At 41.1% G+C, this 144,179-nt stretch overlaps 3 protein-coding genes and 1 non-coding gene across 5 annotated transcripts; 3 read left to right on the forward strand and 1 right to left on the reverse strand.

Annotated features, from left to right (window-relative positions):
* The first annotated feature begins 5,167 nt into the window (after window positions 1-5,167).
* Window positions 5,168-102,763, forward strand: MAP3K2 (mitogen-activated protein kinase kinase kinase 2). Its single transcript, XM_015093318.3, has 17 exons — window positions 5,168-5,657; window positions 55,874-55,942; window positions 60,965-61,083; window positions 61,711-61,751; window positions 66,228-66,327; window positions 71,070-71,183; window positions 71,566-71,653; window positions 74,896-75,026; window positions 76,248-76,327; window positions 77,544-77,611; window positions 77,781-77,873; window positions 78,552-78,758; window positions 80,555-80,703; window positions 81,087-81,218; window positions 85,196-85,325; window positions 91,200-91,377; window positions 93,844-102,763. Exons 2-17 carry the CDS (start codon window positions 55,936-55,938, stop codon window positions 94,067-94,069), a joined length of 1,863 nt encoding a protein of 620 aa, XP_014948804.1. The 5' UTR covers window positions 5,168-5,657; window positions 55,874-55,935; the 3' UTR covers window positions 94,070-102,763.
* LOC106990950 (small ribosomal subunit protein eS1-like) lies at window positions 28,886-40,378 on the reverse strand. Its single transcript, XM_042243603.2, has one exon. It carries the CDS (start codon window positions 40,349-40,351, stop codon window positions 39,557-39,559), a length of 795 nt encoding a protein of 264 aa, XP_042099537.1. The 5' UTR covers window positions 40,352-40,378; the 3' UTR covers window positions 28,886-39,556.
* TRNAS-GGA (transfer RNA serine (anticodon GGA)) lies at window positions 89,503-89,574 on the forward strand. The gene has a single exon. It is a non-coding gene; the product is annotated as a tRNA-Ser (tRNA).
* A 6,031-nt stretch (window positions 102,764-108,794) lies between the features above and the next one.
* ERCC3 (ERCC excision repair 3, TFIIH core complex helicase subunit) lies at window positions 108,795-139,981 on the forward strand. Of its 2 annotated transcripts, none has more exons than XM_042243604.2 (15): window positions 108,795-108,899; window positions 109,262-109,467; window positions 110,103-110,339; window positions 113,141-113,190; window positions 113,611-113,746; window positions 113,927-114,091; window positions 114,505-114,709; window positions 115,538-115,852; window positions 121,180-121,364; window positions 123,413-123,615; window positions 128,571-128,667; window positions 129,776-129,893; window positions 135,792-135,910; window positions 137,816-137,968; window positions 139,494-139,981. In XM_042243604.2, exons 1-15 carry the CDS (start codon window positions 108,872-108,874, stop codon window positions 139,623-139,625), a joined length of 2,349 nt encoding a protein of 782 aa, XP_042099538.1. In that variant the 5' UTR covers window positions 108,795-108,871; the 3' UTR covers window positions 139,626-139,981. The 2 variants fall into 2 exon arrangements, with proteins under 2 accessions (XP_042099538.1, XP_042099539.1); XM_042243605.2 differs by having other exon boundaries at window positions 108,812-109,117.
* Window positions 139,982-144,179: the final 4,198 nt, after the last annotated feature.

Genomic DNA, 144,179 nt, shown 5'->3' on the forward strand with positions numbered 1-144,179 from the left:
AAGTATATATGCCAGCTGTTCAAATTTGCTTGCAAGTATAAGAGAAGATAAAGTCAAACTACTTCTGCTGTGTAAGTGAAAAAAGTAGGACGTAAAACTACATGTGCAATTACTTAAAAACTATCTAAAAATGTATCTAAAAGTAAAAAAACACCCCTACAACGAAGCTCCATACATGGAGAAAAGATGGGATGGAAATAGAGCCTCAGAACGAATTAGAGGGTTTTTCCCCTTGTCTATTCCACATTTTCTATTAGTAACAGGAAATATATAACAATTTTAAAGAAATGTACATATTAGCAACAGATAAATGAAAGAATTGGAGATGATCAGGATCACAGAGAATTCAAGATAATCCCTCTGTTAGAAATCCTTCATATGGCCTTTCATCAAACTCAGAAAACGTCGAGGGCTATTCTAAACAGCAGAAATCCCAGAAATGAGTTTTCTTTGATCGTGGAAGCACTGTGCACTTTTTAATCAGAAGATTTAGCTTGTTAATGTTTTGCTTTTTAAAACAGCAAAGTTGAGTTTCAACCGCAGCTGCCCTGAGGATGACAAGGATAACAGATTTCCCACAGATCATTTACACAGTATAAGATAAGCTTAAGGGGCCCTGCTCTGGCTCTCCACATCCTGACTCTCCAAGCACTTCTCAGGTACACCCCATTGGCTACTACACAACAGCCATCCATTCCTCGACTCCCCTGCAACCTAACCCAGGTTTCTGTCCAGACGTGGCCTGGCAGTGTTCCCAGTCCCAGGGCGGGCCTCCTGTGGGCTGAACCCATTGTGGTAAAGCTGAGTCCTTTGCGGGCACAGACACAAGGCCCAGCTCCTACCAATGAGATGCTTTTAGGAGTAGGTTCATCTACTGGTGACAAGTATTTACTCTTCTCTCTTGTGAAAGTACAGAGCCCTGGGAAGAGGGCTCTCCTTCCAGCTCCACCATTCCTGTTTTTCACTCTCCAAGAAGGCCAGGAGGTATTCCAGGATGGAGGAAGGGATGAAGACAGAGGGGCAAAAGCAGTGGTCTGTTGAGGAAAGGTCTCTTAAAGCAGGTACTTGGACTAGACACTTCATTGATTTCCTTTTAGACAGTACTTAGTCACCCAGCTATGATGAGTTGCAAGTGAGATTGGGAAACTGACTTTTTACTATGGGGCGGGGATGCTATGTACTCAGGTAAAATCTGATGACTTTGGAAAGAAAAGAATGAACTTGGGGCCACCATTAGATCTTGCTGCAAAAACAAGAGGCCGCCTTCTCGGGAGAGCTGATGTGAGGATATCCTCAAAAGAGAATCCCAAATATACTCAGCATCAGATCTTTGTTTCTAATGTCATTCCCCAATAAAAGGAAACAGGGCTCCTTGGAGAAATGGCTGACTCTAGGACTGGGGCAGGGAACAGTCAGGATGAATTGGCTCTGGTAAGGCCAGAAAGCAGGGGAGTGCTCTAAAAGTAAAAACAAAACAAAGCAAACATACTCAACATCCCCAAACAGACCAACCCAAGAAAACACCCCACAATGACGGGGATATGCCGAAGGGCGACAAAAGTCAATGGAAAGAGTTCCTAATGCCCAAACTTGGGTAACTTGGACAAAATAAATAATGTGGTATTGGATTATCGGTTCAGTTCAGTCGCTCAGTTGTGTCCGACTCTTTGCGACTCCATGGACCGCCGCGTGCCAGGCCTCCCTGTCCATCACCAACTCCTGGAGTTCACTCAAACTCATGTCCATCGAGTCACTGATGCCATCCAACCATCTCATCCTCTGTCGTCCCCTTCTCCTCCCGCCTTCAATCTTCCCCAGCATCAGCGTCTTTTCCAATGGGTCAGTTCTTTGCATCAGGAGGCAAAAGTACTGGAGTTTCAGCTTCAGCACCAGTCCTTCCAATGAATATTCAGGACTGATTTCCTTTAGGAAGGACTGGTTGGATCTCCTTGCAGTTCAAGGGACTCTCAAGAGTCTTCTCCAACACCACAGTTCAAAAGCATCAATTCTTCTCCACTCAGCTTTCTTTACAGTCCATCTCTCACATCCGTACATGACTACTGGAGAAACCATAGCTTTGACTAGATGGACCTTTGTCAGCGAAGTAATGTCTCTGCTTGTTAATATACTGTCTAGGTTGGTCATAGCTTTTCTTCCAAGGACCAAGCGTCTTTTAATTTCATGGCTGCACTCACCTGCAGTGATTTTGGAGCCCCAGAAAATAAAGTCTGTCACTGTTTCCATCGTTTCCCCATCTATTTGCCATGAAGTGATGGGACTGGATGCCATGATCTTCGTTTTCTGAATGTTGAGTTTTAAGCCCACTTTTTCACTCTTCTCTTTCACCTTCAACAAGAGGTTCTTTAAACCAGAGATAACATAAAACCCGTGAGTCCATAGTAACATAAATAAACAATTCCATAAGTAAGTAACTGAGGGAGAAGGGACATATCTCCCATGCAGAAGAATTCCACGGAATTCATGCTGATACTCTGCACTCCAGGGATGGAGCCTAACTCCCCACTCTCCAGGTGTGAAAAGGGAGATTTCTTTGTAGACAGTACTGCATGGAAAGAAGGGGAAAACCTGACAAATAAAACCACCAACAGGCAATCAAGGTCAAGCTCAATAGCCATGTCATGTGGTCAGGAATGTCCTTGATAAGTCTGTGGTGAGAATGACATGTTACCTCAGTGATCTGCATCCCCCAAACCCACAACCCTGGTCTAATCGCCAAACAGCAGACATACTACAGCGAAGGGATATTCCTCAAAGCACCTGACAAGCACTCCTCAGAACTGTCAAGGTCATCAAAAACAAAGGAAGTCATGGCCAAGAGCAGCCTGAGGAGGCACGATGACTAAGTGTAATGTGGTATCCTGGATGGGATTCTGAAACAAGAAAAGGACATTAGGTAAAAACTAAGGAAATCTGAGTCAAGTGTGGACTTCCGTTAATGATATTGTATCAATATTGGTTCCCTGATTGGGACAAATTACCATTTTAATGTTAAGATATGAATTAAAGAAACTGGGTGTGGGGTATATAGGAACTCTCTGTTCTATCTTCTCAACTTCTCTGTAAATCTAAGACTATTCTAAAATTAAAAGTTTATTAGAGAGTGAGAAGACATTCTCCCCTTTCCTGAATGGGAGGTCATAATGTCTGAAGCTGAGGCAGTCATATTCTGACTGCAGAGATGACAATTCACAGCCCTAGCCAATTTTGGGCCCAGTTACTGCATTTTTGTTATGTGAGAAAATAAACTTTACTGTTTAAGCTGTTTTGTTCCTTGCAGCTGAAAAAAATATCCCAAGCTCACAAATTTGTAATCATATATCCCCAAATAAGCCAGGATGCCAGAGATTTACAGTCTAAGCAAGTATCTCACCAATGTAAAAGAGACTGGAGAAAAAGAAAAAAAGAGGCTTTTATTAATATACATGTGCGGTGGAAAATGGTGGACGAAGTCCCAGTTAGGGTAGGGAGAGAACAAGTGAGCAGAGGTATGAAGAAAAATCCATCTCCATCTTGAGATTATTTTGTAAACAAGTATTTACTGAGTGACTACTATATGGTCTGGAGAAGGAAATGGCAGCCCACTCCAGTACGCTTGCCTGGAACATCCCATGGATGGAGGAGCCTGGCTGGCTTCAGTCCGTGGGGTCGCAAAGAGCTGGACACGACTCAGCAATTTCACTGTCACTATATGGTCAGGCTAGGAACCATGGAAAATAACAAAACGTTTAAGATTTAAATCCTGCCCAAGTATATTGAGATCCTTTATTTTTCTGTGGTATATCAGGCTTAGACGTTAGAACCAAAAGCCATCTTAAAGACCGGTTTTCTGCATACATAAGCTTAAAAGTACTCTACTTTTTAAATTAGTGGCAGCAAAGTGCTTTTCTATTAGGCTTTGTATTTTTGAGGTCCTCCAGCATTTAGCCTTTCTTTGTGGTGGCTGCCTAATTCCCTGCAGAGCAAATGAACCATTATTTATCCGCTCAGTCGGAGTCATTTAGGTTTCTAGGCTTCACCGTTACAAAAACTTGCCAATGAACATCTCTGTTCTTGCTCCTTTGACAACACCGCTAGTGTGCCTGTAATAAAAATTTCACGAAGGGGATCTAGGTATTTTATTACAGAACAGCCTTTCCCTCAGTCCCTGCCCCACAGGTGCGATCTCCCCTGTTCTTCAGGGCCGCAGGTTGCGTAGCTGCTTTCCTCTGGGTGGGCACCACTCTTATTTCAACTGTTTAAGTGGATATGAGGCAGGAAGCAGGTGGGATCCACAACCTACCAAGAAAGCACGCAGATGCTAAAGGAAGAAATGGCGCAGGAAGTTGTAAGGGGTATTTGAGGAAACAAGAGACGGGGCAGGACAGATACTCTCTGGATCATAGTAGTTTGGGCTGGAGACAATGCAGAATGCAGGTCAGTCACATAACAGAGGCCTCCAAAGCTAATGCGATGAGTTTGTACTTAGTACTGCGGGGCGACGGGGAGTGAAGAAAAGACTCCGTGAAAGCGATTGGGTTTTAGACTCTGTCACAAGTGCTGGGGGTGGAGTGTCAACTCATCTTCCTGCGCCGAGATTTCCACATTTGTTAACAATTAAAAAGTAATACTTGCTGGGCCGACCTCGAATACATACAAGAAGTAAACAGTGAACTGTAAAACTTAGAAGGCCGATCTCCAGGGTAGTGGTTTACGGTCAGGTGACAAGTCGACAAAAATTTCTTAAATCTTTTAGGAAAAAATGCTGAAACCAGATCCCAAAACGAAATCTTTTCGCCTGCAAACGACTTGCTATGGACTCGAAGTGGGTCGCAGCCTCTTCTCACTCCGCTGCTCTCGCTCTGCCAGAAGCCCACGCGGGAGACCATTTTCGAGGTTTGTTTTGGCGTCTCGGCGCCAAGGACTCCGGTAGACGCGAGGGAACTGAGGTGCACGCGCGTGCGTGAGAGCACAGGCCCGGAATCTCCGCACTACTGAGCCGGCGTGTGCCACCGGGCGTGCGTGGGCGCAGCCAGCCACTGCGCAGGCGCGGACTCGCGCCCCCTCGGCCTCCAGCGAGCGCGCGCGCCCCCGGCGGGTTCCGCTCCCGACAGGCGGAGGGCTGCGTGCGCACGAGAGAGCCGGCCGTGACGTGCGCCGCGCTACGCCCGACGTCACGGGTCCGTGTGTAGTGGCGGCCGGGCTGCCCTCAGCAGCGGCTCCCGACGAGGGTGGTGCGGTCGCTGGGTGCGGTGTTCGGGGGTCCTGCGGCCCGCAGCGGCGGCGACGACGACGACGACTACCGGGCGGCCCGGCGCTCCCAGCCGCGGAGTCGTCGCTCCCGCCCCTTCTCCGGCCTCGGCGGCACCCGGCCCGCGGCTTCCTCCTTTTCTGCCCAGCTTCCCGCGGGCCTCGGGGCCGCGGCGGCGAGAAGGAACGAGGGGCGCCGAGAGGCCCCGGCCGGCCGCCACGGTCCACGCGCCCGCCGCAGGCTCCATGTGAAGGAGGGCCGGGCCTGGCCCCCGGCCCGCGCCCGACTCCTCGTGCGCCCCTCCGGTCCCCGGGGGCCCGCAGCCTCCCTCGACCGGGGGGCGCGGTGACAGGCCGCGCGGGGGCGGAGGGGTGGGTCTGCGGCTCCCTACGTCCCCGCGGAGCGGCGGGTAAGTGCGTGCGTGCGTGTGTGTGTGTGTGTGTGTGTCCGTGTGTGTGTCCGTGTGTGTGTGTGAGCGCGCGCGCGCGCCCGCACAAATGTGTGGCGGTGGGGGTGGGGGAGCGGGGAGGGGGCCGGACGTGAGGAGGGGGCCGTTACCGGCCTGGGCGCAGCCCCTGGGGCGGAGATTTTGCTAGGTTGTTGCCTCGCTTGGGGTGGGCGGACCTTGGGTCCCTTGCATCCTGTCCTGAAGTCCAGGTCTGAGCGAAGTAGACCGCTGGGCGGTGGAGCTGTCAAGACGCGTACTCCGCCGGGCCTTTGGAAGGAAGATTGCGCCTGGTCCTTGGGAGAGGCAGAAATGTTACATGCAGGAAGCGAGAAAGTGCTTGTCTTTGCCCCGCTGTATCGTCGTGCACTAGTGGTTGGGGTTGATGCCCCTTTCGCTTTAGGGACCATTTAGCGAGCACTTGTTACGCCCCCGATACTTAACCGTGCATTGTTTCACCTCACCTTGGAAGCCCAGTGCGGTGATACTGTCTCTCCATTTTACGGTTGAAAACATCGAGGCTCAGATTGAGGAACTTGCCCAAGGTCACGCAGCTTGGTAATCTGGGAAAGCCTTGGTTCGAATATGATGTCTTTTCTGTAGAAGTGTATTTCTCTAGTTCAGATCTTGCGAAAATAAATATGTGAGGAAAATGAGAAAACCTGAAAAGTTTCTTCTTGGGAGTGAAATCTAAATATTTAAAAAAGTAGATCGAGTTTATATGCCCCTATTGTAGGTTGTTCAGTGTGTTTTGCTGCAGCCTAGCCAAATGATCTTCTTGATTCTTTCCCCCCAAAATTACTTTTAAAAGGTGACTCTAGGCACCTTTACCTTTTTCTTTTTTTGAGTTGGAACTGACCGAACAGAAAATATTTCCCCTCTTATCAAAAAGAAGAAATAGATTTAGTTAAACTCCGTATTTCTTGAAAAGTTACAATTTGTGCAGTTTATTCTTGATGCATACAGGGAACTCACAGTTGGGTTATTTGCTTGAGATTTCCTTATTGCAAAATTTGTTTCTGGATTATGTGGCAATGACAGCATGCTTAGTAATTTGTGCATTAACTTGTGCAATATCTCTGAGTGGAGAGCCAGAATTTAATGTGTAGAGTGTTGTAAAAGTTATTTTTTAATGATGTGATTGTTTTCTTTCGTATGTATGTAGCAAACTAATGAGTATTTATAAACTAACTGAAATTCTCATGTAGCATTGACCTATACTCTGTTTCTTTGATGATGGTTAAAGTTAGATAGCCTTTACATTTCTCTTTGCAGAAGAAAGTGTTGATAAAATTCTCTTGAGTAACTTAAATTTCATGCATAGTTGTAAATGTTGCAGAAATCTATTGATGCCCCAAATTGTAGTAGTTTGTAATTTCCTTTAATGTATTATCAGATAGATTTAAGAAAATTTGTAGTTGAATGTCTTTGTAATGTCTGTAGAGAAAAGGTTGAATTATAGAGCTAAGAAGTGGATGGTTCACAGATTGATTTGTCGTTTGCTTAAAATACAAACGTGTGTTGAGTCTTGTTGAATGTAATATCATTATAGAATGGTTATCTAGTCATGCTCTCCATGAATCTCTCTTGAAAGAAATAACTATTAAAGATTTATTGTAAATAATTTGATGATTACAGTGTAGACTCAGTCTTTTAAGTGTTTTAATTGGAACTTTCATCCCTTGTTTACCTTATTGCTACCAGAGGGGAAACTATATTTAATAGATGCTGTAGTAAAATGGAATTGTGTTTGGTTCTAGACAAGTCCCAGCTTTAGTATCAGATTGATTTTATTTTTCCTTGTAGAATTGGAGCTCTCAAAGCTCCCTCCCACCTGCCCCCCAACCCAACCCCAACTTTTTATTAGGACAGTTTTAAGTACACAGGAGTTTGGTAATATCAGAACCCACATAGTAATCCTATAGACTGATTTATTGGCATCTTGCCATACTGTGTACATTATTTTTGGCCGTGCGTGCCTGTGTGCTCAGTCAGTCAGTCAGTCAGTCAGTCATGTCCCACTCTTTGTGACCCCATGGGCTGTAGTCTGCCAGGCTCTGTCCATGGGATTTTCCAGGCAAGAATATGGGGATGGGTTGCCATTTCCTCCTTCAGGGGATGTTCCCAACCCAGGGGTTGAATCACTATCTCCTGCGTGTCTCTTGCATTGGCAGGCAGCTTCTTCACTACTGAGCCATGTGGGAAGTGTTTTTGGCTATACCATTTGAAAACTAAACTGTGGACACTATGACACCTTACCCCTAAATATGCCAACTTGCATTTCCAAAGATAAGGACATTTTCTTACACAGCCAAAATATCATTATTGTTAACTTTCTAATTAATAGTTTTTTATTGTTAATTTCTTAATGTAGTCTAGTATCCATCCATGTTTAAATTTCCCCATTTGTGCTGGAAAGATCTTTTATGGCTTTTTATACTTAATCCCACCAAACCAGGATTATTCACTACAAGGTTTATTCACTACATTTGGCTAAGTCTCTTTGATCTCTTCTAGTCTAAAACAATATCAACTCTCCATTTTATTTATTTATTTTTTTATCTTTTGGCCATGCCACACAGTATGTGGGATCTTAGTTTCCAAGCCAGGGATTGAACCTGTGGCCCCTGCTGTGGAAGCACAGTTTTAACCACTGGATGCCTTGGAAGTCCCATCATCTCTCTATTTTATAAAATGGATTTTTTAAAATAAAAAGATCAAGCCAGTTATCTTGTAAAACAAGTCACATTCTGGATTTGTCTGATTTTTTTCCCCCCTCATGTTGTAGTAGTTCCTCTAGCTAACTGTAAGCTAGATTTAAAGAATTGTTAGTTTCAGGTTAAATACTATGGGCAAGAAAAACTACTGAGTGTTTCTGTGTACTTTATATTGCTTCCCATCAGGGTCGTATATTGTTAAGTCCTATTGTTTGTGATCCTGAGTTTGATCACTTGGTTATGGGGGTTGTTGTTCAGTTGCTAAGTCATGTCTTTGCGACTCCATGGACTGCAGCACACCAGGCTTTCCTATCCTTTACTATCTCCCCAAGTTAGCTCAAACTCGTGTCCATTGAGTCAGTGATGCCATCCAACCGTCTCATCCTCTGTTGCCCCCTTCTCCTGCCTTCAGTCTTTCCCAGCATCGGGGTCTTTTCCAGTGAGTCAGCTCTTCCCATTAGGTGGCTAAAGTATTGGAGTTTCAGCTTTAGCATCAGTCCTTTCAATGAATATTCAGGGCTGATTTCCTTTAGGGTTTACTGGTTTGATCTCCTTGCTGTCCAAGGGACTCTCAAGAGTCCTCTGCAGCACCACAGTTTGAAAGCATGAGTTCTTAGGCACTGAGCCTTCTTTATGGTTCAACTCTCACATCCCTACATGATTACTGGAAAGACCACAGCTTTGACTAGATGGACCTTTGTCAGCAAAGTGATATCTCTGCTTTTTAATATGCTGTCTAGGTTTGTCATAGCTTTCCTTCCAGGGAGCAAGCATCTTTTAATTTTGTGGCTGCAGTCACACTCTGCAGTGATTTTGAAGCCCAAGAAAATAAAATCTGCCACTCTTTCCCCCTTTTTCCCATCTGTTTGCCATGAAGTGATGGGACTGGATGCCATGATCTTAGTTTTTTGAATGTTGAGTTTTAAACCCGCTCTTTCACTCTCCTCTTTGAGTCAGTTCAGTCGTGTCTGACTCTTCGTGACCCCATGGACTGCAGCACACCAAGCTTCTCTGTCCATCACCAACTCCTGGAGTTTACTCAGACTCATATCCATCGAGTTGGTGATGCCATCCAACCATCTCATCCTCTGTCATCCACTTCTCCCGCCTTCAGTCTTTCCCAGCATCAGGGTCTTTTCTAGCGAGTCAGTTCTTTGCATCAAGTGGCCAAAGTATTAGAGTTTCAGCTTCAGCTCTCCTCTTTAGGTGAGGTATATTTTCCCCACTGCAATTGGCATGGGTTCCCCAGTAATCTTTCAGTTTTCAGTAGATAGTAATATCTATTGCTGCATCTGTTGGCAAGCTAACTTCTGAATTTCAATGTTAACAATCTTTTGCTGGTCTGTAGACAGCAACAGAATCGCAGGAATTGTAAAAATATTCTGTGTAGCTGTATTAATCAGGTTCTGATTTTGCAGCTGTATTAATCAGGTTCTGATCTGGGGGATTTTTAAATATTTTTAATAATGAATTCAAGGTTATCACCAGTTATGAATAAAGAGAGACCTGACTTGAGAGAACAGAGGACAATTCAGTTCCTGTCTTTTCCTGTACTCTCTCAAGGAGGGAGGGAGGGAGGGAGGGAGTGTGTGTGTGTGTGTGTGTGTGTGTGTGTGTGCTGTACTGTGAAGCTTGTGAGATATTAGTCCTCACTGAACCTTGATCCTTGGCAGTAAAGTCGAGGGGTCCCTATCACTGGCCCATCAGGGAATTCCCTCCATATGTTTCTTTTAAGTCTTAGCCAATATTTGTTGCTCAGAAATAGCTGAAATATAAAAGGAGAGTTACTTTACTAAAACGTATTTTGAGAATACTGTTTTTTTGGTGTCATGCAAAGGAGAACTGGATTGAGAATCAGAAGGTCTAAATCCTAGGCCTAATTCAGCTGTTCTGTGAAGTTCAAGGATTATAAACTTCAACTTCACTCTGTATTCTCATGTCCTAGTGATTGTTAGTAAACATGTTTGTAAGGAGGATAGGAATAGACTCTTCTTTGATGTTCTTCCCGTAACTAGCCCACCACCTTTCTTGTAAGTGCTCAAGAATGTTATGCGTGAGATTCATAGTACTATAAATTTAAAAAGCACTCTGTAGCTGTTAAATTCTGGAAGTTTTTCTAGGGTAATTTCCCACCATTTGTATAGTTAGTCATTTAGTATGGACTTTAATAAATTAATAGTGAAAAATTAAAAGAGTAGTTTAAGGTACGGCTTTATCCGCGTTCTTTCGATAATTCCCAGATTGGGCCTGCTCAGCGCCACTGCCTTAGGCGGGCTGCCCCCTGAGCGCTGTGCACTCGCCTCCGCTGCCCTTGCTGCCCTCTGACTGCACGGCGCCGCGGTTGTCTCTGTGTCCTCCGCAGAGAAACTAGCTCTTCAGGCACAAGGCAGTGCTGTGTTGATTGTAGTGCCCAACACCTAGCACGATACCTGTTGACAAACGTTTATTACATGGATAGGTAATTGACAAGAGGCCTCCTTTTACAGTGTGCTCAGATTCTTAAAAGATGGTAGCTACATGAGTGGAACAGGGTGGGGAAGTTCAAGAAAATGTTTCTGTATTCTCAGAGAAAATCAAGCATTTTTTGAACAGCTCTACCACAGAGGCAAGGCTGTGGAAAAGTTTCTGAAAATTAATAGGAATCAGTGGGAGAATGTTAGATAATACTTATTATTTTTGAAAGTCTTTGAGAACAGATCTGCAGTCTAAGCCGAAATTTCAATTCTTTCTGTGCTATTTAGTAATAGTTATATGCTCCCAACTCATACTGTATTTTAGATTTGTGACTTGGAGATGTTTCATTATCATTATTATTGTTTGATAAGTTTGTTGTTACCCTAAGGTTGACTGACTTAGCTACATGCTTCCCTGGTGGCTCAGATGGTAAATTGTCTGCCCGCAATGCGGGAGACCTGGGTTCGATCCCTGGGTCAGGAAGATCCCCTAGAGAAGGAAATGGCAACCCACTCCAGTACTTCTGCCTGGGAAACTCCGTGGATGGAGGAGCCTGGTGGGCTATAGGCCATGGGGTCGCTAAGAGTGACACAACTGAGTGACTTCACTTCACAATGGTATTTACGGAGTTTTAACTCAAAATATTTTGTTCTTTTGTTTTAATATGAAAGAAACGAGACCAGTGTTCTCTGACTAAATTTTGCGGAGAGATTAATGTCATGATTTATATGATTGCTTTAATGCATTTTAAAATCAGGTTAGGCATTTTTAGACCTGTTGACTGCTTTGTAAAATTAGTAATAGTTATTATATGGTATGACATGATGTATAAAAACAGTATGTCAAAGAACATTTTCAAACTTTCTTATTTGGTTAGATATTATAAGGAAATGAAACAAGTAGAAGGTAGCTAGCTCAGCCTTGGTGTTGATAAAGATCTGCTTTGAGAGATGCTGTATCATTAACCATCCAGTCTGTTAGCAGTACCTGACTGCATTTGGTTGACTTCACCCCCAAACCACCATATACCTTCATTATAAATCTTTCCCCATGATTTGAGAAAGAGTAGATTAATTTTGTGTTCTGAGATCACGTAATGTGTATTAATCAGCATCTCAAAGTTTTGTCCCATAGTTATGAACTGTTGCATACTGCCTTAGGGTTAGAAGATTTACTCAGGCATGTACCTGAAGAGTTTCTTGCCTAGAATATTCCTGAAGTGAATACGCAGAGTGCAAACTGTATTTCATAGTAGGTAGAAAGCCTGAATTCAGTCTTAAATCTGCCATTAATTAGAAGCTGACTGTGACAAAGTGACTTCAGTAATTTTTTAAAAAACATTATCTTAGCACATAGCAGGTACACGCAGGTCTCTTAGCGCATAGCAGGGACACACAGGGCTTAGCGCATAGCAGGGACACGCGGGGCTCTTAGCACATAGCAGGGACACGCAGGGCTCAGCGCATAGCAGGGACACGCAGGGCTCTTAGCCCATAGCAGGTACACGCGGGTCTCTTAGCGCATAGCAGGGACACGCGGGTCTCTTAGCGCATAGCAGGGACACACAGGTCTCTTAGCGCATAGCAGGGACACGCGGGGCTCTCAGCGCATAGCAGGGACACGCGGGGCTCTCAGCGCATAGCAGGGACACGCGGGGCTCTTAGCGCATAGCAGGGACACGCAGGTCTTCACTGTGTCATGTGAGATCTTTCTTTGTAGCACACGGACGCTAAGTTGTGGTCCACGGGCTCAGTACTTACAGTGCTTCGGCTTAGTTGCTCCACACCACGTGGGATCTTAGTCCCCAAACCAGGAACCCACTCTGCACCCCCTGCATTGCAAGGTGGATTCTTAACCACTGGACCACCAGGGAACTGCCTAGTTCACCATTTCTGAATTTGAAAAAGTTGCCCTAGTTGCTTTCTTTTTTGAAAAAGGTTTATTTATTTTTTGGCAATGGTGGGTCTTTTTTGCTGCATGGGGCCTGCTCTTCATCACAGTGCCTGGGCTGCTGCTTGCAGTGGTTTCTTTCCCTGTGGAGAGCACAGCCTCAAGGATCGTGGGCTCAGCAGTTGTGTGCACAGGCTTAGTCGCTCTGCAGCACCCGGGATCTTCCCTGACCAGGTATCAAATTGATGTCCCTTGCATCACCAGGTGGATTCTTAAACACTGAGCCACGAGGGAAGCCCCACCCCGCCCCACCTAGTTGATTTCTTAAGGACCTATCTAATCTATGATTCTGTGAGATCCACAGCATCATAGAAAATAGTAGAGTCAAAAGCGATTCACGTTTTCTTGCTTGGGAGATTGTTAAGATGACAACTGTCCAGGGAAGATTTGTTACAGGGCAGCATTTGGAAGATAAATCGCTGTGTTTAAATGTGATTAATTTGTCAGAATGATATCTTTTACTTAAAGATATTTTATAGCCAGGTAGCTTGTGGTGAACTGTGATAATCTATAGTAGGTTCACAGTAAATACTTGTTGAAAGAGTAGGTGAATAACTTCAGGACTGATATGATTGAAATCAGAATCACCTGATGATATTTTAGTGATAAAAATCCAGGACAGTAACCATTGAATTCTAGAAAAGAACTAAATTATACTCATAAATGGGCACCTAAGACTAGTGAAATACATTTTTTGAAATACTTTAGCCAAAAGTGAGGGAAGATCTTTTTAGAAAAGAAAAAAAAAGAGATATTGGAAAAATTTTACCTGCAGTCTATGCCTGCTAGAAATTTTAAAATAATTTTATGGATGTACTGGATAAACCCCAAATGATTACATTAAAAAAATTCTTACTTCCCAATGGAAAAAACCATTTGGGGCAAACCATACATCAGCAAAAAAAATTTTAATATATATATTTATTTTTGTGAGGCTGTGTGGAATCTTAATTCCCTAACAAGGAATTGAACCTGTGCCCCCCTGCATTGGGAATGTGGAGTCTTAACCATTGGACCACAGGGAAGTCCCAGCAAATTATTTTTTCTCAGAATCTTTCTGCTTCTTTATTCTTCCTTTCTTCCATCTTTGCATCTCTAACCAAAGCATAGAAGTACATTAAGTGTTCTTAGCTTATTTTGTTCTTAGGTAATAGATTGGTATTGGCATTTGTTAAACTAGAGCTTCCCTTGTTTGTGCTCAGATGTTAAAGAAACTACCTGCAATGCTGGAGACCTGGGTTCAATCCCTGGGTCAGGAAGATCCCCTGGAGAAGGGATTGGCGACCCACTCCAGTATTCTTGCCTGGAGAATCCCATGGACAGAGGAGCCTGGTGTGCTGCAGTCTGTGGGGTCACAAAGAGTCGGACACGACTGAGCAACTAACACTTGTTAATCTGATACCCACTCTAGTGTTTTCTCTCATACAAATCTTGCTCTTTTGCAAATGGGAGGATCAAGTTTGGATGATATGGCTTCATAGAACGAGGGCTCTTCATCCTGTTTTCAAAGATTGGCAGCTGAGAACTGATGAAAGAAGGCTTGATTGGAGATTATGAAAGGACTAAGTGGCTTAGGTTTGGTTATGCAGGAAGATCTCTAAAGGGAAAGTTGCAGAGATCTTGGTCAGTAGGTGGAGGGGAGGCTTCAGTGGTTGCAGGAGTTAGGGTTCAGTCACAGGGGAAGGACGAACTGCTGCGGTATCATGGAATTAAGGAATTTATGAAAGGTAGAAGGCCTTACGGAGTTGTGGGAGAAGCTTGGAAACCAAAGTCCGTAAGGGGGAGTTGGCAGAGGAGAGAAGTCACTAATCAGCCTCCTGAGTCAGTGGTGCAGTGGGCAAGTCAGAGTTTGCAGGGGAATGTGAGGAGCTAGTGACGCCCAGCTACTGAAGTGTGGGCCCACACAGTAGAGCTGGTGGAAAGTATAGAAAGCGTTGTCTCCACGTAGCTACCCCTTCTGTGGTCTTCAGTCAGGCTTCTGATGGTGGGCCTGAGGTTGCTGTTTGGTTGGCAGGGTTGACAATAAGAAAGAGCCACGTGCAGTGCAGGGGAGAGCAGAGACACAGTGAAGCTCTGTCAGCTCTACATCCGTCTAGCCATAATCCTCAGAGAGTGGTTCCCATGTGTGACCATCTCTCACCAGGAACCTGGTGGGAAGAGGATTCTGGAAATGTAGTTTGAACTTAAAAGTTGAAATCGTACAAACCGTCACAGAGAGTGAGAGTGGAGGGTGGCTGGGAAATCACAGTGAGGGCTGTGATCGCTGTGGAGTCCACAGTGATGTTTCATCTTCTGTGAGAGAGCAAGTTCTTTAAAGTCTCCAAGCCTTTCTCTTCCTCTGTGAGATGGGAAGATAATACTTACATTAGGGATTATTGTGAGCATTAAATGAAAGGTTTTGTATTTAGCAGACTGTCAGCACAGGGTAAAATAATAGCTTTTATTAGTAGTAGTAATTGTGGTAGTAAAGAAGATGGGTTGAGAAATAGGAAGGGTGTATTTTTAAAGAGAGGGGAGAAGTAGAGAAGATGAATGGAGATAAGAGTGAAGTAGAAGGCATAGTTCCTGTAACTGAGAATGCAGTAATGAAGCTGCGGAGGACGCATGCCAGCATATAGCAAGGTTGGGAAGGTGTTAAATCAGATAATACCCTTTGAGACAAATGACTGCGGTGATGAGTGGAGAGACGGCGAATGCTGTCATTCCAGCGCGCTCTTGCTCCGTCGGCCACTCAGCCCAGCTCTTTGCAACCCTGTGGACTGCAGCCCGCCAGGCTGCTCTGTCCATGGGATTTTCCAGGCGAGAATACTGGAGTAGGTTGCCATTTCCTTCTCCAGGGTGTAGTTAAGGTTAAAAGTGGTAATGTAAAATTCCTAGTACACTATCAGTCCTCAGAGGTTATTTTTCACTTCTTATCATTTAGAAAGCTGGACAGATGAAGGGAGTAGGGAAGGCTGAAACTGGGTCCTCGTTTAGACAAGAAGGAAAGGAGGACACATTTCGGATAGCAGAAGTAGGAGGAGGCATCCTCACAGCATGCAGCACTTCATAAGACAAGTTGGTGCCTGCTGGCTCCTAATCTGTGCTTTTGATAGCCTGTTTGTAGTTTCTTGATTTTAATTTTGAAGGATTGCTTATGCTTGTATCACTGCAAGCAATCAGTACCCAGTAATTGTGTAGCACTTAATGATACTTACTGTATAACAAAGCCTGAGTTTTTACCAGCTGTGAACCCCTAAAGTTAGGTGTCTCCCTCCTCATCCATAATCTATACCATGGTGTTTTCTCACACTCAGTAGATTCATAAGGTTATTTGCCTTTAGTGATTTCACTTGCTTACAGTATGAGATGATGAAGATTTGTAAAAGGAGAGATTACATTAAAAAAATAAATAATAAAGAAGAAAAAAGCAAAGCTGAAAAGAAACAGCAGCTCTAATGTATTTCTTTGTGAGTCTCAGGGTTCCTTAAGTGTTTCCTATTTTGGCTTTTCAAATCGAGCCTAAGCTAAAATGATGAGATGTGGTAGATGCTGTTACACATACTCACAGTTCCCAAAGACCCCAGTAGGGTAAAGACCAAACGGAAGCAACACTAAAAGAAGATAAAACAGGAGAGCTAGGTTTGATCCCTGGGTTGGAAAGATCCCCTGGAAAAGGAAATGGCAACCCACTCCAGTATTCTTGCCTGGAGAATTCCATGGAGCAAACACCCTTTTCCAAGAACACAAGAGAATACTCTGCACATGGGCATCACTAGATGGTCAACACCAAAATCACCACTAATTGATGATATTCTTTGCAGCCAAAGGTGGGAAAGCTCTGTACAGTCAGCAAAAAGAAGACTGGGAGCTGACTGTGGCTCAGATCATGAACTCCTTATTGCCAAGTTCAGACTTAAATTGAAGAAAGTAGGGAAAACCACTAGAACATTCATGTATAACCTAAATCAATCCCTTACGGTTATACAGTGAAAGTGAGAAATAGATTTAAGGGGTTATATCTGATAGACAGAGTGCCTGATGAACTATGGACAGAGGTTCGTGACATTGTACAGGAGACAGGGATCAAGACCATCCCCAAGAAAAAGAAGTGCAAAAAGGCAAAATGGTTGTCTGAGTAGGCCTTACAAATAGCTGTGAAAATAAAAGAGGTGAAAGGCAGAGGAGAAAAGGAAAGATATACCCATTTGAATACAGAGTTCCAAATAATAGCAAGGAGAGATAAGAAAGCCTTCCTCAGTGACCGGTGCAAAGAAAAATAGGAAAACAATAGAATGGGAAGGATTAGAGATCTCTTCAAGAAAATTAAAGATACCAAGGGAACATTTCATGCAAAGATGGGCTTTGGACAGAAGGACAGAAATGGTATGGACCTAACAGAAGCAGAAGATATTAAGAAGCGGTGGCAAGAATACACAGAAGAACTATACAAAAAAGATCTTCACGACCCAGATAATCATGATGGTGTGATTACTCACTACAGCCAGACATCCTGGAGTGTGAAGTCAAGTGGGCCTTAGGAAGCATCACTACAAACAAAGCTAGTGGAGGTGATGGAATTCCAGTTGAGCTCTTTGAAATCCTTTTAAAAGATGATGCTGTGAAAGTGCTGCACTCAATATGCCAGCAAATTTGGAAAACTCAGCAGTGGCCACAGGACTGGAAAAGGACAGTTTTCATTCCAATCTCAAAGAAAGGCAGTGCCAAAGAATGTTCAAACTACTGCACAGTTGCACTCATCTCACATGCTAGTAAAGTAATGCTCAAAATTCTCCAAACCAGGCTTCAACAGTATGTGAACTGTGAACTTCCAGATGTTCAAGCTGGTTTTAGAAAAGGCAGAGGAACCAGAGGTCAAATTGCCAATATCCACTGGATCATTGAAAAAGCAAGAGTTCCAGAAAAACATCTACTTCTGCTTTATTGACTATGCCAAAGCCTTTGACTGTGTGGATCACAACAAACTGTGGAAAATTCTGAAAGAGATGGGAATACCAGACCACCTGACCTGCCTCTTGAGAAATGTGTATGTAGGTTGGGAGCAGCTGTTAGAACTGGACATGGAACAACAGACAGGTTCCAAATAGGAAAAGGAGTGCATCAAGGCTGTATATTGTCACCCTGCTTATTTAACTTCTATGCAGAGTACATCATGAGAAATGCTGGGCTGGAAGAAGCACAAGCTGGAATCAAGATTGCTGGGAGAAATATCAATAACCTCAGATATGCAGATGACACCACCCTTATGGCAGAAAGTGAAGAGGAGCTAAAAAGCCTCTTGATGAAAGTGAAAGAGGAGAGTGAAAAAGTTGACTTAAGGCTCAACATTCAGAAAACGAAGATCATGGCATCTGGTCCCATCACTTCATGGGAAATAGATGGGGAAACAGTGGCAGACTTTTTTTGGGGGCGGGGCTCCAAAATCACTGCAGATGGTGATTGCAGCCATGAAATTAAAAGACGCTTACTCCTTGGAAGAAAAGTTATGACCAACCTAGATAGCATATTGAAAAGCAGAGACATTACTTTGCCAACAAAGGTCCATCTAGTCAAGGCTATGGTTTTTACATTAGTCAGATATGGATGTGAGAGTTGGACTATAAAGAAAGCTGAGCGCTGAAGAATTGATGCTTTTGAACTGTGGTGTTGGAGAAGACTCTTGAGAGTCCCTTGGACTGCACAGAGATCCAGCCAGTCCATCCTAAAGGAGATCAGTCCTGAGTGTTCATTGGAAGGACTGATGTTGCACCTGAAACTCCAATCCTCTGGCCACTTGATGCGAAGAGCTGACTCATTTGAAAAGACCCTGATGCTGGGAAAGATTGAGGGCGGGAGGAGAAGGGGATGACAGAGGTTGAGATGGTTGGATGGCATCACCAAGTTGATGGACATGAGTGTCAGTAAAGCCTGGGAGTTGGTGATAGACAAGGAGGCCTGGCGTGCTGCAGTCCATGGGGTCACAAAGAGTCAGACATGACTGAGTGAACTGAACTGATGGGGTACAGACCACGGGGTTGCAAAGAGTCAGACATGACTGAAGCAGCTTTCATACTTGTAGTTTCTAAAGACTGTCCATGTTTGCTCCTCCTTGGGCCAGTTGCGCTCCTCTGACCATCTGTTTTGGTGAGGGACTACACTGAACTAATTTGGTGACATTTAGTAATCAAGTGGGTGGTTGGAGGTTGTGTTTGTAGAAGGGATAAGCTTCCAGAAGAAGGCCACTAGAGTGAATCACTTAATTCAGTATATTAATTGATTAGTCAATTCAGTAGAATCTACCTTGTTATTTTTAAGTTCTTCAAATTAAGCATTTTATTTTAATACAATTAATATGCAAGTTGTTTCTTTTTTTCACTTTTTCACCAATTTCTTGCTAGCTTTTGTTCTACTGGAATCACTTTCCTTCTTCATGAAGTATATCCTTTATCCGCAGTCTTTTAAAAAGTATTTATTTATTGTATTCGGTTGCCCCGGGGGGCTTTGTTGCTCGGTTTTCTCTGGTGGTGAGTGGAGGCTTCTCTCTAGTTGCGGTGCCCAGGCTTCTCGTTGCAGTGGCTTCTCTTCTTGAGGAGAAGAGGCTTTAGGTGCAAGGGCTCTAGTAGTTGTGGCATGCAGGCGCAATAGTTACGGCACATGAACTTAGTCACGCTGAGGCATGTGGGATTTTCCTGGACCAGGGATCAAACCTGGGAAAATTCCACATGCCTCAGAGTAACTGAGTCCATGTGCCAAAACTGTTGAGACTGGGACCAGGGATCAGACCCAGGGAGGGCGTGGCAGCCCACTTCAGTGTTCTTGCCTGGAGAATCCCCAAGGACAGAGGAGCCTGCTGGGCTACAGCCCATGGGTTGCAGAGTTGGACACGACTGAGAGACTGAGCACAGCGCTGGGATGGAACCCATGTACCCTGCATTGGCTGGTGAACTCTCACCACTGGACCACCAGGGGAGTCCAGAACCCATGGTCTTTCGCTTGGTTTAAACTTTTTATTTTGTATTGGTGACAAATTACAGTTTTTGTTTGTTGGGAATCTTTAGCTCTTCTTGAAGATATTTTAGTTGTGGATGAAAGTCTAGATTGGCAGTTATTTTTCCCTCAGCATTTTGAAGATATTATTCCATTCGGTTTTCTACAGTATGCTGCTGCTGCTGCTAAGTTGCTTCAGTCGTGTCCGACTCTGTGCGACCCCATAGACTGCAGCCCACCAGGCTCCCCTGTCCGTGGGCTTCTCCAGGCAGGAACACTGGAGTGGGTTGCCATTTCCTTCTCCAGTGTGGAAGAGTGAAAAGTGAAAGTGAAGTCGCTCAGTCTTGTCTGACTCGTAGCGACCCCATGGACTGCAGCCTACCAGGCTCCTCCATCCATGGGATTTTCCAGGCAAGAGTGGAAAATACTGGAGTGGGGTGCCATTGCCTTCTCCATTTCTACTGTATAATCAGACCTAAAAGACTGTATGGATTTTTTTAAAAGTATCTTTGTTCTAATTATTTATTTTTGATTCAGATTTTTTTTTTTTAGTACACACTTATTTATTTGACTGCACCAGGGTTTAGTTGCATCCTGTGGGCTCCAAAGGGCCTGGGCTTAGTTGCTCCACAGCACGTGGCATCTTAGTTCCCCAGCCAGGGATTGAACCCACATCCCTTGCATGGCAAGGTGGGTTCTTAACTGCTGGATCACCAGGGAAGTCTCTGGATGTTTTATCAATAATAATTTTTTATTGTGTTCTTAGAGTATATAATTGACTTTTTAATGGAAATACTCACATTGGTTTTTTTTTCTTTTAATTTTTAAATTCATTTAATGCTTATTGAAAATATTAGGAATGTCTTAGGAATCAGTAAAATAGCCTTTAATAAATTTTTTGTTGAGTTTTAATTGTTCGTGGGCACAATTATTACTAAATTGTTTGACTTCCTTCTGTGTATTGGCACTGAAGATAAATGAATTGGTCATTGTTTCTGTAATTATAGAACTCCATTCTGATGTGGGAGGGAGGCAGATGTACCCGGCCTCATAATTTGTTAGGCTTCCCTGGTGGCTCAGCTGGTAGAGAATCCGCCTGCAATGCAGGAGACCTGGGTTCGATCGCTAGGTCGGGAAGATCCCCTGGAGAAAGAAATGGCAACCCACTCCAGTATTCTGGTCTGGGAAATCCCATGGATGCAAGAGCCTGGTGGGCTACAGTCCACGGGGTCGCAAAGAGTTGGACACGACTGAGCGACTCCATACTTGTTTGCGTACTTTTTAAGCTTTGGATTTTAGAATTTTAAAGAGACGTTAATATTTTAGAACTTGGTGTTCTGTTATGTTTTGAATCCAGGAGATTAGCAAGTGGAGCGTATTGGTACACAGCAGGCATGGGCCAAGTGCTGGTTAAATGAGAGGCAATAGAGTGTAGCGTGTGAGAGTGGATTGCAGATAAGACTGTCTTGAGTTCCAAAGCCGAACTTAATAAATAAGTAAACTTAGCTCTTATTAGTTTCTGAGTGTTCACTGTGCTTTGTTATTTTTCAAAGTGCTTTACAAGTAATATTTCATTTATGCCTTATAATAGTCACATTAAATAGGTACAGTTACTGTTACCATTTTATAGATGAGGAATTGGGCACTGAGAGCCATCATTATTGTTATTATCAATGAATTTTGAGAGGTATTTTTGGTAAACTAATGATATTTTTTTCTCTCTGGTACCTGATAGAAATATCAGGGAATGACAAATACTTCTTCATCAGTCTGCAGTAATTTAAGAGTTTTAATAAAAACCTAAATCTCTTGCAAGTGTTGAGTGAAGAGTTACCTCATTCTCTGTTAAGATCCATTTAATAAAATGTAGAAAAGAATTGAGATGTGTAGACATTTAAATTCCCCTACATGTATATGGATGGCTGAGGCCCTTTGCTGTCCACCTGAGACTATCACAGCATTGTTAATTGGCTATACTCCAGTGCAAATAAAAAGTTTTAAAAAGTTAAAATCCCCCAATATTCTCAGTATGATTTAAGAACTAAGGAAGAGGGGGAAAAAAAAACCACTCATTAGATATCAACTTACTTTTAACAAACATTTGCATAATTATTACCAATATGCTAGGCCCATTATAGGCACTTTACAAACATTGACTTGTCTAATCTCCATGGCAGTCTGGTGATGATTATGACTATATAATCATTCTAGGAGGCTATGCATTTTTTGTTACTACTTTTATAAAATTACTTAAAATGTTTTAGGAACACTCATAAAGCCCATGCTCTTTTTTTTTTTTTTTTTTTTTTGTCTATGCCATGTGGCATGTGGGATCTTGGTTCCCTGACCAGGGATTAGACCCACACCCCTTGCAGTCCCTAAAATTCTCTTTAAATTTGAATTCTATATGGTTTTGAGTAGATAATGTAGTACAAAGTTCAGAAACTATGAATAGATAAACAATGCAGGTCTGTCTCCCCAGCTACCCAGTTCTTCTAACTGGAAGTGACCAGTGTTACTAGGGAAATACTCCCTTGAAATTGTCTTTAGAATTTTTGAATACCTGAAATTGGGATGTGTCTGACAAATGATGACATTTTATTTTTTAAAGTCAGAATTCATTTGTAGTCTGGCAAATAAAGGGGCTACTGCTCTGTGTAATAGTTTTGCAGATCAAAACCAAGGGATGTCCGTAAGGTAATGAGACTTGTGTAACTTATAAACTGGCTTAAGGTCAGTAGTCGCAGTTGCAGTGCTAGTAGCATTATAGAATAAGATTTGTAGCTAGATTGAGATAATCGACAGACTACACATTTAAGGTATGTGATTTGGTAAAATCAGACGTGTGTATACAAGTGAAACCATAACCTCATCAAGATAGTGACCATATCCATCACCCCCAGAAGCTTCTTCATGCCCTTTTGTAGTCCCATCACTGTCTTGCCTCTTTTTATTGTCCCGAGGCAACCAGTGATCTGCTTTTTCTTATCATAAATTAGCTGCTCACCTGGTAATGGACATTTGAGTCTCCAGTTTGGGGCTGTCATGCAGTAATGCTACGAACATTTGTATACAAGTATTTGTGTGGACAGTCCATGGGGTCGCAAAGAATCAGACACAACTTAGCAACTGAACAACAACAGTGAACGGTTTGTGTGGACATACGCTTTCATTTTTCTTGAGCAAATATCTAGGAGTGGAATGGGTGGGTCATAAGATTTTGCCAAACTGTTTCATAAAGTGAATGTCCAGTCTTACACCATTGGACATTTGACGTTCTTACCAGCACTGTGAACATTTTCATTGCACAGCATCTTTGCCAACACTTCATATGACCATTCTTTTGGAATCTCATTGTGTTTCTTCCCCCCTCCCCTCTTTTCCGAAGGTGAAAAGGAAGGAATTTTAAGTTTTTTTTTTCTGAGCAGTTTTAGATTTACAGAAAAATTGAGCATAGAGTTCCCATTTACCCTCTCCCTTGCTCCAAGTTTTCCCTATTATTAATATTTTGCATTAGTGTGATACATTTGTTACCTTTCATGACCCTGTATTGATATATTCTTATTCACTGAAGTTCCTAGTTTACATTAGCGTACACTTTTATATTATTTATTGTATGAGTTCTGACAAATGTTCAATGACATGTATCTGCCATTCTTACAGTATCATGGGGAATAGTGTCACTGCCCAGAGACTCTGTGGTCCTCTTACCCCTCCCGCCCGCCTGCCCGCCCTGGGTGCCGTGGCAGCTGCAGATCCTTTGATTGTCTCCGTAGTTTTGCCTCGTCCAGAGTGTAGTATGGTTGGAGGCACACAATATATAACTCTTCAGGCATTGGCCTCTTTCACTTTGTAATACGCATTTAAGTTTCCTTTAAGGTCCTTTTCATGGCTTGAGAGCTCATTTCCTTTCAGCACTGAGTATTCTACTGCTCAAATGTATCAGTATATTTATCCATCCACTTAAAAAAATTAATTTTCATCACTGTTTGAGGGTTTGGAGTGAAAACAGGCTGATTAGACAGGAAGGTATTGGAGATAACCCCAGCAAGAGAGAGTATCATGCCTTGGAATGGAATGGCAGTAGTGGAGATGTATATTTAAAGCAAAGCTAACGGGATTTGCTGATCAGCGGAATGTAGAAGGAAGGAATAAGAGGACTCAAGGCTGTCCCCACATTTTTGTCTTGAACAACTAGAAAATTAGAGAATTTTTGTGTGTGTGTGATAGTAAAGACTGGGGAGAAATACTAATGTTTATTTTCCCAACTTTGTTAAAAATTTTCTCTTTAGAAATTTTCAGAAGTTGAGGAATTTTTTTTCTTTTCATTTGAGAGTAAATTGCCAGTATGAGGCCCCATGACCCCAGAGCACTTTAGTTTGTAATTGCTGTCAGCAAGGAAATTTTCTTACATATCTGGAATGAAACCATCAAAATCATGAAGTTAGCATTAATAGAATTAGTATCATCTAATCCACAGAACCCATTCGGGTTTTGTCAGTGGTTTCAGTAGCATCCATTTTAGCAAAATAATGCAATCTAGGGCCGCATTTTGTGTTTAGTGTCTTTCGTTCTGGAACAGTTCTTTCATGGTTTTTTTTTTTTTTTTCCAATTAATTTTTAAATTGAACGGTAATTGCTTTACAGAATTTTGTTGTTTTCTGTCAAACCTTAACATGAGTCAGCCATAGGTATACATATATCCCGTCCCTGTTGAACCTCCCTCCCATCTCCCGCCCCATCCCACCCCTCTAGATTGATACAGAGCCCCTGTTTGAGTTTCCTGAGTCATACAGCACATTCCCATTGGCTGTCTATTTTACATATGGTAATGTAGGTTTCCACGTTGCTCTTTCCATACATCTTACCCTCTCCTCCCCTCTCCCCGTGTCCGTAAGTCTGTTCTTTATGTCTTTTTCTCCATTGCTGCCCTGTAGATGAATTCTTCCGTACCATTTTTCTAGATTTCATATATATGCGTTAGAATATGACATTTGTCTTACTTTTTCTGACTCACTTCATTCTGTATAATAGGTTCTAGGTTCATCCGCTTCATCGGAATTGACTCAAAGGTGTTCCTATTTATGGCTGAGTAATATTCCATTGTGCATACGTACCATACTTCTGTATCCATTCATCTGTCAGTGGACACCTAGGTTGCTTCCATGTTCCAGCTATTGTAAATAGTGCTGGCATGAACAATGAGATATTTGTGTCTTTTTCAATTTTGGTTTCCTCAGGGTATATGCCTAGGAGTGGGATTGCTGGGTCATATGGTGGTTTTATTCCTAGTTTGTTAAGGAATCCCCACACCATCTTCCATATGGCTGTATCAGTTTACATTCCTACCCACAGTGCAAGAGCATTCCCTTTTCTCCACTTCCTGTCCAGCATTTATTGTTTGTAGACTTTTTGGTGATGGCCATTCTGACTGGTATGAGGTGATATCTCATTGTAGTTTTGATTTGCATTTCTCTAATAATGAATGATGTTGAGCATCTTTTCATGTGTTTGCTAGCCGTCTGTATGTCTTCTTTGGAGAAATGTCTGTTTCAGTCTTTTTCCCACTTTCTGATTTCTGGTAATGAGTTGTATGAGATGCTTGTATATTTTGGAAATTAATCCTTTGTCAGTTGTTTCATTGGCTATTATTTTCTCCCATTCTGAGGGTTGTCTTTTCACCTTGCTTATAGTTTCCTTTGTTGTGCAAAAGCTTTTAAGTTTAATCAGGTCCCACTTGCTTACTTTTGTTTTTATTTCCATTATTCTAGGAAGTGGGTCATAGAGGATCTTGCTTTGATTTATGTCATCAAGTGTTCTGTCTGTGTTTTCCTCTTAAGAGTTTTATAGTTTCTGGTCTTACATTTTAGGTCTTTAATCCGTTTTCAGTTTATCTTTGTGTGTGTTCTCAGGAAGTGTTCTAATTTCATTCTTTTACATATGGCTTTCCAGTTTTCCCAGCAGCATTTATTGAAGAGGCTGTCTTTGCCCCATTGTATATTCTTGCCTCCTTTGTCAAAAATAAGGCACTCATAGGTGCATGGGTTTATTTCTGGGCCTTCTGTCTTGCTCCATTGGTCTGTGCTTCTGTTTCTGTGCCAGGGCCATACTGTCTTGATGTCTGTGGCCTTGTAGTGTAACCTGAGGTCAGGAAGGGCGATCCCTCCAGCCCCATTCTTCTTTCTCAGGACTGCTTTGGCTATCCGGGGTCTTTTGTGTTTCCATATGAACTGTGACATTTTCTGTTCTAGTTCTGCGGAAAATGCCATTGCTAATTTGATAGGGATTGCGCTGAATCTGTACGTTGTGTTTGGTAGTATAATCATTTTCACAGTATTGATTCTTCCTACCCAGGAACATGGAATATCTCTCCATCTTGGAACAATTCTTTCATGTTTGCCTGACTTTCATGATCTTGATAGTTTTGAAATTTATAGAATGGTTGACTCTTAAAATATTCCTCAGTTAAGGTTTGTCTTTTGCTTCCCCTGTGATTCAATTTAGGTTGTATATTTTTGGCAGAAACATTACAGAAGTGATATGATAGTCTTCTCAGTACATCCTATCAGGTGCAAATGATTTTAATTTGCCCATTATTGGTGATCTTGATCACTTAAGCATTCTGCCAGATTTCTACACTAAAAGACTTTTTTCCTTTATAATTAATAAATATTAGGGGGAAAAGTATTTTGAGACTATTTCATTCCTTATCACTTCACCTGGTAGTTTTAGCAGTTACTGATTTTTATTGGCTGAATTACTATTATTGATGATTACAAACTATTTTATAATTTTATTAATTATAATTTATTAGTTAACACTCAAATACCCATGCCTTGAATATCGAAAGAAGATAAAGCTTCTTTCTCTTCTCCCATTTACTGATTCATTTTTTAATTGTATAGCTGTAGACTTGTGGGTTCCCTTTTTTTGTTGTTATTCAGTGGGTTGTAATCTATCATTATTTGTTTTGAAACCCAAATTGTCCCACATTTGGCCAGTGGGAGCCCGTTTAGAGTGGTTTTTGTGGCCTTTTCACATGTCCCATGATTCCTTGTATACTTATATTCTGGCACAGTAAGATGTTCTAGGGTTACCTTGCAGTTACATGGAAATAACCCGTGTTTTCAAGGAGCCTTCATTCCTCTTAGTGGAGATTGATATTTAGAAACTGGTGTCTAGCAGATGTACTCATTGTGAGTAGGATGTCACTGCTTCCAGGTCTCCACAGCCAAAGCTGTAAAACACATACGGGTACAGATGTGCATGTTTGTGTACGTCGGTTTCTTTACATATTGCAGAACGGTGGTTTCATAATGATACCTTCAATTCCAGTTCCATATCAGAGTTCATTCTTAACCTTACCCCTTCCCATGTTGTCAAGAGCCCGAAAGATGTTAGGTGGGGCAGCTGTTGTGTAGTGGGAGGTGGGCATAATAGCAACCCAGAGTGGCGCTGTAAATGTGCCTCTTATCACTTCCTTGCCTGTATTTTATGTGATTTAACAGGTTATGTTTTCATTTAGTTGGGTATACTTAAAAATGTGTTGAGACTTTCTTGTTTAGCTGCAGATTATTCTTTACCTATGTTGTTTCACTTCCAAATGTTTGGAGATTTTTTCTGTTGTCTTTCTGTTATTACCTACTGCATTGCTTCCATTATGATCAGAGAACATAGTTCTTATGATTTTAACTCTTTTAAATAGGTTATAATTTATTTTGTGGCCCAGGATATGGCCCAGGTCTACCTGGGTTAATGTTCCATGGGTGTTTGAAAAGAATGTGTAATCTGCCATTAGCCATTGGTGGGTGGAATGATGTGTGTGTGTGTATGCGTGAACTAGCTGTATACAGTCAAATGTTTTTTAAGGAGCTTAAGAGGAGGAAAAATGCTTATCTTGGAACTTACTCTTGTATTTAATTCTTTTGATTTGAGTATTCTTCATTTTGTCTGCTGGATTTGAGTTCCCTCCTCGAATGTCACTTCTCAGTCTGAAGAACTCCCCTAAGTATTTCTTATAAGGCAGTTTTTGCAAATAATTCTCTGTTTCTGTTTATCTGGGAATACATTTATTTTGTTTTGTTTTGAAGGATTGTCTCGTTGCGTATGTGACTCTTGCTTGGTATTTTTGTTTTGTTTCTCTTGTTACACAGGCCATTGCACCTTCTTCTGGCTCAGTTACTTATGCTAGAAGTCAGTAGGTAGGTGTATTTTTCCCCTGTAGCAAAATGAGTTATTTTTCTGCTTTTAAGATTTTATTTATCTTTGGCTTTCTGTAGTTTAACCATGATGTGTATCTAGGTGTGGTTCTCTCTCTCTCTCTCTCTCTTTTTTTTTTTTTAAGATTTTTCAAATGGTATTTTAAAAGATTTAGATACAGATCTCTTGATGTTTATTGTGTTTAGGGTTTATTGAGCTTCTTGGGTCTTTAGATTCCTGGTTTTCATGAAATTTGGGAACTTTTCAGCCATTGTTTTCTTCAGACATTTTTTCTGTCTCCATTTTTCTTTTTTCCTTGTGGGACGTACAGTAAGTGTTGGTCTGCTGTGTCTCATAGGTTTCTGAGACTTCGTTAATTTTCCTTCAGTCTTTTTTCTCTCTATTCTTCAGATTAGTTGACTACTGCTGATCCTTTTGTGGAGTTTAATTTTTTCTTCTGCCATCTCAGATTTACTATTGATTCCATCTGATACATTTTATCTTTGGATATGGTATTTCTCAACTCTAGAATTTGAATTTTTGTTTTTTTAATAGTTTCTATGTATTGATATTTCCTTTTTTGTGAAGTAATTTTCACCAGATTTTCCTTTAATTCTTTTAAGTATATTTGTGATAGCTACTTTGAAGTCTTCAGGCTTCCCAGGTGTCTCAGATGGTAAAGAATCCACCTGCAGTGTGGGAGACCTGGGTTCAGTCCCTGGGTTGGGAACATCTCCTGGAGGAGGACATGGCAACCCACCTCAGTATTTTTGCCTGGAGAATCCCCATGGACAGAGGAACCTGGGAGGTGACAGTCCATGGGGTCGCAAAGAGTTGGACATGACTGAGCGACTAAGCACAAATTTCAACATCTGGACCTACCCAGAGTTTGTCTCTACTGACAGCTTTTTAAAAAAAATCTTAAGTGTGGGTCCCACTTTACTCTTTGTTTGCTTACTTCACTCCCCCCCCCCCCCCGGAAAATTAGATAATATAGGAATTTTGGATTGGACTCTTTAAAAAAAAAAAAAAACTTTATTCTTTTAAATTTATTTATTTTAATTGGAGGCTAATTACTTTACAATATTGTCGTGGTTTTGCCACACATTGACACGAATCAGCCATGGGTGTCCATGTGTTCCCCATCCTGAACCCCCCTCCCACCTCCCTCCCCATCCCATCCCTCAGGGTCATTCCCAGTGCACCAGCCCTGAGCACCCTGCCTCATGCATCGAACCTGGACTGGCGATCCGTTTCACATATGATAATACACATGTGTCAATGCCATTCTCCCAAACCATCCCAGCCTCGCCCTCTCCCGCAGAGTCCGAAAGGCTGCTCTACACAGCTGTGTCCCCTTAGAGCCAGCTTCAAATGCAGCTCGATCTGTGGAGTGCGCCGTTGCCCACGCTTGTTGGGCTGTTATCATATTGCTTAGTGATCTTTTGTTTGCTTTCCTGTCTGTGTCTTGTAAGGCAGACTCCCTAGGGTTGCCCTGTAATTGTGTGACTTAGTAGTCAGGCAGTGATTGGGCAGAGGTTGCATGCAGATACCTCAAAGATGACTTCAGCCATCTTCCGGTGGGTGTGTATGAATAGCACAAACTGAAGGCAGCAGCCACATGGACCTTAGTTTTCGTTTTGTACCTGGCCCTTTTGGGTCTGTTCATGCCTTGGGTCTGTGCATTCATGTCTGTGCGTGCTCATAGCTTCCTACTCAGCTGGGGATTTGTAGAGTCCATCGAGCACTTCTGTGGCTCTCTGATTTTCAAGATCTTCCTGTTAAGTTTTTGGCCAGTCTGCCTTTGCCTTCACCTGAGGCACTTTTCTTCCTCCTCCTCCTAATAGAGTTACTGGTTTTCCCCATTCATTTTTACCGTGTTTTTTCCTTTTATTTTTGGTGTTGGTATTTAGTGTGACTTTTCATCTTTCACTCCAAATCACGTCAACCCCTCTAGCAAGAGTTGCTGAGTTTCAAAACTGTTGAAAGTTCTTATGTAGACCAAGCTAGGTTAGTGTTGGGAATCTACAGACTGCCTCTGCTTTACCTGAAGGTCTGGTAGTTTTCCATGAATAAATACTTCTCAATTTGTTGTTTATCTTTTGGTAATTTCCAAATCCCTGAAATAGTTTTTGGCAATTTGTCCAGTTTTATTCTTATTTTTGGAGACGAGGATATGCTGACTTCAGTATTCTGCATTAACTGGAAGTCCCAGATTCTTTCTTTTAAAATTTTTATGATTTTATTCATTTATTTTTGGTTGTGGGGAGTCTTGTTGCTGTACAGGCGTTTTCTCTATAGCTGTGGTGACCAGGGCTACTCTTCGTTGCAGCGTGCAGGCAAGCACAGGCTCTGGTGTGTGGACTTCACCAGCGGATTGTGGGCTCTAGAGCATGGGCTTAGTAGTCGTGGCGCGTGGGCTTAGTTCCGCAGGACGGGGAATCTTCCTGGCTCAGGGATCGAACCCCTGTCTCCTCCACTGGTGGATTCTTTACCAGTGAGCCACCAGAGAAGCCCCCCAAGGTCTTTTTATTCTGTCTTCAAAATATGCCTTGAATCCATCTTTTTTTCTCCATCTTCCCTGATGCTATATTATTCTAAACATTTTAATGTATCACCATCTCCCTCTGGACCTAAGTAATCTTATAACTAGTTTTTGCTGCTTATGTTCCTTTTACAGTTCATTCTTTAAATAATTTTTTGAGTTTGCAAATGTTCTAGATTTACAGGAAAGTTTTTAAATAGTGAAGAGGGTTCTTGTACTCTGTATCCAGTTTCCCTAGCGTTAGCATCTTAGGTATACATCTGTCACAAGTAAGGGAGCAGTACTGATTGTTTCTGTTTAGTTGCTAAGTTGTGTCTGACTCTTTGCAGCTCCATGGTCTGTAGCCTGCCAGGCTCCTCTTTCCGGGGGATTTCCCAGGCAGGACCGCTGGAGTAGGTTGCCATTTCCTTCTCCAAGCATTATTGATACATCTTTATTAACCTCATACTTTCTTAAGATTTCATTGTCCTTTCTCCATTGCAGGATCTCATCGAGGATACAGTGTTGCATTTGGTTTTTATAATGCTTTAATTCCTCTGGATTGTGGCAGTTTCTCAAACATTCCTTGTTTTTAATGACCTTGATAGTTTTGAAGAATACTGGTGAGGTGTTTCATTGACTGTCTCTCAAATTTCATTTTGATTAATGTTTTCTTATGTTACTTAGTTTTTGAGTTCTTGGAGGAAGATCACAAAGATAAAGTGCTATTTTTGTCACATTTTATAACATCGTATTAAAGGCTGAGTATGGCATGACTGAATAAATGGACACGGACTTGGGCAAACTCCAGGAGATGAAGAGGGACAGGGAAGCGTGGTGTGCTCCTCGGGGTTGCGAAGAGTCAGGCACACTTGGTGACTGAACAACAGCATAAACATGATTTCCTCACTGTAATGCTGGTATTGGTCGCCTAGCTGAGGCAGTAGTCATTGTATTTCTGCTCCGTAAAGTTACTCCTCCCCTCTTTTACAGATGAAAATACTCTGTAAGGATTCTTTTTTGTTTGCTTTTTTGCTCAACATATGTTTTAACTTTTAAGGATTTTTTGCTCAATATGAATAAATACCCATGTTTTATAACATGTATATGTAATAAAGTAAATGAGCAAACTAACATTCAGTGTTTGAATTTATAATATATCCTGTCTGTGCCTGATACACATTTTGGCTATTTACTGAGCAACCAATGTGACATTAAGAACAGATGAAAAAACAAACAAAACCCAACCAACCAAACAGGGAAAACCCCTCAAACCAAATTGTGTCTTACTTTGCTTAAAACCATTAGCAGCCCTCCGGCGCATCACACACTCTGTCTAGCTTCCTCTGTGACCTTGGCTGTAGCTCTGGCTCGCAGTCTCGGTGCATGCATTGCCGCTCCCTCTTTGCTTTGTAAGATACTGATCACGCAGTTCTTCCTGCAGTTCCTGGAGCATGCTGAGCTTTTTGGGCATTTGTGTGTGCTTCTTTCCAGCTTTGAAAGTTTTCCCGCTGACCTCCTCAGTTTCAGAGGTTTTCCATGTTCTCTCACTCACTGTTCATTCTCTTCATTGGTACTTGGTAGTCACATGTTTTGTCTTCCTCATTAAAGCGTAAGCCTCGAGAGTACAGCAGCATATGCGGCACATAGTGAGTAGACACTTAATAACTTGTTCTTTGTTTGTTTTTTAAGACACTAGTGAATAGTAGTCCTCAAAAAGTGTTTGAAATGGAGAAATTTGCAGTGTTAGTAGATCATTTGGAATACACAGTCAATTCCTACATTGAAGAAGTAAATGGTTGCATTTGAAGGAAAGGACAGGGTAGGATCATTAGGTTTTAGAGTTGAGTCTTGTTGGTATTTTGCAAGAAATAAGAGTTTTGGGGGTTTTCTTGGTATTTTTAAAAATTGTGGTGGTGGTTTAGTTGCTAAGTCATGTCTGACTCTTGCAACCCCATGAACTGTGTAGCCTGCCAGGCTCCTTAGTCCATGGGATTTCCCAGGCAAGAATACTGGAGCAGGTTGTTTAAAATTGTGGTAAAATACAGATAACTTAAAATTTACCATCTTCACTATTTTTTTAAACTGTATAGTACAGTGACATTAAATATACTAGCATTCTTACATGCCATTGCTAGTACATTTCACTGTCACCACCATCCATTTCTAGAACTCTTTTTTTTTTTCCTAGAACTCTTTGATCTTGCAAAACTGAAACTCTAGATGCATTAAACAAAACTCCTTTTCCTCTGACAACTTTCTTTCTACTTTCTGTCTGTGTGAATTTGACTTAAATAAGTAGAATCATACACTATTTATATTTTTGTTGACTGGCTTATTTCATTTAGTAAAATGTCCTTAAAGTTTATCCCTGTTGTAGCATATGTAAAGATCGAATTCCTTTTTAAGGCTGAATAATTCTCCATTATATATATGTTTCTCTGATTGCTCAATTGGTAAAGAATCTGCCTGCAATGCAGGAGACCCCAGCTAGATTCCTGGGTCAGGAATATCTGCTGGAGAAGGGATAGGCTCCCCACTCCAGTATTCTTGGGCTTCCCTGGTGGCTCAGCTGGTAAAGAATCTGCCTGCACCGTGGGAAACCTGGGTTTGATCCCTGAGTTGGGAAGATCCCCTGGAGGAGGGCATGGTAACCCACTCCAGTATTCTTGCCTGGAGAATCCCCACAGAGAGGGGCTTGGTGGGCTACAGTCCATGGGGTTGCAACTAGTTGGACACAGCTGAGCGACTAAGCACAGCACAGAATGGTAACTTAGTTTTTAATTTCTGAGGACCCACCAAACTGTTTTCCATAGTGACTGTACATTCCTACCAACAGTATACAGGAGTTCCAAATTTTCCACATTTTGCCAACATTTACTTTCATTTTTCTTAACAGTAGCCATTGTATGGGTGTGAGATGATATTTCATTGTTTTGATTTTGTGTTTGTTTCCCTAATGATTGGTGATATTCTTTGGAGAAATGACTTGAGTCCTTTGTCCATTTTTTAGTCTTTTTTTTTGTTGAACTGTAAGAGTAACTGATAAATTTGGACATTAACCTCTTAACAGATAAATGATTTGCAAATATTTTCTCCCATTCCATGGATTATCTTTTCACCCTGCTGATTGTGTCCTTTGATGCACAGAAGTTTAAAATTTTTTAAAGTTTTATTAAGGTGTAACTGATAAAATAACTGCACATATTTGATGTATACAGTTTTTGAGTTAGTACATAAATGAACACTCAAGATGCTGTTACCACAATTGGAGTAATAGAAACATGCAGTGCCTCCCCCAAATTCCTTGTGTCCCTTTCCCCGCTTTCTTTTTCTGGTGGTGGAAAGGAGTAAGTCAAGGCTATATATTGTCATCCTGCTTATTTAACTTAAATGCAGAGTACATCATGCAAGGGCTGGATGAATCACAGACTGGAATCAAGATTGCACGGAGAAATATCAACAATCTCAGATACACAGATGATACCACGCTTATGGCAGAAAACAAAGAGGAGAGCCTCTTGATGGGGGTGAAAGAGGAGAGTGAAAAAACTGGCTTAGAACTCAACATTCAAAAGACAGAAATCATGGCATCTGGTCTCATTACTTCATGGCAAACAGATGGGGGAAAAGTGGAAACAGTGACAGATTTTATTTTATTTTCTTGGGCTCCAAAATCACTGCGGATGGTAACTGCAGCCGTGAAATTAAAAGGTGCTTTCTCCTTGAAAGAAAAGCTATGACAAACCTATACAGCATATTAAAAAGCAGAGACATCACTTTACTGACAAAAGTCCATATAGTCAAAGCAATGGTTTTTCCAGTAGTCATGTGCAGATGTGAGTTGGACCAAAAAGAAGGCTGAGTGCCAAAGAATTGATGCTTTCGAACTGTGGTGCTGAAGAAGACTCTTGAGAGATGAAACCAGTCAGTTCTTAAAGGAAATCAGTCCTAAATATTCATCGAAAGGTCTACTGCTGAAGCTGAAGCTCCAATACTTTGGCTACCTGATGAGAAGAGCCAACTCATCGCAAAAGACCCTGATGCTGGAAAAGACAGGCCAAGAGAGACTCAATGGACATGCGTTTGAGCAAGCTCCAGAAGATAGTTGAAAGACAGGGAAGCCTGGTGTGCTACAGTTTATGGGGTTGCAAAGAGCTGGATATGACTTACCAACTGAACAACAACAAGAATACTTCCCATGACATCTACCTTCTTAACAAAATTTGAAGTGCCCAATACCATATTAATAACTTTAGGCAATATGTTTTACAGCAGATCTCTAGAACTTAAATCATCAGCGTAACTGAAATTTTACATACATTGAATAAAAATGCCCCATTTTTGCTACCTGACAACCCCCCCCCCCCAATCCAACAGCCACAGTCTTATTCTGTGCTTCTGTAAATTTGACTGTCTTAGATGCCGCATATAAGTGGAATCATGCGTTGTTTGCCTTCCTCCACCTGGATTATTTCACTTAACATAACGTCCTCTGGGTTTATCCATGAGGTGTTTTAAATTTTGATTAACTCCAGTTTATCTATTTTTTTCTCTTGTTGACTGTGCTTTTGATGTCACATTCAAGAGATTGTTGCAAAAATGGTTTCCCTTTATACTTTGAAGAGTTCTGTTGTTTTAGCTTTTACATTTAGGTTTATGATCCATTTTAAGGCGGTTTTTGTGTCTGGTGTAAAGTACCAGCTACTTTTTTTTTTTTTTTTTTGGCATGTGGATATTTTCCAGTTTTCCCATCACCATATTATTAAAACACTATGCTTTCCCTCTTAAATAGTCTTGACACTCTTGTCAAAAATCATTTGACCAAATATGCAAGGGTATAATCCTGGGCTCTATTCCATTGGTCTTTATTACCAGTACTGTGTTGTTATGATTACTGTAACTTTGGAGTGAGTTTTAAAATCAGAAAGTGTGAGTCCTCTAGTTTTATTTTTTTCAGGATTGTTTCGATTATTTGGGATCCCTTGAGATTTCATATGAACTTTTGGATGGATTTTTCTGTTTCTGCAAAAAATGTCATTGGGATTTTGATAGGGTTTACATCAAATCTATTGATCATTTTGTGTCGTATTGACATCTTAGTATTAAGTCTTCTAATTCATGGACATGGGATATGTTTCATTTATTTGTGTCGTTTTTATTTATTTAGCAGCATTCTGTAGTTTTCATTGTACAAGTCTTTTAGTACCTTGGTTAATTGATGAGTACTTGATTCTTTTTGATGCTATTGTAAGTGGGATTTTCTTAATTTCATTTTCTGATTGTTCATAGTGTGTAGAAATTAATTGGCTTTTGTGTGTTGACTTGTAACAATACACGCAGTGTTGTTGAATATGTTTATTAGCTTCAACATCCTGTATGTATGTGTGTACACATAATCTTTAGCCATTTCTGTATTTGAAATCATTTCGCCTTCAAATAGAGATAATTTTGCTTCTTTGATTCTGATGTGGAAGTCTGTCTGTTTTCATGCCTGTTGCTCCTACTAGAACTCCCAACACTGTGCTGAGTAAGAGTGGCCAAGTGGACGTCTGAGTCTTGTCCCTGGTCTGGACAGGAAAGGCGTAGGGAGAAGCCTTCAGTGGTTTGCCCTGAGTGTGATGTCAGATATAGGCTTTTCTTATATGACCTTCATTATGCTCAGGGGATTTCCTTCAGTTGCTAGTTTCCTGAGTGTTTCATCATGAAAGAGTATTAGATTTTGTTAAATGCTTTTTATGCATCAATGGAGAGAACTGTTTTTTCCCCCTTCCTTCCCTTAATGTGATTTATGACATTGACGTTGTCATGTGTTGAATCATCCTTGCCTTGTGATAGTCAACCCCACTTGATTGTGGTGCGCAGCCCTTTCGCCATGCTGCTTAGTTTTGTTTCCTAGTACCTTGTTAAGGGTTTTGTATCAGTATTCATAAGAGATCATTGGTCTGTAGTCTTCCTGTCATGACTTTGTCTGGCTTTGGTATCAGGCTAATGTTGGCCTCATCCAGTGAGTTAGCAGATTTTCCTTCCTCTTCAGTTTTTTGGAAGAATTTCTTCTAATGTAGAATATTACCAGTGGAACCGTCTAGACCTAGACTTTTCTTTTTAGGAGGTTTTTGTTTGTTTATTCATTTGGGTTTTTTTTTTGTTGTTGTTTGTTTTTTAGCTGTGCCACATGGCATATGGAATCTTGGTTTCCCAACCAGAGATTGAACCTGTGTACCTCCTACAGAGGAAGTGTGGTGTCCTAACCACTGGACTGCTAAGGAATTTCCTGATTATTTTTACTTCTGTAATGTTTCCTCTTTCATTTTTTATCTTAGTTATTTGACTCTTCTCTCTTCTTAGTCTAGCTAAAATTTTGCCCATTTTGTTGATCTTTTTGAAGAATCACCTCTTGGTTTTACTGATTTTTCTTTTATTATTTATCTCTTTATTTTGCTTCTCTCTGCTCTAATCTTAATTTCCTTTCTTCTGCTAGCTTTGGGTTTAGTTTGTTCTTTTTCTGGTTCCTTAAGATGTAAAGTTAGGTTGTTGATTTGAAATCTTTTCTAATATGTACATTTACAGATATAAATTCCTCTCTCAGCACTGCTTCCACTTCATGATAGCTATACATTTCTCTTTTAGCGCTGCTTTTACATATGGTGGTGTATATGTTTCCGTACTGCTCTCTCCATCCATCCCACCCTCTCCTTCCCAACCCTCACCCCGTGTCCATAAGTCTGTTCTTTATGTCTGCATCTCCTCTGCTGCCATGCAGATAGAATGATTAGTACCGTCTTTCTAGATTCCATACATGTGGACTAATATGTGATACCTGTTTTTCTCTTCTGACATACTTCATTCTGGATAATAGTCTCTAGTTCATCCACCTCAGTAGAACTAACTCAGATGCGTTCCTTTTTTATGGCTGAGTAATATTCCATTGTGTATCTGTACCACAGCTTCTCCATCCATTCATCTTTCGACGGACATCTAGGTTGCTTCCACATCCTAGCTACTGTAGATAGTGCTGCAGTGAACACTGGGGTAAATGTATCTTTTTCAGTTACGTTTTTCTCAGGGTGTGTGCCGAGGAGTGGGATTTTTGGGTCGTGTGGTAGTTTCATTCCTGGTTTTTCAGGGACTGTCCATAGTCTTCCATAGTGGCTGTGCTGATTTACATTCCCTCAAAGAGTGGAAGGCAGTTCCCCTTTCTTCTCATGTTCTCTGGCATTTATTGTGTGTGGATTTTCTGATGATGGCCAGTGGGAGGTGGTATCTCCTTGTAGTTTTCATTATTGCGTTTGTCTAATAATAAGCAATGTTGGGCATCTTTTCTTGTGTTTATTAGCCATCTATATGTTTTCTTTGGAGAAATGTCTGTGTAGGTCTTTTGCCCACTCTTTGATTGGGTTGTTCGTTTTTCTGGTTTTGACTTGTATGCACTGCTTGAATATTTTGGAAATAATCCTTTGTCAGTTGTTTGATTTGCTGTTGTTTTCTCCCATTCTGATGGTTGTCTTTTCACCTTGTTTTTCGTTTCCGTTGCTGTGAAAAAGCTCTTCAGTTTAATTATGTCCCGCTTGTTTATTTTTGTTTTTATTTCATTACTCTAGGAGGTGGGTCATAGAGGATCTTGCTGTGATTTATGTCATGAAGTGTTCTGCCTATGTTTCCTTCTAAGAGTTTTATAGTTTCTGGTCTTAAATTTAGGTCTTTAATCCACTTTGAATTTATCTTTGTATATAGTGTAAGGAAGTGTTTTAATTTCATTCTTTTACATGCAGCTTTCCAGTTTTCCCAGCACCATTTATTGAAGAGGCTGTCTTTTTTCCAGTGCATATTCTTTCCTCCTTTGTCAACGGTAAGGTGCCCATAGGTGCGTGGGTTTGCGTCTGGGCTTCCTATCTTGCTCCGTTGGTCTGTGTGTCTTTTTTCCAGTGCATATTCTTTCCTCCTTCGTGAAAGATAAGGTGCCCATGGGTGCGTGGGTTTGCGTCTGGGCTTCCTATCTTGTTCCATTGGTCTGTGTGTCTTTTTTTGTGCCAGTACCATATAGTTTTGATTGCTGTAGCTTTGTAGTATAGTCTGAAGTCAGGAAACCTCCAGATCCATTCTTCTTTTTCAAGATTGCTTTGGCTATTTGGGGTCTTTTGTGTTTCCATATGAATTATGAAATTTTTTGCTTTAGTTCTGTGGAAAATGCCATTGGTTATTTGATGAGGATTGCATTGAATCTGTAGATTGCATTTGGTAGTGTAGTCGTTTTCACCGTATTGATTCTTACACCCCAGAAACATGGAATATCTCTGTTTCTGTGCTCTTCAGTTTCTTTCATCAGTGTCTCACAGTTTTCTGTGTACAGCTCTTTGTCTCCTTAGGCAGATTTATTCCTAGGCATTTTATTCTTTATGTTGCAGTGGTAAATGGGCTTGATTCCTTAATTTCTCTTTCTGATGTCTCATTGTTCATGTATAGGAATGTAAGTGATTTCTGTGTATTGATTTTTGTATCCTGCAACTTTACTAAATTCACTGATTAGCTCTAGTAATTTTCTGACACAGTCTTTAGGGTTTTTTGTGTATAATATTGTGTTGTTTGCAAACAAGAGTTTTACTTCTTTTCCAATCTGGCTTCCTTTTATTTCATTTTCTTCTCTGATTGCCATAGCTAGGACTTCCAAAACTGTGCTGAATAATAGTGGCAAGAGTAGGCACCCTTTTCTTGTTCCTGATCATAGATCTCTTTTAACTTACAATTTATTCATATCAGGATGGAGACTCCTAACCATTATTCATTTCTTTAAATGTGAAAGTCATTAAAATCTTGTTAGAATGGTTTGATACATTTAGATTGAGTAGCACTTTTGCCTGTCATTTTTAGGTGAAACATTTGATCTCAATTCATAATCTACTTGTGGATGGGGGAAATGCACTTACTCTTAAGTTATTAATAGTTGGAGTTTAGTATGGCAGATACTATCACACAGTGGGCTATTTCTTAACGTGTATTTTTTTTTTTTAACCACAAATAAGATCTTTTATTTTTCACCATTAAGAGTCTGCATTTTAAACCGATTCTTGGACTGGTGGCTCGTATCCATCAGCTCGTTCAACTTTGGCACCTGTCTCATCCCCAGTAGCTTTTCCAGAACTACTACCTTCACCATGTAGCTCCATGAGTTTTCCCAATTCAGATTTGGGCTTCTTCAGCATTTTTACTTTTCTAACGAAGACATCATGGAGCGGATAAGTAGATTGGCAAGCCTTTTCTGTGTCTTTTCCAATGCTATCTGGAATCAGTTTATTGACCACCTCTTTCAGGTCGTTGGTCTGCACCTCTCGGGTCATGATCTCCGTCATCTTCTTGCGGATCTGGAGCACCTGCTGGTGCTGGGCGTAAGAGGTCTTCCGAATCTGATTGTTGCGCTTTTTAGTAAAACCCACGCAGAACGGACGAAGCAAGTAACCATCGGTAGTCTTGACGTCAACGTGAGCTTCAATCATGGTCTGCCATTTTTTGACCATGGAGCACATTTTGTCACGGGTAAGATCCATACCATGAAAGTTGGTCAGGCAGTTTTTGCCCTGAACATCCTCAGTAATTAGCTTGAATTTTCTAAATGCTACTTCATCATTCTGCAGATCAGCAAGACTCACTTCAAAAACACGACCTTTGAGGCCATCAGATGCTATTTTGGTTCCTTGAGTTCTCGTGACCAGTGTTTTCCCAATATTCCTTATATTGAACATAGCTGGTGCTTTCACATCATACCAATCTTTTTTAGAAAATGGGTCAACCACTTTCTTCTTGGCTCCCTTTTTGCCTCCTTTCATAAGGCGCTTGTTCTTGCCGACCGCCATGGTGCCGCTCAGAGAGCCAAAAGGTCTTAACGTGTATTTTGATGACATATCTCTGTTAAAATCCATAATACTACTGCAGTGTCTTTTTCTCTTTTCTTTATTGGTCCATGGGCTGTTTGAGTGTGGAGTACAAAACTGTCTTACTAATGTCTTACTCATTTTCTTAGTATCTGAGCACTTGTGTAGACGTCCCTGCCCCCCCAACCCATTCTTTTAGAGTTAGTTTTTTGATCTTTGCAAGATAACTCCTGTCTTCTCTTATTCTCCACCTCCCACTTTTTAATTTTTTCTGTCTTTTATCCTGAAATACCCAGCACCTTCTATGAGCCATGCACTATTCTGTACATCAGAGGTGCAGTGATCAGTCATATCAACAGAGTCTCTGTTCTTAAGGCTCCCGTGTGCCAGTGGGAATGGAGGTGTAATAAATAAGTAAACTGACTAAAAGAATTTTTATGTGATGATATGTTTTATCAAGAAGCAAAAATAGGATGATGTAAAAAAAAAAGTGAGTGAGTGAGGGAAATGTTTTATATTAGATGGTCAGTAGACCTTAGTAGCCACTTAAAGACTCGGGGGAAAGACTCTTAGATGTAGCAAAAGTGAGTCAGGTGGTCCTAAGTTGGCTGTTGTGAGTTTAACAAGGTCTAATTGGTTATGCACAATTATTGTGTTATTTTAGGTAAATAAAGTATATAGCAATCAGTGAACTTAAGTGAATATCAGCTGCTTTCTTATAATCTGTTGGCTTATAGTGAAAGTGAACCTTAGACCAAATCCTTCCAAATATAGTAGACTTTTATTTTGCCATCATTTATTAGCAAGCAAGTTCAAAAATAGTAAGTGCCATCTGCTTCATAAACATGTGAACTCCTCAGCTTCCTTATCTTTAAGGTACTTCAGCCATAACTTGCATGAAAGATTCAGTTGATGTAAAGATGCAACAAAATTGTAGAGGCAGGAGTTGGTTAATCTTATTGGTGGCGTTAAATAACCAGACTCCTCGAAATGAATGACTGGCCTTGGCACTGTCTTTAAGAAGATAGGCTTTTATAGAAATAAACCACATACCTACGGTCAGTTAATCTAACAAAGGAGGCAAGAATATACAGTGGAAAGAAGTTAGTCTCTTCAGCAAGTGTGGTGTTGGGAAAACTGGACAGCCACATGTGCATGAGTGAAGTTAGAACACACCTTCACACCACAGACAAAAATAAACTCAAAATGGCTTAGAGACTTAAATAAATATGATACATGATACTGTAAGACTCCTAGAAGAGAACACAAGCAAAACATTCTCTGACGTAAATGGTGCCAGCGTTTTCTTCGGTCAGTCTCCCAAGACAATTGAAGTAAAAGCAAAATTAAGCAAATGGGACCTAATCAAATGTATAAGCTTTTGCATAGCAAAAGAAACAAAAAACAAAACGGAAAGACAGCCTGCAACCTGGGAGAAAATATTTTCAAATGATGCGACCAACCAGGGCTTAATTCCCAAAATGTGCAGACAGCTTGTACATCCCCATAACAGAAAAACAAACAACCCAATCAAAAAATGGGCAGAAGACCTAAATACACATTTCTCCAAAGACGACATTCAGATGGTCGATAGACGCATGAAGACATGCTGAACATTGCCAGTTACTAGAGAAATGGAGATCAGAACAACCATGAGGTGCCACCTCACACCAACCATAATGTCCACCTTTAAAAAGTCTACAGATAAGAGATGCTGGAGAGGATGTGGAGAAAAGGGAATATAGATTGGCACAGCCACCATGGAAAACAGTACGGAGGTGCCTTAAAGAGCTAAAACTAGAGTTGCCATGTGCGCCAGCAGTCCCTCTCCTGGGCATATATTGGGAGAAAACTCTAAGTTGAAAAGAAAGATGCACCCCAGTGTTCACAGCAGCACGTCTACAATAGCCAGGACATGGAAGCAGCTTAAATGTCCATTGACAGGTGTAAGGATAAAGAAAATGTGAGACATATATGTGTGTGTGTGCTCAGCCTTAAAAAAGAATGAAATGATGCCATTTGCAGCAGCATGAATAGACCTATAGGTTATCATACTAAGTGAAGTCAGTCATATACAGAAAGAAAAGTATCATGATATTACTTACATGTGGAATCTAAAATATGACACCGATGAATCTGCTTACAAAGCAGAAACGGACTCACAAATATAGAAAAATAGAAAATAAGCTTGTTTGGGGTGGGAGAGGGATAAATTAGGAATTTGGAATTAACTGTTACAAGCTTCTATGTATAAAATTGAAGCTGTAGCTCCAGTACTTTGACCACCTGATATGAAGAGCCAACTCAATTGGAAAAGACCCTGATGCTGGGAAGGATAAAAGACAAAAGGAGAAGAGGGTGACAGAGGATAACATCATTATCTCAGTGGACATGAATTTGAGCAGCCTCTAGGAGATAGTCAAGGACACGTAAGCCTGATGTGCTGCAGCCCATGGGGTTGCAAAGAGTCAGACATGACTTAACAGCAACAGCAATGTATAAAATAGGTAAAAAGCAAGGTGTAGTACAGGGAATTCCAGTTGAGCTATTTCAACTACTAAAAGATTTGTGAAACTCCAAAAAGATGCTGTGAAAGTGCTGCACTCAATATGCCAGCAAATGTGGAAAACTCAGCAGTGGCCACAGGACTGGAAAAGGCCAGTTTTCATTCTAATGGCAAAGAAGGTTCACACTACCGCACAATTGGACTCATCTCACACACTAGCAAAGTAATGCTCAAAATTCTTCAAGCTAGGCTTCAGCAGTAGGTGAACCGTGAACTTCCAGATGTTCAAACTGGATTTAGAAAAGGCAGGGGAACCAGAGATCAAATTGCCCACATCTGCTGGATCATGGAAAAAGCAAGAGAGTTCCAGAAAAACATCTACTTTTGCTTTATTGACTACGCCAAAGTCTTTGACAGTGTGGATCACAACAAACTGTGGAAAAGAGATGGGAATTCTTCAAGAGATGGGAATACCAGACCACCTGACCTGCCTCTTGAGAAATCGTATGCAGGTCAGGAAGCAACAGTTAGAACTGGACATGGAACAGCAGACTGGTTCCAAATTGGGAAAGGAGTACGTCAAGGCTGTATATTTTCACCCTGCATATTTAACTTATATGCAGAGTACATCATGAGAAATGCTGGGCTGGAAGAAGCACAAGCTGGAATCAAGCTTGCCAGGAGAAATATCAATAACCTCAGATATGCAGATGACACCACCCTTATGGCAGAAAGTGAAGAGGAACTAAAAAGCCTCTTGATGAAAGTGAAAGAGAGTGAAAAAGTTGGCTTAAAGCTCAACATTCAGAAAACGAAGATCATGGCATCTGGTCCCATCACTTCATGGCAAATAGATGGGGAACCAATGGAAACAGTGACAGACTTTATTTTTTTTTGGTCTCTAAAATCACTGCAGATGATGACTGCAGCCATGTAATTAAAAGGTGCTCCTTGGAAGAAAAGCTGTGATCAACCTAGACAGCATATTAAAAAGCAGAGACATTACTTTTCCAACAAAGATCCGTTTAGTCAAAGTTATGGTTTTTCCAGTAGTCGTGTATGGATGTGAGTTGGACTATAAAGAAAGCTGAGCGCCGAAGAATTGATGCCTTTGAACTGTGGTGTTGGAGAAGACTCTTGAGAGTCCCTTGGACTGCAAGGAGATCCAACCAGTCCATCCTCAAGGAAATCAGTCCTGTATATTCATTGGAAAGACTGATGCTGAAACTGAAACTCCGATACTTTGGCCACCTGATGCAAAGAGCTGACTCATTTGAAAAGACCCTGATGCTGAGAAAGATTGAAGGTGGGAGGAGAAGGGGATGACAGAGGATGAGATGGTTGGGTGGTATCACTGATTCGATGGACATGGGTTTGAGTATGCTCCGGGAGTTGGTGACAGACAGGGAAGCCTGGCATGCTGCAGTCCATGGGGTCGCAAAGAGTCGAATACGACTGAGCGACTGAACTGAACTGATAGTATAGGGAACTTTATTCAGTATCCTGTAATAAACTATAATGAGAAAAAATATGAAAAAGAATATGTGTATAAAGGTATAACGGAATCACCTTGCTGTACACCAGAAACTAACAGAATGTGGTAAATCAACTATACTTCAATAAGAAATTTTTTTAAATTAAAAATACAATAAAGGAGATAGATAGGCTTTTATATTTTGTTCATGCAGGGTAGCGGAGTGTTTCTCTGGTATTTTAGCCAGCCCATATATTTGAATTCCCACCAGTTTTGTGGATGAAAGCTCGTTACTAATATGTCTTTTATGCCAGTTAATAACCACCAGAACCCACATGCACATTTTTATCATAGCGTAAATGTAGGAGGAGAGCAGAGACAATAGTAACTGGAATGTAGCCTTTCTGAAGAAATAATTCCTATACATATTCCAGTTTTGTCATTTGACCTGATAATGGCCTGTATAGCAGTTTCTCTCTGGTATAGGATCCAGTCTAGGTTCAGGAAAGATCAAGTTGCTGTGTTTCTTTACTCTCCTTGAATCTGCAACATTTCCATAGCCCTTCTTTGACTTTTATCTGATTGACATTTTGAGGAATGCAGTCTCTTTGTTTCAATGCAGTGTTTCTCATTTTGTCTGAGTTTTCTTTATTTAATTATATTTAGGTTATACAGTCTCAGAAAGCTGGTTAGTTTATGCTGTTTCCTTCTCAGAGTATTAAACCTTGAGACACAGAATGTCCATCTGTCTTTTATATGTGATGCTAATCTTAATCACCTCATTAAGGAGTTGCCCAAATTCTCCACTGTATACTTACTGACTGCATTAGATTTGTTAGAGTGAAGATACTGTAAACAAAGTGTAAAGATAAGACATAGACCGTAGACCATAATGAACATATCCAACAGTTCTTGTGTTTAAAATTTTTAAATGTGCAAAAGGCTTGTTAAATCGTCACTTTACAGAAGAGGGTATCAGAATGGCCAGTAAACGAATGAAAATGGTATGCAGCATCATTACTCACCAGATAAGTGCAAATTAAAACTATAGTGATAAATGCATTACACAGCCACCAGAATGACCGCTGGGGTTGGTGAGGCTGTGGAAGAACTGGAACGCTCTGGCGTTACTGATGAGAGTATCTGCTTAACACAGTTGCTTTGAAGAAATGCTCCTCCATAACTGCTGAAGGTAATTATATGCACATTTTGGAGATTTAGCAGTTCCCTCCTTGGATATATATCCAACAGAAATGTGTGTATGTTTACCAAAAGGCATGTTCGAGAGGCTCATAGAGCTTTTATTTGTAATAGCCAGTAACTGGAGACAGCCTTCATGTCCACCAGTAGTAGAATGGGTGAATTAGTCGAGGTATAAGCTTATAATGGAATGTTGCACGGTGATGAAACTGAATAAAATACTTGTACAGATTATGTTGAAGAATTTCAGAGACATACGATATCAAGTGAAAATAGATACAGGCAGTTCCATGGTGGTCCAGTGGTTAGGGCTTCACTGGCTCTCACTGCCCAGGGCATGGGTTCAGTCCCTGGTCGGTGAGCTAAAACCCTGTAAATTGTGCAGCACAACCAAAAACATAAAAAAGAAAACTGCAAAGATAGGTCTTGTATGTTTCAGTTAGCATGGAATGTTAAAAGGCAAAACTAATCTATGGCAGTGAATGTCAAGATGAAGGTTCCCTTACGGGGAAATGGTGGCTGACAGGGGACAGGTACAAGGGAGTCTTCATGGGTCCTGGAAATGCCTGTATTTTTATCTGTTGTGGTTATGCGGGTGAATGGGTATGTAAAATGTATATTAAAAGTTTGTGCCCTTTAGGTAAGTTCTGCAGGGTGGTAGGTAAAAAATGATGTTTATACCTCTGTTCCCTTCTAAGAGTTTTTATACATTTAGCTTTTCCATTTTGTGTTTGATCCATGTTGAATTAATTTTTGCATAATGTGTGAGGTTATTGTTTTGGCATGTGGATATCTAGTTGTCCAGTACCATTTATTGATGAGTATTATTTCCCCAGTGTCTTAGCAATCATTTAACTATAGATGTTTGAGTTTATTTCTGAACTCTCACTTCTGTTTCACCAGTCTCTCGCCTTATTTCGGTACCCCCACTGCTTTGATTGCTATAACTTTGTAGTAATTTTTAAAATCACTGGAGTTGGAGAGTGTGAGTCCTCCAACTTTATTTTTCTTTTTCAATATTGTTTTGGCTCTTCAGAGTCTCTTTTAGTTCCATATGCATTTAAGTATCACTCTTTTCATTGCTGTAAAGAAAGGTCGTTGGAATTTTGATAGAGATTACATTGAATCTGTAGGTAACTGAGAGTTTTACCATCTTAAAAACATTTTCTTCTAATCCATGAGCATGGAATGTCTTTCCAGATACTTAGATCTGTTTTAATGTTATTCAGAAGCATTTTATAGTTTTCAGTGTACAAGACTTGTTGTTGTTAAATATATTCCTAATCATTATATTATTTTGATGGTAATATAAGTGGAATTTATTTCTAAATTTTAATTCCAAATTGTTCATTGCTTGTGTGTAAAAATACAACTGATTTTTAAAATTTATTTTTTGTTGAAGGATAATTGCTTTACAGAATTTTGTTTTCTGTCAAACCTCAACATGAATCAGCCATAGGTATACAACTGATAATTTTAAGTGTTGATCTTGTATCCTGCAACTGTGCTGACCTCTTTCATTAACTCTAATATTGTTTTTGTGAACTTAGACTTTCTGTATACAAGATTGTCATCTGCAAATAAGTATAGTTTTGCTTCTTATTGAGTCTGAATTCCTCTTATCAAATATTTCATTTTCTTGCCTCATTTTCTGACTAGGACTCTAGTACAATATTAAATAAGAGTGGCAAGACTGAAATCTGTTTTGATCTTAGTAGGCACATATCCAGTTTTTGCTGTGGAGTTTTCATGGTTGCCCTGATCAGCTGCAGGAATTTCCTTTCTCTTCCTAGTCTTCTGAGTAGGCAGTTGGATTTTGGCACTTGCATTTTCTTTGTCTGTTGAGGTGATTATGTATCTTTCTTTTACTACACTTGATCTTAGCCAAAAGGCCGAGAAGCAATTGTATCTTTCTTTTATCTGTGTTTTATTACATTGATGTTGTGTGCTGAACCCACCTTGCTTTTGTGGGATATATCCTATAGGTTTCTGGCGTAGAATCCCTCTTTTAAATGTTCTGGATTAGATTTGTTACTGTTTTGTTAGTGTTTTTCTATATTCACAAAGTTATCAATCTGTAGTTTTCTCTTATAATATCTTTGTCTGATTTGATTATCAGAGTAATACTGGGTAATAAAATATTAATAATGGTGGTAATTCTTCCTTAAATGTTTGAGCCATCTATCTGGGTTAGGACTTTTTATTTGTGAAAAGCTTTAAAATTTCTGATTCAGTCACTTTATTTCTTCCAGGTGGTCTTATTCACTGATGTACAATTATTCATAGTATTCCCTTTTCCTTTTTGTTTCTGTAAGGTTGGTAGTAATTCTCCTTTAATTCCTTAGATATTTGAATCCTCCTCCTTTTTTTTCTTGGTTAATCGTGCTAAAAATTTGTCAGTTTTTTTGATCTTTTCATGTAACCAACTTTTTGTTTCATTGATTTAAAAAATTTGTGCTTTTATTTTCTGATTTGTTTGCATTTCTAATCCTTATTGTTTCTTTCCTTCTACTTGCTTTGGACTTAACATGCTCTTACACCTTTTAAGGTAGAAGTTTAGGTCACTGATTTGAGATCTTTCTTATTTTTTAATATAATCATTAGCAGTTATAAATCTGTCTCTGATTTCTTGGGGAGGGGCATGCTGTGTGGCTTGTGGGATCTTGCTTCACTCACCAGGGATTGAACTCAACATTGAGAGTGTTGAGTCCTAACCACTGGACTACCAGCAAATTCCCAGCAGTTACAAGTTTATCTCTAAATTATACTTTAGATGCATCCAATGCTTTTCAGTATGTTTTAAAATTTTCATTCATTCAAAGCATTTTCTAATTTTCCTCGTTACTTCTTTTTTGTCTCATTGGTTCTTTAGGAGTGTGTTTAATTTTCATGTTTGTAAATCCCCCAGATTTCTTTCTGTTACCAATTTCTCATTTCATTGTTGTCAGGGAACATACATCGTATATCTTTTTTCTTTTATTTCTATTCAATTGTATTTTTATTCTGTTGACCAAAAGGGGGAAAAATCTGTTTGGCTTTATGGTTTGCCTTCCATGCATATGGTTATCTAAAGTTCTATATTCAAAGTTATAAACTTCTATAGTTAGGAAAGTCTTGCTAACACTTTGTTTTAATAGATACTTTATAAATATCTATGATCATGGGTTACCAGTAGTTTTTTGTTGGTGTTGTTGTTCATGCACATTCACTTACTTATTTTTTGTCTTTTAAGCTTTTTCTTTTGTATTGAAGTATAGCCAATTAGGGCCTCCCTGGTGGCTCAGACAGTAAAGAGTATTCCTGCAATGCAGGAGACCTGGGTTTGATCCCTGGGTTGGGAAGATCCCTTGGAGAAGGGAATGGCTACTCACTGCAGTATTCTTGCCTGGAGAATTCCATAAACAGGAGACTGGTGGGCAGCAGTCCTTGGGGTCACAAAGAGTTGGACAAGACTAAGTGACTGACATGTTCACTCACTACTATAGCTGATAAACACGTTAGAACAGTTTCAGGTGGACAGCAGAAGGACCCACCTGTACATGCACCATTCTCCCCCAGACTCCTCTCCCGTCCAGGCTGCCACACAACACGGGGCACATTTCCCTGTGCTCCACATCTGGACCTGGTTGTTACCCATTTTAAATACAGCAGTGTGTACATGTCGATCCAAAACTCCCTAATGATTCCTTTCCCATTTTTTTCACCCCTGGCATCCATAAGTTTGTTCTCTAAGTCTGTGAGTCTATTTCTGTTTTGTAAATAAGTTCATTTGTATCATTTCTTTTTAGATTCTGCATATAAGGGATGTCATGATATTGCACCTTCTCTGTCTGACTTCACTCATTATGACAGTCTCTGGGTCCATCCATATTGCTGCAAATGGCATTATTTCATTCTTTTCAATGATTGAGTGATATTCCATTGTATATGGGAACCACGTCTTCTTTATCCGTTCCTCTGTTGATGGACATTTAGGTTGCTTCTGTGTCTTGACTATTGTACACAGTGCTGCAGTGAACATTGGGATGCATGTTTCCTTTCAGACCATGTTTTTCTCGGGGGTATATGCCAAGAATATTTCTTAAATCCATTTATACTTACTGAGACAAGTTTTATTGCCTAACATGTGATCTGTCCTGGAAAATGTTCTACATGCATTTGAGAAAAATGTGTATTTTGCTCTTTTGGGGTTGAGTGTACTATAGATATGCTGTTTATCTAAATAGCATTATTTTATCTATATAGCATTTTATAGCATTACCTAAATCTTCATTTTCTCATTGATGTTTCTGTCTATTTGTTTATCCTGTATTGAAAATGAAGCATTGGACTCTCCAGCTGTCCTATTTTAGCTGTTTCATATCTTTTCTCATGTATTTTGAGAGTGTTGTTACATGCATACCTGTTGGTCATTACGTATCTTGCTGATAAGTTGGCCACTTTGTCACTATAGGTGTCCTTCGTTGCCATTAACGACCACTTTGTGATATATTCCATTTTTATGCTAATAGTGTAGCCTTTTGGCTACTGTTTGCTTGGTATATTTCTTACAGTCTTTTAATCTATTTTGTGCTTGAATCTAAAATGTGTCTGTTGTAGACAGTATATAGTTGTCAGGTTTTTTGACCCAGTCTGCTCACTTCTGCCTTTCTTCATTCTGCTTCTGTATATCACTATGCATAAGGGAGGATCACATCTGCCGGTTTTGCCAGGTGTGTTCTGCATGTCTTATATCTTTTTTTGTTCCTCATTCCTTCATGAGTGCCTTCTTTTTGTTAAATAGATATTTTCTAGTGTGCTGTTTTAATTTTCTTGTTTCTTTTGCCATTTAAATAAATGTATACTTCAGTAGTTGACCTGGGGATTAAAATCAACATCTCAACCTACAACAATATAGTTTGAGTTAATACCACTTAATTATAGCGGCATACAAAACTTTCCTTCTGACTCCATCCCTTGTCTGTCCTTTGTGCTATTGTCGTTATATAAATTATATCTACATAATATGCACCGAACAGCATGCTTAAAATTATTGATTTATGCAGTTTCTTTAAACTTGTCTATTAATTTCCTCCTGCTGCTTGTGTAGAAAAGAGTTAAGGTAGACCTGGCTCCTTATCCTTGAAATAACTGCTTATGATGCCTGCTCATTGCTGGCATCTGAAAATTTGGATTTCAGGAGGGTTCCCACCTGCCTAACTGCCATGAATGGCTCACTGTGCCTAAACTGCTTATACAGGCAATGTAGTTTATGCTGAAGGGAATCTGGAATTTTGATACAGGTCTAGTTAGTCTGACATTTGGGCTTCTTCAGGGTTGGTTTCTGTTGATTGTTTTTTCTCTGTGTATGGACCAATGTCTTTGTATGTCTTTTTTTTCCTTGAAAACTGGACATTTAAAATATTATAATGCATCACCTCTGGAAATCTGGTTCTTCTACCTCCCCTGTATTTTTTGTTGTTGTTGTTATAATTTGTTTTTTTAATGATGTTTCAGAAATCATTTTTTAAAGTCTGTATTCTGTTGTATGTGGTCCCTGAAGACTGCTCCTAATTTAGTTCTCATCTCGTGATTAGACAGATTTCCTTAGATACTTGGAACCTTTAAGTCTCGCAGTCTTTCGGGGTGTGTGTGTGGGTGTGTGTGTGTATGTTGGGGCTGGCCTTTAACATTCTCTCAGGCATTTACAGTTCTACCGCATCTTTCACTTCAGTTCAGTCGCTCAGTCGTGTCCGACTCTTTGCGACCCCATGAATCGCAGCACGCCAGGCCTCCCTGTCCATCACCAACTCCTGGAGTTCACTCAGATTCACGTCCATCGAGTCAGTGATGCCATCCAGCCATCTCATCCTCTATCGTCCCCTCCTCCTCCTGCCCCCAATCCCTCCCCGCATCAGAGTCTTTTCCAATGAGTCAACTCTTTGCATCAGGTGGCCAAAGTACTGGAGTTTCAGCTTTAGCATCATTCCTTCCAAAGAAATCCCAGGGCTGATCTCCATTAGAATGGACTGGATGGATCACCAAGGGACTCTAAAGAGTCTTCTCCAGCACCACAGTTCAAAAGCATCTATTCTTCGGCACTCAGCCTTCTTCACAGTTGAACTCTCACATCCATACATGACCACTGGAAGAACCATAGCTTTGACTAGATGGACCTTTGTTGGCAAAGTAATGTCTCTGCTTTTGAATATGCTGTCTAGGCTGGTCATAACTTTTCTTCCAAGGAGTAAGCGTCTTTTAATTTCATGGCTGCAGTCACCATCTGCAGTGATTTTGGAGCCCCCCAAAATAAAGTCTGACACTGTTTCCACTGTTTCCCCATCTGTTTCCCATGAAGTGATGGGACCAGGTGCCATGATCTTCGTTTTCTGAATGTTGAGCTTTAAGCCAACTTTTTCTCTCTCCTCTTTCACTTTCATCAAGAGGCTTTTAGTTCCTCTTCACTTTCTGCCATAAGGGTGGTGTCATCTGCATATCTGAGGTTATTGATATTTCTCCCAGCAATCTTGATTCCAGCTTGTGCTTCTTCCAGCCCAGCGTTTCTCATGATGTACTCTGCATAGAAGTTAAATATACAGCCTTGACGTACTCCTTTTCCTCTTTGGAACCTGTCTGTTGTTCCATGTCCAGTTCTAACTGTTGCTTCCTGACCTGCCTAGGGGTTTCTCAAGAGGCAGGTCAGGTGGTCTGTATTCCCATCTCTTGAAGAATTTTCTACAGTTTCTTGTGATCCACAGAGTCCAAGGCTTTGGTATAGTCAATAAAGCAGAAATAGATTTTTTTTTTGGAACTCTCTTGCTTTTTTAATGATCCAGCGGATGTTGGCAATTTGATTTCTGGTTCCTGTGCCTTTCTGAAAACCGGCTTGAACATCAGGGAGTTCATGGTTCATGTATTGCTGAAGCCTGGTTTGGAGAATTTTGAGCATTACTTTACTAGCGTGTGAGATGAGTGCAACTTTGCAGTAGTTTGAGCATTCTTTGGCATTGGCTTTCTTTGGGATTGGAATGAAAACTGACCTTTTCCAGTCCTGCGGCCACTGCTGAGTTTTCCAAATTTGCTGGCATATTGAGTGCAGCACTTTCATAGCATCATCTTTCAGGATTTGAAATAGCTCAATAGGAATTCCATCATCTCCACTAGCTTTGTTCGTAGTGATGCTTTCTAAGGCCCACTTGACTTCACATTCCAGGATGTCTGGCTCTAGGTGAGTGATCACACCATTGTGATTATCTGGATCATGATCTTTTTTGTATAGTTCTTCTGTGTATTCTTGCCACCTCTTCTTAATATCTTCTGCTTCTGTTAGGTCCAGACCATTTCTGTCCTTTATCGAGCCCATCTTTGCATGAAATGTTCCCTTGGTATCTCTAATTTTCTTGAAGAGATCTCTAGTCTTTCCCATTTTGTTGTTTTCCTCTATTTCTTTGCATTGATCGCTGAAGAAGGCTTTCTTATCTCATCTTGCTATTCTTTGGAGCTCTACATTCAGATGCTTATATCTTTCCTTTTCTCCTTTGCTTTTTGCTTCTTTTCTTTTCACAGCTATTTGTAAGGCCTCCCCAGACAGCCATTTTGCTTTTTTGCATTTCTTTTCCATGGGGATGGTCTTGATCCCCGTTTCCTGTACAGTGTCATGAACCTCATTCCATAGTTCATCAGGCACTCTATCAGATCTAGGACCTTAAATCTATTTCCCACTTTCACTGTATAATCATAAGGGATTTGATTTCGGTCATACTTGAACAGTCGAGTGGTTTTCCCTACTTTCTTCAATTTGAGTCTGAATTTGGCAATAAGGAGTTCATGATCTGAGCCACAGTCAGCTCCTGGTCTTGTTTTTGTTGACTGTATAGAGCTTCTCAATCTTCGGCTGCAAAGAATGTATTCAATCTGATTTCAATGTTGACCATCTGGTGATGTCCATGTGTAGAGTCTTCTCTTGTGTTGTTGGAAGAGGGTGTTTGCTATGACCAGTGCATTTTCTTGGCAAAACTCTATTAGTCTTTGCCCTGCTTCATTCCGTATTCCAGGCCAAATCTGCCTGTTACTCCAGGTGTTTCTTGACTTCCTACTTTTGCATTCCAGTCCCCTATAATGAAAAGGACATCTTTTTTGGGTGTTAGTTCTAAAAGGTCTTGTAGGTCTTCACAGAGCCGTTCAACTTCAGTTTCTTCAGCGTTACTGGTTGGGGCATAGGGTTGGATAACTGATATTGAATGGTTTGCCTTGGAGATGAACAGAGATCATTCTGTCATTTTGAGATTGCATCCAAGTACTGCATTTCGGACTCTTTTATTGACCGTGATGGCTACTCCATTTCTTCTGAGGGATTCCTGCCCGCAGTAGTTGATATAATGGTCATCTGAGTTAAATTCACCCATTCCAGTCCATTTTAGTCCGCTGATTCCTAGATTGTCGACGTTCACTCTTGCCATCTCCTGTTTGACCACTTCCAATTTGCCTTGATTCATGGAGCTGACATTCCAGGTTCCTATGCAATATTGCTCTTTCCAGCCTCGGACCTTGCTTCTGTCACCAGTCACGTCCACAGCTGGGTATTGTTTTTGCTTTGGCTCCATCCATCTGGAGTTATTTCTCCACTGATCTCCACTAGCATATTGGGCACCTACCGACCTGGGGAGTTCCTCTTTCAGTATTCTATCATTTTGCCTTTTCTTACTGTTCCTGGGGTTCTCAAGGCAAGAATACTGAAGTGGTTTGCCATTCCCTTCTCCAGTGGACCACATTCTGTCAGACCTCTCCACCATGACCCGCCCGTCTTGGGTGGCCCCATGGGGGTTTCATTGAATTAGGCAAGGCTGTGGTCCTAGTGTGATTCGATTGACTAATTTTCTGCGAGTATGGTTTCAGTGTGTCTGCCCTCTGATGCCCTCTTGCAACACCTACCATCTTACTTGGGTTTCTCTTACCTTGGACTTAATGTTGCACAAAGCCTCAAAGTTAGCCAGAGGTGAAAGCTGAAGGTTTTTTTAGGCCTTTCTTGACTGTGCAACAGACTTGGGAGTTTGCATAACTTCTAGATTTCTAGGAATTTGTTGGAGATTTTCAGAGTTCCCTACCGACATCTCATTCCTCAGCTTTTCTAGAAAATTTTTTTCTTAATGTATTGCCTCCCCCAAATATTTTATCCCCAACCTCTGACAGTTGAGATATGTAACAGTTGTCCTCGATTGATTTTCGGTAAAGACTTCAAGCTCTTCGCGTTGGAAAAGCTTTAAGTCAGGTTAAATAAAGGCAGCCTTTCTAATGGGGTCTGTCAGCAAACCATTAGAGAGGTCAACTATGATAGTTTTGGGGGAATCCATTCTGCCTTCTCCAGGGGCTGGCCAGGCTGCTCATTTTCATGGGGACTTTGTGTCTGTTGGGTTTTTTTGTTCTTTGGCCACATTCTAGCATGTGGAGGCTTAGTTCCCAGTTGTATGTATGCGCTCAGTTATATCTGACTCTTTGTGACCCTACGGACTGAGGCCTGCTAGGCTTCTCTGTTCATAGCATTTTCCAGATAAGAATACTGGAGTGGGTTGCCATTTCCTCTTCCAAGGGATCTTCCCAGTGCAGCGATCAAACTTGCATCTCTTGATGTTTCCTGCTTTGGCAAGTGGATTCTTTACCACTGTGCCACCTAGGAATCTCCTTAGTTCCCTGACCAGGGCTCAAACCTGCACTCCTGCATTGCAAGTACAGAGTCTTAACCACTGGACTGTCAGGGAAATCTCTGGGCTTGTTGGTTTAAATTGCTAATTTAGAGCTGGGAGTAAAGGGTGGAAAAGATAAGAATAGGGAAGGTCAAAACACCACAAGGCTTTCTGTTTTTATTGAGACTACAGAATGCTTCCCAGATGGCTGCAAATTTTTGATTAATTCCTTTGTGTTGATTCTGATAATTTTTTCTTAGATGGAGGAGAGAATTTTTACTACTTTGTTGATGTCCTCCTTTTTGTCTCTAAACATGACCTTTTCCATGCATCTTTATGTGCCCCTGCCTTGTGGGAGCTTGAGTTTATTCAATTATCTCTTAAGCTTTTTAACTGTCAAAAATTGTTCCATTTTGTTTTGCTTTAGTTTAGATGGACAGAAATCTGAACAATACTGAAATAAATTTAATATAAAGTAATAATGATTTTTAGTTCATTCTCAATAATTGAATATCTGGGGAAAGTAAGGCACTTTCCCCATAAAAATGTGTAAAATATGAATATTGTGCATTCTCATTAGTGTTACTTATACTGATTTTTTTCTTTTTATGGCTCCCTCTTCTCTTTCTTCTTACTATTACCATGTTCATTTTTTACCTCCTTAGGCCACAGAGAATGCTGATGGGAGAACTATTTCCCTAATTTCCACGTAGTCAAGCTGATTGCCATGATGGGTGAGTTCCAACTAAAAGCATTTCTTATCTATAATTAAAGGATAATATGGGGTGAGGGCTTTCTGTGTGTGTGTGATAAGCTTCTTGGGAAGAAGTCTTATGATTTAGTACGTTTATATAATGTTTTACATTTATTTACTTAACAGTTTTGATTAAAGCACTTACTGTGTTGACTTTTACAGTTTTGGGATAACCAGTTTGTGCAGGACATGAGGTGGACATTCAAAAGAAACTGTTAAGATGGATTGTGATTTTATTTTATTTTTTCCCCTCTCTCTTTCTTTTATTTACTTATTTTTTTTGGATTGGGATTTTCTTAGAGACTGATGCCAGATAAAATTCTTGGTAAAGAAACCTGACTTTTAAAGATTGAGTAAATGCTGAGGAATGAATTGTTATATAATTATTCAACAGTGTAGTAATATAGATCAGTTCAGTTGCTCAGTCGTGTCCGACTCTTTGCGACCCCATGAATTGCAGCACGCCAGGCCTCCCTGTCCATCACCGTCTCCCGGAGTTCACTCAGACTCACGTCCATCAAGTCCGTGATGCCATCCAGCCACCTCATCCTCGGTCATCCCCTTCTCCTCCTGCCCCCAATCCCTCCCAGCATCAGAGTCTTTTCCAGTGAGTCAACTCTTCGCATGAGGTGGCTGAAGTACTGGAGCTTCAGCTTTAGCATCATTCCTTCCAAAGAAATCCCAGGGTTGATCTCCTTCAGAATGGACTGGTTGGATCTCCTTGCAGTCCAAGGGACTCTAAAGAGTCTTCTCCAAGACCATAGTTCAAAAGCATCAATTCTTCGGCGCTCAGCTTTCTTCACAGAAGATCTTCATGACCCAGATAATCACAATGATATGATCACTAATCTAGAGCCAGACATCCTGGAACGTGAAGTCAAGTGGGCCTTAGGAAGCATCACTACGAACAAAGCTAGTGGAGGTGATGAAATTCCAGTTGAGCTCTTTCAAATCCTGAAAGATGATGCTGTGAAAGTGCTGCACTCAATATGCCAGCAAATTTGGAAAACTCAGCAGTGGCCACAGGACTGGAAAAGGTCAATTTTCATTCCAATCCCAAAGAAAGGCAATGCCAAAGAATGCTCAAACTACCGCACAATTGCACTCATCTCACATGCTAGTAAAGTAATGCTCAAAATTCTCCAAGCCAGGCTTCAGCAATACATGAACTGTGAACTCCCTGATGTTCAAGCTGGTTTTAGAAAAGGCAGAGGAACCAGAGATCAAATTGCCAACATCCGCTGGATCACGGAAAAAGCAAGAGAGTTCCAGAAAAATATCTACTTCTGCTTTATTGACTATGCCAAAGCCTTTGACTGTGTGGATCACAAGAAACTGTAGAAAATTCTTCAAGAGATGGGAATACCAGACTACCTGACCTGCCTCTTGAGAAATCTGTATGCAGGTCAGGAAGCAACAGTTAGAACTGGACATGAAACAACAGACTGGTTCCAAATAGGGAAAGGAGTATGTCAAGGCTGTATATTGTCACCCTGCTTATTTAACTTATATGCAGAGTACATCATGAGAAACACTGGGCTGGAAGAAACACAAGCTGGAATCAAGATTGCTGGGAGAAATATCAATAACCTCAGATGCAGATGACACCACCCTTATGGCAGAGAGTGAAGAGGAGCTAAAAGCCTCTTGATGAAAGTGAAAGAGGAGAGCGAAAAGTTGGCTTAAAGCTCAACATTCAGAAAACGAAGATCATGGCATCTGGTCCCATCACTTCATGGGAAATAGATGGGGAAACAGTGGAAACAGTGTCAGACTTTATTTTTTTGGGCTCCAAAATCACTGCAGCTGGTGATTGCAGCCATGAAATTAAGAGAAGCTTACTCCTTGGAAGAAAAGTTATGACCAGCCTAGATAGTATATTCAAAAGCAGAGACATTACTTTGCCGACTAAGGTCCGTCTAGTCAAGGCTATGGTTTTTCCAGTGGTCATGTATGGATGTGAGAGTAATATAGATAGACTAAGGAAAATAGCTGCATAAAAATAATGAATCATGAAACTTTATAACAGAATAGAGGAGTAAATCATTGGTGTTCAAGGAGGATATGCTTTACAACTCTTGTGAGTTTTCTGTGGTTAATGGAAAGGAAGGCCAAAGTATGGGAATGGATTGTGGGGGATAAGTTTATATATCTTTTTGTTTTCTTTTGTACTTTCTTTTTTTCCCCCTCTTTTCTCCTTGGAGTTGAGGGTTCCAATGTGAGGCAGGGATTGGACAGGGAAAAACTAGAAAGAAGTGGAGCAAATGGCCCATCCCATCCTAATGGGGAAAAATAGACCGTGTTTGGAAGCTCAGGTTTTAAACTTAGACCAGTATCTTATACAGATATCTTAAATCTGACTGGTATTTGCCGATGTTTGTCTTTGTCACAGTGTTCCTCTCCCTTGCTTAACAAAGCCATTATTCACTTTTACATGTATATCGATGACAGTGGCGCCAGAGAGCTTAAATCTGTCCACGTGCTTTCCTGGAGGCCAGCACACTTTGAGTGTGTCTGTTGTGGCAGATGTGCAGGCACAGCCCCCAGCTTCCTGCTTTTTAAATATCTCCTCCGCCTGTAGCCAGGAGCGCAGCGCCGCAGGCGGTCCCGGGGCTCCGCTTCAGTCACCTCACCTCCAGCTGTGAATTGGAACTTTTACTGAATTCATACCAGCTTTTCGTTTTTGTTGCTGCCACCATAGTGTGCAAAGAACAGTCATGGCTTAAAAACATTTACAGAGGTTGTCTCACGAAACTATGAATAGCTAAAAGGATGCATCACAGATACTTGAATTTTAATTGAAGATTTTCTCTTGTAAATAGTTTCTTATGTGTAATGAATTAACCATAAAAGGTAATAAGTTAAGCATTTCTGATAAATCTTTTATTTGAAATTATTACCGCCCAAACATTTTCTGGGTTTGTGCTCAACAACCAAATGTCCTCTTAATGTGTGTCAGAAATCCACAGCTGCTTTTGTGTGGCTCCTGGTCAGACTGTGGGGTCCTCTGAGCAGCCTCTCTGCCATATAGATCAACTCACGATCGTGTGACGTTTATAACCTGTCCAATCTTCCTGGTACCTGTCACCACCGTAGAGATTCTTAATAGAGTAAAATGGTCTAAGAATGGTTAGAACAGTGCTTGTAGTGTATGGTCAACACTTGGCTTGATCCTTTGGGCATTTGTTAGCTTACATCTTATCAAAAGCAAGTTTCCCGTTGGGTATTTATGTAGCATCTGATTCTCCTTCAAACCAGAAAAAAGAAGGAGCTCGGTTAAGTAACCCTTCAGTTGTATGTCATCTCCCTGAGAAGTTACTTTTATTCAGTGACTCTGTCTACTTTTTTACATGTACTATGGAAAATGGTATTCATTTCTTTAAACTCAGTGTATGTAATATATATATATACTGAGTATATGTTACATATACTGAGTTAATATATGTAAACATGATAAGAGATTTAAGCCAAAGCCTTCCCAAGAATTTATTTTGCTGTTATAATATTAAACATGTAATGTTGAACATGAAATATTGTGAAAATGCCTAGATTCACATGCTTAAAGGCGAAAATAATTAGGACATAGATACGTGTAAGTATTAAAAGTTTTCCTCTCCCCAGTGTAGAATTGCGGGTCTTTCTTTTCATAAGAAAGTTATATCAGATAATTTCTTTCCAATTCATAGTATTTTCAGCTTATTCTTTTTCTAAGGAAGGATTTATATTTTATCAATAAGTGACATAGTCTGGCTTGGACCCACATACAGCACACATGTTGTGATTACATTAGACCCATTTGGCTCAGTTACTGTTTGGCTAAGCTAATATTATACAGAAATTTTATTTCACAAACAATACTTTTTGAAGGATTAAAATTTTCTCTGGACCTGGAATTTGTTAACAAAACCTTTGGAGCCATGATTTTAATTTTAATATGCAAGTAGTTTCACTATAGAACAGAATATATTGAGTGTTGTAAAAAAATTAAATGTTAGAGAAATAAGCTGTTTGTGTGTTTGAAAGACTGATAAAGCCATTGACTTGCCAGATCCTTTTTAATGATCTCCCTTTATAGGGTAAAGCATGTTTTAATTACTACTGCTCTGGAACATAAATTGTTGTTACCAAAATGGTTACATTGTAAAATGTAAGCTGTAAAGTCCCATAGTTCCTTTATTTACCAACTGTTGATTATCATTAGTAGAATTTTTTTACTAGTGAAAAATCAATAAAATTGTCCGGAGGTCATATAATTATCATTACTAGGATGCTCATGCTTAAATAGTCTTAGAAAGAAATCTTTGATATATTTGGAAAAGATTAAAAGTTCATGGTTCATGATCGTTTCAGTTTTACGGATTCAGTAATTTTTCTTGCATTGATACCTTTTAAGTTGTTAGTGGTTGAGGTCATTAGTCTGTTAATGTAGTCTTGTTGAACCTTATGGTGAAGGTATTAAAAAAAAACCACATCCAAATATCAGTAGGCCTTTATCTACAGATACAGCTTTTCTTTGTTCCTGACTTGAGGTACTGATGAAAGAGAAAAACTCTGGGAGGAATTCTGTATTTTAAACATAAATGCTAAATTATGACAGTATTTAGAGAAAGGTGTTTATTTTTTCCCCACTTGTTTTAATTAAGATTTTAGATGTCTTATTGATGTTTTGTTTAGGAGTCATAGAAAAGAATTTGTTATAACAGGGTTGTTTTGACCCATATCCTAGAATGTTACATCAGGAGAAGAGTCAGAACGACTGTACTTGCCTTATAAATGTCTTGTGTGAACACCTAGTGTGAGGCAGGTGCTTGATATAGTGCAGTTTTAAGTTACTTATGTTCAGTTTTTAAATAGCTAAGCGTTTCTTTCACCAAAATAACAAATGCAGGCCTTGAATGTGTTCTAGATGCATTAAGTTTTATTATAAATTTTATATTGATGTCTATGATAAATGCATATTGAAATCACAGTTCTGTGTGTGTTTTATTTTAAAAATACCTAGATGATCAGCAAGCTTTGAACTCAATCATGCAAGATTTGGCTGTTCTTCATAAGGCCAGTCGACCAGCATTATCCTTACAGGAAACCAGAAAAACAAAATCCTCATCACCAAAAAAGCAGGTATTTGTCTCAGTAATATATTAATAAACATATACTGTTCTGTGAATTATTTTCTTTGGGTATCCTAATTGTATAGAGGATTTGTTTGAAGTGATTCGCTTTCATACTTTTGAATCAAGTATTTTGTTGTCATGCATTTTTCTGTAAGGGTGTCAGTTCTTTTAAAGGATAGTTTCATTTGCGGTAGCTTCCCTCTAGAGTAGATATCTCATCCAATTCCTAAGGCATGTGACACGTGCAAGTGGCTTTCATTTAAACAATTGGCTATTCTCTGTATTTACAGGTGAAGACAATCTTATTCTTATACTTGAGGTTCATCTGGAACATCTAACATAGAAAGTGGAAATGTGGTTTTCTGTATTGCTCTCTAACAGAGTTAGTAAATGTCACATGCTGGGGATCCCATCACTGATAGATCTTGGTGTTCTTTCCTGTTGAGCCCAGATTAAGCAACCTAATTCTCTCAACTCAGCTCTTGGGTAGAAGCTGTCAGTTGGTTGGAGTTGACGCTGATTGAAATCTCCTTCCCCCTCTGCTCTATCTTAAATGAATGACTAAAAAGAAAAGTGATTTAGAAATTCTGGGAATTTTATCTGATCTCTGTTATGACTTATCATTTCATTCCAGAATGATGTTCGAGTCAAATTTGAACACAGAGGAGAAAAAAGGTAAGAAAGGGAGCATTATATGTCAGTTCATTGATTTAATCAAATGCATTGCCTACTTAAGATATTAGAGGTTCTTTTTAGATTTTAATATAGGTTCTCGTGGCTTACGGATTGAGAATGGAATAGTCTTTGTTAGTAACTGTAATGTGTACTTGTACTTAAGATAGAATCTTATCAAATTTCAGGCTACAAAGCATCAGAAGTGAATCATGTTTTTACTTTGCAGTATTAGGAAATAACTAAGGTCATTGTGTAATGCAGCTTTAACTATTACCTTTTAAGAATATTTTTACTCAGTGGAAATTAAATATTTTTCTCCTTATAATTCTGTCATCTCTTCAGATACTGTACAGATTTTAGGTGTATGGACTTATATTCACAATTTTGAGTATTCTGAAAAAACTTGAATCATTTGACCTGTATTTAATTAGTAACATTGAGAAAAGTGTTGGACTGATGACTATAAATTATTTAGCAAAGGTGGAAGACTATCCTTCAACTGGGCGTTTGTATCTCAGTAGAATGGTGGAAATGGTCACAGTGGTAGGTGGTTGACAACAGAATTGCTGACAAGACCTTGTAGAAGTTAAAGAAGATAGACTTTTATTTCAGTTATTAGTGTCTCATTAATATAATGAAAGATCTGTCCATCTTAAGGATTTTAAAAAGCTCACAGATCATATAACCTGAAGATGTAAAAACGTTTTACACAGAGATTTGGGGGGGGGGGGGGAACCAAACAGGTGGAAAGTCTTCCCTGGCAGTCCAGTGGTTAAGATTGCACATGCCAAGACTGTGGATTTGATTCTGGTCAGGGAGCTAAGATCCTACATGCCTTAGGGCCAAAAAACCAAAACATAAACAGAAGCAGTATTGTAACAAATTCAGTAAGGACTTTAAAAGATAAGTGAATAAGTAAACTGAAAGAAAAGAAGGGAGTAGGGGATGCAGACACATTATACAGGTATTGTTCTGCCTGCTTTTTCCCGTTTACAATGTTTATGGACATATTCTCAATTTTTTTTTTTTAGTTCATTGAGGACTGATTATTGAGTACTTACTATATGCTGGGCTATAAAGGGAATAAAGTTAAGTGAAATATGCACGATGCCTCCTGTTACAAATCTTACAAGTCTAGCAGATAGTCTCCAAGCTTAGAGGCATGGTCCCTAGGGGCAACACAAGGCAGTCCTTTGTGAAATAAGAAAATTCTAGGATTAAAAAATTTTAATTCTTTAAAAATATTTATTTGGGGACATGTATGCTTACATGATATGTGTGTGTGTGTGTGTGTGTGTGTGTGCGCGCGCATGCGCGTGCACTCAGAAATACGGAGCTGATAACAGTTCAGAAATCAAAACTTGGATCCCCAAGGAACGTCGACATTCTAGGAATCAGCGGACTGGAATGTGTGAATTTAACTCAGATGACCGTTATATCTACTACTGAGGGCAGGAATCCCTCAGAAGAAATGGAGTAGCCATCATGGTCAACAAAAGAGTCCAAAATGCAGTACTTGGATGCAATCTCAAAAACGACAGAATGATCTCTGTTCGTCTGCAAGGCAAACCATTCAATATCACAGTAATCCAAGTCTATGCCCCAACCAGTAACGCTGAAGAAACTGAAGTTGAACGGTTCTATGAAGACCTACAAGACCTTTCAGAACTAACACCCAAGAAAGATGTCCTTTTCATTATAGGGGACTGGAATGCAAAAGTAGGAAGTCAAGAAACACCTGGAGAAACAGGCAAATTTGGCCTTGGAATGCGGAATGAAGCAGGGCAAAGACTAATAGAGTTTGGCCAAGAAAATGCACTGGTCATAGCAAACACCTTCTTCCAACAACACAAGAGAAGACTCTACACATGGACATCACCAGATGGTCAACACTGAAATCAGATTGATTATATTCTTTGCAGCCAAAGATTGAGAAGCTCTATACAGTCAACAAAAACAAGACCAGGAGCTGACTGTGGCTCAGATCATGAACTCCTTATTGCCAAATTCCGACTAAAATTGAAGAAAGTAGGGAAAACCGCTAGACCAATCGGGTATGACCTAAATCAAATCCCTTATGATTATGCAGTGGAAGTGAGAAATAGATTTAAGGGCCTAGATCTGATAGAGTGCCTGATGAACTATGGAATGAGGTTCGTGACATTGTACAGGAGACAGGAATCAAGACTATCCCCATGGAAAAGAAATGCAAAAAAGCAAAATGGCTGTCTGGGGAGGCCTTACAAATAGCTGTGAAAAGAAGAGAGGCGAAAAGCAAAGGAGAAAAGGAAAGATATAAGCATCTGAATGCAGAGTTCCAAAGAATAGCAAGAAGAGATAAGAAAGCCTTCCTTAGCGATCAATGCAAAGAAATAGAGGAAAAGAACAGAATGGGAAAGACTAGAGATCTCTTCAAGAAAATTAGAGATCCTAAGGGAACATTTCATGCAAAGATGGGCTCGATAAAGGACAGAAATAGTCTGGACCTAACAGAAGCAGAAGATATTAAGAAGAGGTGGCAAGAATACACAGAAGAACTGTACAAAAAAGATCTTCACGACCCAGATAATCATGATGATGTGATCACTAATCTAGAGCCAGACATCTTGGAATGTGAAGTCAAGTGGGCCTTAGAGAGCATCACTACGAACAAAGCTAGTGGAGGTGATGGAATTCCAGTTGAGCTATTTCAAATCCTGAAAGATGATGCTGTGAAAGTGCTGCACTCAATATGCCAGCAAATTTGGAAAACTCAGCAATGGCCACAGGACTGGAAAAGGTCAGTTCTCATTCCAATCCCAAAGAAAGGCAATGCCAAGGAATGCTCAAACTACTGCACAATTGTACTCATCTCACACGCTTGTAAAGTAATGCTCAAAATTCTCCAAGCCAGGTTTCAGCAATACATGAACTGTGAACTCCCTGATGTTCAAGCTGGTTTTAGAAAAGGCAGAGGAACTAGAGATCAAATTGCCAACATCTGCTGGATCATGGAAAAAGCAAGAGAGTTCCAGAAAAACATCTATTTCTGCTTTATTGACTATGCCAAAGCCTTTGACTGTGTGGATTACAATAAACTGTGGAAAATTCTGAAAGAAATGGGAATACCAGACTACCTGACCTGCCTCTTGAGAAACCTGCAGGTCAGGAAACAACAGTTAGAACTGGACATGGAACAACAGACTGGTTCCAAATAGGAAAAGAAGTACGTCAAGGCTGTATATTGTCACCCTGCTTATTTAACTTATATGCAGAGTACATCATGAGAAACGCTGGATTGGAAGAAACACAAGCTAGAATCAAGATTGCCAGGAGAAATATCAATAACCTCAGATATGCAGATGACACCACCCTTGTGGCAGAAAGTGAAGAGGAGCTAAAAAGCCTCTTGATGAAAGTGAAAGAGGAGAGGGAAAAAGTTGGCTTAAAGCGCAACATTCAGAAAACGAAGGTCATGGCATCTGGTCCCATCACTTCATGGGAAATAGATGGGGAAACAGTGGAAACAGTGGCAGACTTAATATTTTGGGGCTCCACTGCAGATGGTGACTGCAGCCATGAAATTAAGAGAAGCTTACTCCTTGGAAAAAAAGTTATGACCAACCTAGAAAGTATATTCAAAAGCAGAGACATTACTTTGCCAACAAAGGTCCGTCTAGTCAAAGCTGTGGTTTTTCCAGTGGTCATGTATGGATGTGAGAGTTGGACTGTGAAGAAGGCTGAGCACCGAAGAATTGATGCTTTTGAACTGTGGTGCTGGAAAACACTCTTGAGAGTCCCTTGGACTGCAAGGTGATCCATCCAGTCCATTCTGATGGAGATCAGCCCTGGGATTTCTTTGGAAGGAATGATGCTAAAGCTGAGACTCCAGTACTTTGGCCACCACATGCGAAGAGTTGACTTACTGGAAAAGACTCTGATGCTGGGAGGGATTGGGGGCAGGAGGAGAAGGGGACGACAGAGGATGAGATGGCTGGATGGCATCACTGACTCGATGGACGTGAGTCTGAGTGAACTCCGGGAGTTGGCGATGGACAGGGAGGCCTGGTGTGCTGCGATTCATGGGGTCACAAAGAGTCAAACACAACTGAGCGAGTGAACTGAGCTGAACTGAAAGAACCACTTTATTTTTTTACCAGTGTCATCGTATGGCTATGACATAGTTAAGGTTAATCATTTTCCAAAATGAATTTTACATTGTTATTAAATATAAAAAACAGTGCAAATTATAAACTGCAGAGTATTTTGGTAATTTCATTTTTATAGTTTTTATTAGGCTAGAAGAGACTTCAGAATTCTTGAACCTTGTGTTAAAATGTTAGTGTACCTGATCAGAAATAATTGTAATGTTTAAGTAAAGTGAATATTTATATTTTAACTTGATTTTGTATTTCTGTATTCAGGAGGTAACTGTTACAAGTAAGTTATTTAACTGTGCATAAGAAAATAAAATATATTAAAATTCTGTTTACATAGAATCCTTCAGTTCCCCAGACCAGTTAAACTGGAAGACCTGAGATCTAAAGCGAAAATTGCCTTTGGACAGTCTATGGATCTGCATTATACCAATAATGAGGTAAACATGTGCACATTAACTTTCAATAATTCTGTTTTTGGAAAAGTAGTGTGTTTATTTAAGAGGTTGTTTTAGGATGGTTGTGCTTTTATTTGGGCATTGATAAGGATGTGTTAATTGAGAGGAATAAGATATCAGTAGTAAGTTTTAACTCATTAAAATGGATCTTTTCATTGTGGAGTGTACTGGAAGGTGCTGCTGTGCCACAGTTGAGAGTCTGTTAGAGGAGGAAATGCGTGTATTGCCTGGAAGTTTGCTGCCTGTTTATGTTTTGGTTTTCTTCTTTGTTCTTTACTGATGAACTCTTTCTTTCCTTTTCATACTGTATACTTTTCTGCAGAGACAACAGGGCTTTGGTAGTTGGACCGTTTAGTTAAAACTTAAAGGATTGCTTTCATGCTGCTAAGATTTTCATGCTGTGAATAGATTGTTAGTTTATGTTTGGGAGTCAGTATGTAATCTCAGTATGACACTAAGGAGCTCTGTGTTCTGGGGAATCCCTTTTGAACCTTCTGTAAAATTTGGATTGCAAATCTCTGAGATTTCTTTCAGATCCTATGATCTCAGATCAAGATCTTGAGATTTAAAAATTTCTAGGGACAGTTTAGTTAATTGGGTAATTTATTTTCTTTTCCCTCTCAGAAATATCTGTTGAATTTGCAAGGCATGATGGTTATGATTTATGAATTGCAGCCCCTAATGGAGTTTATAGACTTGTATTAGAAGTAGACAGTTAATAACTGAATTGTTTAGATATGTGAGTTCTTTGAAGGAAATGCATAAAATATTATGATAAAGGATAAAGGCAAGGGCAGTATATGTCTTATTTAGTTAGTACTAAGGAAGAGCTAAATGAGGTCATAGTATTTAATTGTTGAGATTTGAAGTATGAAAAGTCAATCCTACAAAGAATTTGAGTAACATTCATGATAGAGAGCCGCTTGAGAGCAGAGCATACAGAGATCCTGGGAAGGAAAAGACTTGTGTGTCAGGAACAGAAAAAAATGTCAGTGGTAATGGAGTGACAGTGGGAAGTTTAGTAAAAATTAGAAAACGTGAAAGTACTTTGCAAATGTTAAAGCATGGTGCTAATAAAAATGCTTGAAATATTAGATTTTCTAATGAATTATTGTCATTTTAAAGCAAGAGAACATGCAAATATGGCTTGTCTAAAGATATCACTTATAAAATGGAAAGTATTTTGAGTAAGTAAAAATCCATATCCAAAGAAACAATGTTTCTGAACAAAGTGATGAGTACCATTCTATAGTAATACCTTAGAATGTCATTTTTCAAATACTTTTTGGGTTTTTGGGTAGCTATGAACACCTCTTCTTGCCTGGCCCTGTCTTGGCACTTATTTGTGTCTGTGCTGGCCTAATTTAACTTCCAACTGGCAGCCCCTGAGATTCTGAGGACTTATCAGAGATATGACTGTAGGGTGTAAGTTGAAGTATATAAGGGAGGGAATGGGGATTGGTGATACGAGGCTCAAGGATGTGGCGGGAGATGGGGATGGATGGGCCCCACTTGCCCACCGTGCTAACTTGTTGGATTTACACCCTTTATGGACCTCTTCTCTTCCTTGTCTTCCCGATTACCCTACCAGTGTTTCCTAGTATCTTTTATAAACATGCTTGCATTTATCTCATGGTACGATTCTGGGGAACCCAGATATATCTTTGTTTTGGTTTTGTTTGGTCTAAAATTGTGTCATGGAAAACTTTTAAATGCCAAGGTACATTGACTACAATATTGTCTTGACCTATGAGCCTAGTATGTCTGTCAAGAAAAGTTAGGTTAATTTGGCATGATTTGTTCATATTGTTCCTATCTGAGCTCTTAAAATTGCTGTTTCTTTTTCTGAGTTCTCCCAGTTTGTTACAGACATACCTTGGAGATACTGCAGGTTCAGTCTAGACCTCTACAATAAAGTGACTGTTGCGACAGAACCAGTCACATGAATTGTTTTCCCAGTGCAGTTATGCTTGTGTTATAGTCTCTTAAGCATGTGATATTAAAATACTTTATAGTTAAAAATGCTAGTCATCATTGTAAGCTTCAGCGAATTATGATCCTCTTGGAATAGTAACATCAAAGATCACTGATCATAGATCACCATAATAATTATAATAATAATGAAAACCTTTGAAATATTTGGAAGGTTTACCAGAAAGTAACATAGAGACACAGGGGAGTAAGTGCTGTTGGAAAAATGGTGCCAGTAGACTTGAGGCAGGGTTGCCACAAACCTTCACTTTGTGAAAAAACAGTGTCTATGAAGAGCATAGGTGATGTGCTCTGAAGCAGGGGGTGCCTGCATATGATATTTTTTAGGGTTTTCTTGAGGATTGATGTAGAGCTGATTGACTAGGTTTTAGCAGCTTGCTCCCATTTTCCAAAAATTGGGAAATTTCTTCATATCAGCTTCTTTTTCTCATGCTTTCTGAAGGATTCTCAGAGTGGTTTTGCTGTTTTTATCTGGGTGTCCTCTTGGCAAAAGTATGGTAGAGGAGGCATTAGGGTACAACATTACATTGCTTAACGTTTTCCTGCCACTCTTGAGTGTGAGAATCTGTGGTTTCTGAGTTAGCTATGTTCTGATTCACAGAGTGACAAGCCTGCTGTGTGTTCTTGGACAGTGGGGGTATTAGGGAGAGACTTAAAAGAGGTGTTAGTTTTATGGACCTGTAGACATGCAGAAAACTCATTGATACTACTTTTATTCCAGTTCTATAAATATTTTTTTGTCTGTGTAATACAAAATCCTCTGTTCTAAAAGAATTATTTTGGTTTACCAGAATTGAAACAGAGGAATTTAAGCTGGGATAGGATCTTTATCTTATAAAGTGCCAGGCAGCTATGCATTGTCACAGGGCATAGATGGGGATGTGTAGGCCAGGTGGATTTTCTGGCGTTCCCCATTTTAGATGGGTAGACAGTGAGCCTTTTTATGGCCAGTTGTCATGTTTCACTGTGTGAAGTTGAAAGATAAGTCACTTATTTCAGATTTAGGTTCTGTTTAGTGAGATTTCGGACTCAATTTTTAGTTTCCTTTCCAGAAATTATTTTTATTAACATACAACTGATTTACCAGTAATAAGCCTGAGGAAAATAGATTTTATGAATGAGACTGAAGTGAATTCACTGAACAGGAAAATATTGGGTAATTTATTTAGTATGATTTAGAAAAGGTGAAACTTGTTCTCGACTTTCAGTTATTGTTTTAGAATTTGTAACAGGTGCCCTTAGCACATATGCGAGATTACAGCAGAGCTGTAGACCAGGGGCCACTTCAGGCTCCTCCATAATGTCCAGATTGCACTCTAGCAAGCCGCAGACTCATTCATGTTAATGCTTTGTTACTGTGACTTAAACTAGAGTCTTTTTTGAATTTAAGTAGATCAGACTTGTTTATTGATATCCGTTAATATTCTGTTGTTGTTGTGTGTTTGTTTTTTTTTTTAGAAAAATTTCTCAGGAAAAGAAAAAGGGCCTAATAGTAGATAAGTTGTAACAGTATAAAGTTTGCTATGAACAGAAATTGGGAATATAATTTCAAGTACTGAGTGAGGGTAAGCAGATTGTATGATGTAATCCACATTAGTCCTGCTTTGTATTTGTGTTTGGCAGCCTTTCTTAAACAAGGAATAGTTTTCATAAAAGAAATCCACAGAGAATGAGTTCACACCATGTCAGCTAGTGGGTTTGAGTACAGATGAAGCTTTGCCCTATATTTATTAAACAATATTTACCAAGAATTTGTTTTTTGCTGTGCTCTGCCTTCATTGCAAGTTTAGGGAAATCCTTGTCTGCTAGGTGTTTATACTGTACAAGACCCTTAACTAGTTCACTGGGCCTTTACATTTGAATGGCCTGTATCCTGCGTGTGTTAGTGCAGGCTCGCAAGTATGGAGTATGTTTGCTTGTTTTCATTCTGTCCTTTTAATGAAATGGAATGTACTTTGAAGATTATTGACAGAGTTGTCTTAAGCTAGTAAATTTACATTTGAAACAAGTATTTTGTTAAGTAGTATGAATCTTGCCTTTCCCTCACAGACCGTTTAGGTGCTTCGGTCCGTTATAATGTCTGATCTGTAAGAGGACTGATGAAAGCAGACTTCAGCATTCGGGGCTTGTTGCAGGATGGCTCCCCTGTTCAGCTCACTTGGCTTAGATGGTGGAGGTCACGTTGCCGTGGTCAGAGGGAGCAGGGCAGGGGGGACTGTAGATTGCAGGCGCCTTACTGGTGGCACCCCGCCACGGCCTCTGTCGGCAGTGCTTGTTTGTGTTGTGTATGTTGGTAAGTACACTAGTGAGAATGCATACCTCTGCTTATTATTTTTTGAAAAATAAAAATTTCGTCAATGCAGGTGAAAGATAATACTTCTATATAGTTTTGTATATGTTCCTTAATGCTGTTTTGAGGTGAAGAGACTGTAACTTAAGTTTAACAATATTATGGAAATATCCTAGAAAATTGATCTTTAATCTTTAAATATGTTTTCTAGAAAAATTTAATGTATAATAAAGCAAAAAATTTATTCATATTCATTTTATGATTTCAGTGATGGTAGGATGAGAAGAAAAAAACCTAGATACATATATTCATTCAGAATTTCATTATACTGACAAAGAACAAAGTATTTTGAGGTTTATAATTCCATAATAATGGGGATGCTCCTAGAAGGACTTGACCTGATGAGATGGCTACACAATTTCTTATGTTCCTTTTTGTTTAGTTGGTAATTCCATTAACCACCCAAGATGACTTGGACAAGGCTGTGGAACTGCTGGATCGTAGTATTCACATGAAGAGCCTCAAAATACTACTTGTAATAAATGGAAGTGCACAGGTATGAACTGGGAATTTTTTTGAGTGAGGATTATAGGATATATGCCTATAAGAAGTCAATGTATGAAATATAGTTATATTCTATAATCATTGATATATTTTCAATATGATTATATTTAAACTTACACATTGTAATTGCTATAGTGCAATATCCTTGCTCCTCAAAACTATATAGCCAAAATTACAAATAAGTATAATATACTGTACATATGATGTTAATAGCAACTGAGAACCTGGGAAGAATTACATTAGAATTAAAATTGCAAAGAGTAAATTTGCTAAGACCCAGAGAGAGAATACTTGGGTTGTGTTTGATAGGGGAAGGAGTCTGATTAAAACCCTAAAGGAGAAGAATAACGTTAATCTTCCTTTTTTCTCTTTAGGCTACTAATTTAGAGCCATTGCCATCACTAGAAGATTTGGATAACACAGTATTTGGAGCAGAGAGGAAAAAAGGACTTTCTGTAGTAGGTAAGAAAGCTAGTGTCTAAATCATGAAATGGGTTACTTTTCAGTTTCATCTGCATCCTTTAATGTAGGGTAACACCTGTACATAATCCTGATAAATAGTTTATCTCTTTATTCCTTGCAGTTTATTGCAGTTAACTACGTTCGAGTATCTGATGTCCCTTGAAAAGTTATGTCGAGTATTAACAGGATTAGCAGTCACCAGTTTAAATATTTCCTTTCTTTATATACATAGGGTATTTTGATTTTTAAAAAATTAAAACCTAAAAAATGTTTTAATTGTAAAAATAAAGTGAAGGAAAAAAATTAAAAGTAATTCCAATATATTAAAGTTAATGGATGGACTAATAAATTAATAGGCCTTTCTCTAAGTTTTAATTATTGCCAAGAATGCTATCAAAATAAAGATTGCTAAGAATTTGCAGATTATGCTTTATAATTACTTTAGTAGTCATTAAAAATACAGTTATAATTAAGCTTATGATAGAAAAATGGATCCTATGTGCAATTTTTTTTTTTAAAGGAGGCTTATTAGAGAGACATAGGCTGGGCAGAGGTGCTCTGAACTTGCCAGTTCTGTGAATCTTCTTCAGTTTCTATAAAACATTGATATTCCACATTTTTATATGATAAAAACATTATATTGCTCAAAAAACATTGGTATAAATGTTTTTAACAGATAGAGCAGTGAATATGAGCGTTAAAGGTAGCATGAAAACATGAGAGATGGATTTAAGAAGGAAGGTAGAAGGAGATGAAAACAGATGAATGGGGAGAAAGTGGAAGGGAATCGAAGACTGGCTGTAGAAGAGGACTGTTAATAATAAAAGAAAAGATTAAACTGGTGTGTGAACACACCAGAACATTTATGAGTTTGTTACTCATCTTCTGTCTTTTCCCCCAAAACTGTTTATGACTTGCTGCTGCGCGTGTGCTCCGTCAGGTCTGGCTCTTCACGGCCCCACGCACTGTACCCTGCCAGGCTCCTCTGTCCACGGGATTCTCTAGGCAAGAATACTAGGATGGGTAATCATTCCCTCCTCCAGGGGATCTTCCTGGTCCAGGGATCAAACCTGAGTCTCCTACATTGTAGCCGAGCTCCTTACCATCTGAGCCATCAGAGAAGCCCGATTTATGACTGCGTCCTTCTAAGTGCGTTTTACGTTGTGTTACTTTGGGTTTCCAAAGTGTTAGAAATATGAGCAGCAGCGATAATATACAAGTAAACTAATAATATTTGCTTATCTTCATTTGTATTTAATTTTATATAATTAAATTTTTGATAAAAGAATATTAGAAGTATCTGAGTTCAAATTCTAGCTCTCTGATTAACCAGCAGCCAGTGACATTGTCCTCATCTTTAAATCATGGGATTATTGCAGCAGACAGTTGAGAGAACACTTTATAGTACATTTAGCTTTTCAAACTAGAAAGCATGACTGTTACTAATCATTGATTTCTTTCTGTATTCCCTTTTATCATTATAGTACCTATCATTTTAAAGCAAAAAAATGCCAATTCACCTTCGTTGTATTAGATAGAACAAGCTAACTACGTTAGTTAAATTGGCAGTTTTAATTCATTTTCATTTAAAACTACTGAATGCCTCACTTTTACTCTGCTAATAATTATTCTTATCAGTGCCAGCATAAAAAGAAACGGAAATTGTAAAGTATAAAATTACTAGTCTTTTCTTGGCACTTTAAGCTTGAAATGGCTTTGATAGGTATGACCATTATCCTTTCCCTTTATTTATTGAAAATTATTTCCTTTAATTATTTTCACAGAAGATAGAGGAAGAGCTTCCACAGGAGTATGTGCTGGTGTGGAGGTCTTGACCACTGAAATATGTAGTACTAACAAAGGTTCAAAAGTATAGGTTATCAAGTAAGGAGATAAAAAAATTTTCAAAGCCTTTTTTCTTCCCTGTTGTGCTTTGAATAATGAGTGTATTTATCTTCGTTTGTAAATAAGAGCTTATAGAAGGAACAAAAACATTAGGGACATTGTGATCATAGTTGTTACAAAGTCCAAATCAATTCCTGGCTCAAAGGTTTCCTAATAATTTTAGAGTCAAGTGTAGAATATTATCTTTTTTATGCATATCTCTTGGTAATCATTTTGTTCTCTTTCTCCCTCTCTCTTCACTAACAATTCCAACATGTGTTTACAGTGACCCCTTTACATGAAGCAAGAGCCTTTTTTGCTTGAAATTTGACCAGAACACAAATGCTCACATAACTTCCTCAAATCTTTGTTTTTTTTTTAATTTCGAAAAATTAGGAGGAAAGCACAGAAACTGTGTTAATAAACATAGCACAATGAGATGAGCTATTTTAGTGTCTCTAATTCTCTAAACTATGAAGAAATTTAAATTCCAGGAATATGGCTTGCCACCAGAAGCCTAATTTTAAGTATCCAAGGATAAAATCCAGCATTCCAAATTGGAAACATTCTAATATTGGCTAAATGACTAAGAAGTAAATCTCACTTTAGATTTCTAAAGATTAAAGAGAGGCAGTGCAAAGAGCATCGTGTAGACAGATGTGCACGGCATATGTTCATTATGAATAATTTTGCCATCACAGCACCTTTGCAAAGGAAAGATTTAGTCCCATGTTTACAGATAAGGAAACAGGTTCATGGAGATTAGATAGCTTTCCCAAAGACAGAGCTGGTAAATAACTGGAACTGGAATTTAAACCAAGGGTGGACTGTGAAGTTCATATACTTTCCGCTAGATCATGGTGCCTTTCATAAATTACATTAAAGGGTAACATATATCAGGGTACCAGTGACCTTTGGAAATGGAGAAGCAGTGGCATTTATCTAAAAATTTTAAGAGCCCCTGGAATGGCTTCTCACTCCAATGTCATTGCCTGGAGAATTCCTTATACAGAGGAGCCTGGCGGACTATATAATGGGGTTGCAAAAGAGTCAGATGCGACTGAACGACTTTCTCTTCTTTTTTTTTTTTCATTGTGTTATCAACCTCATAATGCAGTTGTCAGCAGGCAGAAAAACATACTACCTAACAAGTATAAATGAATATTATATTAAGGTGGGAGTTTAGAAAAGACTAAAAAACATTCGAAGTTTTACAGACATGAGTGCTCTGATAACTTTAAATTAAAACTGGAGATTAGTTGCTAAAATCAATCATTAAGTTCTGAGTGTATATTTAATTAAAATAAGAGTTGGTTCCCTGATAGAATGTATAAAATCTATGATTTTTCTCTCTTGAGGTCCCACTAGTAGAGATAGAAGCTCCCCTCCCCCTGGATACATTCCAGATGAGTTACACCAGGTTGCCCGGAATGGGTCATTTACCAGTATCAACAGTGAAGGAGAGTTCATCCCAGAGAGCATGGACCAAGTAAGCAAAATTTGAACGTTGTTTTTCATGTCACTTAAAGGGATGTTGTCTGGATAGTGTGGTTTGGCAGGTGTATGGAAGAAGGTATTTGCTTTACCTCTTGTCCAGTCCCATATCTTCCTTTTTAAGTGAGCAAAATGGTGGAAATACAGGAAAACACCCACTAATTTACATGTGTCTGTATTCATATATAAAGAAAGGTGGTATAAGGCTTATTTTCTTATGTTCATAAATGAGTGAATGTATTTGTTTATAATCCTGATATTAACATTCAATTTAATAAATACTTTGTGAAGCTGAGGTTTGTCAACTCTCTAAAACATTAAAAAAAATTTTTTTTAATCTTTTTAAAAAGATTCATTTTTTAATTTGCATCTTTGTTTCTGGCTGCACTGGGCCTGAGTTGCCACAGACTGTCTGTAGGTGCTGCCCACAGGGGCTGTGCTTTGTCGCGATGCCTGGGCTTCCCGTTGCAGCGGTTCTGTTGTTGCAGAGCACAGACTCTAGAGCATGCGCGCTTCAGTAGTGGTGGTTCGCAGGCTCAGTAGCTTTCGGGTTGAGTGGTTGTCGCACATGGGCTGAGTTGCCCTGCAGCCTATAGGATCTTCCTGGACCAGGGAGTGAACCCCTGTCTTCTGCATTAGTGGGTGGATTCTTCACCACTAGACCACATGGAAGCCCTTAAAATGTTTTTTTAAAGTTTTGTAGTATTGAAGTATTTTTATGGAGTTGCTATTGTTTTCTTATCATTACATTGGCTGCTTATATTATTACAGGAGTTTACATTTTCTACTAATACAGCAGTCATGGTGTCATTTATTTCAGTTTGGGTGGTGCTGTTGTTCAGTTTTCAGTAAACAAAATTGAGTGAAGTGTTTAGCTTTTAATTATTTAGATGATAATCCAAAGCGGAAGATACAGAAAATTCCTATATTTTAATTAGTAAATTTTGCAGTTATAGTCCACCTACAGGGGACAGCTACTTTTAAAACATTTAAATAGGGTGGCTGCTATTGGATATGGAATTTCTTTTTTGGGTACTGAAAGTGTTCTGCGATTTTGGTGAGTTATACATTCTGCTATTAACCACTGAATTGCATTGTATGCTTTAAAATGGGTGAATTTTATGATACATGAATTGTATCTCAACAAAGCTATTTTTAGAAACAGTAACTTCAGTTATATTCATGTAGAATGAAGGTGGACTTTTTATTTTTCTAGATGCTGGACCCATTATCTTTAAGCAGCCCTGAAAATTCTGGCTCAGGAAGTTGTCCATCACTTGATAGCCCTCTGGATGGGTAATGTTGATTGTAGTTGTTATTTTTTAATATATGTGGGTAAATATACATATGTATTAATAGCATGTTGAATTATCAACTCTTTTGTGCTACATTCAGAGGAATGTAGATCATACTCATATATACTTAATGGCAAATTGATTTTTCCAGTCATCGGGCTCAGCATCTTTTTTACTTAAAATGATTTCTGATTATAGTATTTTGAGTTTCCTGCTTGGTAAATTGTGTTTGAAACTAAAGGTAAACTTTGAGTTTATGTACGTTTACTTTTAAACCTGTGTTGGTGAAACTGCTGTCAAATTTTTCATAATAGGTTTAATTTTGGAGATTCTTTAATTTCTGTTGTTCAGGATTATTTTTATTCTGGTACCAAATTATAAGTACTGTACATTCTTGGTAATTATGTCCCAGTTTCGGTTGTCAGTTAAAATTTAAGTACTTTTTGTGAGGAATGTACTTTTGTTCAGGAATATAAGCATGGTCCAGTTGCATCTGTGAATTTTTGTTACAAGTGCTCCCTCTCTCCTGGTCTCAGTAGGACTGTTTTCACCTGTAGCATGCAGTCAGTACCTATTTACTGTCCTCTGAGACTGCTTTTGAAAGTAACTGCTGAAAATGTAACTACTATTGTATGGAAATATACATTTAATTTTCTATTATTCATGTATATGAAACCATTGTCTGTGCCCATGTCTGTCTCAAGATAGATATTTAAACCATTTAAGGAATTCAGGGGAATAGTGATGTGAAAGCTACGTATTGAGTACTTAGTATTTGAAAGAGTGTCCTGAGATAGACAAGTATAAAATTACTGAGTTAGTATTTTCTCCTCGTTATAAATGTGGAAATCATTTCAGAAAGATGGTTTGCCAGGGTTGCAGTAACTAGTTTAAGTGGCAGAGCTAGGATTGAAACGCAGGTGTTTCCATGTATCCATAATGCCAAAATGTATCTTTCTTAACCACTGTACTCTGTAGGTCAGTTTTAAAAGCCAGGCTTTTTGTGTGCATGTGTCAAATAAGTGTTTGAAAAAAGTTTCCTTTTTTCAGTTAATGTTTCAGAGAGAGTGCTGTATCTGTGTATGTATATATTATATATATATAAAATATGTATATTTGTCTGTATATCTACACATACATATTGATATTGCATAAAGATTTTTTAAAATATCTTAAATACTTTCTCTTAAAATAATGACACTTTTTCTACTTTTTAGAGAGAGCTATCCAAAATCACGAATGCCTAGGGCACAGAGCTACCCAGATAATCATCAGGAATTTTCAGGTTAGACTGTTCACATTCTAAATGTTTAAATATTTATGTCATTGAATAATATTTTGGCTGGGTGGAGAGAGACATTTTTTTAAAAATCAAAAATGTGTAAATGTGTTTTTCATGATTAGAAATATTTGATTTTTTAAAAAATATATAACTTTCTTATGTGTCTTAATAGACTATGATAACCCTATCTTTGAAAAATTTGGAAAAGGAGGAACATATCCAAGAAGGTATCATATTTCGTATCACCATCAAGACTATAATGATGGTAAGTTTATTAGATCAACAACAGTTGTTAAAAATCTCGCAAACAGTAAAAATAAGTTTGGTCCTATATGACTTAGTTTTCTACTTAAAACTATTTTAAAAGACTTTGGATCGTAACTACAATAGTGTTTTAGCTTTATGCCAGCTTACCTCTTGAGACATGTCTTCCCTTAGAAAAGAAGTAGTTAAAAATGGTACTAATTAAAAATTATTCCTTTAGTGATGAAATGCATACTGTATTCTCCTTTTTTTTGGTATTGTCCTTTTAAGGAGAAAAAGCACTTCCTATTAACTTTGCAGTTTTTGTTTATATTTTAAATCATTATTGAAAATGAAAATAAAATTCATTTTTCTCCTTTTTATACAAACTGAGGGAGTTCTGTCTGTGCTTTTATGAATGTGTGAGTGTGTTAGCACAAAAGTTATTTGAACTTATATTCAGATTCTGTTTCTTTTTTCCCCATTTTTCATTTCTTATACCTTTTTTTTTTCGTGATTCAGTGTTAGCTAGGGTATTTCCTTGAACTCATAAAAATACGTAAAATCAAATAATCACTGCTGTTTTAGCTTCTTATCCTAGTCACAGAACAAATTCTGTTCCTTATGCTACAAATTTTAAATACTTTGAATTACAGTATATTATTAAAAGTTGAAGGGTAATTATGTTTTCATTTTGTAGGTCGTAAAACTTTTCCAAGAGCTAGAAGGACCCAGGGGACCAGCTTCCGATCTCCTGTGAGCTTCAGTCCTACTGACCACTCCTTAAGCACGAGCAGTGGAAGCAGTATCTTTACCCCGGAGTACGATGAGAGTCGGATCAGAAGAAGGGGGAGTGACATAGACAATCCTACTTTGACTGTAATGGACATTAGCCCACCCAGCCGCTGTGAGTAATAGAAGCTGGCATAGTGGAGTGTGGCAGAACCTTGGCCGAATTTTACAATATTAACAATAGGAATAAATATAACGAAGCCAGACCTCAGGGTGAGATCAGGTTTTCAAAAGAGGTAAAAATGGTATTTCTAATGGTGTTTATAATGTTGGGTAAAAGCATGGTATTACTGCTAATTACTTTAAATGATTTCCTATCTTTTGCTTTTTTTAGGAAAATTGTTACCAGTTACTCACTCATTCATTCCACATATCCTTATTGAATGCTTACCTCTGAGAAATTTCAAATATGACATTCCAGATGTAATCTAATGGGGAGAATGATGTGTGGAGAAATAATTATAGTATACTGTCTAATCAAGACCTTTAATGTGAGGAGGAATTCACTAGTTAAATAGGTGACATACACAGGAGGCCGTGACGTATTCTGGGCTTCCCTGGTAGCTCAGCTGGTAAAGAATCCGCCTGCGATTCAGGAGACCCTGGTTCAATTCCTGGGTCAGGAAGATCCCCTGGAGAAGGGATAGGCTACCCTCTCCAGTATTCTTGGGCTTCCCTGGTAGCTCAGATGGTAAAGAATCCACCTGCAATGTGGGAGACCTGGGTTCAGTCCCTGGTTGGGAAAATCCCCTGGAGGAGGGCAACCCACTCGAGTATTCTTGCCTGGAGACTCCCCATGGACAGAGAAGCCTGGCAGGCTATGGGGTCTCAAAGAGTTGGACGTGACTGAGTGATTAGGCACACATGACATATTCTGAAAATGAGAAATAGTTATTTTTTGGCTGAGGTGGAGGATATCTTACTTGAAGCAGCAGAAATAGAACTAGAATGGTAACTAAGGCCAGATTGTGAATTATGTGACCTTTATCTTGTAAGCAATATATAAAAGGTTCATGCTCAAGGATATTATTTGCAACAGTATTTGCATATCCTTGCTTTTGTGCTGGTGTTGTCTTTTTTACTTTTATACCTGCAACTTGCATTGCATTGCTGCTATTTTTGGCTTAGACAACTCTATTTTAAAGTGATTAAAATAAGATGAATGTCTTTTATATATACCTCCGGCTAGTTTCTATAGATCTTTATTTAAGTTGATCCAGGATTCTGTTAGGTATCATATCCCTTTTGCCTGAAGAATTGTTTTTAACCTTTTCTTCTAATATGAGTCTACTGGTAACAAATTCTTTCAGCTTTTGTTTGAAAAACTCTTATTTATTTATTTTTGAGAGATGCATACATTTTTCTGGGTATAGAATTCTGGACATTTCAATGGTTTTCGTTCCGCACTTTGAAGCTGTCTCTCCGTTGTCCTCTGGCCTGTGTGCTTTCTGAGGAGTCTGCTGTCTTTCTCACCTTTGTCCCCTTGTGTGTATGTGCTTTTTCTCTCCCATTGGCTGCTAAAGATTTCCTCTTATTAGAATGCGAGTGATGGCCTTCCAGCTTTCTACATTGTAGGCAGATGGAAACACTTATTACAGATATTACTGCAATAAAGATTTGAAATAGCACATCTTACATAATCAGTGGCATTTTAAATTGAGTGAAAGATGCTATTATGTTTATAATCAGGTAAAAAAAACCTCATTGGAAAAAATCAGTCCTAGGAATCTGAACCTTGTTTGGATTTAGAATTCTTACAGTTTTCAAAGATGATGATGATTATGAATTTGGATGAACATGACTTTCTCTTAATATCCAAGCATATTCAATTAAAGATATCACCAATACAATAGTCCTTAACCATTGTGTGCCATTGGGCTACTCCCATTTTAAGAAAATGTTCTTTTCTAGCACCTCGTGCTCCAACCAACTGGAGATTGGGCAAATTACTTGGCCAGGGAGCCTTTGGCAGGGTCTACCTCTGTTACGATGTCGATACAGGAAGAGAATTGGCTGTTAAGCAAGTTCAGTTTGACCCAGATAGTCCTGAGACCAGCAAGGTAAGAATCATTGAACAAGCTACTTTGTCACATTATGAGAACCATTTTTATGGAAATAAATATAACACACCGTAGAATTTTTTTGTTTTTCCTCAGTGCAAATTATTTGGAAAAAAAAAAAAAAAAGATAATAGATATGTTTGTTTACTGTGTACTCTGGATTTTCTGTTTTAGTACTCAGTTGTATTCCTAATCTGGTTTAGTGTTGGTTTAGCATACCATCAAGGACTGTTACAGAAGTATTGCTTAGAGACTTTAAAACGTTGATTCTTTGGGAAGTGGGAATTTCAGGATGAAATTACCTTGATGGTCTCTGATGTTTGCGTTTTTTTTGCGTTTACTAGCAATGCTATAAAGACGTAACAGCGAGTTCTGTCTTTCAGGAAGTAAATGCACTTGAGTGTGAAATTCAGTTGTTGAAGAACTTGCTGCATGAGCGAATTGTTCAGTATTATGGCTGTTTGAGGGATCCCCAAGAAAAAACTCTTTCCATATTTATGGAATATATGCCAGGGGTAAGTTAGTACATTCTTTGAAATTAGAGATGCTCTATTTAAAGTCTTAGTTGAAGATAAAGAAAAACAACAACTTTGATTATAAAATGTTACAGACATTTTGGAAGAGTTTTGAATTTAATATAATTTTATTTTTCTATCTTCTTCACTTACCTGTGTATTCTTTTTTAATACTAAAGTATACTAAAATAGGTTATAAACATCATAGCAGTCTATACTCAGATTTCCCTAAGTGCCCTAAAAATAACACACAATAACTGGTTTATCCAAACTAGGATTCAGCCCAGGACCACACATTACATTTTGCTACTATGTCTCTTACTCCTCTTGTAACAAAAAACAATTTTTAGGTGACATAGATTTGACAGAGAGACCAAGCCAGTTGTTCTGTTGACAGTCTCATCTTATAGATTTCTCTGATCACATCCTCATGATAGTATTTAGTTTGTTCCTTTGTCCCCGTATTTCCTATAAACTCCAAGTTAGATTTAAAATCTAAATTATATTCAAATTCAGCTTTTACTAGCATGCATCCCAGATGATGCTGTGCATCCCATTAGAAGACATATAGTTTTTCTGGTGGTTCTGATAGTGATGTTAAGATTGACGGCTTGATTAGGGTGATTGACATCCTGTTTTCTCCATTGTAAAGTTTTGTTTTTCTGAAGACCAGAAAGTAATCTGAGCTGTAGCAGTGGCGCACGGGAATATCCAGTTGCTTTTCAGTCATCCGCCTGAATGTCTTTAGCACAGCTTGATGATGGTTGCCTGAGTCACTTACTTCGTTAGGAGGTGAAGATGTGATTTGCAAGCCTCTTTCACTCCTTCTGCATTACTTTTAGAACATGTAGAGTGCATTCTAGTGCTGATGGTCTTCAAGGTGGTGTATTTACTCACTTAAAAATGCGTTCATTCTCATAACAGGTAATATATGTTAGAAAAAGATTTGTGGATCTTTAAGGAAAGAGCTTATTAGAATTGTATGTAAAATAAAATATACATATTACAGCTTAATCTTATGGAACAACAAAACCGTGGACCAGTATCTGATAGTACAGTTGTCCCTTGGTATCCCCAGGGAATAGTCCAGAACCTCCCACAGATATCAGAATCCAAATATGCTCACGTCCCTTATCTAAGGGGATAGTATTTGCATATAACCTACACACATCCTTCCATATACATTGTCATCTCTAAATTATTTATAATACCTAATACACTGTAAAATGCTATATAAATAGTTGCCAGTGCAGCAAATTCAAGTTTTGCTTTATGGAAATTTTTTTTCCAAATATTTTCAGTGAGTAGTCGGTTGAATCTGCAGATGTGGAGTTCGAGAATATAGAGAACTGATTGTAATGGTTTTAACCATCCTCAGTCTTACAAGAGCAACAGTAAACTTTATTTTGATTTTTATCTTCATGAATAATTGTTTATACTGACATCATTGTTATTCATCATTGCTGCTGTTTCATTTTCAAAGAGTATGTTGGCAGTGTAAAAATTGTTCTTTAAAATTTAGTCTACAGAAATAATTCAAAAGAAGAAGAAAGTTGTGTACCTTTATTTTAGTACTATCTGTAATAGGAAAAGTGGAAATATCAGTTCACTCAGTGGGAGTAAATTATGATGACATTGTATAAGAGAATAGATATTTAAAATTGTGAAAACCAAGTAACAAAGTTGGAGGAAGTAGGAAGTACTTTGAGAGCGAAAAAGAATATAAAATGCTTTTTAATATTGGTAATGGTATTTTAAAAGTATCTGTATTTGAAAAATAACAGAAGAAACTAAAAAAATGAAAATGTATTATGTTGGTATTGTGATTGATTTTTCTCTTATTCAGATTTCCATTACTGTTTGTGCAGTAAATATGTAAATTAAATACCTATGAATAAATGTGACTAGTGATGGAGACTATTTGAATATAAAGTTAATTAAATTGGTTTGTTGGCTAGAACCAATTTATGTCACAAATAGAGATGTAAGTAATCTTTATATATTTAGCAATCTTAAGACTAGGACTATTCAGGAAAAGATATTAGATCATATTTCTGATGAGATTTTGTAAAGATAGCTATCTTTTCAAAGTATAAGTTATCAGTCCTTGAATTTGAAAAGCATATTACTAGATTAATTATAGTTCTTGTGTGTTAAACCCATGGCATAAATGGACTGGACGTAAATGTTCCTAGACTTTGCTGAATCTCCAGGTCTGTGAATTCTGTATAATTTCCTTGAGTAGATTTGGTATAATGGACCCCTTTATGCCCCTAGATTCAAGCTTTGCCAGAAACGTCATTCTTCAATTTTCCCAAATATAGCATTCCATTTTTTAGTTAATCTAGAACTATTTTCATATCAGAACTGTATGTTTCTTTTATCTCCAGTGCCTGTATTAGCAGTTGACTTCTGTTACTCTTACACACACAGTTTATCTGGCACAGTGCTTTCCAGCCCACTCCAGTTGTTCCCACTGAAGAAGGTAACATTTTCAGGTTACATAGCAGTATACAGACTACACTGAGAGAGCTGTTAGCACCATGGGCCACTGGCCTAGCTGCCCGAGGACCCAGAGGATGCAAAAGTCTGACAGTCATTTGCAGCCTACAAGTATTTGGGGGCTTATGATTTGGAAAGCTCAGTCTTTCTGTGTTATTTTGTGCATTACTACAATAGAGACATAGTAAGTTGACTGAACGATAAGCCACATTGAGTTGTAGGTATGCCTGGTTGCCTGGCTTGACTCATTGTCTAAGGCTTTCAATACATGTCTGCAAGTCAGCGTTAGCAGAACAGCATCTTGCTGTCCCTTCAGGGATTGCTCAGAATAGTGGGAACAACATATGGCTAAGTCTGCAGAATCCAAGGATCTATTTTTATATGACAGAGTACACAGTTTACAAGAATTGAGAGAAAGACGGGAACATTTGGATATATTTTTTCTTTAAAGGAAAAGATTTTGTCCCTCAGGAAGCATTTTATTTCTATCTTTTAAAGTGGTGGTTACCAAATTTGCACATTGGAATTATCAGAGAAGCTTTTTCAAAATTCAGATGCCTATGTCTTACCTCAGATTGATTCCCTGTTCTCAGAAATAGCACCTGCCTAAAAAGACTTCAGAAAATTAGAAATTCCTTTTAAATGTATTTTCCTCATGTTTTGAGCTAAAATGGTGAGTATATAAAGGAAAAACTTTAAAATCTTATGTGTGTTCTGATCTTCTAATCATACCCATTCTTTCTCCTGAGAAGGAAGGTTTCTGATATCAATGAAACAGTGTTTATAAACAAAGTAAGAACAAAATAGATCTGAAGTAGGACATACATAGAAGAGCAAGTAGGAAAGTTAAAAAATGTATTCAGGGCAGAAACAAGCAAGGCAGAGGCACTGGAGAATTTTAAGAATTGTAGTAATTGCAAGAGAACAGGAGATGGAACCAGCGCAGTCACAGAAATAAGGGTGTCAGTCAGAAATAATTTAAAGGCTTTCTTGAGCTATGCCACTTACTCTTTCACAGTTCTAGTCCAGAAATACAGTAGAGTTTTGTGTTAAATTAATGGCATATAATGTCCTTCCTAAGAATTCCTGTGTTCTTCAGTTAGAGCCTTCTAGTCATTCACTAGGATTCTCTAAATTAAAACGTCTAGTTTTAAATAGTCATGGGGTGTAATATACAGCATAAGGAATATAGTCAAATAATACTGTAATGACTTTGTGCAGAGGTAGATGGTCACGAGGAGTGACCACAGTGGCGATCATTTTGCAGCGTATGTAAATGCTGAGTCATTATGTTATATACCTGAAACTAACATGACAGTGTATGTCAGCTAAGCTTCAAGTAAGTAAAACAAAGAGCACTTCATTTAGTCAGTAAGAAAAACAGATAAGTATAGGTACACAGATCTTAAAAATATTTAACAGTACTTTTCCTCTCAAACCATACTATAGTTTTCTTTTGTTTTCTTTTTTCCTAGGGCTCCATTAAGGACCAATTAAAAGCATATGGAGCTCTTACTGAGAATGTGACCCGGAAATACACCCGTCAGATTCTTGAGGGAGTTCATTATTTGCACAGTAATATGATTGTTCATAGAGATATAAAAGGTAAGTAGTAAGGTGTTTTTTAAGTACTCAGTTTTTTTTTTTTTTTTTGATGAAAATGTGCTATGGCTAAGAAATTTAACATTTAAATCAACTCACCTACCTCTGCAATGCCATAGGAAAACAATTCCAGCTAGTCCTGTTGTTCAGGTTTCTAAAAGAGGGAGGCTCTCCTGTGGAGATTCACAGAATCAGTAAAGCCCAAATGAGCCTGACAATGAGGCATGTTTTCATACACAGTGCACAGGCTTAGAACATAGTGGTTAGGAATAGGGGTGAGGAGAGGGTGGGGCAAATTGAGAAAGGAGCACTGAGACATACACATTACCAGGTGTAAAATAGATAGCCGGTGGGGAGCGGCAGTGTAACACAGTGATCACAGCCTGGAGCTCTGTGACACATAGAGGGGTATGTGGGGAGGGGTGTATGTATAGTTATGGCTGACTTACATTGTGGCATGGCAGAGACCAACACAGATTGTAAAACATCCTCCAATTAAAAATAAGAAAAAAAAGTAGGGGCTCAAATTTGACCCAGTTCACATTCAGGCTTTATCCATCATCACGTGTAATCTTGGACAAGACACTTAGTCTCTCTGTGCCTCAGCTCCTCAGTTTTTTCAAATCAGTTTGGCTGATCTGGATCTTCGTTGCTGCGCTCGCACTTTCTCTAGTTGTGGCAAGCAGGGGCTGCTCTTAGTTGAGGGGCATGGGCTTCTCCCGGTGGTGGCTTCCCTTGTTTTGGAGGACGGGTTCTAGGTCCACAGACTCAGCAGTTGTGGCGCATGGCCTTAGTTGCTGAGGTGTGTGTAGTATTCCCTGATTGGAGATTGAATCCATGTCCTCTGAACTGGCAGGTGAATTTTTATCCAGTGTATCACCAGGGAAATCCTCAGCTCCTCATTTTTAAAGAGGGTGATAATAGTGTACAGATCACAGAGTTCTTATAAGGATTAAATGAGTTAATCTGTGTAGCATCCTTAAAATCATGCCTGGTATCTAGAAAGCACTCAAAAGTTAGTTACAGTGACGATGTGTGTTGAGATTGTATTTAAAACTGTGGGAAATGGACCTCATTACTTAAGAGAGTAAGAGAGCTTAAGGCTGAGCTTTGATAAGCAAGTTCTTAAAGTTTTCCATCAGTCTTTCTGGGCGCTCTTACGAGCTACCAGGAAGTTACTTCTTTCCTGTGGTGTGCCACACCCCGAATATGGCCAGAGTCAGACTAAGGAGAATGTTGGTCCACTGTTGGTCATGGAGTAGAGTCTGCTGTAGAATGCTGGAGCGGGGTCACGTGTACAGAGTGGACTTGCCTAGTGACTCTAAGAGGATGGCAATGTGACTCATGATCTGAAAGAAATAGGAGCCTGTTGTTCACCTCAAGATTTTCCCTGCTTAGGCAGACCTCAGATGTCAAGTTCAAAACCTGAAAGCCAAGAACTGCATAAGGTGGTCGTCATCTTATAATGTATAGAAGTATTGAATCACAGTGTTGTACGCCGTGGAACTAACATAGTGTTGTACGTCAAGTGTACTTCAATTAAGTATATGCCCTATACTTTGTAGGGAAATGATCTGTAAGTTATTCTATTAGTAATAATCTCTATTCAAGCCAGTTTCTCTGTAGCCTTCATAATAAGATAAGATAAAGGAACTGAGGGGAGCGACCTGTTCAAGTGGATCCTCTTCTGACCTTGCCAGTAACATGAGGAAGTTGGAAGCAAGCTGATTTAAAAACATTATAAGGGCTGTTTTGCTGTGCATGACATGAGACAAGATGCTCGCTGTGGGTGTCATCAAAGCAGTGGACAAGAAGGCAGCTGGAGCTGGCAAGGTCACCAGGTCTGCCCAGAAAGCTCAGAAGGCTAAATGAATTTTATCCCCAATACCTGCCACCCCAGTTTTAATCAGTGGCGGAAGAACGGCCTCAGAACTGTTTGTCTCAATTGGACATTTAAGTAATAGTCAAAGACTGGTTAATGACAGCAGTGCATCGTAAAACCTTCCAAAGGAAGAGAGAATGTTTTTGTGGATCATGTTTTGTGTGTGGCAGTTTATTAGTTTTAAAAATCAGTACTTTTTAATGAAAACAACTTGAACAAAAATCTGTCACAGGATTTGAGACCCCTTAAAAAAAAGCTTAAAGAGAAAAACACAAAGACAGAAAAACATTATAGGGCAAATATATATTGATAAGAAAAATGTAAGATACAAAATTGAACATGCAGTATGATCTCAAGTTTATAAAATTAAAGTATGATGTAGAACAATTTCCACATGACTAATGGTGGTTATTTTCAAGTAGCAGGATGAGTGGTAATTGTTTATTTCCTTCATATTTTTTTACTTTTTATGTATTTTCTAAACTTTTTAAAGACTTTTTTCCTAATTAAAGAGAAACCTTTTATTATTTATTTATTGCTTATTTATTTTTGGCTGCTCTTGGCCTTCATTGCTTTGCGTGGGCTTTCTCTAGTTGGGTGAGTAGAGGCTCCTCTTCGCTGTGGTGTTGAGGGCTTCTCATTGCTGTGGCTTCTCTTGTTGCAGGGAACGAGCTCCAGGTGCTCAGGCTTCAGTAGTTGCAGCACGCGGGCTCAGTAGGTGTGCACGGGGCTTAGTTGCTCTGCTACATATGAAATCTTCCCAGGCCAGGGATCGAACCCGTGTCCCCTACATTGGCAGGCAAATTGTTACTCAGTGCGCCCCCAGGGAAGTCCCAGAATGAGCAGTGTTTAAATGGCAAGGGAAAAGGAAAGCTAGTTGCTTGCTTTTAATTTAGACTCACGAGTTCATAATGAAAAGTAGGGAACCAGCTCATTATTTCATAATAGGGTTTCTTTATTTAACCTTTCTTTTATGAACTACACTACTGAGGACTAAATAGAGGATGACCTTTATAAAAATATTTTGGCTAACAAAGAGGGAAAATGACAGAATCGTGCCATTTTACAACTGCTAATGGGAGTAATAGATATATGCACTAAACAGTAATGGTTGCTAATGTCACCTCACAGAGACAGTCTGTCGTCGCATACTTCCTATTTGTAGACTATGTCTACAAAGCAGTTTCCTACCCACCCCCACCCCAAATTCTTTTTAAACCTGAGTCTGATCGAGCCTCTAGACTCAGCTACCAAATTGTAAAATTATGGAACATTTATAGAGAACAGATCAGCATGTTAAATGACTCCTTAGGATGGGCTCGGCAAAACCTAGACAATAAGAAAACTGTAGGCAGACAACTTAGATTCTTCATAAACTGCAAAGAATTGAAAAAAAGATTGGAAGGAACTTTAGGAAAGACTTAAAAGATGTATCAGTGATTCTCAACATAAGGTCCTTGTTTGGATTCAGATTTTTTTTTTTAAGAAAAAAAAAAAAAACTTAAAAAGGAAAACCACTGAGTATATATTTAATAATATCAAGGAATTATTGCCTGTTGTCTTATGTGTGATAAGAGTCCTTGTCTTTTAAAGATATGTACTGAACTGTTTATTGATCATGATGTCTTTAATTCAATTCAGATAATATGAGGGAAGGAGTGGCTATTAGTGTGGTTAGAAGAGTTGCCCAGATGATTGCTGAGATTGGGTGAGAGGGTCGTGCAGTGTTCTATCTGCTTTTGTGTGTCTTTGAAAAGTCTCCTTAACAGTTTACTTTTAACATGTCCAAAGTAAGTTTTTAAAAAGTTAGATAACTATACTGGGAACCTGCTATATACATGTTTTCCTCCGCCCTTTGTAAGGATGGGCATTGATTCAGCATTGGTGATGACTCCCCGGCGATAGCTCTCCTCATGTACCTGCCTGGGACTGCTTCTGCCCAGGTGGTAACCGTTAAAACTGGCTTGTTGGTTATCCTTCCCCAGCTCAAATATTTTAGACACAGCGGCGTGGTTTTTTTTTGACAGAGTCCCGCGAGTCCTTGGCTCTCCCCTCAAGACAGGCCTTAAGTGACTAGACTGGGAAACTTGCTGGAGGACAGGAGACAGGGCCAGAAGTTCATGGTAGGGATGGACAGTTTGCATTCTCTCCAGTCTATAATAAAGGTTTTTCTCCACTATTCACATTCCTTCTTAGAGGCTGTTTAAGAAAAAAAGAAGAAGAAGACAGATAAGGAATCTTTTTTTAAATCTAAAATATGCTGAAGGTTAGGAAGATTTTAGGTAAAGGCTAAGGGCTTCCCTGGTGGCTCAGAGGTTAAAGCGTCTGCCTGGAATGCAGGAGACCCAGGTTCAATCCCTGGGTTGGGAAGATCCCCTGGAGAAGGAAATGGCAACCCATTCCAATATTCTTGCCTGGAGAATCCCATGGAGTGAGGAGCCTGATAGGCTACAGTCCATGGGGTCACAAAGAGTTGGACACGACTGAGTGACTTCACTTAGAAGCTAAAATTAGATAAGTCAGTAAAATAAATTGCTTGTTTAAAAACAGCAACTTAGCTGGAACAGCATGAGCAAAAAAAAAAAAAAGTAAAGTCATTGGTTTATAACCAAAGTGCAAAATAAATATCCATGTATTCACACTAGTAGAAATAGATGGTTGAATAAGTAGGAAAAAAGACAAATCTCCCACGCAGAATAATTCCAGATAATATATGTAGCTACTAAAAGTAGTTTTTTAGAAATTTATATATGAAGAAATTAGACTTATAATCATAGAAAAAAGGTTGAGTTTAAAGAATGGTAAAGGGGAAAATAGAGAATAAAAATAAATGAACCTAGCTCCTAGATTGTTGGTTTCTGATACCATTCTCCACTAAAGGAGCTAGTGTCCCTTGGAGAAACGGCGGGCGGTAGACTTGGTGCAGGAGGTACAGAGTGAGCATGGAGCATCTTCTAGTTCCAGAATGTAACGCAGTGCTGACACACACAGTCCAGAAATCCAACGAAGTGCGAGCGCGATGACTGAGTTACGGCAGAGGGACACAGGAGCCAGCAGAGAGGGCTCCCAGTGGACAGAGCTGTAAACAACGTGAACAAAAACAAAACAACAACAATAATAATAAAGTCATTGGTTTATAACCCAAAGTGCAAAATAAATATCCACATATTCGGATTGGTAGAAATGGATGGTCAAATAAATAGGAACGAAGAGACAGATCTCCCATGCAGAATAATTCCAAATAATATATGTAACTCCTAAGCCCAGAGCATACTCTCTCACTCACTTATACATAGTGAACTTCCAGAGAGCTTGGTATGGAAAGGAGGAAAGAGTAAGTTTACAGTGGAGGATTCTGTAAACACTTCCTCAGCTAAGCAGTCGTGTTCAGTTTATAATAAATAAAGTGAAAAGTTTGCTACAGAAGCAAATGAAATTTTAGAGCAGAAACCTTGAAGCTTGCTTAGAATAGATTTAAAATGTGCTCTGTAGAAGTTGAGAAGGAGAAATTTTGATTACGGAGGTTCCTGAGGAGAGGCTAGGTTCACAGGGAAATAATCTTGTATGGGCTTCTTGCTTTGTAACAGAGAGGCTGGGGCCAAGAGCCTGCTATTGCCTTCATCATCCTTCTCTGAACTTCCACTCCTTTTTGTGTGAACTTCCCATTCTTAGTCCTTTCCCCCTTTCTCTTCTTTTGCGTTCTCACCTCCCGCTTGCACCAGCCCTTTTCAGTGGGGGAAGCTTTTCTGTGGGGGAACCTTTTCTTAGGTCCTGAAGCACACATAGTGACACTAAATTTTCATTGTTCCATGTAAGAAATCTTTAATACACACTGACCATACGCCTGGCCTTAACCAGGTACTATTCAGAGGTGCAAAAAGCAGCCTGATTCTGGAGACAGATTGAAGAGTCTAAGTAATTTTCTGCCGTTTTCTTTTATGTTATCTTCCAGATTGCCAATAAAAATAATGAAATGAGGGTATTTCTTGTTTTAGGTGCAAATATTCTGAGAGATTCAACAGGCAACGTCAAACTAGGAGATTTTGGGGCCAGCAAACGGCTTCAAACCATCTGTCTTTCAGGGACGGGAATGAAATCTGTCACAGGCACACCATACTGGATGAGCCCTGAAGTGATTAGTGGAGAAGGCTATGGCAGAAAAGCAGATATCTGGTAGGTTTTGATGCGGGATTTGCCTGAAAACACTCACCTTATTAACATATTTCCACTCAGGATGGAAATTATTGAAATGAACTTAAATTCTTTTTTGTACTTTTGAAATAGGATGTCAGGATTATAAGGATTGATATCATTTTAATTATGCCCTTTGAGGCTTAATAACTGACCAAATAAACAGAGCTTTCAAACCATTTTTTCATTCTTTGAGAAGAGTTTCTTCTTAAGCAAATTTCAGCATTAGAAAGCTGTCTTCATTTTATTTCCCGGATGAACTTTTAAAGTAATTAATCTTTATTGTTAGTCTTATAATTCAGTTAACCTTTAATTGCTTAGTATTTTAAGATAGAACATAAAACGGTCATTTGCTACTTCCCCCTGAGGAAAGTGGTTTTTTCCCTTTGGTGTTTATTGGTATTTATTGAAGTTGCGAAGAGAAGGCTTCTCTCTGTGACCACTGCAGAGCTAGGAAGTGCGGGGAGTCTCTGTTCCTCCTCTTGGCGTTCACTAAAGGTCACTCTGGTTCCTCCTTAACCAAGTTCTCACTGCCCGCCAGCTCCTGAGCCTGAGGTTAGGCACCCTGAGAGGGTGTCCGCAGTTCTCTAAACCCTTTCCATTGTGCAGCTCTGGAGTCTTTCCTGCCTGCTTCTCAGCCCCAGCTACTTACATGAGCTCTTTTGAGTAAAGTTCTTAATAGGTACTCATTTTAGGCACCTAAAGACAAAGAATTTCTAATGTTTCTATTTTTTGTAAAATAAAGACAAAAAAACACTTACATTCAGTGACAGGCTAGAGAATTATATGGAGCAAAACTTATGAATGATATTCTGTGCTTAACAAATTTGAGAGCTTAAATTGTGGTTTGTTTTCATTGATTCTTATGTTTAAAGTACAGGTTTGGGTTTTTGTTTTTAGCTCAAACCTAAGTGCTTATTTTTTTAACAAGATAGTAACACAGTAATTTAGTTGTAACAAAGCCATCAACAGAGCCACATAGAAACAAAACTAAAGGTATTGCTTTAAATTGATTATCTCCCTTAAATAGGAAAAATTTAACCTGTTAGTCTAGTGGCTCTCAAACCTATCCACACATTTGAGAAATGGAGGGAAGGAGGAGGATTGGTACTTAAAAATTAGCTATACCCAGAGCTCATCTCAGAACAATTATATGTGAGTATCTCAAGAGTGGGGACCAGGCAAAGATTTCTGAAGTGTTGTCAGGTTTGAGAAGCACAGCTCTAAAGTAATAAGCAATAGAAAATATGCCTTGAAAGCAATTCAAAAACACAAAGTTAAAAAAATAAATATGGTAAATTTCTTTTCTCTTATCATAGCAAAAGGAGGAGGGAAGCACCAATTCATTCTCATTATTTTTTACCCATTTTTGATTGCCCAGAGTGGAGTTTAACAAACATCAAATATTGAAAGTTATACAAATGCATTATATGCTACAGTTTTCACTCCTTTACATTTGGAAAGCTCTTCTAAGACAGTACCAGCTTTCAGAAAGAAAAGCACTTTTTAAAGTTTGCATAGATGTTTAAGTTGGCTGTTGGTTCAACGAAGAGTCAATATAATGCACTAAAAGGCATTTTATTAGTAACAGTTATTATAAAACAATTCATTTCATGTACCACAAATTTAACTTTTTGGTGCAACAAGAAGAATATTTGAGTGTTTCCCATTTATTTCTACAGCTGTCAGAATTCATTGAAATGCAGACTCAAAACACAAATTTTTCTTCGAGACTGCATACATAAAATACTTTTCTTATAACTGCACTCTATCCCTGATAGATCCCTATGGGGGAGTTCAGTAGTGACTATAGGCATATTTATCTTTAAAACAACTTTTTTCTCATTGTTTGGGTTTGGGGTTGATATCAAGTTTGGAAAAAGATGTTTCTTTAAGATTACACAAATTCACTTAAAAATTTCTCCTCAACTTTAAAAACCCTGTTTTCTTCAGCTCCTTCTGTCAGGTCTCCATGTCAGTCGATCTACACCGCATCATTCTTGCCCTGAAGTGCTCTTCTCTCGGCTTGTCTTCATTGTACCTTCCGTGGATTCTCCTCCAGGGCCGGGAGGGGGGCCTGGTGCCTGGGAGCAGGTGTGCGGCCATCCGCGGTTGGCCGGGCCAGCCGAGGCCTCAGGCACCCCTGCGTCTTGTTGGCGCTTCGCAGGGGCTCCGAGGCCGCTCGGGGCTGCTGGGGTACGGACGGTCCGGAGCAGGAGCCCCTCAGAGGCGCCTGGAACGTCCGCCTCAGAGCCCAGCGGCTCCGCGAGGGCGCCGAGGGCTGTGACCTCAGTCCCCGTTGCCCACGGCAACAGCCTCCTAATGACGTTTCACACTTGAAACCAAGTCACGCTTAAATGTATAGGAGCTTCACACGTTTCTCATTTCGTGGGTCGTTAACTGACTTTCATGAGGATGTTTGTGTAAGGTGTTTTTTTTCCCCCTTAGGAGCGTGGGCTGCACTGTGGTAGAAATGCTAACTGAAAAGCCTCCCTGGGCGGAGTTTGAAGCGATGGCTGCCATCTTTAAAATCGCCACTCAGCCAACGAACCCAAAGCTGCCACCTCATGTCTCCGACTATACTCGAGACTTCCTCAAACGGATTTTTGTGGAGGCCAAACTGAGGCCGCCCGCTGACGACCTTCTGAGGCACACGTTTGTGCACTGCCACTAGCGGCCGGGAGCCTCCCCTGCGCCTCTGCCCAGCTCCCTTCTGTCCAGGCACCTTCTCTCTGACTGCACTTTTCCTTTTTCACAGAGAAGAGAGGTGTGGAGGAAGACAGACAAGAGGGAAAAGTGCTTCTCTTGATTCCTGGTTAAATTTGATTAATAATAATAATAGTAACCTAAATTTTTTATATTTAATCCTTTTTTCCCTTACAAGAACTTGAAGCTTTTTTTTTTTTTTTTTAATTTTTATAATGTACTGATGTGGTTCAGAGACATACAGCACTTTAGTACATAGTCGCTCTTTTTAGTACAAAAAAATCATTGGAATACCTTCAGATTGTAGAGTCTTTCGCTGTGTCACTGACAGATTGGCAGTGATGGGGAGACATGGAAAACAAGAAGAAAACAATGATGTATGATTTGTAGTTTTTAGTGATAGTATTTAAAATAGATTCTCGTTTGTGAGGTTGAGCCCTAAACTTGAGTTTAGGATAGGTACTCAACTGAAAGAATATAGGTTCCTTCTTGTAACTGTATTCTTTAGATCCTAACCTCTGTCTACCAAGCTTTTTGCTCAGTAGGAATCTTGATAGAAAATATGAGTCTCTAGAGGTATCTTTATTTGTTAATCCTAACCAGTATAATAAGCAAATACACTATAATAGATCCATATTACTGGAATCTGTAAACCTTGAGGGATAGCTTTCTGCTTAAAAAAGATACTGTTTTATTTTAAAGCAGACATGTGAAGTCAATAAGCAAATTCAAATTAAAAGATAGAAGACTGCTCTAATTAAGTGTCTGAGAGTGGGAGAGGCCGCACTTGCCAGCCAGCAGGAACCCCGGAAAGAGCCGAGTGTTGCACAGTGCATTTTAGGCTGTGCTCTTCACCTGAGGGGAGCCCCAGCGTTAGGGGCAGGAGAAGTGGAGTCACGCATGCTGTGTCTTTCCGATTCTAGCTCCTGACTCCCCACAGGTACTCATTCTTTAGGAACTGAGACTTTAACCTGGAGTATCCGTGTCTTAAAAGCTAATGTCATGAGAGAAAACCTTTGTTCTTTGGATCACAGAGGACTAAAGTACCTCAGAAAACAGTTACCATGTAAAACAGTGGCTTCCATGGCTGGGGTGGGGATAATGTTACCTGGCATTTGGCAATGCCTGGAGACATTTTTGGTTGTCATAAAAAAGAGGATGCTAGAGGCATCTAGTGGTTAGAGGCCAGGGATGCTACTAAAGAAACTAAAATACACAAGAACAGCACTTCCCTTTCCCCATCAAAGAATTATCCTCCCCAGAAATTAAAAGTGCTGAAGTTGAGAATCCCTGAGATATATACTAGCCCTAGTTATAAACTGAAAATGGTACAAAGCAGGTTCCTTGCAAAAAGTAAATTTCAGAGAGTGATATAGTGCATAATGAGGGTTTTACAAGAGTAGAGATTGCTACTTCAAGTCAAGGGTGAGTGATCTGTACAAACAGCAAGGAGCAACCCTTTTCTTACCAGCTGCATATTGCCCCCAAATCAGTAACTTTCATTTTGGAAATAAAATTAACTTAAACATGGAGCCTATTGAACTCAGCCATCTGTATGTATGTATGCTTTCCTCGGAAGTCAGTTCATTCATAATTGTGGGAAAAGAAAGGCATATTAAAACTAAGTATTAACTACTTTAAACGAAGATTAAAAACTGCCAGATATTTCTAGCATAAGAGCCAAGGACATCAAGCAGAAAGAGACTACTGGGAAACCCACTATCTCTGATGGACTTGTGCTACTGAAAAACATGAATGATACCAATGATTCGGCCACTTGCAATGTTTTCAGCATATTAAAGCAAGGACTAAGTACTTTAAGGGTCTAGAAAATAGTATTCTTCCTGGAGGCCCTCAATGTGATGCCTTTCATGGGGTTCATAAGGGACTTGGGTATTTTATTTTCTGCTAAAAGGTATGCTTGTTTAGGAACTGTTTTAAAATACTTTGCTTCTGAAGTTAAGTAGATGTTGGTTTACTGTATCAAGGTCCTATCTGGCATTCCTTGTAGGAATATTTGAAATTCCACTAGCTAGTCTGAGAAGAAGTCAAAGCACAAATAACAGCTGTTAAAGCTTCTCCTATTCCGGTATAATGAAAGGAAGCAGCTTGCAAGGAAGAACATGAATTAATAGCCTACCTCCCACCCCCCAGAAAATCAGCTGCCAAATCTTGTGCTGTAAACGTAGTCCCCAAGGTTGTGGATCTATTATAATTTCTTCATCTTTTATGAGTGAAGGCATCTCTTCTACTTGAGCAAGACCGTGGTATCTGGACCAGTGGGCTTTTCCTTCCCTTGTGTTGTGTGCTTGTGATTTTCTTTTGGCTCAATTTTGGTCTGTCAGGGTAATCAGCAGTGTAGAATATGAGACAAGTGTTCTTTAAAGAGAAACTTTTGGAGACTGTGAAACCCAAAGCAAAGTGTTTGCTTTTTTCAGTCTCTCTCTCTTTCCAAAATGCTATCGAAAATAAAATCACCTGAAAAGAAACTACTATGTTAACACTGCTGTGTAAGACCTTTGTTTTATACGAAAAATATTATTAGCTATGGAAAAGTATTGTTCTTTATGTAAAGACTTAAGAATAGACTAATAGTTTACAGAGTTATATAAAAATGTGATGTGAATTTATTTCATACAAGTTGTTAAAGGTACCAAAAACCACAAAAAATTTAATATATATAAACTACTAGAACGAAAAAGCTTAACGTGGGGTGAGGTATGGAAGATCAAAATTAAATTTAAAAAAGAAAATTTTGAAAGGAAACACATCTATCAGGGGCTGTTAAATATAACACTCCATTTTTTTTCCTTTCTAATAATGATACAGATCAACAAATGAAATTTGAACTTTTTAGGATGACTATAAATGTGTTTTGCTTTTTAAATGCACAGCCTGATTCTTCTATACTGTAATGTTTCTTTGCTGAGGCTGGAAAATGACCAGACTGCTAACTTTGTGCCTTTAAAATGCGTTCTGCTTTGGTAGTGGCAGACTTTCTGGTGCTGGAGAAGATTCACTAGCAGTCTCTTACGCGCTTTTCAGGATACACCTTTCTACTTAGGCCTTGAGAGAGTCAAGATGGCATGACTTAGGCTTGGACCAAATACGAGATCTTTTACATTGCACATAAGTTATATTGAATACAAGGGTTGAAAATGTCATAATGACTAATAGAAATTTTGATGATAATTCTTTAAAATGTATTTTAAAATATACAGACTTTGAAAGTTTCAATATGACGATCCTTAATTTTCCTCATTTACAAAACATGTTTCTAACCTGAGAAACAGTTGAAGACTACTGCCTTAGAAAGTTTTCAAAGGCATGACCACCTTACATAATTCGTATGAATTGAAGTGTTAATGCACAGGCTGAACTATAAGAGAAAAATTAAAACTTATTTCGTAGTAAATTGAATTGGCTTTGAAGGAGTCTTTATCTTATTTCAAATAGAAGCTACATTTAAAAGGTGAAATTATTTCTTTAGAGAGCTTTCTCTGCTACTTCAGTTCTTGTATATGTCAGGTCTGGTGTGTAATATTTCTGAGATGGAAGTACAATAAGGTACATGAAATTACTGAGAAAATACAATTTGAACAGTTTATAGGGACAACCAAGATTGGGAGCAAAAGCAAATACATTTGCCGGATGCAGACTCTTTGGCCCACAGCAGAGTTCTTTGTCAGTGATTTCATTTGGGACCAATAGTTTGATAAAAAATCACCTAGTGTCAGCCAAGTATAGGGATCTATCAATTTTTTTTTTTTTTATCATGGTGAGTCTTCTTCATTTGCTTATTCAATATTGTGACTTACTGTGTCAGGTATTAAATTAACTTGTCTGTAAGGAGGTCACAGTCTAGGAGGAAAAAATGGGCAAACAATTGTTTTTTTGACATATCTTAACTCTGAAAAGTTCATCAATGATGTTTTAAGCTGTCATTACTTACGAGGTGAGGGGACAGCGATTTTGGGTGGCCATCGGCTGTGATAAACTGAACCACAGACAGTAAGTAGAAGCACCCCAGTTGGAGAGATGTGCACAGGTCAGGCCGCCTCTCGCTCAGGACTCCCTCTGAAACCCAGCCTCTGTTCAGACAGTTCCAGTGATGGGGGCATTTATTCCATTACATAGTATTTTTTTCCCCCTGCTTTTTTCTTTTAAAGAAAATATTTTCTTTTGGTCTGAATTATTAAAATACCCAAAACATTTGCTAGAAACTGAATTCTGCCAACAGTGTTACTTATACTAAGATCAGGAAAATTTCTTGAGATCTTACTGTTTTATATGAAGTTTGGCCTTTGTTACAAATGTAATGTTCATATTTATTTGAATCTTAAGATTGGTTAAAATGTTAACGAAAAGCAGTTTAATTGTTAATTTTTGGTAGTGCCTTTTTCTCTGTATGCCTTAATTTTGTTTTATATCAATAATAATTCACATTACCCACCGCAATGAAAGTTTCTCCGAAATCAGTAGGCTTCAGGAGTTGCTTTGGCCTTAGACTGTGTACTGGCCATTAAACTTTTCTTAATGCCTGATTCCTCCTACCCTTTTCTACCTCTGTTTTTAAAAATATGTTATTAGAAGAGAAACATTAACATTGTTTTGTGATAGACACATTGCAGTTTTACTAGACACAAATTTCTAAGATAAGGATAGAAAGATATTTTAATTCTAAAGAGACATAGTAAATTACTTTCCAGGTTGATTAGTTGATTTTTCCATCACATTGGCTCTGTTCAAATTCCTGTCATGTTTCAGTTAACGATCTTCAGAGAAGAACTGGAATGGTGGGTTCTGTCCTAAAGAGGCCATTTAAATGGTTTACAAATGTGTTAAGGCAATGAGACTTAGGGCAATGAGCAAGAAATCCAGGGATAGCAAATTCTAATCCTTACTTTTAAGCTAGCATTTTGACTAAGACTCTAGCTTTTCTGTGAAGTGTGTGTGTGTGTGTGTGTCTGTGTGTCTGTGTGTGTCTGTGTGTGTGTGTGGAGTTGGGGCAGGGGTGGGAAGGAAGGAAAAGTGTGAATGTCCAATTAGATTAGTCTCTGTTCTTGGAAGAACAATTTAAATATGTATAACCTACTGATGTTGGAATGCCAGCACATTTTCCACAATTAGCTAGTACAAACAGTTGTTTAATAAAGGTATTTATTGTAAATTGCCAAGCTCTTGGTTGCTAAAAGTAGATTAAAATTGAATTTGTATGTGTGTATAATAGCTTATATATAATCCCTAAATAGAAAGTAATTGGTTTTGCGTAGTTCTTCCTGATCTCTTTGGAATAGAAATTCTGCCAGACATTATCAGAACAAGCATCCTTAGCTTACCAAGTGTTCAAAAGGAAGTTGCTCTATCCCTTGTTCCGGTTGGCTAGGGAAGCGCGCTGTGAAGCTGCTGTTCCTACTTGACAGTCGCCTTTGGCTTTGCTTTGGCTTCTGCCGCAGCCTGGACAGGATGCCGTAGTGGGGGTGGAAGCATCATGCCTGCTGACTGCTTTCAGCTCTCAGAGCTGTAGCGGGCAGTGCACTCGTAGGGGAGTTTAGAGAGCCTTCTCTCGCTTATAGTGAGAGTGCACATGGCTTAGCTGCAGAAAGTTGGGGGAGGAGTCATAGCTATAAATTTTATCTTTGCTTGTATTACAGTCTCATGTAATTCTTCATATTTTTCAAAATTGTGCGTTTTAATTGACAGTGATGCTATTTTTGTTAATAACAGAAAAGGCGTTAAATCAGTGATTACTATTATTCCCTATGCCTAATGACTTCTTGTTTGTATTTACAATCTGTATTATCAGAATCACTTTAAACCAAAGCTTTTATATTCTCTGCACACATAGCCAAAATGATTAGCACTGTTAGTTCTGCCCAATTGTAAGCTTATAGTATAAAAATGATAAAACAGGTACTAGTAGCATTTGTATCTCAGTCTATCCTTCAAGTTACAGGACAGGTGCTCGGTGTTTGCATTTAGACATGCAGAATTTACTACAACTATTACGGACCTATAGAGACATTACAAACTTGAGCTTGTACACGTGCCAATCTTATCAATGTCACTTGACCACAGATGCATATACATACACAGTGACACATGATGCCTCAGGTTGGTGCGTACTTTCTTCCTAGAGTGTCTTGACATTTATGAACTTGTGTTTGACTTGAGGGGCATTTCAGGAAAGTTTTGCAGAAAAGTAGGTTATGGACTTGTTGTGCCATAGACATTTTGGAAGATAAGGACAAGTCTGCTCTCCAGCATACCTGCAGAATTTGTCCCCAGGTAGGATTTCTGAGTCCCTTAATGCCAGTTGAGGACAGTAAAGTTTGCGACTGTACTGAAAAGCACTTTTGTCTTCACTTATTTGTGTAATTAGCTGTTGGTGATTTAGCATTAGCATTGCTTGGAGGGGAGAGATAAGTAACAAAATTACGTCTAACCCTGTTAGGCACTTAGGCTTCCAAATAGATTCGTCGTCGTGTTCTCATTTTTCCAAAGACTTTTTTTCCACCTGGAATAAGAAAGAACTAGTGGAAACATTTGAGCTGGAAAGGTTTACGGGCAAAAGAAAGTAGGCCAAACCCTTGCAATATACCCCGTTCAAGTGAAAGTGCAGTGTCTAAGGATAAGAATACTTCTTTAAAAACAAACACTTGTTTTTAATACAGTCTTAGTAAGTAAAAGGTTTACATTTTTTCTATTGTTGTTGGTTTTAAAATTTGCTACCCTGCATTCTGAAATATTATAAAAGAGTTAATACCAAAAATACTTTTAGTGTCTGACATCTCTTACATTTCACATGGTTCTTTTTATTCAGATATCATTGTAAATAAAAGTAAACTTGGATAAATACGAGAATAAACTTTTAATTGTTGCAAATTCTGATTATCAATTTGTAAATTTACCCTTTGACCTAATGTACATTTTTAAATGTAGCCATTAAATTCTCTATATTTAATCTATTAGTTTCTCTCTGTAAATGTTTTTAATCTCAGTTAAATGCTGGGCAGTTTATGTACAGAGGTGTTCTTTTCCTATCAAGGTTGACTTTTTTGCACATTTTTGGAAATGTTTAATTTGTACACTGATTTACTACTCTGACCAATAATTGTTGATGGGTGTGTGAGCATCGTGAATGCGTGCATTGAACTACTGTCTGTGTCTCTACGTTTAAACTTCTTTCAAGATGTAGCCATCAGTAACTGCATTGCTATTACTGATTTAGATGGACTTTCATGCTTTTACAAAGTATGCTTATCTATGGTTCTATCTTTGTTGAGAACTCAGGAGTTCAACATCACTTTCTGATTTTATATGTATTCTATAATTCATGACTAAGTTGAAAGTATGTTTGTAACTCTGTGTATTGGGGGATGTGTGTGTGGAGATGTCTTTTTCTGTTTGTAGGTACGTGTATATATCCCAGTAATTTCTTATTTTCATTTCTACATTTTTATGAACTTGTTTTATAAGGGTACTGTTTAGTTAGAATAATTAAATATATATAAAGCTTTCTGAGAGATTATTTACTATATGAATATATTTTCAGCTGGCTGATCAAAACTATTTTCTTAATTTTGTTTTTACCATTCAAAATGTATTTGTATTTCCACAGTTGATTGCAGATTTACTTAGATATCTATCAATTAAAATACTCTTGCAGAGAACATTGAATTCTCATTGGGAATTCTATGAAATGCAAATTAAGAGAAAAAATAGGTTTTAAGCAGTAGCAAAAACACTGTCCACTAAAACAGCCTTTGAATTCTCAGAGCTATGAAAAAATGTCAGAAACTAAATTATCTTGAAGAGATGTCAAGGCTTTTATATCTCCAGTTGCTGTTGGCCTGTCCTACTGTTTTTGAATATTTCCTTTATTCTACCCCAAATAATTCAATTTCAGTTTTCTTCTTACTGGGCAAGGTCAGACCTCACTCATAAAACAATATATTGAAAAATTGTGATTCTCTGTGATTAAATTGGTTTAGAAATGTCCAAACATACATTATTGTGTCTTTACACCATATTTTGTATTTTAAGTAACTGGCAGAAAACGAATTGGGAATTAAATTTCCAATCTGATAATGTTGTTGTACTTAAGGAAAACCTTGTTTTTAATATGCGGTATCATGTGAAATTACTTATGTTAGGAATAGAGTCCACTGTTGAAGTTGAATGTCACTAAGCTAATGTTATAAGGAGCAGATACAATTAGAAAAACCTACCAGAAGCCAGACACAGTGTGGTATGCGCCACACTCGATGCACATTTGACTTTGTGTTCATTCAAAATTGTGCTTGTAAAAATGTATAAAATTTCTGAGTTTTACAGTTTTTATGTACTTGTTTTTTCTTGCTGGTAAATAGCTTTTTTTTTTTTAATCTAATGTGAAAGAAACCATGTTTATATTTTGTTAGTGATCAATGACTTTGTTTATATGGAAATTTGTATATTGTTGGCACACATCTTTGTTTAGATTTATTGTGCATGAAGGCCTGCAATAATTAGCACAATGAAAATTGCTTTTTCTTACATGTTCATTTTTTGAAAGATTGTGGTGCAAAGGCTTACTCTAAGTAACCTTCTGGACTATGGAATGAATATAAATGAATGGCACTTTGAGTGTTAATAAAGCTGATATTTATTTCCACTGTGATTGCTTTGTCCACAGCTCTTCTTAGACACACTGTCGTCTCTGCTCTGCCTGGTTTGATCACTTTCTAGGAGACAGCCTAGAAACATTGCAACTAAATCTTCCCAAGATACAAGTCTGTAATGTTCTCCTCAGCGTGCTCTGGCATGTTTCTCTAGATACTTTGATTACCCAAATCAGAAATTAACGGTGACTAAAAACAAAAAGACTACTGTCAGAAGGTAAAGAACGGACACTCCCACAGTACTGGAGATCATTTAAGTTAACACTGTCATATAGAGGGCAGCTTAGCAACACCAAGTCAAAAGCCTTAGAGTCTTGTATATCCTCTGACCCAACAGTTTTGTGTGTAGGAATATGATTGCAGATGTGCTAAAATATATCTATAAAAGCCCCAGATTGAGTACTACATGTTCAATACTGGGGGCTATTGTAACAAAGCCAGCAAGCTGGCTGGGTTGTTTTAGCCGTAGAGGCTCTAAGGCCAAAGTTAAGGTGGGTTTCTCAGGTTACTCAGTGGTGAAGAATCTACCTGCAGTGCAGAAGTCATGAGTTTGATCCCTGGGTCCAGAAGATCCCCTGAAGGAGGAAACGGCAACCCACTCCAGTATTCTTGCCAGGAAAATCCCATGGACAGAGGAGCCTGGGGGTGTGGGGGAGGCTGCAGTCTGTGGGGACATGACTGAGCATAACACACACGAGGCACCATCAGGGCCGTGCTCCCCCTTAAACCTGTAGGGGAGTCCGTCCTTGCCTCTTTCCACCTTCTGGTAGCCCCAGGCATTCTTGGCGTGTGGCTGTAACTCCTGTCTCGGCCTCCTGTCTTCATGTGGTGGTCTCCCTCTGTTTCTTTTTTTAAATAAGGACACCAGTCATGTAGTATCAGGGCCCACCGTAGTGACCTCGCTTTAGCTTGATTAACCCTAAAGACTGTATTTCCAAATAAGGCCCCATTCTGAGGTACTGGAGGTTGGGATTTCAAAATATCTTTTTGTGGGAAACACAAACACTGCAGTCTGCCCTGTGGCTCCTGAAAACTCATATTTTTCCAGGTACCAAATACTTCCACCTCATCCCAACTTTCAACTTTCACCCCATCCCAACTTCCCCCAAAGTCTTATTCTAACATCAACTCTAAGTAAGTCCATATATGTTACTAAACTTCAGTCAGTTCAGTCGCTCAGTCATGTCTGACTCTGCGACCCCACAGACTGAAAAACACCGGGCTTCCCTGTCCATCACCAACTCCCAGAGCTTGCTCAAATTCATGTCCATCCAGTTGGTGATGCCATCCAACCAACTCATCCTCAGGAAAATTAACCAGGTTTGGCAGTTAAGAGCTTAAATGCTGTATATTCAAGGCCATTTTTTTCTTTGGCTGCTCCACACGGCTTGTGGGATCTTGGTTCCCCAACCAGGGATCAAACCCAGGCCCTCCAGAGTGGAAGTGCAGAGTCATAACCACTGGACCACCAGGGAGCTCCCAAGCCATTATTTCTGTTTACCAAAATTTGTCTTAAGTTCAAGATGTGGTTAAAGATTAGTATCTGACAATACTCTACAGAGCTATTTACAATAGGGTAAGTTAGAACTGGTCATGGAACAACAGACTGGTTCCAAATAAGAAAAGGAGTACATCAAGGCTGTATATTGTCACCCTGCTTATTTAACTTATATGCAGAGTACATCATGAGAAATGCTGGGCTGGAAGAAGCACAAGCCTGGATCAAGATTGCCAGGAGAAATATCAATAACCTCAGATGTGCAGATGACACCACCCTTATGGCAGAAAGTGAAGAGGAACTAAAAGCCTCTTGATGAAAGTGAAAGAGGAAAGTGAAAAAGTTGGCTTAAAGCTCAACATTCAAAAAACTAAGATCATGGCATCCGGTCCCATCACTTCATGGGAAATAGAGGGGGAAACAGTGTCAGACTTGATTTTTGGTGGCTCCAAAATCACTACAGATGGTGATTGCAGCCATGAAATTAAAAGATGCTTACTCCTTGGAAGGAAAGTTATGACCAATCTAGATAGCATATTGAAAAGCAGAGATAAATTACTTTGCTAACAAAGGTCCGTCTAGTTTTTTAAAGGTTATGGTTTTTCCAGTGGTCATGTATGGATGTGAGAGTTGGATTGTGAAGAAAGTTGAGTGCCGAAGAATTGATGCTTTTGAACTGTGGTGTTGGAGAAGACTCTTGAGAGTCCCTTGGACTGCAAGGAGATCCAACCAGTCCATTCTAAAGGAGACCAGTCCTGGATGTTCATTGGAAGGACGCTGAGGCTGAAACTCCCAATACTTTGGCCACTTGATGCAAAGAGTTGACTCACTGGAAGACTCTGATGCTGGGAGGGATTGGGGGCAGGAGGAGAAGGGGACGACAGAGGAGGAGATGGCTGGATGGCGTCACCGACTTGATGGACATGAGTTTGAATGAACTCCAGGAGTTGGTGATGGACAGGGAGACCTGGTGTGCTGTGATTCATGGGGTCGCAGAGTTGGACACTGAGCAACTGAACTGAACTGAAGGTGGAACTAGCTATTCCAATGCTCCCAAATTAGGGTTTGACTAAATAAATTATGACTTGTTTTTCAGTTGCCAAGTCATGTCCAACTCTGCGACCTGATGGACTGCAGCAGGCTGAGCTTTCTTGTCCTTCACTATCTCCCAGAGTTTGCTCAAACTCAGGTCCATCCAGTCGGTGATGCCATCCAACCATCTCATCCTCTTTCATTCCCTTTTGCTCCTGCCTTTCTCAGCATCAGGGTCTTTTCCAATGAGTCAGCTCTTCTCATCAGGTGGCCTAAGTATTGAAACTTCATTAAATAGTCATTAAACATTCATTTTTGAATGTTTTTCTACTAGTCATGTATGGTTGTGAGAGTTGGACCATAAAAAAAAAGGCTGAGCACTGAAGAATTGATGCTTTTGAACTGTGGTGTTGGAGAAGACTCCTGAGAGTCCCTTGGACTGTAGGTAGATCAAACTGCTGCTGCTGCTGCTGAGTCACTTTAGTCGTGCCCAACTCTGTGTGACCCCATAGACCACAGCCCACTAGGCTCCTCTGTCCCTGGGATTCTCCAGGCAAGAATACTGGAGTGGGTTGCCATTTCCTTCTCCAATGCATAAAAGTGAAAGTGAGGTTGCTCAGTCGTGTCTGACTCTTCATGACCCCATGGACTGTAGCCTACCAGGCTCCTCCTTCCATGGGATTTTCCAGGCAAGAGTACTGGAGTGGGTTGCCATTTCCTTCTCCTAGATCAAACTAGTCAATCCTAAAGGAGATTAGTCCTGAGTGTTCATCGGAAGGGCTGATGTTGAAGCTGAAACTCCCAATACTTTGGCCACCTCATGCGAAGAGCTGACTCACTGGAAAAGACCCTGATGCTGGGAAAGATTGAGGGCAGGAGGAGAAGGGGGACGACAGAGGATGAGATGGTTGGATGGCATCACCGACTCAATGGACATGAGTTTGAGTAAACTCGGAGTTGGTGATGGACAGGGAGGCCTGATGTGCTGCGGTCCATGGGGTCGCAAAGAGTCGAACACGACTGAGTGACTGAACTGAAACAAAGCTTATGTTAAGAAGATTAAAAAAAAAAAAAACTTCAAAAAATTCTATGTCCAGGCAACATCTTGGTGTTAAAAAAACACCTACTCAGGAAAAAAGCCTGGAGGAAAAAAAAAGCCAAAATATAGATAGCTAGGGTTGTGTTAGGTATGATTTAAATTGCCTTCACTGTAGTTTTCCCATGGAAATGATTAATTGGAGGGAAAATGTAAACCTGCCAAGAAAGTTTTAGTGGTGTTTCCTCCATTTCTTAAAAAGTGAACTTCATTTAGAGCAGGGAACAACAAAGCTTCAATTTACTGAAGGTCATTTATCTGAGAACTGATCATCTTCATTGCAGATTTTGTGGCTGAGTCTGTCTTCAATTTGCTCAGCTGATCAGCAGCAACTAACACAGCAGATCACTTCCTTGACCCTGAAATGAGATGAATAAAAGGATTTCCAGGATTCCTGATTTTCCTATCTCACTGGCTGTTCTTCATTCATCTGGTTTGGAAGAATTTACCATTTTCCAGCCTCTTCCCTGTAAAATGTTCCCAGACGTTTTCTTTACCTACATTTGTTCCCTGGGTGACTTTAATCAGTTCTATAGCTTCAATATCATAGATATATGATGGCAGTTCTCAAACATTTCTAGGTCCCTGAACTTCAGACTTCCACCCAACTGTCAGCTTGACATTTCCTTTATTTATGTAATAGGCTGCTTCTATTAATTGCATGATCCCCCGAATTTGTACATTGAAGCTTTAATTCCCAACGTGACTGTATTTGAAGACAGAGCCTATGAGGAGGTGATAAAAGCTAAACGAGGTCATATGGTTGAGGCCCTAATCTGATAAAACTGGTGCCCTTATGTGAAGAAAAGACACCAGAGTTTTCCCTTCCCTCAGTCCCCATGTGAGGATAGCAAGAAGGTGGCCATCTTCAAGCCAGGAAAGAGCAGGATCTTAACCTTGGACTTCCAGCCTCCAGAATTGTGACAAAATAAGTTTCACTGTTCAAGTCATATAGTCTGTGGTGTCTTATTATGGCCCTCAAGCAGGCTAGTATAGCCACTCACATTCAATATGTCCAGAACCACTCTTCAAATCTGTACCTTTTGAGATGGGAGGAAGCAGCTTGGGAGCCTTTGGGAGAGGACAGTGCTGAGAGGTCTGGGGGCTGATCCCACAGATTGGTTCCTTTAGGTTTTTCCAAGGTCTGGGGAAAGGTGCAGCCCGGCAGGGACCCATAGTTTCTGGAAGGATGGTGTGGATCGTGGCCGACGGTGTAGTACAGGATGAAGTAGTACACTACCCACCTTTGCAGCAGCATACCTCCACAGAGCTTTCTCAATAGAGACCATGGTCCCCCACTGGTAGGGGTGCCCAGCGCTGGACCGCAGCAGGCTGGTACCAGGCTGGGTGCTGCTCAGTCACCCTTATTTTTTTTTTTAATCTGTACCTTCCCTGAGGTATATCATTTTTACAGTTGCTCAGGTCAAAAACCTTGCAGTTTTCCTTTACTCCTCTCACCTTCCAGAGCTAGTCAGCAAATCCTGTGCTGTCTTTAACATATATTCAGAATGGAATCACTGTTCATAACTTTTACCCTTATCACCCTTATAAAGCCAGTGACTTCTCAACTGGAGCATTGCAGTAGCTGCCCTTGACTTTGTAAAATCCATCTTCAACAATACAGCTAGTGCAGAGTGACCCTTTAATACTAAATCAGACTGTCATTTCTCTGCTCAAAAATTCCCCAGTAGCTCCCTATAATAAAATCCAAAGTTTTTGCAATGACCTACGAGGCTCTATATTAGGTGATCTCAAAGTTGAACATCACATCTAGAGGGCAAGATTGTTGCCCTGGCCTGCAGAATTTTATGATTCAGCTATTTTGTGTTTGTGTCTTTATAACTGATTTTAACTAGCTCCCATATGATGTCGATAAGCCAGGGGGCCCCATTGGGAGAATCAGTTCTCTTCACGCACTATACTGTCTCCTGCCCCCCACCCCTCCCAACCATGGTTCTCCTCTTAAATGCCAAACCTGCGTGGGCCCCTAGGTCCACACTGTTCCTTTCTGGTATTTACATAGGACATTGTCCACTTGCATGATCATTCACTCAGTTAGCACCGCTTCAGAGAGAGATTCTTGCACCATCCATTCAGAATAGCACAAACTGTCATTCTCGTTTATTTCTCCTTAGAGCGCTCAACACATTTGTTTACTGCCCACATTTTTCTGTTACAGAAGGCCAAGACCTTTTCTCAGTTCACTGTCCTGACCCACGGGCTGAAACAACAGTGCCTGGTCATAACAAGTACTCAAAACATGTTTGACTAGGAGAAAAAGTGTCGAGAAAGCGCCTGCACCGGGAAAGAGCCAGCAGATTGCACAGCGGCCAGGGTCAGCTACCCACACAGCGACCGGACAGCCGGCGGCGGGACTTCCTGGGCGGTGCTCGGAAGAGCTTCCGGTGTGAACAGGAAGTCCTTACGAGAGCCGCCGCCGCGGTAGGCTAGGGGCCGTGGTAGGCTGCAGCAGGCGCAGTCATGGGCAAGAGAGACCGCGCCGACCGCGGTGAGACGTGGCGCGGGCGTGTTTCGCGGTTGCTTGCACCCGCCGGCGCCCTCATCTTGTGTGGTTGCTGCTTAGGCCTTCTCAGAGGCGGTCGACCCCAGAGTCGCTCGCGGCCGGCGCATGCTATCAGGACTGGCCGCTGGGCTGGGGTCGACCCCGACCTCCGGAGAGCCCTGCAGCCGGTCTAGGTGGGCAGCGTGAGGCAGAGGACTCCCGAGGTGCACAGTGGCTCCGGGCTAGGGGTGGTTGGCGCCGAGGAAGTCTAGTTGCAGCTAGGTTCCCCCGACCTGCGACTAGTCAGTGCAAGGGGAGCCCGAGGCCCCTGCAGGGCTCACTTTGTGTGTCCTTGTTAATATCTGCAGAGAAGAAGAAGTCCAAGAAACGGCACTACGAGGATGAGGAAGACGATGAAGACGACGCCCCTGGGAACGACACCCAGGAAGCTGTTCCCTCCGCGGCCGGAAAGCAGGTGGATGAGTCCGGCACCAAAGTGGATGAGTATGGAGCTAAGGACTACAGGCTGCAGATGCCGCTGAAGGACGACCACACCTCCAGACCCCTCTGGGTGGTAAGCACGCCCACAGCCAGGGGCCAAGAGTTGGTGGGGCCCAAACAGAAAAGCAGGATTGTGCGCTTCGGAGCCCACTGAGAGCGAGCTTTCACAGGCGCGGACTGAAACAGCCGAGATAGGAATGAGCGTGTCTGCTCGTGTGCCGGCTGGCCTTGGGCTTCCTTCCTCACTAACCCCTGCTTTACTCTCATTCTCTCTCCAGTTCTGCCGCGTGATCGGAAATTACTTTCATCCATGGAGTAGCGGCATTTATTGTGTAACGTTTTAATTCCTCTTTGAAAAAATTAATGAGACATTTGCTAGGCAGCTTTTTACCTCAGCTTGAAGTAGTTAATGTTCTCCATTCATTGGTCATCTAGCCAGAAAGATATCCAGTAATGTAGGTGGCTTCTCCTGTGAAGACTAGTGGGAGGAGGCAGCTACCCACTCTGGAAGCTTTGTCTTCTGTTCTCTCTACTCCTTGTATCTGATTAAAGTAGTAGCAGGCCCTACAGTTGACTGAAGATGTGCTTACAAAAGTATCCCTGGTGTTGGTTTTCTGGGCAGCTTATCCTTTCTAGATAATGGTGTGGGAAAGAGTCGAATCGTCTCATTAATTTCCTTGACTGTTGTGTCCGTTTGGTGTTTCTCAGGCTCCTGATGGCCACATCTTTTTAGAAGCCTTCTCTCCGGTTTACAAATATGCTCAAGACTTCCTGGTGGCTATTGCAGAACCGGTGTGCCGACCAACCCACGTACATGAGTACAAACTAACTGCCTACTCCCTGTATGCAGCTGTCAGCGTCGGGCTGCAAACCAGTGACATCACGGAGTATCTCAGGAAGCTCAGCAAGACAGGAGTCCCAGATGGAATCATTCAGTTTATTAAGGCAAGTGGGGGCTAAGGCTGGCTCTTTTGCCCTCCTTAATGTAGGAATGGTAGGGACAAGTGCTGTACATCGTTAGCCTGTGGCAGTCAAGAAAATGCCATTCAGATCCATTGTGGGGAGCAGAATAGCCAGTCACCCTGGCTGCTGCTCCTCTGGATCCAGCATTGTGTTTTGCTGAAGCTACACTTCCCATGAGCTGCTCTTGGCCAGTGGGTACTAACAAAGTGGGTCTTCAGGCCCGTTCTGGCCCGGCTTATTTGAGAATACAGCCCAAAGTGTGGGCTGTTAGGGACTGAATTGTGCCTCCTCCAGAATTCATGTCTCGAGGACCTAACCTGTAATATGATTGCGTCTGGAGTAAGGAGATAATTAAAGTTAAATGTGGTTAAAAGGGCAGGGCCAATAGGATTAGTGTCCTTATAGGAAAGGATACCGGAGGACTTGTATGCTTTCTCCGCATTTGTGCAAAGATGAGGTAGTATGACCACAGACTGAAAAGGTAGCCCTCTGCAAACCAGGAAGAGAACCTTCACTGGAAAAGAAGTTCCTGGCTTCATGATCCTGGACTTCTAGAAAAAAATTTCTGTTTGTTAAACAACTCGGCCCAGGGTGTACTGTATGGTAACATGAGCAGACTAGCACAGATGGTAAACTTCACTTAGGTCTGAGAGACAGGAGACCACTAACAACTTCCATTAGGCAAAGTCAGAAAGGACTTCACGCATGGAAGAGGAAAGAGTTCTCTGTGACGAGCACTTGAACATGCTTGGGTTCTGAGAGATGGTGAATACCGTTCAGAAGAGATGGACAGTAGCTTTCATTGTCTTCTGCTGATCAGTAGGCAGTTGGATTCAGACCCCAGATCTGGAGTGGCAGAAGATGAGTGCCACCGGCATCCAGCACAGACATGAGGCCAATCTCAGAGAAGCTGGTGGGAGCCCCGAAGAGAGTTCTTCTCTTGTGATGTGCAAGGGTACCTTGGGAGAAAGACTTGCATCTTGTAAAATGAGCCTGTTTCAGTTCCCTGGCTCTTCTCAGTCTTGGCTGGGAGCTGCCTGCAGGAATGTGGGTGTTGCTTATGCAGGGGTGGATCTAGAGGGCAGCAGTGGAGTTGCAGATTTCATGGCCACCACATTCTCTCTGCTCATTCCGTCCTAAAGATTGTTGGGAACTTGGGAGGATTTTCCACCATTAAGAGTCTTACATCTAGTTGAAGAAATGGGAATGTTGGCGAGGAGGCTGGAGGCTCTGTGTTTAATTTTTGCAGCACCCACTTACTCAACACATATTCTGCTTTGTGTTGGGGGTAGCGCTGGTACAATGGGATGAATCTCTGGATTAGGATGGGGGTCTCTCGAAGTGAAGAATAAAGACAAAGGGAAAATAACGGAAAGATTTTGAGCAGCATTTTATAGGTTAAGGGATGTGCATCAGAGTTAGCCAGACAAGAGGGAGGTTTTGCTCTCAAAAAGTAGAAGCTACACAGAGAGTCAGATGTGACTGAAATGGACTCAGCATGCAGACAAGGGCACCAAAAGGTGTGCAGTAAACAGTCTGTCTCCACTCACCACTTTCTGTAGTGGCTCTGTATTTTATTCTTAACTTTTCTCGACTATGTCAACTACTGGTTTAAGCTGTTTTCACTTCCCCACCCCACCCCTGCATCATGGGCATGTGGGATCTTAGTTCCCTGACCAGGACTTTAACCGTGGGCCCTCTGCAGTGAGAGCCTCCAGTTCTAACCACTGGACCACCAGGGAATTCCTGCTATTTTCAATGAAAAAAAATTATTTCTATTGGATTTATTTTACTTGAAGTAGTTTTACTGTTAGTTTGTTTTCTTCAAAATCATTTTTACACTTTTATCTTTAATTTTTGTCCTTCTGTTTCTTTCGGGTTTTTGTGGGTAGTGCTGTTTTTTAACCTGTAGCTTGAGTTAGATACTTAGTTCATTAATTTCTAGTCATCCTTATTAGTAGAAATATTTAAACATATGTATTCAGTTCAGTTCAGTTCAGTCGCTCAGTCATGTCCGACTCTTTGTGACCCCATGAATTGCAGCACGCCAGGCCTCCCTGTCCATCACCAACTCTCGGAGTTCACCCAAACTCACATCTATCGAGTCGGTGATGCCATCCAGTCATCTCATCCTCCGTCGTCCCCTTCTCCTCCTGCCCCCAATCTCTCCCAGCATCAGAGTCTTTTCCAGTGAGTCAACTATTTGCATGAGGTGGCCAAAGTACTGGAGTTTCAGCTTTAGCATCATTCCTTCCAAAGAAATCGCAGGGCTGATCTCCTTTAGAATGGACTGGTTGGATCTCCTTGCAGTCCAAGGGACTCTCGAGAGTCTTCTCCAACACCACAGTTCAAAAGCATCGATCCTTCGGCGCTCAGCTTTCTTCACAGTCCCACTCTCGCATCCATACATGACCACTGGAAAAACCATAGCCTTGACTAGATGGACCTTTGCTGGCAAAGTAATGTCTCTGCTTTTCAATATGTATGCCTATGGCTGATTCTTTTTGTTGTATGGCAAAAACCAACACAATATTGTAAAGCAGTTGTTTTTTAATTAAAAATAAGTTAAAAATAAAAACAGGTAAAGCTAAAAAAAAGTGGAAGCTAATAGAAAAAGCTCTATTTAGACAGATCTACCCCTTTAGGATTGCACATTGGATGTTCCTAAAGTAAAATGAACCCTTCACTTAGTTGAAAGGTAGTAAAATGCGTCCGGTAATGACTTGTTCTGAGTGAGCTGCATGTGGCTGATTTTACCTGTCTGGTGTTGTCCCTCCCTGCAGTTGTGTACTGTCAGCTATGGGAAAGTCAAGCTGGTCCTGAAGCACAACAGGTAAGGGACTCTGTGACAGGCCCACCAAGGCGTTTCCACCCTCTGCCTGTCAGTGGCAGGAAGCTAACGTTTGTGGGCTGTGCTCTGCACTAACAACTGCTCCCCAGAGTAAGGGGCTAAAGGGAATGAGGGAAGCTGTGTGGCCAGAACTGTTCACTCCCTGACCACTGTATTCCCCTGGCAGTGGAGCTGGGGCTCCGATCCCTGCTAATGTGTCTTCAAAGTGGGGCTTTGCCCGCAGCCCTTCTGTGCGCTCTCATGACCAGTAGCTCATCACTCAGCTTCGGCAAAGGGATGGGGCAGGGTGACTGTGCAGAGGGGCCAGAGGCCGCCGTCCCCAGACCATCCGAAGAATGCTAAGTGGACCCTTCCGCAAATCCTGTCCCGGCCAGCAGGCTTCTGCTTCCTCCCCTTTTACAGGTACTTCGTTGAAAGCTCTCATCCTGACGTCATCCAGCATCTTCTCCAGGATGCCGTGATCCGGGAGTGCCGCCTGAGGAACTCTGAGGGGGAGGCCACCGAGCTCATCACCGAGACTTTCACAAGCAAATCTGCTGTATGTGGGCTCCTGGGTCACCCTCAGGGGTTGGACACATTCAGGATTGTAGCCCTCAGGTGCTTTTAGTCCAGCATTTATAGCCTAGTAGTCCTGCCGCTTTCTTGCAGCTTTGACTGTGCTTGGTAGCAGTAGGGTTAAATGTTCTGTGCAAGTCCACATCCTGCCTTTCTCTTCCAGATTGCTAAGAGCGCTGAAGGTAGCGGTGGGCCCTCCACTTCCCGAGTGACAGATCCACAGGGTAAATCTGACATCCCCACAGACCTGTTTGATTTTTATGAGCAAATGGACAAGGATGAGGAGGAGGAAGAAGAGACACAGACAGTATCTTTTGAAGTCAAGCAGGTTAGTGAACATAACTCCTGGTTGCTTCTCTAAGCTGATATCAGAAGCTGGTCTGGCCCTGCCTGGACTGTCCATACTTTGTGTGAGAAGAAGGAACCCCTATCTGTCTCCAGTGTGCTGTTTCATCATTCTTCCTGATGGAGTTGTATCTGAGTGCCCATTCTTCCTGCTGGTGGATCAGTGAGAAATGGTGTCTCTGGGGTGTTTTGGTAGCTGATTGGATTTAATTTTGTTCATTGCCTTAGTTTGGGGTCCTTTTCTATGCTTTAAACCCAGTTGTTATCAAGCAAGATCTGAAATTGCAAAAGTCTAGGTAAACTTGATTTTTATTGTTAGGTGTCTTAGGATATGTGTTGCTTCTGAGCACGCTTTGGAGTTAACAAGATTATGAAACCTTCATGCTCACTTTCCAGGAAATGATTGAAGAACTCCAGAAACGTTGCATCCACCTGGAGTACCCTCTGTTGGCAGAATACGACTTTCGGAATGATTCTGTCAACCCTGATATCAACATTGACCTGAAGCCCACAGCTGTCCTTAGACCTTACCAGGAGAAGAGTTTGCGGAAGATGTTTGGGAATGGGCGCGCGCGCTCCGGGGTCATTGTCCTTCCTTGTGGTGAGTGACTGAGTGAAGGAGATGGGTGGGCTGCTGTCTCTGCATCTGTCCTGAGTCATGTCGGGCCTAGCCTAGGTTCTTGGCCGGAAATCGTAGTACACTCAGCTGGAGCCTTGCCCCAGACTCTAGAAGGTGAACTGTCTCAGGAAGGGGCCTGCACCTTCTTTCTTTTTAAGCTGCATGGGTTACTTTGAAGCACATCCCTGGTTAAGGAAGAATTGCTTTTTAAAGGAACAGCTTGATTTTTAATCTTGATCTTCATTAATGGTGGACGGTGGTAAACTCAGAAGCCCCTGGAGTTTCACCTTCCTGTGTCTTTGCCAGTAGCACTGTTCACACGACCATGTTGCTGAGTGCTCAGCCCAGTTTATGTGTGACCATAGTAGCCATCTTTTACTCAGTCCCTCCGAAGGGAGTCCATGTGTTGGGTACAGTATACCCTAGCAGCACTGCTGTCCCAGGGTCTCGGGCCAGTTACACCTTAGATTTAGTTTTCCCATCTTTAAAACAGCAATAGTAGAAGTGTCTCTTACTCATTGTTTGTTTTGACAGATGTTGCTTTTTACGATTTAAACAAGGTGCATATATGGCGCTTTAACAGGGCCTGGCACTTGTCTCTTACTTTTCACATTTGTGTTGAAGTAGGCACACCTCCTTTTCTGTAAAGAAGGAAACAGGTTTGGAGCAGAAAAAAATGCCTCAACAGTGTCAGCTTTGAGGATCATTACGAATAATTTGGGCCAGATTGGAGTGCCGATGAGCCTTTTTGTCTGTCCCTGTCCCTCATTTCAGCCCAGCTTGGGTGGGGTTGCCCTTGGTGTCTTGTAGGTGCTGGGAAGTCCCTGGTTGGCGTGACAGCTGCGTGTACCGTCAGGAAGCGCTGTCTGGTGCTGGGCAACTCAGCTGTGTCTGTGGAGCAGTGGAAAGCCCAGTTCAAGATGTGGTCCACCATCGACGACAGCCAGATCTGCCGCTTTACCTCCGATGCCAAGGACAAGCCCATAGGCTGCTCCATTGCCATCAGCACCTACTCGATGCTGGGCCACACCACCAAAAGGTCCTGGGAGGCTGAGCGGGTGATGGAGTGGCTCAAAACTCAGGAATGGGGCCTCATGATCCTGGATGAAGTACACACCATACCAGGTAAGCAGGCTGAGAGCCTGCTCATCATATGGACAGAGTAATTTCCAGTTCTTGGGTTGAGAGAGGGGCTGCTGTGTAATACAGCCATCTTGCTAGAGAGACGTGCTTGGTGAAGCTTTCAGTTAAGTAATGAGCATGTGCGGAGTAGGGGTTAGTGGTGGGTGGGCGTACACACTGACAGTCTCCTTAGACTGGCCCAGAGTAGTCATTTAGAAAGGGATACTTTTTCCCTTCTCTGTTTTTGCACCTCAACTTATCCACTTATCCTTAACCGCCCCCCCACCTTTTTTTTTTTTACAGTCCCAGAAAAACTATACTAGGAACACAAAATAGTTCTTACAATGTTTGTTTTGTTTGAAGACTAAAGTATTGATCCCTATTATATTATAGAAGCCGTACTTGTCCAAGTATTGCAGGCAGCCATATTGATGTAATTTATGACCCGTAAATCCACCCATTTAAGTATATGATTCAAGATTTTTAGTAATCTTGAATTTAGTAAGGCGTTTGTGCAGCCATTAACATGACCCAGTTTTAGAACATCTTTCTCATATCACCATCACTGTTTTCATCCTTAGCTCCAGGAAATCGCTAAATTGTTTTCTGTTTCTGAATACATGCCTGTTCTGGAAATAAATTAACAGAATCATATAATATATATTTTTTTATATCTCACTTCCTTCACTTCACATAATGATGTATCCACGTTGTGACACGTGCTGATGATGTGTTCCCTTTAATACTGAGTAGTAGACCAGGCAAACCTTTCTCGATAAATTAACAGTTCTGATCAGCTGAGAAGTGGAAATTAGAGCTGCTGCTGCTACTAAGTCGCTGCAGTCGTGCCCGACTCTGTGCGACCCCATGGCCTGCAGCCTACCAGGCTCCTCCGTCCATGGGATTTTCCAGGCAAGAGTACTGGAGTGGGTTGCCATTGCCTTCTCCAGAAATTAGAGCTGACTCTGAATTAAGCGAAATCAGAGGCATTTTCACATAGTGTTTTCAAAATATTGTGAAGATGGCCTTTCCATCTTTTTGTTTTCTCTGTGACGAGAACTCCTCCAACCCCTCTGGATGTCTGAAGATGCCTGGAGATGTTCACAGCAAGCCAAGTGGGGATGAGGGTCTCTCGGTCAGAAGGAAGCAGTCCTGAGATGGGGAAGTAGTACCTGCATGGTCTGACCGCAGTGTAGTTCTGTGGCTGGGGAGGGCGTCGAGAGGGAGAGCAGTCAAAGCTGAGTTCAGAGAGGCATTGGGGCCACTCCTGTAGGGCCTGAAGGTAGACATTCAGCTTGTACTCTGGGTGAGATGCCTTTTGAGAGATTTGAGCCAAGGGTGACAAGATCTCATTTAACATTCTAAAAATTTCACCCCAGCTGCTGTGCTGGAAAGAGAGTGCAGGAAGTGAGGATAAAGAGCATCTACATTTGTTACTTTGTGGAATCCCACCACAAGGCTTGGAACCAGTGAGAATGAAGGTAAGCTGATTCTGGTTATGCTTTGAAGATGAACCGCACAGGTTAGATCTGGCTCTGAAAGAGAAATCAAGGATGACTATCAGATTTTGGCTTGAGCCGTCAGAAGAGAGGAGTGGATATTAGGTGGAGAAGGCTCTAGAAGGAGAGAGAAAATTGGGAGTAGGCTTTCAGTTCAGTTCAGTCACTCAGTCGAGTCCGACTCTGCGACCCCATGAATCACAGCATGCCAGGCCTCCCTGTCCATCACCAACTCCCAGAGTTCACTCAAACTCACGTCCATCAAGTTGGTGATGCCATCCAGCCATCTCCTCCTCTGTCGTCCCCTTCTCCTCCTGCCCCCAATCCCTCGCAGCATCAGAGTCTTTTCCAGTGAGTCAACCCTTCACATCATGTGGCCAAAGTATTGGAGTTTCAGCTTTAGCATCATTCCTTCCAAAGAAATCCCAGGGCTGATCTCCTTCAGAATGGACTGGTTGGATCTCCTTGCAGTCCAAGGGACTCTCAAGAGTCTTCTTAAACACCACAGTTCCAAAGCATCAATTCTTCGGCACTCAGCTTTCTTCACAGTCCAACTCTCACATCCATACATGACCACTGGAAAAACCATAGCCTTGACTAGACGGACCTTAGTCGGCAAAGTAATGTCTCTGCTTTTGAATATGCTATCTAGGTTGGTCATAACTTTTCTTCCAAGAAGTAAGCATCTTTTAATTTCATGGCTGCAATCACCATCTACAGTGATTTTGGAGCCCCCCAAAATAAAGTCTGACACTGTTTCCACTGTTTCCCCATCTATTTCCCATGAAGTGATGGGACCAGATGCCATGATCTTCGTTTTCTGAATGTTGAGCTTTAAGCCAACTTTTTCACTCTCCACTTTCACTTTCATCAAGAGGCTTTTTAGTTCCTCTTCGCTTTCTGCCATAAGGGTGGTGTCATCTGCATATCTGAGGTTGTTGATATTTCTCCTGGCATCTTGATTCCAGATTGTGTTTCTTCCAGTCCAGTGTTTCTCATGATGTACTCTGCATAGAAGTTAAATAAGCAGGGTGACAATATACAGCCTTGACATACTCCTTTTCCTATTTGGAACCAGTCTGTTGTTGCATGTCCAGTTCTAACTGACCTGCATATAGGTTTCTCAAGAGGCAGGTCAAGTGGTCTGGTATTCCCATCTCTTTTTCCACAGTTTATTGTGATCCATGCAGTCAAAGGCTTTGACATAGTCAATAAAGCAGAAATAGATGTTTTTCTGGAACTCTCTTGCTTTTTCCATGATCCAGTGGACGTTGGCAGTTTGGTTCTGCTGCCTTTTCTAAAACCAGCTTGAACATCAGGAAGTTCACAGTTCACATATTGCTGAAGCCTGGTTTGGAGAATTTTGAGCATTACTTTACTAGTGTGTGAGATGAGTGCAATTGTGCAGTAGTTTGAGCATTCTTTGGCATTGCCTTTCTTTGGGATTGGAATGAAAACTGACCTTTTCCATTCCTGTGGCTACTGCTGAGTTTTCCAAATTTGCTGGCATATTGAGTGCAGCACTTTCACAGCATCATCTTTCAGGATTTGAAATAGCTCCACTGGAATTCCATCACCTCCACTAGCTTTGTCCGTAGTGATGCTTTCTAAGGCCCACTTGACTTCACATTCCAGGATGTCTTGCTCTAGGTGAGTGATCACACCATCATGATTATCTGAGTCATGAAGATCTTTTTTGTACAGTTCTTCTGTGTATTCTTGCCACCTCTTCTTAATATCTTCTGCTTCTGTTAGGTCCAGACCATTTCTGTCCTTTATCGAGCCCATCTTTGCATGAAATGTTCCCTTGGTATCTCTAATTTTCTTGAAGAGATCTCTAGTCTTTCCCATTCTTTTGTTTTCCTCTATTTCTTTGCATTGTTTGCTGAGGAAGGGTTTCATACCTCTTCTTGCTATTCTTTGGAACTCTGTATTCAGATGCTTATATCTTTCCTTTTCTCCTTTGCTTTTTGCTTCTCTTCCTTTCACAGCTATTTGTAAGGCCTCCCCAGACAGCCAGTTTGCTTTTTTGCATTTCTTTTCCATGGGGATGGTCTTGATCCCTGTCTCCTGCACAATGTCACGAACCTCATTCCATAGTTCATCAGGCACTCTATCTATCAGATCTAGGGCCTTAAATCTATTTCTCACTTCCACTGTATAATCATAAGGGATTTGATTAGGTCATACCTGAATGGTCCTGTGGTTTTTTCTACTTTCAATTTAAATCTGAATTTGGCAATAAGGAGTTCATGATCTGAGCCACAGTCAGCTCCTGGTCTTGTTTTTGTTGACTGTATAGAGCTTCTCCATCTTTGGCTGCAAAGAATATAATCAATGATTTTGGTGTTGACCATCTGGTGATGTCCATGTGTAGAGTCTTCTCTTGTGTTGTTGGAAGAGGGTGTTTGCTATGACCAGTGTGTTTTCTTGGCAAAACTCTATTAGCCTTTGCCCTGCTTCACTCCATATTCTAAGGCTAAATTTGCCTCATATATATATAAAGTACCAAATACTGACAAGAGTGCAGAGCAGCTGGAACTGTCATGCATGGCCAGAGGAATTGCAAAATGTACAGTCATTCTGGGGCAGTTTGGCAGTTTATTAGAAAATCACCATATGAGCCAGCAGTCCCACCATGGGCATCCGTTGTGGAGAAATGAAAACTTAGGTTCACACAAACACTTGTGCATGTTTATAACAGCCCTGGTTGTAATCTCCAGAAGCTATGAACCATGGAAATGCCTGTCAGTGAGGGGCTGGATGGACAAGCTGGCACGTCATTCGATAGGATACTCCTCAGCCGTGGAAAGGAAGCCCAGAGGCATCTTGCTGAGTGAAGTCATCCAGTCCCAAGCGGCTGCAGAGTGTGTGATGCCTTCAGTAGGACATTCTTGAAAATATGAAACTATAGTGACAGAGAACAGATCAGTGGATGCTGGGGCGGGATGGGGGGTGTGACGAGGCAGAGTATAGGAGAGCTTTCGGGGTCGTGAATTGGCTTGTAACCTGATCGTGGTGGTGGCACAGTCTGCCCCTGTGTTAACATTTATAAAAACACGCTCACTTACCCACTCTCAGAAGTTCAGTGTGCAGTGTACTAAGTCATTTAGTCATGTCCGACTCTGTGACCCCATTGTAGCCCACCAGGCTCCTCCATCCATGGAGTTCTCCAAGCAAGCATATTGGAGTGGGTTGCCATTTCCTCCTTCGGGGATCTTCCCGACCCAAGGTTGGAATCTGGGAATCTTAGATCTGCTGCGTTGGCAGGCAGGCTCTTTACCACTAGTGCCCCCTGGGAAGCAAAAAGTATACACTAAAGGGAAAAAGAGCCTTGCAGAGAAGGTGGGTATTTGGTCTGATGGCTTGGAAATTGATAAAAAGAAACATTTTCTATAAATGACTTTGAAGTTGCTTTGTAGCAGTTTAGTTGGAGGCTGTGTTGGAAGCATTCATTCCGGTCAGCAGGCTTCAGGGTGAACAAATTCCTTGTGTGAGTCGGAGCTCAGTGGCAGTTTAACGCCCTGCGTCCTGTTTCCAGTTGCTGCTCATGCTCCTCCCGATAGCTTAGCTGTGTGCAGGGAGCGCCGGGGCTCCCTGGCCTGGGGCTTCCTCTGAGTCATCGCCTCCTATTCTCCCTTTCACCCTTTGGAGCAGGCCTGAAAGTGGAGTTGAAGCTTTCTCACCTGGTCATTCTAGAGCCAGGTTTCTGTGGTCTTGTGACCCAGGGCTTAGCCATGTGGTGTCCTGGACCAGTCTTAGGTCAAAGCTGTCTTCGGTACTTAGAGCATTTAAAAAGTGATGGTGTGAATGTGCCAATTGTTTCCCCAGCCAAGATGTTCCGACGGGTGCTCACCATCGTGCAGGCGCACTGCAAGCTGGGTTTGACCGCAACCCTCGTCCGGGAAGATGACAAAATCGTCGACTTAAACTTTCTGATTGGGCCAAAGCTCTATGAAGCCAACTGGATGGAGCTGCAGAACAGTGGCTACATCGCCAAAGTCCAGTGTGCCGAGGTAGCTGGCCTCCTCCTGATGGTCCCTGAGGGCGGGGCACTGCCCGCGGAGGGGAACTGGATCAGGTCTGCTCCTCCCAGGCAGGTGTGCGGGGCAGGACCCGAGCAAGAGTTCTGCTGCCTTTGCGGTAGCCTCCGCCCTCCTGTGGGGTGGGCAGTTTCCTGCCATCTCAGATGTGTGAGACAGTCGCTTGTCCAGGGGCACACGGGAAGTGGTCGAATCAGGAGGCTAATCCAGGCCGGCTGGGCTCCTCGTCCTCCCTTCTGGGAGTGAGCACCTCAGGGTGCTCCTGCCCGCCTTCACCCCAGAGGGATTCTTGGTTCTGTGGGAACAGCCACCGGCCACCCTCAATGCCAGAGTCTGTTGGTGTGACGCCCACAGACGGCACATGTGACCAACATTCAATTTCTAAGAACACATTTTCCCAGGATTGTTCTGTGATGAATCCCTGCACAGGTATGTGTTAAAAATACATGTTCAAAGGAACAGCTACAGCAGGCCTTTCTGGCATTTTAAAATGACCGTCAGTCAATGGCTAGAGTAGGGTGGGCTATGTCCTTGAAGGGCAGAGACGGGCCTCGTGGGTGAAGGTGAGTGTGAGGGAGCTGTGCAGGTTACCTTGCTCTAGCGAGACGCTTCCTTACCCTCCAGGTATGTCGTCATAAAGAGCACTCTGGTTATGCCCAGCACTGCTGCAGTCTTGAGGTGCCTGTTCTTGTGTGGTTGTATCTCCTCTCCCTCTGCCCCTGTCTTGGAGCTTAGGCTTGTCATTTTCTTGCTTTTCTTTGTTATTTTACTTCCTAAACATTTGCAGTTCCCTAAAGATTTGTTGTTTAACCTTGCTTTTTAAAAATCTTTGTTTAGTTGCTAAGTCATATCTAACTCTTTTTGACCCCATGGACTGTAGCCCACCAGGCTCCTCTGTTCATGGGATTTTCCAGGCAAGAATACTGGAGTGGGTTGCTGTTTCCTTTTCCAGGGGATCTTCTCGATTCAGGGATCGAACCCACATCTCCTGCATTGGCAGGCAGATTCTTTACCACTGTGCTACTTGGGAAGCCCCTTTAAAATCTTTATGTATATGCAAAAAGAATCAGGATATATATATATATATATATATATATATATATATAAATGTTCTTGCATGGTTTCTGATTTTTGCTTTGTATTTTTATTCCTTGCATAATGCATTATTTTTGATAATTCTTATAGCTATTATAGTTCATTACTTTGAATTCCTTTGTAGTATTCCACTGGGCAAATATACCACTATTTGATAGCTAATGGAATATTACACAGCAGTAAAAATTGTCTTTTCTAAATGTTGACAGGGACTTCCCTGTTGGCTCAGTGGTAAAGAATCTGTCTGCCAGTGTAGGAGATGTGGGTTTAATCCCTGGGTGGGGAACATCCCCTGGAGGAGGAAATGGCGGCCCACTCCAGCATCTTTGCCTGGGGATCCCATGGACAGAGGAGCCTGATAGCTATAATCCATGAGGTCGCAAAGGAGTTGGCCGTGACGCAGTGATGTTGGCAGACATTAGGGTTGCTAAGTTGCTTTTTTAACAGCTTTATCAAGGTCTAGTTTATGTTCCATAACATTCACCTATTGTAAGTAAATGCTGTGGATTTATAATTTTTGTGATTTTAGTAAATGTAAAGAGTTGTGCAGCTGTGTCCTCCAATCCAGTTTTAGATTTCCCCCACCCTCAAGAGTTCCCTTGAATCGTTACCAGGATGTCATTGCTAGGCTAACCCCACACATAGAGCTGGCAAGCCTGTGTGCAGTTCTCCGTCCAAAGGTGGACAGAGCACGTCCACCTCTGCTGTGAACACATTTTAAAATCGTTGTTATTAACACGTAAGAGGGTCTTGGTTCAGCATTGGGTTTCAGGGTTTGTTTTGTAATGTGTGTGTTTACAGTAGTTTTGAGATGAAATTCACGTGCCATTGGTTTAGTCTTGGTTTGTTTTAAAGCTGATTTGCCAGTTTTCAATTGTGTGGGACGTAAGCTTGCATACTGACCCCTAATTCTTACCATTTCACAGGTCTGGTGCCCAATGTCTCCTGAGTTTTACCGGGAGTACGTGGCAATCAAAACCAAGAAGCGGATCTTGCTGTACACCATGAATCCCAACAAATTCCGAGCTTGCCAGTTTCTGATCAAGTTTCATGAAAGGAGGAATGACAAGATTATTGTCTTTGCTGACAACGTGTTTGCTCTGAAGGAATATGCCATTCGACTGAACAAGTAAGAATTGAAGAGTTAGAGTTGGCCTCAAAAGCCCGTTTATCTTCCCCACGTGAGAGTGCAGAAGGTGACTGTTTTTTCTCGAAGCTCTCAGGAACTTGTTAGTATCTGAAGGCCTAGTTTCATGTTCCCAGGGACCGCATGAGACCAGGAGCAGTGGTCAGAGTCAGAGGTTGGTGTGTATAGAAAAGGGGGCCTGGTCACTGTGAGCCAAGAGAGCGAGTGCTGCTTTGGAGCTGGTCTCCGAAGGTGGGCACTAGTTGGCATCTGGAGTTTCAGGTTGAGTGGCACTGTGATTGGAGATGCGATCAGACGATATGGACTAGGGGCCAGGAAGGCAAGGCAGACTGAACCAGCATCCCAGGTATGGCCCAGCATCTCGAAAGAGCTTCTTAGGAAACAGCCGGCAGAGTCCTCGTTACAGCCTCACCCAGGTACTACTGAAAATTTGAAAATTTCCTGCCAGGTAAAGAGGAAGAGGCCTGTGCGTGAGTGTAGCAGAAGACAGGGTCCTCGGGCCTGAATTTTTATGTTGCTGGGGAGGGATGGATACAGACAGCCGCTCTTCACCAGCTGTGATTTAATCATCACCTCAGCCACAAGAGAGGATTGTATTAGTCTCATGTTACAGACGAGAAAGCTGGGACACAGATTGAGTTTCTCAGATTTCTAAAACTGTACCTTATAAAACTAGCAATTCCTTGCACCTGTCTCCCTAGTCAAAATTCCTTGTTCCCCAAAGATGGATACTTTCAGCTCTTTTCTCTGTTTACCTTCATGTTTCTAAGTAATAATTTTTATAGCAGTTTCTTGATGACTGATTACAGAAATTGCCTATTAATTTCCTATCATGGGAGTTGTGGGTTTAGCCCTCTCACCTATGTCATTCCATCCCCTCCTCCCACTCCATCCCCACAATATGTTTGGGACCAAGTTAGTTTCAATGTTACATTTTTTAAAATTAGTTCTATACTTTTTAATTAATTTTTTAATTTAAGGATAATTGCTTTACAGAATTCTGTTGTTTTCTGTCAAACCTCAACATGAATCAGCCACGGGTGTATATACATCCCCTCCCTTTTGAATCTCCCGCCCATCTCCCACCCCATCCCTCCCCTCTAGATTGATACAGAGCCCCTGTTTGACTTTCTGAGCCATACAGCACCCCACTGGCTATCTGTTTTACATATGGTAATGTAAGTTTCCGTGTTACTCTTTCCATACATCTCACCCTCTCCTCCCCTCTCCCCATGTCCATAAGTCTGTTCTCTATGTCTGTTTCTCCGTTGCTGCCCTGTAAATGAATTCTTCAGTGCCGCTTTTCTAGCTTCCATGTATGGGTGTTAGAATATGGTATTTATCTCTCTTTCTGACTCACTTCACTCTAGGTTCATCCACCTCATCAGAACTGGCTCAAATGCATCCTTTTTCTGGCTGAGTAATATTGCATCGTGTATCTGTACCACAGCTTTATCCATTCATCTGTCGACGGACATCTAGGTTGCGTCCATGTTCTAGCTAGTGTCAATGTTACGTTATTTTGACTGTGTAAGTATTGTTCAAGCCAAGGCAGGCAGTGTACTGTGATTACATTTTTTCTTAACATTTTGTTTTTCCCTAGATTTAATAGCTGCCTTGTCATTACTTTGCTTGGTTTTCTGTGTAATTACCTAGTTATCCCTTTTCAGACTCCTCATAAAATTCCCTCTCAGAAGGGTCAGATCTTTCTCTGGTCGGATCCCTTCAGGTGCTTCATCTTCTGTCTTGCTCTGGTCTGCTTGCTCTCTAGGACCCGAGATGCTGCCTGTCACCTTTGGGCATGCCTCTGATATCATCCTGTGAATTCCTTGTACCTCTTCCCTGTGTTGAAACCCCTGTTGCCACATCTCAAGTCTCCCCTTTCTTGGTCGCTCATTTTGATGGCCTGTATCCTTTGGTAGCTTTCTGAGAGAAGGTATGTAGAGGAAAATTTCATAAGAATTTGCTTGCAGATGTCAGTATTCACTCTCACACTTGGTGAGCAGTTTGATGGGGTCTCAGAATGTCAGAGGTAGGGCTGCTTTCTCAGCTTCCGATGCAGCTGCTTGCAAGCCTGCTTGATGCCTTTCTGACTCCTCTCTATATGTGATCTGTTGTGGTGGTCATGGGTTTTCCTTCTCTCAGGAGGGTTTTAGAATCTTTTTTTGATTTTTGGAAGTTTCAAAACAATGTGACTAGTGTGATCTTTTTTTCTTTCATTACAATACATGCAGTAGACACTTTTCAATCTGAAAATTCATGTCCTTCAATTCAGAGAAGTTCTTTCTGTTTTTTCTTTGTTACTCATCTTCTCTGTTTTCTCTTCTTTCTTTTTTTTGAGGGGTGAGAGGGCCGTGCTGTGTGGCATGTGGGATTTTAGTTCCCCAACTCCATTGGCGTCTTAACCACTGAACTGCCAGGGAAGTTTCCTTTTCTCTCTTTTTGAATTCCTGCTGGCCAGGTGTTAGATCTTCTGGGCATCTTCTCCAATTCCTCCCTGCCCCATCCTGCCTTTTTTTTCGTCGTGCCATGTAGCTTATGAGATCTTAGTTCCTTGACCAGGGATTGAACCCAGGCTGTGAAAACACTGAATCCTAACCACTGGACCCATAGGGAACTCCCATTTTCTCTGATTTTTTTATCCCTTTGTCTACCAACTCTATTGAAGCTTTTGTGAATTTCCAAGAGTTCTTTACTGTCAACTGTTCTTGTTTTTTTGAGTAAGTACGGTGTCTTCTCTGTGGCTATGAAAGCTTTCGAAGCTTTCTTCTGTTCCCTACACCATGTCTCGCTTCCTCACGTGTTTTGTTTCAGCTGTCTTTCGAGCCCATCTTCTGATTTTTGGTGATCTTTGGCTCTATTTTCTTATTTAAGGGTGAGTCACCGAGAAGCTGATTGGCCTTTCTGTAGAGCTTGGTGGGTTTGCCAGCCAGTGGACCTCTCCATGATCAGGCATGGGCCTGGCTAGTTTGTCAAGAAGCAGCCAGATGCCAGTATCTCAGGGTCTTTTCTTTTGGGCTGGAAAGTTTCTCCAGAGAGGAATCTGACCGTTTCCTAGATGCCAGCCTGTGGCAGGGGAGGGAGTGGGGAACCCCTGTCTTTCTTCACTGTTACTCTTGCTGTACCCTCAGCTCTGCCTGAGGGCAAAGGGTCTCCCTAAGTGTGTTCAGAATCTAGAAAGGACATCTCCAGGTTCCTGCCAGGTGGGCAGAGGCACGCTTGGCGGCGGGAGTTGGGATCTGATACTATTCCTTATACGTATACTCCGTCAGTCTCCCTGTCTGTAGTCCTGCCCTAACACCTACCTTCTGAGGCAGCTGGTGATTAGATCTTGAACCCTTTTGTGTTCTGTATAGAAAACTGGCTTGTTTTATGTTGGTTCTTCTTTCCTGCTGGGCTGGGCTTCTGCTTTCTCTGTTCTACCCATTTGCTCTACTCTCTCTTAGAGTTACCACCACCTACCTCAGGATTGTTACATCTAGTAGGTGTTCAACAAATGTTAGGTCCTTTTTCTGGAGGCTGGTTACCCTTCTGTTTCATTTCCTATATGAGAGAACCTTCCCTGTGGCTCAGACAGTAAAGAATATGCCTGTAATGCAGGAGACCCAGATTTGATTCCTGGGTTGGGAAGATCCCCTGGAGAAGGAAATGGCAACCCACTCCAGTACTCTTGCCTGGAGAATCCCCTGGACAGAGGAGCCTGGCGGGCTACAGTCCATGGGTTTGCAAAGAGCCGGACGCAACTGAGCAACTAACACTTTGACTCAGAAACTGAGGGCTTGCCACTATGAGTTGTTTTTCCTGGTGATGATCAAGGAGAAAAAGAATCACCTAAAAGCCTAGATATCAAGAGACAGGCTGTTCTGAAGGGTGCAGATTCCCAGCCTTTTTCACAGCTTGAACACCCAGAAAATAATAAATTTGTAGGGTGCTCCAAACACTCTGGTAAGCCAGGCTTACAGGATTGGGGAAGCATCCAGCTGTCCCAGGCCTCGCCCAGCTTCCCCATAGGCCAGGGGCCTGCTCTCTCGGTGTACCTGTTACCAGTTTATAGCACAGTGTTGGGAAGTGTGTGTGAAATACCAAAAGCAGTGCTTCTTAGGCCTTCCAGGAAGCTGATGGGCCTGAACGGTGGAACAGCCACTTGAGTTCAGCTCCTCTGGCTCCCAGCCTCGGGTGTGAGCTGGGAGCATGAAGCCCACCGTGTACAGGAGGACTGCTGGCAGGCATGGGCTTTCCCCGCAACATGGAGCCCGCCTCTGCTTGGTGCGGGTGGGCCCTGTGCACTTGGTTGCTGTCCTTGTTGTCCTTGTCGTCGTCACTCTCACTGTCGTTACCGACCCTGTGGAAACTACACAAACCACGTCAGTATAGGAAGAGGAGAGGAATGGCACTGCCGGTGCCAGGAGGTGACAGCCAGTGAGGCTGTCAGAAAGGGCTGTGCCCTTCGGCAGCTGGAAACTAGCGAGGAGTGCTTTGAACATAGCATTACAGGGCGTCAGTGGGAAGAAGTCGGGAAGGGGTTCTTTTCTCCTTTCTTGGAGAATGCCTATTTCACTTGGAAATGGTTCCTTCCAGCCTTTTGTTTGCGAATAGCAGTGTTTTCTTTTTTTCCCATTGTGCTTCATGGAATCCAGGGGATTCTCCTTGTATAGACACTAAGCTTAGAGTGAGATGTTGAAAGAGGAAGGAGTGCAGTCCAAAAACCAAAGAATGAAGGGAGAATGTTGAAGAGAATGGTGACCTGCACTTGGCTCAGAGGGGAAGGGGTGGCGGCAGTGGGGGCGTGTTTTTTATGGGTCTCTTCCTGCTGTTTTCCATGACAGAGGTCTTCCTGGGAGAGAGAAACCTTGAAGAGCTCCCTTTCCCTCTGACATGCTTTCAGGATAGTCAAGGAGGGCATCTGTGGTCTTCCTAACAGCTTTGTTCTTCTCTAGACCCTATATCTATGGTCCTACGTCCCAGGGAGAAAGGATGCAGATTCTCCAGAATTTTAAGCATAACCCCAAAATCAACACCATCTTCATCTCCAAGGTCAGTGTGGCGTGCAGCAGCCCCGGGGCCTGGGGGCAGCTGGGTGATTTCTGGGCAGTGCATCGGGGCTTGTTGAAGGACCATCACGCGTCAGTTTCCATTCCCGTGTGTCCAGTGTCTAGGGACACGGGAATGTTGTTTGGCGGGGAGTACAAGAAGCAGACGTAGAGTTTTAGTGTATACAGTCTATATTCCTAATTCAAGGAGTATACACTCTGGCGAGTCCTTTTGTATGACTTAAGCTTTTTCTACCTCTTTTGGGGATACAGGAATTTTAAGTCGTATTTTTTCGTATAAAGGGGGAAGTTCACTAAATACTCTGACAAAGGGAGGCACGTGGATGAGGTTCTCTTTGTGGGGTTGGAGATTCCTGCGGGTTGTGGGCACCCTTTGTCCTGGCTCCCGTGTGCCTTGGGGGTGAGCGGTGAATGTAAACACAGTACAAGGTCATGTAGACCCAGCTTGGTGATGGTTTCAATTTGCAGTTAGAAGTGGAAGCCTTACAATTTCGAATAGTCGTTTAGATTAGAATGACCCAAAGCCCCAAAGAGATGAGATTTACCCATAAAGTGATCATAGATGGATCAGTAAGTACCAGCCTTTGATTTCTGTGTCTGGAGACCTTGATGGTGGGACCGTCCCCCGTCCCCTAGGGCAGCTGCCCAGAGCCAGGATCCAGCCCGCTGCAGGCAGTGGGCCCTACCAAGTCACGTGTCCAGCTTGTGCTGTTGGCCTCAGTGGCCTCTAGTTAAGATTGTGGATGGTTTTGTGCAGACCTAGTTCTGCTGCAAAAAATGAAAAGCATCACTCAGAGTGTTGATGGGGCCCTCTTGTCTCTGGGCCTTAGCAGCTCACGCTAGGACTGTTGCTGAGACAGATGGTTAGGACCTGGGTCCTGACAGCTTCCGTCAGACAGCTCTCCGGAGGCACACTCGGTCCTAGAGACCTGCTTGCGTCTGAGGGACCCTGGTACAGACTGAGATGATAGTGATTGTTGTTTCTAAATTAGCTATAGAGCTTATTTAAACTTGAGGCTAGTTGAATTTTTTTTCCTTTTTGTCTCACATATAAAAACCTTCCCAAGCTCACAGCTGTCTCGTTTCTGCAGGTGGGTGACACGTCATTTGATTTGCCAGAAGCAAATGTTCTCATTCAGATTTCCTCTCACGGTGGATCCCGGCGCCAGGAGGCCCAGAGGCTAGGGCGAGTGCTCCGAGCCAAAAAAGGTACCTTCCCCAGGGCTCTCTTTTCCACCACTTCTGTCTGGTGCCTGCGTGATCATGAGGGCGAGCTTGTGCTCCTGGGCTAGGTGGACTCTACAGGGGGTGGGATGTAGGAGGTTCCAAAGCAAGGACCAAGGCTCCTTGGCATTATTATGTCTTAGGTGTTGGGAGTGAGTATCTGGATGTTTTCCATGGCAGCTGTCTGGAACTCATAGTCTGAGCTGAGTGCTTATGTTCATGGAAAAGGGAGCTGGGAAGCAGTGCTGAACGGTGTGGCTGTAGAGGGAGAAAGCAGCGCTTTGGCCCCCAGTGGGTGTATAGGAGCTGGAAGGTGTCCTCTGAACCTCAAATTAAGGGTAAGGGGAGAGCTTGGCAGGAGCAGCTACAGGGTGGTTACCTCACTCATAACCTGTGAAGAATGGTCCCCTCAGTGGCAGTTAATAGAAGCTTAGCAAATGAGGAAGCAAGAGGCATGGAGTTTCTGCTTGTTAATTGCAGTAAAGAGACCTAGATCCCCATCATGGGTAGAGTAGAGACCAGTACTGCTGGCATCCTCCAGCACCCTCCTAGGGCCACGTAGGTCCTACAGGAATGGCACAGGCCCGGTCCTCAAGGGAGTCACTCATCTCAGGAAGAGCTTGGCCTGTTAGGATGTTTGAAAATGGTAAGATTGATGAGCATGTGTTAACACTATGCTGCATTTGAGTATATTTAGGAAGCAGCTAATTGACTGTGACTAGAATGGAGACAGGGTAGGCTATGGGGATAGCAAAGGTGGACGTGGGGCCAGGCCTGCTGTGTGACCGTGGATAAGTCATTTGCCTCTCTCAGCAAAGCAAATCGGTTTCTCATCCAAAGCAGGGTTGCCGGTCCTTATCTTTCAGGGCTATTATGAGGAATGAGACTACATTACAGAATACAGTAGTTGTTGTTTAGTTACTGAGTTGTGTCTGACTCTTTTGTGACCCCATCTGCTGTAGCCCTCCAGGCTCCTCTGTCTGTGGGATTTCCCAGGCAAGAGTACTGGAGTGGATTGCCATTTCCGTCTCCAGGGGATCTTCCTCACCTGAGGATCGAGCCAGTCTCCTATACTGCAGGGGGATGCTTTACTGCGGAGCCACCAGGGAGGCCCCCAGAATATAGCAGACTCTTGGATAAATCTGACCAATATGTGTGAAAGTGACTCTTCACTTACTTGTTCCTCTTCATCACATACAAACAAATCTAATTTGAACAGCTCTTTGATTTTGTTTTTTGAAGTACTGTTTGACTCATTATACAAAGCTAGTATTATCCTGATAGCAAAACTAGAAAGGTTCACTACAGAAAAGAAAAGGACAGGCCAAATATCCTATGAATACAGATGTAAAAATCCTCAAAAAAATACTAGCAAACCAAATTTAGCCCCACATTAAAAGGATCATTCGCCATGATCAAGTGGGATTTATCCCTGGGATGCAAACATACACAAATCAATAAATGTGATACCTCACACTAATAGAATTAAGGAAGAAAATTCATATGATCATTTCAGTAGATGGAGAAGAAGCTTTTGAAAAAATTCAACATCTGTGTGTAATAAAAACTTTTAACAAATTAGGTATAGGAGGAACGGATGTGCACGCTCAGTCTCTCAGGCATGTCCGACTCCTGGGACCCCACCAGACTGAGGTCCACTAGGCTCCTCTGTTGGTGGAATTTTCCAGGCAAGAATACTGGAGTGGGTTGCCATTTCCTCCTCCAGGGGATCTTCCCGACCCAAGGATCAAACCCACGTCTCCTGTGTCTACTGCATTGACAGGTGGATTCTTTACTACTGAGCCAGCCGGGAATCCCATAGGAGGAAAGTACCTCAGCATAATAGAGGCTACATATGATAGGCCCACAGCTGACATCATACCTAACAGTGAAAAGTTTGAAAGGTTTTCCTCTAAGATCAGAAGCAAGACAAGGACATCCGCGGTCATCTGTTCATTATAGTGGAGTCCTAACCAAAGCAGTTAGATGTGAAAAAGATAGAAAAGGCATCAGAATGGAAAAACAAGAAGTAAAATGTTCTCTGTTTGCATGTGACATAATTTTATAGGTAGAAAACCCTAAAAACTTTACCAGAAAATTGTTAGATATATTCAGCAAATTCAGTAAAGTTACTGGATACAAAGTTAACATTCAAAAATCAGTAGCATTTCTATACACCAGTGACAAATTGTCTAAAAGAAAAAAGTAAAATTATTCCATTTTCAAGAGCATCAAAAACAATAAAATATTTAGAAGTAAATTTAACCAGGGAGGTGAGAGAGCTACAAGACACTGACGAAAGAAATGGAAGAAAATACAAATAAATAGAAAGTATCCTTTGTTCATGGGCTTCCCTGGTGGCTCCGAGGTTAAAGCGTCTGCCTGGAATGCAGGAGACCCAGGTTTGATCCCCGCGTCAAGATCCCCTGGAGAAGGCGATGGCACACCACTCCAGTACTCTTGCCTGGAGAATCCCATGGAGGGAGGAGCCTGGTGGGCTACAGTCCATGGGGTCGCAAAGAGTCGGACACGACTGAGCGCCTTCACTTTCACTTTCATCCTTTGTTCACGGATTAGAAGAATTAATGTTGTTAAATCTGTATTACCCAAAGCCATCTTTAGATTGAGTACAATCCGTATCAGGTCTTCACTGGCATTTTTAAAGAAGTAAAAATAATAGTCCTAAAGTTTATATGGTACTGCAGAAGACCCTAAATAGCCACAGAAGTTCTGAGAAAGAACAAAGCAAGAGGCATCACACTTCTGATTTTAAGTTACTTAATAAAGCTTTGGCTATCCAAAGAGTATGTTACTGGTATAAAAACAGATTATAGACCAGTGGGACAGAATCCAAAGCCCAGAAATAAACCCATGCAAGAGAGCTGAGATTACCCAGTGGAGTAAAAGACAGTCTCTTTAATAAATGGTGCTGGGAACATTGGATATCCACATATAAAGAATGAAACTCAACCCCATCTTTCACCACTAGCAAAAATCCTCTCAAGATGAATTAAAGACTTAAGTGCAAGACTGGAAACCATAAAACTCCTAAAGGAAAACAAAGGAAGAAAATGCTCCCTTGACGTGGATCTTGGCAGTGTTTTTTTTTACTGCCAAGTCAATAGTTGACTACATGAAACTAAAAAGCATCTTCACAGCAAAAGAAATAGTCAACAAAATGAAAAGGCAGGGACTTCCCTGGTGGTCCCTGTAGTTCAGGGACCCAGTGGTGGTCCCAGTGGTTAAGACTCTGCCTTCCAATCAGGGGCTGTGAATTTGATCCCTGCTCAGTATTCTTGCCTGGAGAATCCCCTGGACAGAGGAGCCTGGCAGGCTACAGTCCATGGGTCACAAGAGTCAGACATGACTTAGAGACTAAACTACTCCTGCTTCAGGGGACTAAGGCCCCATGTGCTGTAGGGCAGCTAAGCCCTGTGCCACGGTGGGAAGATCCCGCGTGCCACAGTGAAGCCCCTGCACATCTCAGCCAAGACCCGACGCAGCAAAATAAATAAATATTTTTTTAAAAATAATGAAAAAGCACTGTATGGAATGGGAGAAAATATGTGCAAATCGTGTATCTAATGAGTTAATATCCAATATATAAAGACTTCATACAACCCAATAGCAAAAAAAACACAATTAAAAGCTGGGCAAAAGACCCGAAGAGACAGTTTTCCAAAGAAGATATACAAATAGCCAACAGGTACATGAAAAGGTGCTTATCATCACTAATTATTAAGGAAATGCAAATCAACACCATGAGATCGCTTCACACCTGTTAGAATGTGATCAGAAAGTCCGTGGTTAACATGTGTTAATTGTCAAGGATGTAGAGGAATGGGAACCGTTGTGTGCTGTTGGGAATGTCAACTGGTACAGCCGGTGTGGAAAACAGTATGAATGTCCCTTGAACAATTAAAAATAGAATTGCCATGTACTTCAGCAATTCCACTTCTGGATACGCATCTGATAGAAATGAAGTCACTATGCCAAAGAGATACTTGTGCCCGCATGTTAATGTCAGCATTATTTTCCATACCCAGGACGTGGCACTGGTCCAGGTGTCCATCGGCAGATGAATGCGTGAAGAAAACGCAGTGCGCATGCACGTGTGTGTCCGTATATTGGGTTGAACAAAAAGTCCGTTCAGATTTTCCCATAAGATGCTGCAGGGAAACTGGAACGAACTTTTTGGCCAACCCAATAATAATCAGCCATGAAAAAGAAGGGCATCCTGCCATCTGTGACAACATGGATGGACCTTGAGAATGTTAGGCTCGTTGGAATAAGTCAGACAGACAGACAAATACTGTATGATCTCACTTACAGGAGGAATCTACAAAAAAACAAACGTAGAGAAAAAGGGATCAAATTTGTGATCACCAGAGAATGGGGATTTGAGAGTGGGGGATTTGAATGAATGTATTCAAAAGGTACACACTTTGAGCTGTCAGGTAAATACATACTGGGGATATGAAGTGCAACATGACGGCTATAGTTTCCACTGCTATATGTTATACTTGAAGTTGTTCAAGAGTACATTCTCAAAGTTCTCATCACGAGGAAAAAGCCATTTTTTTCTCTTTTTGTATGTGTGTGAAATGATGGATGTGAGCTCAAATCACTGAGGTAGTCATTTCCCCATATATGTAAGTCATAGCGTTACGACTATATAGCACTATGTCGATTTTATCTCAATAAGACAAGAAAATATCTGTTATAAGATAATTGGCCCTTTTCTTCGCATCTCTGCGCTCTTGGAAGACAAAGAAACAATTGAATTCAGAGGCAGTACACAAATAATTAACTTACACTGAACTGTGAAGCAAAAACATTCAGATTTTCCTGCAGGCCCAGATTTTTAGGTTACCTTGTTTCTGTGATAATTCTGTCAGTGTCTTTTCTCTGAGCTTTTAATTTTTTTAGTAGTTTTAGCATAATATTTTCAGAAGGGTTATCCATATTGCAGCACCTATTAGTACCTCATTCGTACTTCTTGCTGAGTAATATTCCACTGTGTGAACTTTTAAAATCCATTCATGGACATTTGGATTATTTCTACTTTTTGGCACTTAGAATAGTGCTGTTATGAAATTGATGTGCAGATTTTGTATGGACATAAGTTTTTAATTCTCCTGGGTGTATCTTGGCGTGGAATTGTTGGGCATGTAGTAACTGTATGTTTAACATTTTAATAAACTGCCAGGCTCTTCCCCAGGTGGCTGCACCGTTTCACGTTCTCACCAGCAGCGTGTGAGGATTTCAGTTTCTCCGCAGCCTTGACGACAGCTGTGATCACCCTTTTTCATCCTCACTATTCTGTGGTATTCAGTAGTATTTTGTCATGTTTTGACTCGCGTGTCCCTGATGACTAGTGATAGTGAGCTTTTTCCATGTGCTCATGGACACGTGAATCTTCTTTGTATATCTTCTTTGGGGAAATGTCTGTTCAGATCTTTTTTCCTGTATATAACTGGTTTGTCTTTTCATTATTGAGTTGTAATAGTTTTTTATGCCTTAGGTGCAAATCCCTTATCAGATGTATGCTTTGTAAATGTTTTTCCCAATTCCGTGAGTTGTTTTTTCACTTTCTTTATGGTGTCCTTTGAAGCAACGAAGTTTTTAATTTTGTTGAAGTCCTTGTGCAAAAGTGACCCCTCTGACTGCAGTGCTCTCCCTCTGCAGGGCTTTTTTTTTTTTGCCACTTTATTATTTTTTTTAATTAACTTTATTTTTTAATTGAAGGATAATTACTCTACAGAATTTTGTTGTTTTCTGTCAAACACCAAGAATCAGCCATAGACACCCTTTTGCCTCGTGGACTCTTAGTTCCTGGCATTCTGACGGCTCATGTCCTCCTTTTTCATGCCCTTCCCCCAGGGATGGTTGCAGAAGAGTACAATGCCTTCTTCTACTCGCTGGTATCCCAGGACACACAGGAAATGGCGTACTCAACCAAGCGGCAGAGGTTCTTGGTAGATCAAGGTTACAGCTTTAAGGTATGTGTCCATTGGTCTCTGGTCAGAGTGGGACTGAGGCTTCTTTCTACCCAGTCCTCCATGAGAAGTGGAGGCCACTGTCAGCACAGCGTGGGGCAGGTCTCCGGCAGGCACAGAATGTTAGGCGACTAGGGGCCCGCCTCAGACTCCTGTTCTCCTTGCATGAACTGTGGGGAGCTTTGAAGGAAAAAGCTTGTGTAGACTCCTCTCCTGCCTCCAGCCTCTCAGGGAACGAGGCCTCTAAGAAAGCAAGCAACATGTGGAGTCTCAGCTTGTTAACTTTTTATAGTCATCTTGCGAAAAAAAAAATCCCATTAGATGTTGGTGGGAAAAATGTGCTAACCTAGCAGGACTTGAGATGCCAAGGAACTGTGGCCACCACTGTGTTAGTATGAGCCCCTTGGGTTTCCTTTCTCAGGGGTCCCCTCCAGTAGCTGGGAGAGCTCTGTCCTTAGCCATCTGGTGAGCCTCGGCTTCCCTGAGCCTCAAACATCAGGAGCCATCCATGTACTATAAATCTGGTGTTCTAATAACTTGGGAAACTCTGAAGGTTTGGCTGACTTTCATTGGTGAAAGCATTTGCTTTCTTTCCTCTTGACACAGATAGTAAATTTATGTTAGGATTTAGTATCCAAAAGGGTTTTTTTTTTTTTTTTTTTTTTTTTTGGTGGAGGGTACTGCAAGCAGGGCAGGGAAAGGACGTCTTAGAACCTACAGGTTCCCAGGTTCCTGATTTGTGGGAGACTGGAGGCTGCCTCTCCAGCTGCTTTAAACTGTGTCTTTTTCAAATTGGTTTAGGGTAGAACTAATCAGGGAACTAATAGAGTTCCCTTTATCACCTTAGACAAGAGGACAGGGTTGTCCGACCCTCCTCTTTCAGGCAGAGTCAGTGACACTTTTCAGACCTCTCGTGCTGAATTCTAGTTCAGGACACTTGGCACAGTTTTTTGAAGGGTTTTCACTGCAACCCTTTTATCCATCTGTATAGCATTTGTGGTGCTAACAGCATTCATACCTTCTGATTCCCGGAGAGTCACAAGGGTAAGAGAAGCGCTGAATCAGAGTGCTCTGGGTTCTTTGACAGGTGAGCTTGACAAAGCGCTGAGCACGTGGTGGTCTGTGTTGGCTGGAGCTGCCTTTGCGTGCCTCACCTTCAAGTCTGCCCACCTACAGCAGCTGGGCTAGGGTTCCCAGAACCGTGACCCTGGGGTGGAGGCCAGGGCAGAAGTCTCCCTCACCTGTGCTCCAGACCTGTGGCCACCTGAAGGGCTCAGCCAGGTCCTTCCTTCTAGGAATTTTCTTTTAAAATTATGCGAAAGTTAGAGAGGCGGGGAGCAGAAAAGAAGTTCCCTTCACGTAATCAATCCTCTCTTTCTGCAGGGATAGTTAGGCCTTGTAGTGAGTTATCCCCAAGGAAGTGAAAACCAAATCTCCACCCTGCTGCTATCTTTCTCTTTTAGAAAAAATATCCAGTCGTTTGTACATGCCCCTTCTGCTAGAAGCCCTGGGTGCCAGGCCTGGAGGTTGGACACCTTGAAGGGCAATAGTCTGTGCCCTTCAGTTCTTGCTCCCTCCCTTTACCTGGTGCAAGATGGGCAAGCTACTAGAATGGTTGCTTGGAGGTTGCCAAGATCCCTGGAGATCTTCTGTAAGTGGTCATTTAGGTGCCATGTGTTGGGAGCAGATTTCCCTAGAATTTGCTGAGCCTTTCCTGCCTTGCAGTCCTTGGCTCAGCTCCTTGTTGAGGTGGCTCCCGAGGCTGGGCTCTGCACTGCCTGAGAGGAGCTCTCTGTTATTAGGCAGCTTCTCTGCTGGGCCTGAGTGGGGAGGCAACCAGACCAGATGAGCGCAGGAGAAGGTGGGATCGGGCCAAGGGGGAGAAGACAAGAGGGTTCCGCTCTGCAGGTGATCACCAAGCTTGCTGGCATGGAAGAGGAAGACTTGGCGTTCTCAACAAAGGAGGAGCAACAGCAGCTCCTACAGAAGGTCCTGGCGGCCACTGACCTGGATGCTGAGGAGGAGGTGGTGGCAGGAGAATTCGGCTCCAAGTCCAGCCAGGTGAGTGAGTAGGTGAGGCTCCGGATGTCAGTTCTCCTGAAGGACAGAGTTTTAGACACACATACAGCTTCGCAGTCCTGTGTGTGTACGTGCCTCTGCGGTTTTTTAAAAACTTGGAACACACGGGAAATTGTAGAGAAGGGAATAATAGAAATTGTCCCTGTTAGCCTTTCTGTGCGTCTGTCCTATTGTACGTGTCTGAGCCCATGGTGGCTGTAGCTGTCTCCTGCTGTGCTCACGTAGTAGTCTGGCGTAAGTGTTAGTATTTGGATGCTGGAGCCCAGGCTCTCGCTAGGGTGTTGTGGGAAGGAGTGAGACACACCTGGGGCTGCCCCTCTTGGCCTTGGGCGAGTCACCTCACCCCAGCTTCCTCCTCAGTAATAACACAGCCTTCCGGCCTGTAAGACAGGTCTGAGAAAGAGCTCATGTTGTAGTTTCAATACATATTTTGAAAAATTTAGAGTTCTCTGCAGGTGTTCAACTTTCCAGTTATTCTGCACCTGCTTACCGATGCTTGTTGTTGCGCCAGGCAAATATAATATTGTATAGCTAATGAGAGTATCGTGATGAGGAATTCGTATCTGGCCCTTCCAAGGAGAGAAGTACTGTTTGATCAGGTGCTTTTGGAACTAGGTTGGTGGTAGAGCTGAAAGGTGAGTGACAGTGGAAGGGAAGAAGGAAGCTGTGTCACCGGGAGAGGTGCCGTGTGCCCTGAGACCTTCCTGTCCCCAGCGCCGGTGGTTGGGGGCTGGATCTTCTCCAGGCGCCCCCCAGGGGTGCCCAGGGAAGCTTCCTGTTTCTGAAGGTGGTGTCAAGTCAATTCCGCTTTGCAGTGGGTCACCTAAGGTCAGGCTGCGGAAGGCGTGGCTTCAGTGCCCGTCTGCGTCCTTTGCTTGTAATCTGGTGCGAGTTGTGTGCCAAGCACTGGGCCAGACCTTTGACCTGTGTGATTTCCGTTCACACCACATATGTCAAGCAGATGTGGTTATCCCCATTTTACTCGTGAGTTCATTGAGTTACATTCAGTATTTGCCCAAGACCATTCAGTGAGACACAGAACCAAGATTCAGGCCTGGGGCTTCCTGAGTTTCCAGTTGATTCAAAGCCTTATGGTAGGGTCTCAGGAGATTTGAAGGACTCTTGCCCTCACTGTTAAAATTCTATTTAGAAATTGCCATGAAGAGAGGCAGTGTGGTATTATGGTTAGGCACAGGGAATCTGAAGCCCGGGTTCACGTCCCATCTCTTAAAGAGCTGTGTGCTCTTGGACAAGTTACTTCATTTCTCTGTTTCCTCTTCAGTAAAATGGGCGTTAGAATGATTGTGAGGATTCGGTAAGTTAACACATGTAATAAGTATAAGCTGCTTAGAATAATACTTGAGACATACTATGTAGTCAGTAAATGTTATTTTAAAAATAATAAAATCTATGAAACTTATAAATTTATAAATCTTACTGTGATTATAGATGTAGAAGGGAGGGTGTTTCACTTTGGAAACTAACAGCGGGCTGGGTCCCCCTGCAGGTGTCCCGGCGCTTTGGCACGATGAGCTCCATGTCCGGGGCGGACGACACGGTGTACATGGAGTACCACTCGTCACGGAGTAAGACTTCCACCAAGCACGTGCACCCGCTCTTCAAGCGCTTCAGGAAATGACGCCCGCAGGGGCATGTAGCTGAAGGCTGGATGCCCAGCACCAACACTGGAGAAGGATTTTAAACGTAGCATTTCCTTTCTGCATCCATGTTCTTTCCAGTAGCATTGGCCAAACCAATCTAGATTCAAGTATCTGTTAACTGTGTTGAAGAAAATCCATCAGGAGCTTGATTCTGTCTTCCTGGGTCATCCAGGGTTTAAAAGTGGGAGTGGGGAGACTATATTTTTGGGGTTCTTTTTTTCAGACCACTTTTCAGAATTTTGGGGGAGTGTTCATTCTTGTATATAAAAAATTTGTAATATTTAGGTGTATTTATCTTAATGTTCTCCCGAATAAACAGAAATGGGACGTTTAACCACTCTTCATTATAGATGTTCTCATGAAGCCTTGCCATCAGTTCTGTCTAGATGACAAACCTCCAGCAGGGCTTCAGTTGGTGGCAGGCCTAGAGGAGTAAGATGGGAAGTAAGTTCCAGTCTGCAGGGAACACTGGAGAGACGAGAAGACTTGCCGGTTAGTGTACTGTGTTGCCGGGGAGGCCCTGTGAGCCTGGGGAGGGTGGTCCAGAGCAAGCGAGGATTTTGAGCAGTTTGCAGTGCTGTCTGGTCCCTGGTCAGCTGACGTGTGTTCCACGGGAGGTACCCACAGCTGTAGGCCCTCTAGGTCACCTGAAGGCCATCACCCCCTTTGGGATCCACAGTGCACACAGGTCCTGGTGGTTGATCTTCTCTGAGAGAATGATTGCTTATTTCTCCTGCAGGGATACATTGTTGATGTTTCTGGAAGGCTGGATTCCTCTTCTAACAGCACTTTAGTACCCTTGGATCTTTTTGTAAAATTAATTAATTAATTTTAATTGGAGGATAATTAGATAATTACTTTAAAATATTGTGATGGTTTTTGCCATACATCAGCATGACCCTTAGATCTTTAATGGCTGGTTCCTTTATTCTGAAAAATGTCTCTGGGCTTTTTTCCTCTTATTCGTAGTGTGAAAGAAAAGGTGTTCTTTCATACCATAAGACAGACAGGCATGCACAAGGTCCTGAAGAGTATGTGCCAGCGTCTTGAGGAGGCTCATTTTGTCGGGAGTGCTTTTAGGCAAAAGCCACTTTCCCTGAATTCCTCTTCTCTGAGCTGACCTTTCAGGACAAACACGCTGTTACAGTCTGGCCGGCAGTTGGTGCTGACCCACAGAGCCAGCTGCTTTGTCCGTTCAAAACCTGGAGGTGGCCCGGCCGGCCAGACCTTCAGGCCCTGTGAGCCAGACTCGTGCTTGACCACAGCTGTGTGGAGGCCGCAGACTAGCCCGTCACTCACGCGGTGGGTGGCTCCCAGCTGTCTCAGGCTGGACTTTAACCAGCACTATTCCCAGCCTCTCCTGTCCTGTCCCACCTGTGCGCTTGAGACGCTCAAGCAAGAGCGAACACTTGCATTTTCATTTCTGTCCTGGTTGCGTACTTTTTGTTCTTTAACGTATCCATGGGTGATGTCAAGTTTTACCCAAGATCTGTGATCCTGGAAGACAGAGAAAACATGTTGAAGAAACACCCAATTTTCCATGTTCTAGAAAACACTTACTACAAAGAACCACTTTTCCCCTTAAGTCTTGAGTCTTAAGACTCAAGGGTGCTCTCCTAGTTTACCAGCGACAAGGCCAGACACAGACCTCCCGTTCTCTGCCTCATGTAACTAGCTGAATTACTTCTTCCCACTGATCAGCTGGAACAAAATGCTTCTTAAGCAAATCTCGGTTAAGATCTCATCGTTCCCACAGGCCCCTAAATTTTGGCCCAGCCTCAGCCTACGGCTCCTCCTGAGGACAGGCTGGCCTCGGGGGAAGACGGTGTCCGATCTGCCACCTGACCATCTCTCCGCTGTTCACCCTGTTTCCTCTCCTCCTTTTTGGCGGCACTGGGTTGCTGAGCACAGGCTTTTCTCAAGTTACGGTGCCTGGGGGCTTCTCTTGTAGGTGCCCATCGGCTCATTCGCCCCGAGGCATGTGGGAGCCTAGTTCCCCGGCATCAGAAGGCAGGTGCGTAAAGATGGACTGCCAGGGAAGTCCCCACTCTCCTTGTTTCCTCCCTCCTGTAAAAGAAAACTTTTGTGTGACTCTTGAGATGCTTGCTGATCTTATGGTCAGTGTGTTCTCCCTGTTGAAATAGGTGTTCTCCGCTCTGAGTCTCTCCTTGCCACGTCTGGATTAGTTCGCACCGTGTAGCGAATTCCTGTTGATCCTCTGAACGTGAGCTGAGGTGCTGTCCCCAGGAAGCCTGACTCCCGCTCCCACCCCTGTCTCCTCTGCCACTGTGTCCTCTGTGCTCTCTTCTTCCTTTTTGGTTCTTACACTGGTACCCTATTTGAGATTCATCTGTACCCCGATATCTGATACACAGTTAGGCAGTGATGAATTGGACTCTTTTCAAAGTTTATGGACTTAAAAAATAGAACAGTAACTCTGCCTGCTTACACCTTGCAGGAAGTTGTAAATGAATGATTCACTGGCCACCATTTACCCTGTTAGCCCTTCCTGCTGCCTTTTCCCTTACACCCCACCACAGGTGGAATTTACAGGGCAAAGTACCAAATAGGAGAGCTGCACAAAGAAGTACTGAATATGCTTAGGGGCCCTTGAGTCTTCCACTGAGCACCAGGAAGCACATGGATATGAAGAAGCTACTCAAGGCTAGGGAAGGAAACGCCTGAAAGGACTAGGGCGAGCATATCCAGGATCTGCACTGTTCCGGTTCCCACCAGCCTGGATGAAATTCCTCATCTCACTGGGCATCAGGCAGAGTATTCAACAAGGTTTTGCTTCAATATTGTGAAAGTTAGACCTAAACTAATGCTGCATGAGTTCTAATAAAGTTTTGGAAACACAACCCAAAAGAATCCAACTATTTCCAAGTAACTTACCACATTCCAGAACAAAGCTACCTATTATAGTATGAAGATATCCAGCAAGCAATAAGGTAAAACTTTGGCTCAGACAGTGGAGGCCGCCTGCAATGTAGGAGACCTGGGTTTGATACCTGGATTGGGAAGATCCCCTGGAGAAGGAAATGGCAACCTACTCCAGTATTCTTGCCCAGGAAATCCCATGGATGGAGGAGCAGGCCACAGTCCATGGGATCCCAAAGAGTTGGACACGACTGACCAACTGACACATATATACAATGTCTGACATCCGATCAGAAATTACCAGGCAAGCAAAGAGCCAGGGAAGAATACAGCTCATAATGAAAAGTCTTTATTCTCTGACATTTGATGAAATACGACAAAAGTCCATATTCTCTGACGTTTCCCATTTGCTTGCTTGGACACGGTAAGTTGCCCAGTGGAGAGGCCCACATGGCAAAGAGTGGAGGGAGCCTCAGTTCAGTGGCCCTCAGTGGACTGGATCCTGCCAGCACTCACAGAAGTGAGGTTCCTCCTTTGGCTGAGCCTGGGATGATCACAGCCCTAACCTACCCCATGGTTGTATCCTGTGAGGACCCTAACCCAGAGGACCCTGCTAAGCACCTGCATTTCTGATACACAAAGCCTCAAAATTACAATTTTCTTACTATCTATATCTCTCTTTAAAAAAAAAAAATTTGCTTGCTAAGCTCTGGAGATGGATAGTGGTCATGGTTGCCCATAGTTACAAAGCAATGGATAAATAATACAGATTTTGGTACCAAGAATAGGATGCTATTGTAATAAATGCTTAAAAATGTGGGAGTGGCTTTGAAACTAAGAAGTGGGCAGCAGCTGGAAGGATTTTGAGGACCCATTTAGAAAATGCCCAAATTGCCGTCAACAGATTTTCAGTGGAAATCCAGACTTTGAAAACACTGCCAGCGAGTGCTTAAAAAGAAGCAAAGAAGCTGCTATGGGGAGCTGGAGGAAGGAGGACCTCTTACACAGCGGCCAAAAATTGAGTGGCACTGTCGCCTGCAGTTGTGTGGAAAGCAGCCTGTGTCTGGTGAGCTTTGTGCGAGATTGCAAGTTGCGAGGAGCCACTGGTTTCCCCTCGCTGCTTAGCGAAGCACAAAAGGAGAGAGTGGAAATGCGTGCAGAAGTATTTTAGAAAGGAGCCAGAGAGTATGCTTTTTTGTGCAGGGAAACACAGATAAAGATGGCAGGCGGTGTTCTGTGGCAACAGTGGAATTCAATTTAAAATCAGTAAAAGAAACATGTCAGAAACGCCCAATTGTTTGATGAGATTTCTTATTAAGAACCGTGCAGTTGGGACTTCCCTGGCAGTCCAGTGGATAAGACTCCACATTTCCAAGTGCAGAGGGCATGGGTTTGATTCCTGGTCGGCAAACTAAGATCCCACATGCCACTTGGTGTGGCAAAAAACAAAACAAAAAAAACTGTGATCAAAAAGACTATGGAAATATATCTTCAAGTATTGAAGGAAAAGAAAAACAACTTAGAATTCTGTACCCAGCAAAAAATCCTTCAAAAATAAAAGTGAAATTCTTCACGTGTAGGAGTGCTGAGAAAGTTCATTAGTAGCACATCTGTACTAGAAGTCACGTTAAAGGAAGTCCTTTGAGGAAAGG

Source organism: Ovis aries, chromosome 2, assembly GCF_016772045.2.
Source record: "Ovis aries strain OAR_USU_Benz2616 breed Rambouillet chromosome 2, ARS-UI_Ramb_v3.0, whole genome shotgun sequence".
Taxonomy (NCBI): domain Eukaryota; kingdom Metazoa; phylum Chordata; class Mammalia; order Artiodactyla; family Bovidae; genus Ovis; species Ovis aries.

What these genes read in the sequence shown, in the direction of transcription:
- LOC106990950 (XM_042243603.2), bottom strand. Translation starts at nt 40,351, where the DNA reads ATGGCGGTCGGCAAGAACAAGCGCCTTATGAAAGGAGGCAAAAAGGGA.
- MAP3K2 (XM_015093318.3), top strand. An exon ending in TAATAAATGGAAGTGCACAG is followed by an intron (nt 71,184 to 71,565) that starts GTATGAACTGGG and finishes TTTTCTCTTTAG; the next exon opens with GCTACTAATTTAGAGCCATT. An exon ending in GGCAGAAAAGCAGATATCTG is followed by an intron (nt 91,378 to 93,843) that starts GTAGGTTTTGAT and finishes TTTCCCCCTTAG; the next exon opens with GAGCGTGGGCTGCACTGTGG.
- ERCC3 (XM_042243604.2), top strand. Translation starts at nt 108,872, where the DNA reads ATGGGCAAGAGAGACCGCGCCGACCGCG. An exon ending in TATCTTTTGAAGTCAAGCAG is followed by an intron (nt 114,092 to 114,504) that starts GTTAGTGAACAT and finishes CTCACTTTCCAG; the next exon opens with GAAATGATTGAAGAACTCCA. An exon ending in ACACCATCTTCATCTCCAAG is followed by an intron (nt 128,668 to 129,775) that starts GTCAGTGTGGCG and finishes TCGTTTCTGCAG; the next exon opens with GTGGGTGACACGTCATTTGA.